The 124,898-nt window shown below is 45.5% G+C and overlaps 1 protein-coding gene across 2 annotated transcripts; it reads right to left on the bottom strand.

Annotated features, from left to right (window-relative positions):
• Positions 1–6,156: 6,156 nt before the first annotated feature.
• Positions 6,157–67,789, bottom strand: XDH (xanthine dehydrogenase). 2 transcript variants are annotated; one of them, XM_044261820.1, is made up of 36 exons: positions 67,671–67,789; positions 61,308–61,365; positions 58,482–58,578; positions 57,200–57,308; positions 53,794–53,920; positions 52,801–52,862; positions 49,252–49,320; positions 48,858–48,947; positions 47,664–47,805; positions 45,053–45,145; positions 44,339–44,490; positions 43,282–43,375; positions 41,780–41,889; positions 39,517–39,701; positions 38,051–38,225; positions 36,242–36,325; positions 34,619–34,788; positions 31,051–31,174; positions 28,879–28,998; positions 28,102–28,198; positions 27,202–27,326; positions 26,727–26,860; positions 26,229–26,316; positions 24,952–25,038; positions 19,476–19,667; positions 19,137–19,282; positions 18,259–18,340; positions 17,613–17,708; positions 15,920–16,048; positions 15,188–15,262; positions 13,719–13,771; positions 11,869–11,983; positions 10,799–10,864; positions 9,931–10,119; positions 8,430–8,606; positions 6,157–6,868 (listed from the first exon to the last, which is right to left on the bottom strand). In XM_044261820.1, exons 1-36 carry the CDS (start codon positions 67,710–67,712, stop codon positions 6,818–6,820), a joined length of 4,005 nt encoding a protein of 1,334 aa, XP_044117755.1. In that variant the 5' UTR covers positions 67,713–67,789; the 3' UTR covers positions 6,157–6,817. The 2 variants fall into 2 exon arrangements, with proteins under 2 accessions (XP_044117755.1, XP_044117756.1); XM_044261821.1 differs by having other exon boundaries at positions 48,858–48,944.
• Between the last annotated feature and the right edge of the window lie 57,109 nt (positions 67,790–124,898).

Genomic DNA, 124,898 nt, shown 5'->3' with positions numbered 1-124,898 from the left:
CAGCGGGAATCGCACCACCAGGACAGGTGGACAAATCTTGAGGCAAGGGCCCATTCTTGTGCAGGGGCTGACAGTCAGTGCTTGCCTGTGAGCGGCCCTCAGCGGTGGGGGTGTAGAGGGCTTCTCACCCCCCAGGTGAGGCCGCTTCTGTTCTAGCGGAGGGCAGCTCTCCAGGTAACAGGCAGCAGATCCCAGCCACCCGCAGCCGGCACTTAGAGAACCTGGGAACTCACAGCCTAGCAAGAGGATTTCCAACAGCATCGACTACAAACACACAGTAGAAATACGTTAGCCACTGAACTTACATTTCGTCCAGAGGCTGGGCACGTCTTGCGACAGTACGGATCAGAGCAGTGCTGGACGCTTTCACAGCTGACCTCACTGAGTGTCAAAATACTGACAGGGGGTCCTGCTACCCTCCTTTTCTCAGTGAGGGAGACTGAGGCTCAGAGGGCGGGTCACTGACCCAGGAGGGGAAAGCTCAGATGCTGTCGGGGCAGAGCAAGGTGTTCGTGCGCGGGCCACGCTCCTTCTATTCCAGCCCTGGGCCCGCCCCCAACCTGGCCCTTAGGAAACACAGTGCGCATGCCCTGAGCAAGGAGACCACGTGGGATATCGGCAAATGGGGGCGGAGCTCCTCGGAAGCCAGTGACCTCATCAGCCGAGGGAGGGTCGGGATCGCAGCTCCCAGAGAGGTGGCACTCCCGACCCCAGGGTCGGGTGAGCGCCAGGGAGGAAGCCTGCTGCCAGATTTGATAGGAAAGTACAGGTACAAAGATTTGAGCAATTTGCTCAAGATCACCGAGCAACGAAATGGGGGACCCAAGATGGGACCGTATTTGTGGAGGTCACAGCTAGTGCTCTTGACGGCACCGCCACCTTCTTGTCTTGAGCCTCCGCTTCCTCATCTGTAAAATGGGTACAATTGTAACACACACCTCCTAGGTTTGCTGCAAGAGCTCCACTACATAATAAAAGGTCAAGTGCCTTGCAAATCGCTTTAAGAATGTAAGTTGTCATTATCAGACAAGATTAAATGGCAGAGGTGACAGAAGTGAAGGACTGTCTCCTTCCAGCCTTTTCATAAAGGCCTGGGAAGAGGCCCGATGTGCTCCGCCGCCACTCCCTCTTAGCCCTCCTCTCTAGGCCGGTGGGCTGGGAAAGCTGCTTCTGTGTGAAAAGCTGAGACAGCCTAATCAATCATTTTTGTCATTTGCACCACGATATAATGACACGAAACGCTCTAAGACATACAATGACACAAAATGCTTTAAGACCGCAGCCGTCTGGGTGCTGGCGATTCCCCCTCAGCCCACACCTCCTTATGCTCAGGAGTTCGACCTGACTCATTGTTGCAACCTCCCTCACACCCGTGTTTCAGAAAGCTCACTCAGGATCCTCCAGCAGTCTGTCCCCTTTAAGGCGTGCTCAAGGCCTAGAAAATACAACCGTGCACTCTTCGAAGTGCTTTCTAATCCATTCCCTCTTTCACGGCACAACAGCACAGCAGAGGATGATGATAATCCATGCCCATTGCATGGATGGGAAGACTGAGGTTCTGAGCAGCTAAGCGAGTTGCCTAAGAGAGAAGAGGGAAGAGAAGCAGAGGGTCTTAGCCCCTGTGTGTTATATGCAGCTCCTACGTAACCCAGAGTGTGCCCAGGCACGCAGCCTGTTACCGCCCCAGGGCAGGAACTCAGTCCAGCCTAGGCAGGAAGCAAGGAATGGCGGTGCCCCACAGGCCCTCATGCAGCAAGGAGGAACCCCAGACCACCTCATGGGAGGAAGAACACAGGGAAATACGGGGGCCAGCTTGGTATTTGTCAAAAGTTCGAAGGTTAGGAAAATTGGCTGCACAGGGGAAGGGACCAGGTCTCCCCCAAAGGTAGGATGTGTGGGAGTTGGGGAGGTGGGGGGTGGGAGGGAGGTATCTGCTGCTCAGACTCTCAGCAACGTGCTCTGCCCTCCCCGGGCTGAGGCAGGAGCCCATCAGAACGGTGGGCACGGCCTGGGCCCAGCCTCCTTATGCTCCCTACTCCCAATATTCAGGGCTCAAGTTGAGGAAAGGAGAACTTGGTCTCACTCTCAGGCTGTCACCGAGGCACAGGACAGAGCTCTGCTACCTTCTTTCCTGCAAAAAGGCCTGTGTGTGGTGGGGCTGGGTGGGGGCAGGGGTATTAGAGGGCGGCTGGAGGGATGTCCGGCTGGAACGGGGAGGCTGGGCCATGTGGTATGAGTATTTCCCACGGGCCACACTTGAGAAAGCTCAGCCGAGGCCATTTTGAGCTCTGGGCACAAGACTGCCCCACCCTCTCCAGGCAGTCCTCCTGGGTGACATCCAGTGGGGCCTTGTCACTGGAGAATGTGGGGCTCACTCATGCTCCCTTCCCATCGCTCTCCTGTGGGCTCCGGCTCATTCAGCTACAGCTTCTCAGGCAACTTTCATGGCTTGGGTCTTTGAGCGGTTCCTTCGATGCTCCCTCTCCAATGGCCTGGCCAGGAAGGCTTTCCCCCCAGAACACAATCTCTCTTTCTCTCTCTCCTCCTTAGCCGAGAGGACGTACAGCTTGCTATCTTCAGAGACCTCCTCTCTTTCCAATTTCTCAAATGCCATGTCAACCCTTTATTTCCTTGGGGGTAGGGCATGAGCTGCAGGTGGTCCAGTTCCTAGCCACAGCCTCTACGAGCCTTGCATAGACGACTTAGCATCTCTGTCTGGGATGAGGGGGTGTTTTCCACTTACTGTTTTGTTCCCGTGGGTGGGGCCTAAGAAAGAAGCCCATTGCAGGATCCTGCCCTAGGACTTTGGGCCACAGTGAGGCGTATGCCCCCTTGGCCGCAGTGTTTGTCTCCGGCCCTGAGATCTCTGTATGTTCTTCCCAACCAGCATAACTAGATTTCCATCAGACCCCCCAGCAATCTGACCCAATTGCCTAAGAGAAGGCCCACTATGATATACAGAGTCTGGACTTGAAGTCAGGCATCCTTGTCTTAAGCCTGCCCCTCTCACTGAAGGGCTGTGGGACTCTAAACAAGTCAGTAGCCCTCTCTGGGCTTAGGTTTCTCCGCTCTGAAACAAAGCGCTTGAGCTAGATGATCTCCACGCTCCAGAATGCTGAGTCTGTCTTGGGGAATGTAAAGGGCCAGGGCTAGGCCAGTTCCAGGGCAAAGCTTGGTATTTGCTCTCCCATCGGTGGGCTGCTTTGTTCCAGGTGACAAGCTTGTCATATGATCTGTCTCCTGCCTTAGGGGAGCGTACTCCTGCAGTTCAGGATAGAGACAGAACAAAGGGGCAGGCCCCTGGGCCTGGGAGCCCCACAGCGATGTCCAGCCTCAGCCAAGGAAGCCACAGTTTCCAAATAGCCTTATCCCAGGATCTAAAATAGGCAGTCTATGGTTTCCAGGCTCCCTTCCACTAAAGATAAAAATACCTTGGGCTCAGGGACATTCCCAGTCATAAATCAATAAGCTAGAACTATTTCTGTCCCCATCCTTTGCCTCCTGCACCCTCCATCCATCCTGTCCTCCCCATCCTGGCCTTCCAGTCACCCCAGCTCTGGAGGAGGATGGCAGTTCTCAGCTGCCTTCAGACAACAGCTGAGCAGGCTGGCCACGCCAACGTTAGAACCCAGCCCTGCCTGCAGGTGGATAGACAGCATTCAGGGGCCTCCCACAGCCTCTGGGAGTCTGCTCAGCCCCAGTGCACTCTGGCAGGCTGATCAGCTCGTGGTCTACACCAGCTTCCTGACTGTTCTCCAAGAGTAAACACTACCAGCCGAGGAAGTCCTCTGTGTCGCTGTGGGTCGGGCTTCTCCTTCATGTGGCTGCAGAGATTAAATGAATACCTCTTAGGGCCACAGGACAGGTCAAATGACACCCTGTAGGTAATGCACTAAATGTGGCACCTGGCCAGTTACAGACACTCAGAAAGGAAGACGAGCCTTCCTCCCTCCCGCCACGAGCCGTTCCTCAAGAGCTCAGGTTGTCATGGCTGACCCACATCCTCTGGGGGCTCTTCTGAGATTTTGTCATTCTGAAACCCTAAATCAGCTTTAAGTCCAGCTCCTGGAGAGGGCTTTGAAGACACACCGTCTACACTGAGATCCTCAGTTTCCTGGAAACTAACCCCAGATGCAGTGCAGCTGGGCCAGTTGAGGTTTTGGTCTCAAATCCAGTCTTCCACTGCCCTCTGCAGGTCGTAGTGGGGTACTGCAGGCAGTGTTGGCCCCATTTCTTGTGCAATATACCAGGAAGACCAACACCCTCCCCTTGTGGACTACAGATTGTTTATTTTTTTAAAGCTTTTATTTATTTTAGTTTGACAGAGACAGAAAGAAATCACAAGCAGCGTCAAAAGGAGAAGCAGACCCCCCACTGAGCAGAGAACCTGATGTGGGGCTCGATCCCAGGACTCTGGGATCATGACCTGAGCCTAAGGTAGATGTTCAACCAACTGAGCCATCCAGACCCCAGACAGTTCCCAGACTAATATGGCAGGAGGAGCCCAGCTGTCTGAGAGAACAGCCCGTCAGCATAACACAGTGATGGATTTCCATAGCCATTCTGCCTTGCCTCTCTTCCTAAGCTCAGAAGAAAATTCACAGTCATCGTTCAGTCCTTGCAGGCTCACTAATGACAGTGGACACATCTCAGTCCTAGGCTAGTGCCCTAATATCCTGGAACATTCTAGAAAGTCAATGAAATGGATGTGCATGGATCTCCATGTAAACATCAGTTCAATTTCTAATGTTCTCTACCCTTCCCATGCTATAAGGCAGCGGGCATATCCAGAATACTCTGAGGAAGGGAACTGTATAAGAAAGTGTGTGGGGCACCTGGGTGGCTCAGTTGGGTAAGTGTCTGACTCTTTTTTTTTTTTCTTAAGATTTTATGTATTTATTTGACAGAGAGAGACACAGCGAGAGAGGGAACACAAACAGGGGGAGTAGGAGAGGGAGAAGCAGGCTCTCCGCTAAGCAGGGAGCCCCATGCGGGATAATCCCAGGATCCTGGGATCATGACCGGAGCTGAAGGCACATGCCTAACAACTGAGCCACCCAGGCGCCCTTAGCGTCCGACTCTTGATTTTGGCTCAGGGTCATGAGACAGAGCCCCAAACTGGACTCTGCACTGGGGCGTGAAGCCTGCTGAAGATCTTCTCCCTTTCCCTCTGCCCCTCCCCCTTCAGAGAAAGTGCGTGTGTGTGTGCATGTGTGTATAGATGAGTGTTTAGTGTGTGAGTTCTCTTGCAATGAAGTCTGGCTACGACATGGCAGATATTAGCACTCGGTGAGATTACGATGAGATTACGATATTAATAAATATCTCTCACATGCCAAGCAGCTGACTATTTCATTGCTCAGTGCCATCAAACACCAGGCTCACGTGCGTGGCCTCCACTATTTTCTTTCCGTAGCCAGAACCGTGGCCCCATCTGGCAGAAGGTTGGGTGTCTTGTGTTGGCACAAGACAATGCCACATCATGCACCTCCACCACACAGTGATGAAATCACCTGTTAGAGTAACTAGAGGGATGTTTGCTCCTCTCCTGTTCTCTTTACCAACCTCAGGAACTTGGGAGGAACTAAGCAGGATTCATGAAGCCTAGAAAGTACATCCCAGTAAGGAAGCCAAGCCTCTAATAGCTGCAGATCCCTTATATAACTGGAGATTTCGGGTCATATATTTATAGGCTTCTAGAGCTGGAGAAGGCCTTAGAGATTATTCCAGTCCAATCCCTCCATTCTGCAGTAAAGTAAAGCAGAGAAAAGAGAAATGACAGACCATGGTTGCACAGATAGGCACACAGCTGGCAGGAGAACCCAGGCTCCTTGACTGCTATCCCTCTGGCTGATCTTGATTTTGGCAGCATGATTTCTAGACGGAAATTACTCTGCTATCCAATGAAGATTTTTCAATCTGATTTTTTTTTAAAGGCTTTATTTATTTGTTAGGGTGAGCGGGATAGAGAGAGGCAGACAGAGGAAGAAACAGGCTGCCCCACTGAGCAGGGAGCCTGATGCGGGGCTTGATCCCAGGACCCTGGGAGCATGACCTGTGCCACCCAGGCTCCCCAACCTGATTTTTTTTAACATACAAAGGGGAAGAGAAAGAAACCTAGCACATTGTGGGTGCTCAATAATCTGGCTGGTTGGCTTTGGGTGGTATAGAATAATTTATTTTCTGCCACTTAACAAGATCAGATTCAATTTTTGGATGGTATAGAATAATTTATTTTCTGCCACTTAACAAGATCAGATTCAATTAACCTTGAATTTGTTTCATTGTTCATTCTGTTCAGTGACCCAAAGGCGGTTGGAGGTTTGAATCTCACCCCACTGTCCCACTGCAAATTGGAATATGCATCTGAAGTTATAATGTGATGTTCATTGGTTTGATGACAGGGAGGCTTTCTGAGGAAGGCATGTAGATTTAGAATTGAAGCTTCTGGAGGCTTGTGGACACCCTCCTTGAGGGACAGAGACCGTCAGCCCCTGAGATTATACAGCCTGTGAGTTAGGATGTGGCACAAATACTTCTTAACCCTATTGTAAACACATGATTAAAACAGATGTAAAAAGATTCCAGTAGCTTATCAGTTACATGGGCCTAACAGTTCTGAATTGGCTTATCGTTAAGTTTGTGAAGTGGGTCTTTATCCACATCTTCCAATGGATTCAGTGTTCTTCCAAACACCGTCCTGACAAGTCAGGCAGGGTCATCCACGACATGGACAGACTCATGTCCTGCGGGGCGTTTCCCACACTCCACGGAAGCTCCGGGGTTACGAAGGGCAGCTCTGCTGGAGGCTTTCTCTTCAGACCCTCACAGACCAGGGCTTGCAGTTTTCCGGTACGCCAGTGACACACTAGGAAGAAAGGACAGAGCGCTCATTGCCGGGGTCTCCCCACGGCACAGGACGCGCGGCCCCCTCTGACGCACGTGCCACCTCCCACCGCTGCCAACCACCCTTCCGAGACCAAACACCCTTCTGCAGTCCCAGCTGTTGGGAACACCCCCAGGGCAGGACCCTTTAATCTCTCAGTCATTCATGTATTTATGCGAAGCACTGTCTGTGTGGTGGGCACTCTCGGAGGCTCTGAAGGCGTGTGGATGTCCAAATACAGAAGTGGTCCCTTTACAGATGCTACTCACAATCCTGGAAAGCATGACTGGTCCCTAGAATCAGCTACGTGTGCAAAACCACGGCAGGGGTGTTAAATCACTAGATTGTTATAACAGAGTAAAGGGGCCTGGATCTGAATCTTTGCTTTGGGTATGAGGACCTGGAGGGGCTCATTAAATCAGTGAGTTCTGCGTCAGACTGTTTGCAAGGAGTTAACCTGCAACCCGTGCAACCTTATGGGAAGCCACGCGACACCTCGCCTCCCAGGGAATGGAGTTTGGGGAACGTGTCAGTGTCGTGGCCAGGGTGGGAAGGTTCTGGGCTGTGGGAAAGTCACTGTGGAGCCCTGGGCATGCCTCGCCGTCTGGAAGCTCCACACATACTGGTGGTCTTTACCCCATAGCTAAAGCTATTGGCAGAGGAGAGTGGCCTGCCTGCGGTCCCGTCAGCCTCCCGCCCCCTTGGTGCTGAGACCTGGGATGGCAGATCCGCCTGCTCTGGAGACTGCTGGGCCCTCCCCATCCCTGGAACTCTTTGGGTCTTTCAGTAGCCATTTCACCTCTAAACCCAAACCCTGAAAGGCTTTGGGTTTCAAATCTCCTCTCACATGCCTAGGGGGAAATCGAGCTTGGGCCAGCAGGAAGAAACTGTCCTTGCGTGGTCTCCTTTTTCCAGGCATTGTCTACTCTAAGTATCTTCTAGGGGTTTCCCAAAATGATTCCAATGACTACAGAACCCCAACTACACTCTGCTACACACACGAGGTAGTAACCCATGACACTGTAATGCGCTCATCTGGTTTCCTGAAAGATCGCCCAGCCTTCACATGTACCCATGCATGCCTGTATCCACGAGGCACACAGCAATCACAGAACAAACGTGCTGCCTCTAATTAATGCATTAACACCCATTTCTGTCCCTGACTCCACAATCATCACACAGCGGCCTTCACAAAAAAAGGTCTCAAATGTGCCAGAGATGGACACGAGAGATTAGGCTCTTGGGGACTTTTATCTGTCACACTCATCTTCTTGGCAAACAATGAAATCTGTGCATGATACCGGGCACTGAGGAGCCCTCTTCCCTCAAAGAAGGCCCAGCTGCAAGCTGCAGCTTGAAGGGAACTTCTTGCTGTTTTCCAGCAAGTTCTAGGGGCCGCCTCAATGGCAGAAGGAAGGCAACCCGGACCCAAGGCTGCCCAGTGGAGAGAGAGAGCCTGCCCCATCCCACTGTCCTCTCTGTAGTGCTCATGCCTCCGCCCCGGCCTCCCCCAGAGTGAGTGGACACTCGAGGGGCCTCATACCAGGGTGGTGAACTTGTCCACACAGGCATTGCGGATCTTCTCCGGGGTGGCGGGGCTGTCGAGCCGGAAAAGCTTCTCCATCTTACAATCTGGGTTCCTAGCTCGAGCTGCACCAATGGCGTCCTTGATGGCAAAGAAGATAGAGGCTGCCAGAAAGAGGGGCGGCTCCCCGACGGCCTGGACGGACAGAGCACGAGACAGGGAATCAGGCAACGCGACCCCAGCCTCCACAGCCAGAGGGCCGGTGATGCCTGGAACCCCAGCTGGCCCCAGCAGGCTGCTCCCAGTAAGGCAGGGAGGTTGGTCAGAATCCTTCAGGAGCCGAGAACAAACAACCCTAGGAAATGACTCAACCTCGTTGGCATATTTCTTTTAACTCGCACTATGTGATTTTCTCTGATGCCACCATGCAAATAAAATGTACCATGAAAAGTTGTATTAAATAATTATAGTTTAGGGGCATCTGGGTGGCTCAGTCAGTTAAATGTCTGCCTTCGGCCCGGGTCATGATCCCAGGGTCCTGGGATCGAGTCCCACACTGGACTCCTTGCTCAGCAGGGAGTCCGCTTCTCCCTCAGCCTCTGCCTGCCGCCACTCTGCCTGTTGGTGCTCTTTCTCTCTCTCTCGGATAAATGAATTGATTAACTAGGTTGTTTTGTTTTGTCCCCCAAAGCATAGATCGGACACTTCCTGCATCAAAATCCCTGGGACACTTGTTAAAAATGCACATTCCAGGGCCTTCCTCCAGACCTACTGAATCAAAATTTCTAGGGATGGGTCCCACAGAAATGCATTTTTGTCGTGCATCTGCAGTGAGCCCAATGCGTGTCAAACCGTGAAAGTCGATGGCAAGGATCACAGAGCGTCCAGACCCAACCACAGTAAAGTAAACCGTGAGATGAGCAAATGAGTGTGTTTCATGGTTACAAGTGATCATCTGTCCTCCTTCTTTGATCCAGGACTGTATCAGTCAGCTGACTTGATTTTCGGCCATTTTTCCATCCTTACTGGGGACGGCAAGGAAATAGAGGATGGCTAGACTCCTTCAGGCATGCAGATCAAGTTTAAGGTCAAGTGCCAGCCACTGAAGGGGACAAAGGGTTGGCACAGAGGTGTTGCCCAATCTGCAATGAATATGCTATTCTTGTGGGATAACAGGGGGAGGGGGCACATGTGGGATCATCTTTAGGACCAAGCATCAAAATGCACACGTGAGACATGGGTGGAGATCAGGCTTCGACCTTGTAGACTTCTACCATATTAAGGAATCCCTCTGAGTACAGCCAAAGGAGCTAGCTTTGACCACACACAAGTAGTATCATCCCAGCTCTGTTTTGTCAGGCAGGGACAGCCCACCCTTCTGCCATCCTCACCAAAGCAAGCATCAAGCCCTCTGGTCCTTCCAGACCAACCACCAGCAGACCTGTGGTGGAGCCCCTCCTTCCCCCGCAGCCTCCCACTGTGCAGACCAGAAGGCAGCACAGACCCAGGGCAACAGTACCTTGGATGCATAGATGGCCTTCTTGTTGGGACAGTCACGGAGCAGGGACACCCTGAACTCAATGGGGATGCTGCCAAATGCAGGGATCTTGTAGGTGCTGGGGCCACGGGTGTGCAGGCTCCCCTCTGGGGAGTAGTGCAGCTCCTCCAGGGTGAAAAGGCCGAGGCCCTGCACAAAGGCCCCTTCCACCTGCAAGGCAGACAGAAAGTACGGTCACTCTGCTTCCTCACCCCGGCCAAGGACAGATACTGCTTGCCCCATCAGGCACCAGCCTCACCTGGAATGGGCCCGGAAAGGAATAAAAAACAGCCCTCCACAGCCTACCTGGCCCCCGCCCAGCCTGGGATCACCTCTCTGGGCCTTCGCCAGGCACTGAGGTAGGCAGGGAGAAGGCATCAACACTAGAGATTAATTTTAGAACTTGTCAGTGATTCCAGAAGACTCATACCATGGTAGGCATAATTTTTCATTAAATCTGCCACCGAGGGGGTGGAGCTGTTCCCCCCTGTGCCGCCACTGGGGAAATGGCAACTCAGAGCTGAGGAGCAGTCTCCCAGGCTGACGGTTGCTGCACGTCCCTCGGGGGTCAACGTGACTCCCATGTGCCAAGGGGGATCACGTGCCTGCAGGCAGCCCCGCAAGACAGCAGGAATTTCTGGGATGGTGGATTTAGGCTTTGTGGACTCCCAGCCCTGCCTGGCTTTAGGAGAAGCAGTGACCCCGCTGGGGCTTACTCTGGATCTCTCGGAGGGCACCTGCCACGCTCTGTGGGCCCACACGTTTGTTCTCCCAGCCTCCCTTCTCACCGCAGAACTCGGGGGACACACCCGCGGCCGAGCCCCTCCCCCGGGTCACCCGGGTGCCTTACCTGTCCAATATCAATGGCAGGGTTCAGACTGGAACCCACATCCATGACAATGTCTGTGCGGAGGTTCTGTAGTGGGGGGGTGGGGAAGAACAACACGCAGTGTGAGAAGAAAGGAAGGTGTGGGATGACAGATGGGGCTTGGGGACCCTTGAATCACTGCATCAACCGAATGGCACTTTCAGAAGCAGAGGACCCTGGGCGCGCTCAGGCAGGGTGTTCGTGGCCCTGCCGGTCTGCACTGGCATCGTCGATGCTCAGGTTTGAGTTGGGACAGGCTGGGCAGGGGATGGCGGCGACTACGCTTGGCTGTGATCAGGAGTCACATGCACACACCTCCGCGTGAGTGGGAAGGCCGGTTCCCAGGTTCCTGGGCTCTGAACCCAAGTCTGGGTTGATCATGTCAGGAAGGAGACAACAAACTATGTTCCCTGGGCTGATTCCAGCCTGAGCCCCGTGTTGGGGGGACCTGTGAGCCGATAATGGTGTCTGCCTTATTAAGGGACTGACAAAAATTGGGACGCCTGGGTGGCGCAGTTGGTTGGACGACTGCCTCCGGCTCAGGGCGTGATCCTGGAGTCCCAGGATCGAGTCCCACATCAGGCTCCCAGCTCCATGGGGAGTCTGCTTCGCTCTCTGACCTTCTCCTCGCTCATTCTCTCTCTCACTGTCTCTCTCTCTCAAATAAATAAAAAATAAAATAAAATCTTTAAAAAAAAAAATTAAAAAAAAAAATAAAAGGAATATGGCGTGACATGTGACAATTATGTGAAATTCACAGTCAAGTGTGCACAAACCGCCTCGTAGGGGAACACGGCCATGCCCGTTTGTTTGCGTTCGTCTGTGGCTGTTCTCCTGCTTCCCTGATGGGGGACAGAGGAGGTGAAGCAGAGTCTTTGGGGGCCCAAAAAAGCCTCAAATATTTGCTCGCTGGTCCTTTCTAGGAAATCTGCCAGGCTGTGATGTCAGACATTATTTTCCAAGCCAGAAAGTGCATTCTTAGTGTTTGCAAGTCGCTTGTTTCTCTTCCCTTCCCCCCTAACTTAGTATAAAGGTTTTTGCAAACCCCTTACTTTGTGATCCCCTGTTAAGCAGTCAATTTCTACTTCGGAGCAAGCCACCCCATAGGAGAAGTAGTGGAAGGGGTTCCCTGAGTTCGTCTCAAAGCTGTAGCCAAGGTTGGGTATCCTGGGAGAGAGAGGAAAAATCATTGCACATATGGTAAGATGAGCATTGCCCCTCACCACACACACACACACACACACACACACACACACACAGCTTGACCCACAAAATCCTAAGACTCCAAAGGTTTTGTGTTTTTTTTTTTCATTCAGCTGTTCTTTGTAAAAGCCCAAGTGCTTTTAATATTTTGAACCTGTTAATAAAATCCAGGTGTTCCAGAGCTTTCCGCTTCCTGTCTGCTCAGTTGTGCCCAAGGGTCTTATGAGAATCATTCTGCACAGCTGAGCGGCATATAGAATCAGGATGCTGGCCTCTACATGGTAGAAACAGGACACGCTTGTCCAAGCTCACGAAAGACAGGAAGGCTGCACTCCTAAAGGATCTGCTGAGCTGGTATTCCAGGTCTAGGAACCAGAGAGCTGGCCTGTGCTGCCTCCTGGGCCACTCACCTTTCTCCAGGTGAGAGCTGAAGTCAACAGCTCCCGCAGCCCGGGTGCACCTGGAACCACCTGCCTGCATGATTCCTTGGCTATGGGCCCCTTCTTGGTTCCAACAAAGGATTTGAGGAAAGTGTTACCGATAAAAGCAGATGCTCTCTTATATTTTTTTTTCTTCTTTAATCCCGAGTATCTTACACAATTCTAATTTCACATGAGTCATATGTGTGTGCGTGTGTCTTCTCACACCTGGAGTTTATAGTCTCCTGCACCCGTGTTTTTTTTTATTCTTGACACAGAAAATCGTGAGCTGATGGGATCGGAGTGTGCATGCACGTAAAACCAGCGCCGAGCTGAGGGGAAAGGATTCTCCCAGGAGAACCTGCCACCTTCTCTGACCTCGGATTTCGCCATCTTCACTTGGGTGTTCCTTTATATTACCCAGTTTTATCAACCCTGAAAACGAAGCAAGAACTTCTGAGAAAATCCGCACATGTGCGTGTTTGCGCAAGTCAAGTATCACGAAACCCGGGGGCACTGGCAAAATGTTTGTTTGCCTAAAATACATATTGAACTTCTTCTCCAAACCCATCGATGTGCAAAAGAAAAGGTCCTAGTTAAGCTTCCCAGAGAAAGCTGGAACATTACGGCCGGTAAGAAATATCATCACATCTTTTTACAGCCTTGGAATCGCATCTTTTTACAGCCTTGGAATCAGATCGGCGAGGTCTCTAGCTCTTCGTGTTGCTACTGAATTTCCAAGTAGCAGAAGGTATATGCTCTTTTCTGAATCTCACTTTCAGCACCACTGACGTCTGCATTTTGAAACCAGACCATGTGCTCTGTCTAACTCCTCCCGTGGTTCTTTCCAAGGAAAGCCTCCAGGCAGAAATCCGATGTGTGGTACAGAGAAAGGGTCGTAGGTAACTTGGCCCCAGGTTCTAGGAGAACCCCAAGGGAGGGGTGGCTGGGGATGGTCCCACTAGGGTGTTAATGAGGAAACAGGCCCAGCGAGATCCCCAAACTCTCCAAGCTCAAGAAGACGCTTCCAGACCAGAACCAGAGCACAGGTCTGCGGATATGACGACTCATGCTTCTGCCTCCTTGGCACACAGATTGGCGATCCTGGGCACTTTAGAGCATCTTCAGAGTGAAACGAGCCGCAGTCCATTGAAGAGATTAAAGTTTCAGGGGAACGGCTCTCTCCCGACCAAAGGCTGGGAGCGTCCGGTGCTGGGGGGCACTTCAGAGGTTAGGATGAGAACTCATGGTGAGGCGGGTGAGGCCAGCTCCGTACTTACTTATAAAACCCGGTTGCAGACAAGCTCACTGCGTCAACGTAGGCAGCTAAGACCTGAGGAGAGGAGAGAGACAACAGGAAGGGCTTAGCATGGTTTCCAGGATCCCTGCCCCAGCACTGAGGTTTCACGGGTTCACCCTCCTCAGACCAGGTCTGTGTACCAGCGCCCCCCCCCCGCCCCCACAAAACTTTGCCTCACATGCTCCTGTGTGAGGAGAAGGCACAGGATGCCTGCAGGCTACGGCAGCCTCTCAGGTGATCTTTGCCCTTCGAGGAGCCTCCCCAGGCCACCGGGGAGCTCAGCCCAACCATAGTGAGCATCTCAACCTACTGCCCACGTCACTCCCCAGCCCTAGAGCTTAGTCCCCCCATCATCTCTAAAGAACATGCTTGACATTCAGGACCCAGGGTTCTCTCTGCCTTCAGGTCTCACACACACCCACGCCAGCCAGACTCGAGGGGCAGCTCTCTCACAGCCCCTCCGTGTCCCCACAGCGCTACACCTTTGTTCGCACGGTTCCTCCACTGTATCTGCCCAAATCCTTTCCCTCCCTCAACGCCCAGCTCGAGCTTGCCTCTCCGTGCCTCCATGCTGAAATCCAAACTACCCAAATCAACCTAGTTTCGTGTGGTATTAACGTGTGTGGTATCTGTGAGTGTGGGAAGGGAAGTGGACGGGGTCTGAGAGAAATAGCTTGTTTTCTTTGGGTCTCTAGAGGGAAGTGTATGCTATCTGACTGGGCCATGTGTGGGCTCACTCTGTATGTTACCGTTGTGCCCACTTTTCCCACCCCAATGCTGGGAGATGATAAAGCGGGGCTGCCACTGAGGTGTCCGCTTGTTGGAAGAAATGAAGTCTCCCTCCAGAGAGAGACCTCCCTGCGGCTTCCCTCTGAGGGTCCCTGACACACAGGCCTCCAAACCAGAACCCAGAGAACTGGGCTCCTTCTTATTATGAGTGCTTGCCTGTGACTTCTAAAAACCACAGGAATGATATAAACTCTTGGGAAATGTCTTTTTCCCCCACTCCTTCACAGATGGAGCCTTGGTGGACTCCAGAGTTGGAAGGGGATGTGCTACTAGGGGCAGCCCTCCCACAGCAGGAGGTTTGAAGAAAACCAGGCTCATCAAGACTGAGGACGAGTGGGGTGTGGAACCAGGCCCAGAGTCAGGCCCTTTCAGCAGTCACCCCACCTTCCACGGTGCAGGGCAGCCCATCTCCCAGTCCTCACCGGGCTGTCAAGATCCTGGATCAAAATTTGTCCTCAGGTGACTTCCCTCAACTATGAAAACCACAGAGAAAGGGACCCAGCAAGGTGGAGGCTTTACTTGTCCTGTGAAACCACACCCACCACTTCAGCTTCTCTGCCTGTGACTAGATCGTGATCCTATTCCTGCTGCAAGAAGGACAGAGAGCCTGCCTTCAATGTCCCTCATTTTCAAAAGCAACTTGGACCAGCTGAGACTTACCCAGTCTTCCCAGGTGCCAGTAGGATTCTTTTTCTTGAAGGGTTCCAGCCTTTTCAGGATGGTCTGACAAGCTTCCTAAGAACACATGCACGGCATACCAGACACATTAGTCTAATGCATTTCCTGGCCCAGGCAAAAGCCCAAGGGCCTCAGCAGGGCCAACTTCAAGTAATGCTGTGCCCATGGTGCCATTCTGACAGCCTTTCCACCCTCTCAGGAATGACTGAGGCCCAGGATAGAAGCCATAGGACCCCATCGATGAGACCAGCATTGGCCTCTGTGGGAGAACACCCAGTTCTTAGGCTACAGATGAATTATTTGAGGGATCCCAAAGGAGATGACTTCTCCCATCAAACGCTTTTCTTAATTACATCTTCCACATGGAAAGAAAAGCCAGTGGGTCTGACATGGCCAACCACCAAATCCAATTCCAACTTGTCCATAGTCTTTTGATCAGTTGTAACACTGGGGAGTATATCTTTCCAGAATGCTCCATTGTGACCCTCCAAATCTCCTCCCCATCCTACACTCAAACTTCTTGGCTCTGATGGAAGTGATTTCGGCTGTTAGGCCTCTCTTTCAGCTTGGTGTTAGGAGGAACAACATTCTCCTGGATAAGACAGCCAATGCCAAAGAGCCAACAAGAACCATTCCAGCTCCCACCCCAGGGGGCTCTCCGGGCCCAGAACCCTGGGCTGGCCCTCAGCTCTGGGGACTGCCCAGGCTCCTCACATAGACAGCCTGTCCATTGATGTCAGCGCTGACGGAGGCAGCCGTGGGAGAGGTGTTTGGCACGGTGTTAGTGCTCGTCTCGCTGATGTAAATCTTAGAGGTGGGTATTTTCAGAGCTCTGCTGGCCACCTGGGAAAAGAGACAACATCACTTTCTCAGGGAGGGGTTAGCATGGGGCTTGGCTGCCTTCACCTCAAGACAGACTCAGGTTCACTCTTGCAGACAACAAAATAATTTTATAAACTATAATCCTATTGAGACTGGGATGGTCTCATACCTGTCTCAGTTTGAAGCAGAACTTTATGGAGTGACTTTGCTGTATGAAATAAGTCAAGCAGAGGGAGTCAATTATATGGTTTCACATAATTGTGGAGCATAAGGAATAACACAGAAGACACTGAGAGATGGAGAGGAGAAGTGAGTTGGGGGAAATCAGAGGGGGAGACAAACCATAAGACACTGTGGACTCTGAGAAAGAAACTGAGGGTTTTGGAGGGGAGGGGGTTGGAGGCTTGGGTGAGCCTGGTGGTGGGTATTATGGAGGACACGTATTGCATGGAGTACTGGATGTGGTGCATAAACAACAAATTTTGAACTTGAAAAAAAATAAATAAAAATTTGTAAACCCAATGGTGACTCACAGTGCTTTTTAAAGCTAAGTTTAGCTTTCTTTCTTTTTTTTTTTTTTTTTTAAATTCCATTTGGCCAGTTGGTGAGCCAAGCAGGTGTGCCAGCTCTAATCCAGTTCCAATATCTGAGCTCCACTGCGGCGGGGAAAACTGGTTACCTTCATACCCACAACACACCCACTCATACACAGTTGGGCAAGGGCATCCAAAAGATGTGACCCCCCCAGCTGACCCTTGAGCCTGACCTGGTGGACCGGAGGTTCCTCACCCCTCCCTTGTCCTTGGAATGTGGGTTCCACTTGCCTTTCCTACTCCCAAAGTCTGCTCCAAGGTCACGACCTCCAAGGATGATGACATGGCATTGAGAACACCTGCACATGACCTTGACCAAACCCAGTTAAGGCCTCTCTTTATATAAACTTTTTTTTAAATTTTATTTATTAATTTGTCAGAGAGAGTGAGCACAGGCAGACAGAGTGGCAGGCAGAGGCAGAGGGAGAAGCAGGCTCCCTGCTGAGCAGGGAGCCCGATATGGGACTCGATCCAAGGACGCTGGGATCATGACCTGAGCCGAAGGCAGCTGCTTAACCAACTGAGCCACCCAGGCGTCCCATCTCTATATAAACTTTTAAGATTCAGTGGAGATCATTCATCTTGCCGCCTCCCAAGGCAACCCTCTTACGTAAGTTCCCTTTGCTTATGAAAACTGTGACCTGCCAACCTATGCCTGTTTTTTCTGTCTCTGAGTGAAGGACCAGTGTCTGATCACTCCTGGGAAGCTCCCCTAGGAGCTTGCAACCAACATAATCATAAAGCCATAGAATGCTGGCAACGGAAGTGACCTTGGGGGTTACCTGGCCAAGCCCTTTGCACAGATGAGGAAACAAAGGCCAGGAGAGGAGAAGACTTGCCCGAGACCACATGTAAACAGACGGCAGAGCCTGGCCAGAGCTGGGGCCTCTTCTGCTTGTGCAGTGCAATGCCACTCAGCATCTCTCCACATGCTCCCCCACCACCCGGGCACTGTGGGACCAGAGAGGGCTCCCAGTGTCTAGGCCGCTCACCTGGACCATCTTGGTGTGCAGGCCTTGGCCCATCTCCATGCCCCCATGGGTCAGCAGCACGGAGCCATCTGTGTACACGTGAATCAGGGCTCCTGCCTAATAGAAGGATACCAAACATAAAATTCAGTAAATTCAACCCCGACTTGAGGCTTGGGACTGATGGGGCCGGATCCCAGGAGGAAGAAAACCAGAGGCAGCATTTTGGTTAGAAACCGTAGATAAAACCTGCAGCGGTTGTCAACCTCATGATTTAATCATGTAGCCCCTCAATAGTTTGCCAACATTTTCTGATTCCTCTACATGTCTCCCATCCTCAAAAAGAAGGAGGTCAGATAAATGTCTTTGTGTTCACTCTACAGAGGAAGCCAAGCATCAGAAAGGCAGAGTAGCTCTCTGTAGTCCACCAACCAGGAAGAGGAAGAACTAGAACTTGATCCCAGATCTCTGAGTCCCATGCTGCCCTCACTGACCTGTGACATTCTGGACAAACAGAAATATGCAAGTTCAACTTCATTTAAATAGCAGAGAGCCCCTCCACTCATCTCTGTTACCAGTGACAATGACCCTTCCTTTGCAATACAGCAGACAGAGGGGGAAATGGGGCCCCAGCCCAGTGCAGAGGGACAAAATTATATAAAGCAATTACCTGGTTCAGAAAAGGAAGAGTGAAGCTTATTCCAAACTTGGTAGGAATGATGCATAATCCTCTCTTCTTCCAACAATTCTCCCTGGAGAAAAAGGAAGATTCTCATAGAACTTTCTCTACCATGTTTGTGTCAGCTCAGACATGGTATCAGACATTTTTGCAAAATTGGAACAAGTCATCTTTGGAACAGCCCACATAGTGTTCACCATAACTGAGTTGTTCCTCAGTTTGGTATACCAAATAAGAAAGGTCAGATCTGGGTGCTGGGTCCTTCCGTGCAGCTGAAGCAGGGCCCACCCCTGAGACCCTGGACTTAGAAGTATTGTCACTTCCCCCCAAAGCGGAGTTCAGATGGGGTCAGGGTGCCCCAGTGATCTTGGACTGTGACTGTCCCAGCGATGAACTGGGTCACACCTTGGTGATGATCCCAGTCACACCTTCCCTGTGCATTCTATTCGGTTTTCTGGGTAACTCAGTGAGGAAACAGAGTCAGTATAATTATCCCCACTTTACAGATGTTGAAACTGAGGCCCAAGTGATGGATTGATGGCAAAGTCATAGTTACAGATTCATATCAGAGGCAAGATATGTAACTGTAGTGTTCAGGGTTCTGGGCTGGGGTTCCCCTAAGGTGGGCGAATGTAAAGACAGACCATACTGATGGGCTAGGAAGCTGAGGGCCAGCTGTAAGCCCATCTGCCCCCAGGCTCAACATCATTTTAGGATCTTAGAGAGATGGCCATGAAAGGGGCCCCAAACTCAGCCCTCCCGCGCCTTATCTGTTATTAGCCTGGTATTCTGAGTTCAGCCAAGAGGCTGCAGAAAATGAAACCTGAGAGATTCCCAGAACATCGGACTCCTCCCCTCCCCATGCTTACTCATTGAACTTGTCAATCTCGCTCCTCCGAGCATGATACTGAGAGCTGGCTAGGCATTCATCCCAGCACCTGGACAAGGTGAACCCCTCAAGCTTCTGGTTGAAGTGTGTCAAGTCCCCTTCCTTATACAGGTTTTTTCTCCGCACCTTTGCAAAGAGAGAGACACCAAGGGCTTGCTGGTGGCAATGGATGAAGGGGTTGCAACCTCAAGGGAAGCTTCTGACCCCCTCCACAGCACGTGCCTCTCCTCTGCTCCCCACTGGGAGATGCCCAAGACACAAAGCCACTGTCCCCTCAAAATAGGGGTGACTCGCGCCACCAAACTCCCGGCTGACTTACTTCCTCTGCCGGCAGCCCACAGGTCAGAGCGACTTCACTCATCCAGTACTCAGCAATGAGCATCCCCTGAGGCCCCCCAAAGCCCCGGAAGGCTGTGTTGGAGGCCAGGTTGGTCTTGCAGAGCCGCCCAGTGCCCAGGATGTTGGGGATTTTGTAACAGTTGTCCATGTGGAAGAGGGCTCTTTCCATTATCTGCAGCAGAAGACACCAAAATGGGAGAGAAGAGTGCGCCAATGTCATTGGCACTTCAAAAAAGGGACTTCAAAGGCTGCACCCCCTCTGTCTTTCCCCGCAGTCCCTGGCTCCTCAGGCCCAAGTTATTTCTCACATATCAAGGGGTATGCAACACAGGACTCCTTCCTGGGCTCCTGGCGTCTGTGTCTCTCCACCCTCTCACCTAACCCTCAAACAAAAGTACAAGGTCCTTCTAGGTCAAGCACTTGCTTAAAAAAGCCACTTAATCTTTGGAGTGAAGTCTGTATACGCTTCAGTGTGGAATTCAAGACTCTTTACAGCCTTCTTCAAGCATATTTTTTATCCTCTCTGTTGACTATACGTCCCCCTTACCTGATATGCCTCTCTTCACCTCACCCACCTACCAACATCCCCACTCAGCTCCTCCCTGGGGAAGCTCTTCCCAGACTCTCCAGTTAGGACTGATCTCTTGCCTCTTCAAAAAGAAAAAAAAAAATAGATGATCTTATGATGAATTGATTTTACGTAGTTGGTGTTCCCATTAGAGTTGTATGGTAAACCGCTTAAAGAGTCCAATACTTCTGTAGGTTTGTGTTGTGCAGCATAGCAGTCCTGCCTGTCCTCCCTTCTACCCCACGTAGAGTTCTCCCAGCTCATTGGATCAGCTCTTGCACACTAACTTCCACATCTCTAATAATGCCTTACACGGAAACTTTTTTTTTTTAAAGATTTCACTTATTTTTGAGAGAGAGAGAAAGTGAGAGAGAGAGTATGAGAGGGGAGAGGGGAGAAGGTCAAAGGGAGAAGCAGACTCCCTGCTGAGCAGTGAGCCGGATGTGGGACTCGATCCCAGGACTCCAGGATCATGACCTGAGCCGAAGGCCGTTGCTTAACCAACTGAGTCACCCAGGTGCCCCTGGGTGCCCCAGACGTCTTGATGTGTTCAGTTATAGACTCTTATATTGCTTTCTTGTCACAGAAAAGGGGGGTATCAGTCTCGCCTAACCCCCATTCCTGAAATCACATCACCTTCCTGTCCCCCATCCTCCCCATATAGTCATATATTTTTTTAAAGATTTTATTTATTTATTTGTCAGAAAGAGAGAGAGAGAGAGAGAAAGAGAGAGAGAGAGAGAAGGAGCAAGCACAGGCAGAGAGAGTGGTAGAGGGAGAAGCAGGCTCCCCACAGAACAAGGAGCCCGATGTGGGACTCGATCCCAAGACGCTGGGATCATGACCTAAGCCGAAGGCAGCCGCTTAATGAACTGAGCCACCCAGGCGTCCCCACATATAGTCATATTTTGACCTGACCCATAGGCAGTTTGATATCATCCTGTAAACATTACTGACAGCTGAATCACCTGGTTACACTGTGATTACTTCTCTCTTTCTTGATAGCAACCGCCCCTGGAGCTAATGATTATCTTCACTCTTTCATTTTCTTAGTTTTCTTTTTTTAAGATTTTATTTATTTATTTGACAGAGACAGAGACCACATGTAGGCAGAGAGGTAAGCAGAGAGAGAGGAAGGAAAATGGGCTCCCCGCTGAGCAGAGAGCCCGATGTGGGGCTCGATCCCAAGACTCTGGAATCATGACCTGAGCTGAAGGCAGAGGCTTTAACCCACTGAGCCACCCAGGCACCCCTCATTTTCTTAGTTTTCTGTGCAATTATTACTAAGTCAACTTAAAGCTTTCCCCAGTGCTAGAAATGTGCTCTCAATATGTTGGAACACTTTAAACTTTCTAGCAGCCTTATGTTTTAGAAGAAATTATTCCTGGAGACTTCTGGCTAACTGCAATTTCAATGGGCAGCCCATTTGAGTCCCTGTCCTGCTGTTACCTTGGGATCTTCCCTCACATTCATCCCAGATTCTCTTTGCCTCTCTCCATATTAAATCTCCCCTTCCTGGAAACCACATCTTCCCCTTTCCTAGTCTTACACCTTCATTTTGTTGGAGTACATTCTTGAATATCTTCTCAAAAAAATAAGAGGAGGGGCACCTGGGTGGCTCAGTGGGTTAAAGCCTCTGTCTTCGGCTCAGGTCATGATCTCAGGGTCCTGGGATTGAGTCCCACATTGGGCTCTCTGCTCAGCAGGGAGCCTGCTTCCTCCTCTCTCTCTCTCTCTCTCTCTCTGCCTACTTGTGATCTGTCTGTCAAATAAATAAATAAAAATTTAAACAAATAAAAAAATAAGAGGAGTATATAGAGAGGAACCTTTTTGAGACATGCCTGCCTGAAATGTCTTTCTTATACTCTCATCCTTAATTAATGATTTGACCATATATAGGATTCTAGGTTGGAAACCAGGTTTTCCAGTTTCTCTCAGCATTCTGAAGGCATTTTACTGGCAAATGCAATCAGTGTCTTTCAAGTCTTGGAAACAGTTCTGTTTTTCTCCTTCCTAAAAATTGTAAAATCTTCTTTACCTCTAGGTTTCTCCAAGTTTTCAGTGATGTAAAACTTAGCATAGGTCTATTTTCCTTCATTGTGCTGCTTACTGGAAGGGCTCTTTCAATCTCAAACTGTATGGCCCTCAGTTTGAGGGGATTTCCCAAGTCACTTCTTGATAGTTTCCATTCTGTCTCTCTGAAACTTTGATTATTTGGATCTCCTGGATGAGTCCTTGAATTTTGTTGTATCTTCTCTCAGATTTTTCTGTATTTTTTTTTTTTTACTTAGGGAGATTTGTTCAAGTTTCTTCCAACCCTTCTGCTTTCAGAGTTTTAATTCACCAGAGTTCATTTTTATTCTCTGACTGTTCCATTTTTATGGCATCCTATTCTTTCTTGAAGGTATAATAACTCATCTCTCTGAGGAGACCAATGGCAGTTTTTATTTGTTTGTTTCGTTTGGGGGTTGGTTTACTTCCCCATGTATAGTCTCTCTTTCCCACAGGTTGCTTTTTGTGTCTTTGGTTATTTCAGTCTTAGTCATCCTAGATGCTTTTAGTATGTCTCAATTAATTCCATTTTTGCTTTCCCTTAGCACTCTATCAACTTGTACTTCTATTTCATTTTGTCTTTTATTATCTGTCTCCCCACCACACTGCGAACTTCCTGAGGGCAGAAACAAAGCCGTATATTCTTCTTTATGTTGCCACTCTAGGCACTCAATAAATGTTTGCTGAATTGAATTTAAAAGCTTCTAAGATCTTTGGGGACAGGCACCACATCTTTTTCAACCTTATTTTTCCTACAACACCAAAAGGCATGTGTTGCAAATGGTGAGAATGCTAAATGTGTTTCTTTTTTTGAGACGTTTTCACACTAGATCTGAAGTGTGAAGTTTTCTAATTGAGTCAGTTAGCCCCTGGCAAAGAGGAGAAACACAGGCAGTGGGGATTCATGGGAACTTCCGTTTTCCCCGAAATGTGACTTATTTTTACAAGAAGAATCTATGTGTATATAACTAATATGGTTATAAAATAAAGATTCTAAAAATTATAAAGAGTAGTATCACAAAAATGACTGTTAACTTCCAGAATTAACAAAATACATATCTACATTAGACTTATAGGAGGGGCACCTATGCGGCCCAGCTGGTTAAGCATCTGCCTTCTGCTATGGTCATGCTCCCAGGGTCCTGGGATCGAGCCCCGCATCGGGCTCCCAGCTCAGCAGGGAGCCTGCTTCCCCCTCTCTCTCTCCCCTGCTCATGATTTCTCTCTCACACTCACAAATAAATAAATAAAATCTTTAAAAAACAAAACACACAGAAAAGACTCATAGGAGAATGTTCAGAGTAGCATTATCCATACAGGCTAAACACTGGGAACGACTCAAAAGGTCATTAAGTGGTGAATGGAAAACAAACCATGGTCTATCCATATGATGAAATACTGTCAACAGAAAAGAATGAAGAACTAATGCATACTACAACAGGGGTGAACCTAAAAACATTAATCTGAAGATAAAAAGCCAGACACAAAATATGACGTAGTACACAAGTCTATTTACATGCATCAACTACAAGAGGAAGATCTATAAGGACAAAAAGTAGATGGTGGGTGTCTAGGCCTGGGCGTTGGGAGGATAAGAACAGGAGAGATGTGAGAGATGACTTTGGGGCCATGGAAATGTTTGAAAACTAGATCATGATAATGGTCGCATGACTCTTTAAATTGACTAAAAACCATTGAACTATATCTGTACTCGAGGAACTACAGAACACTCATGAAAGAAATTGAAGAAGACACAAAAAGATGGAAGACCATTCCATGCTCTTGGATCGGAAGAATAAACATTGTGAAAATGTCTATACTGCCTAGAGCAATCTATACTTTTAAAGCTATTCTGATCAAAATTCTACTGGTATTCTTCAAAGAGCTGGAGCAAATAATCCAAAAATTTGTATGAAATCAGAAGAGACCCTGAATAGCTAAGGAAATGTTGAAAAACAAAAATAAAACTGGGGGCATCATGTTACCTGATTTCAAGCTTTATTACAAAGCTGTGATCACCAAGACAGCATGGTACTGGCATAAAAACAGACACATAGACCAGTGGAACAGAGTAGAGAGCCCAGATATGGACCCTCAACTCTATGTTCAAATAATCTTCGACAAAACAGGAAAAAATATACGGTGGAAAAAAGACAGTCTCTTCAATAAATGGTGCTGGGAAAACTGGACAGCTATATGTAGAAGAATGAAACTCTACCATTCTCTGAACTATATACTTTAAATAGGTGAATTTTATGGTGTGTAAACTATACTTCAATGAAACGGTTACTAAAAAAAGGAAGAAATTCAATTCATTCTTTAAAATTCAAGTATCACAAAAATGTGTTATATAGGAAATGACAGTGAGTGCCCCCCTTGTCCCACCCAATCACTGTTTAGTGTATATTCTTTTGGGATTTTCCATGCATATCATTATATCTATTATATATACATATATATGTATATGTATATATGTGTGTGTGTGTATATTATAAAGGCATACATTAATTTTACATACATATACATGCAATGTCACTAAACCATACATCTAGTTCTGTAACTAACTTTGCTTGCTTGGCAAAGTATCTGGAAAAAGCAGGAAGGGTTTCCAATCAGGAAGGTAATATGATTATCTTTGTGCTTTGGAGATGAGCGAAGTGTAGGGAACCCAAGGGTGGGGAACCCGAGGGTGGGGACCCGTGGGGAGGTTACCATCACAGTAACAGGCAGGAACTGAGGAGGCCCATGCCAGGGTGGCTGTAGGGCTTGCCCTTGACCCCCCAGTCACCCCCCACCCTACCCCCACCCCCAGGATGCAGGGGTACCTTGCACTTACACTCTGGGAGAGATCCATGGTGTTCCCTGCATTGCTGTAGTGCTCCACCTTCAAAGCCACCACCTTCCCGTTCTTCATGAAGCCAACCTGATGAGGAGAGGGAATTCTCACCAGTGCTCTTCCTCTGCTAACCCGAGTCATCCCCTCCCACCTAGACTACCTGAAGGAAAGTGGACAGAACAAGACATCACACCATGAAAATGAGGTCACCAGAGCTTAACAGGTGAAGCAGAGAGGAACTAACTTCTTTCCAGTGACTTCCATGTTCCTCAACCCTGCAAACATCTTCTCCCCACACCCCTCCCTCCTCCTACCTACTCCTGGCTTCCAGTTGTGTGAGAGGGAGTGAGGAGGCAGAGAAGGGAGGGCCGGGCAGAAAAACTGAGGAAGATACTGGAGACGTCCGTTACAGCAGACACCATGTTACGTCCCCCACAAGCAGGAGCGTGCTTTCACATCCTTGACCTTATGTAGCCATCCATAAGTGAGGAACTGGGATTCAGAAGACCAAGTTACTTTCCTTGGTTACAAAGAAAGTAACCAAAGAAAATAACCAAGTTATTTTCTTTGGGCCCACAAGAATTTGGGAATAAGGGAAAGAGGATCCCTTTGGAAGAACTAAATCGTGAAACAAAAATCAGAAGAGGTCAAAGGGGAGATGTACAAAGCCAGCTCATGGAGAGAAGGGCTCCCAGACTGGGATCTGGCAGGGTATACTCGTGTTTAGGGGGACAGGATCCATGGTTATTCACAGGGACCCAGAAAAGGGGTGGTCTCACAGAGGAAGTGGCAGTGACCAATCATACACAGTCTGATGGGGCAGGTGCCCACCCTAACAACTGGGGCCTGTCCAGGCCCTGGGCAGTTTCCTTTCTCATTGTAAATTACTAAGCTCTAAACAGCCATTCTAGTCTTCACCCCAAACAGTGAACACATGAACATTAGGATATTCTGCAGGACAGATTTACCCTGGGTCTGCTGAAAAGTCATGCTACTCAGCCTGAGTGGACAAAGATCAGATAGAGACCAGAGAAAACTTGCAAAAGGCACAAACACCACGCTGGGACATCACTTGGGAGGTGGCCAGCCAGCATCACCCCTCTATGTTGCTGTTGGCCAATTTGAATTTTTCTCATGGCTATTTCTTCTTTGAACTTCTACAGGTAGTCATGAAAAATGTTCAGAGTACATCCTGGGATTCCTGGATCTTCATCCCCAGCTTTCCCAATGAGAAGCACTGTCTCTCCCATCCCGGCATAGCCCCCAACATCTGGAACCTTGTATTTGGCCAAGAAGGGATGTCTGCCACCAGTTATCAGCATGTCCTCATCGCGATCCAGCATGCAGCGTACAGGGCGGCCAGTCCTGAGGGAGGCATCAGAGGCTTAGAACCCTGAGGTCCTCTACAACGGCCTATTCCTGTCAGTCCCAGGGATAAAAACAGCACAGGACACTCTTCTTTCCACCAGGACACGGAGACCTGTGCTGGGCTGCCTCACTGTCTAGCTATCTATGCACTGTGCTGGACAAGGTAGGGAATAGAAGATGTAGTGTGGCCCTCAAAGCCAGGGCAGGGGAGACAAGACATGAATCCATGTGTGGAACACATAGAAACAGGTGGTATTACCTTCATCCCAATGCCCAAGAGTTCTAAAAACAGAAGGCTGGGAAAATTCAAAGTAAGGGGATCTACTTCTAAAAGGGGGAAATCTAGAAAGCCATCCTGGCAGAAGCAGCCTTATTCTCCTTCCCAGGAGCTGGCAGGGAAGACTCACTTGTATGCAGCCAGGGCCACTGCTGTGGACACCACAGTGTTCCGTGTCTCTTTCCCTCCAAAGCCCCCTCCGATTCTCTTCACTCGGACCAAAATCCGGTTTGCTGGAACCCCCAGCATATTTGCAACAAAGCTCTGTGGACCAAAAAAAAAAAACAAAAACAAAAACAAAATTACTTGCAATTGAATGTATCATCTGGACTCCTTCAAGCCTGAACTAGAGCCTGCCCAACATCCATGAGCCTAATTACTGCTGTGACTGTGGAGACATTCCTTGATTCCGGAAGCCCCCTGTCCCCCACCTACCCAGGCAGCCCTTAAGCTGGCAGTGCTGGGGTCCAGCACTCCAGACCTTCAAATCCCCTTCTGGACCAGCCCAGATCTCCTTTTCCCATGTCCCACACAGCCACGCTTGGTCTGCCTGACACCCCCCAGCATCCTCCCTGGGCCCCGGAGCTAACCTACAGGATGCCTACCTGGGTCTTCATGGTGTTCTGTGTAGATACAAAAAGCTCCATCTCCCCCTGCTCGCCTTTCGGGACAGCGATGGTGCAGTGAGTCTCCAGGTAGAAGTGCTCTTGGCCACCAATGTACACCTCACCTGGGGTAGCAACAAGACCCCCACAGTGACCCTGACTTCACTGAAGGAGAGTGCACATGCCCTGGGCCCTGGGCAGGAACCAACCGCTCACAGATAACCTCCAGATTCCCAGCAGCTTAAAGCGGCTTAAAGCCTTAGCCATCTGGGAGCCAAATCCCCCACCCCCAAAAAGAAACCAGAATGATACCTAATGCGTCAGGTAGGTTAAACTAGTATTGTAAAATTTTGGAAAAGGTAAAGAAGGAATTAACAGATGTGAATGCAAATTTGAAAGTGAGAACGTCTTCTGAAACTGAAAGTATCCGGCCAGCTGGAGAGCCAGCTCGCCAGTGACTTAGTGCATGAGGGACAGTGTAGGTGACAACTCCAAATGGAGTCTGGTCAGCAGCCCTGTACCACGTGGGAGCTGTGGGGGGTGGGTGAGGAGGAGAGGAGCCAGAGCACCCTGGCTGTGGATGGGAGAGGACTGACTGCAGGCCCACAGTGGGGGGCCAGGATCTGTGGCTGCTACCTTCCCTGCAGTCTTCCAAATTTGACACACCCCCAGCTCCCTAGAATCACTTAAGTCTAATCTAGCCTCAAGACAGAAGGGCAGAGATGAAGATGACAGGCGTCTTTCCCTGCCAACTGTCTATTATTTGGTTTCAAATGTCAGGAGGACTCTTCTGGTAAAAATTCACTCCCCTGCTCCAGGACCCAAGGTCCAGCCCTTGAATTTAATTCATACACCAGGGCCAGCCCGTGCCTGGGACCCCATGGTAGGTACCAGCTGTACCTGAAACAACATTGTCTGCTTCCGAAAATCCCTTCATGAGGTCTCCTTTCCCCATCTTCAGCTCAGACCCGTAAAAGGAGTTGTTTTTTATAGCATCCTGAGGACCAGAAAGAAGCTTCAGTGACTGGACTTTCAGAGAAGGAAGGTCTAGGAAGAGAAGCTGCTGGAACTCCCTCTCTCTTCTCACAAAGACATCTCTACAAACGTCTTACACAGACTTAAAGTAAGCTTGCCTGTGACCTAGGGGCTTGCATTCCTCTGTTTTCTCAGAGACTAGGGGACAAACTTGGATCTTGAGGAAAAGTAGGGTCCCTCAGGGAACCAATGGGAGCTGGTAATGAGAAGGAGGAACCTCGTTTGGCCCCTGGTGGACTGAGTCTGAGACCATGATGGGGAAGGTGTTAGAAAATCACACAATCCTAGGACCGGAAATCATTTAAAAATCCTCCTCAGGGTGCCTGGGTGGCTTAGTTGATTAAGCAACTGCCTTTGGCTGAGGTCACAATCCTGAAGTCCCAGGACCAAGTCCCCCATCAGGTTCCCTGCTCAGCGGGGAGTGTACTTCTCCCTCTGAATTCTCACCTCTCATGCTTTCTCTTTCTCATTCTCTTTCTCTCTCTCTCTCTCAAATAAATAAAATATTTTTTAAAAAATAAATAAAATAAATAAACAAATAATTAAAAATTAAAAAATAAAAATCCTCCCCAAAGGATCCCAGTGAAATTTCCTCCAGGGACAGGGAGTTCACCCTTTTCCATGCCACCCTTTCTCAGTTACCTCAATTGTGATAATGGCTGGAAGTTCTTCATAGGTGATTTTCACCCCTAGAGCAGCTCTTTGTGCATGTTCTGGGGTGTCGGTGACCACAGCACCAATGATATGCCCAACACAAGTCACCTGGGAACAGAGCCAGACCGTTAAAGGATATCACATCTGCCTCACAAAACAAATTATTTTGGATTGCTCAAAAGGCAAAGCAAGTTTTTGCCCCCACAGTTTCCTTAAGGTACATTTTAGGAATGCCCTGGGGCCTTTTAATGCCTTTGTCAACAGGTATGTTAAACTAGTATTGTAAAATACTAATTATTTAAATATTTAATTATTTTTTGGTTTATGTTTTGGGGGATGTTGGAAGAAGATTACCTGTGAAGAAATGAAATCATTAAGTAATGAGAAAATGACAATCCTTATTCTATAAATCTAACAAAAATCCAGGTTATGGGTCTATGTGGGATTATGTGCTTCTTCATAAGTGTTTAGAATCAGTGGAACTGAAATAGGACTTGGAGATCACTAGTGTCAGGTTGGCACACTCACTTCATCTCAAAGACCAATCCTGATGATTTACTACTGGCAGTTTGCTGAGAAGTTGCCTGGGATAGAATGTGGCAATTGATTACTCATGTCTGCCATGAGCAGCACAATGGGCGGTATGGCAGCACAAAGTCTCTCTGTTGACTCAGATCCATTCCAACACCCTTGTTCTTCAGGTGAAAAGATGCAGACACAGAAGGCAAGGCACATTCATTGCTACACCACGATTAAATCTCAGCACTGACTTCCAATTTCATTTTCTTCTGCCACCTCACTTCCTTTTATCTTGTTTTCAGATTTACATCCAGAAGTTTCTCAAAGGCAGCAATCATGTCTTATACTTAATCTAGATGCCCAGAACCAGTAGTTCCCAAATGCTGGTTCTTTGACTGGATGACCCATAACCTGCTTTTTTGTTAGATTTATAGAATAAGGATTGTCATTTTCTCATTACTTAATGATTTCATTTCTTCACATGTAATCTTCCAACATCCCCCAAAACATAAACCAAAAATAAAATAAAATAAAATAAAATTGTCCAAGACATCACTTTGGAATATGAGGTTTCTGACACTGGAAACCCATACTATCTCTAATCATCATTTCTTGAGGACCCAGTTAAGTTGTTGACTTAATTGATTAGTGCTCTGGTGGTTATACCTGGCTGATTCTCACTAGCCATTATGCTAGCAGGGGTCTTAGAGGTTCCTGAAGATTGTCAAAGTAATTCGTTCTTCTGTCAAATGGAGTCCTCGTGTCTCATGGTGGTAGCTATAGTTGCTTTTCTTCATTTGTACATTAATACAAGTTAAGTGTATTACTTGCGTATTACAAAGTGAATTTGACCCTCAGCAATAGCTCACTCATCTCCAATTTGCATTTGATCTGTATTGGAATTGTAAAGTGACTGAGAACTATAATAAAAGTATATTTTTGGGGCACCTGGGTGGCTCAGAGGGTTAAGCCTCTGCCTTCAGCTCAGGTCATGATCTCCTGGGATGGAGCCCTGCATTGGGATCTCTGTTGAGCAGGAAGCCTGCTTCCCCCTTCCTCTCTGCATGCCTCTCTGCCTACTTGTGATCTCTCTCTCTCTCTCAAATAAATAAATAAAATCTTTTTTAAAAAAGTATATGGATTTTTGTAGCTACCCTCTTGAATGTTTGGAAAGTGTGTGTGCGTATAACTCCATATATCAGTAGATGAATTTTCATAGAAGTGAATTATCAAAATACATATAGCAATGGTATTGTGATTTCTACTCTGGTTAGCTTGTTTGCCATATTTTTATTTTCTTTAATAAAGGAGCTTAACATTATACCCTTAAAAACATAACTGGTAGTTCAAAAACAATCACCAGTCTTGTTTAACTTCCCCTTTGGCAGGGAGTCATCCTACTGTGTGCAATTAGCAACCCTCAGTTAAAAAAACAAGTAAACACTAAGCAAAAGTTTAAAGTGCCCCCAAACAGACTCTGTCCCTTTACTGGTTGTTCTGCACTCTGGTCAGTCGCATGACGGCCACAGCAGGTGAAAATATGGAGTCTTTTCAAGTTTAGGGATCTGGAGGCGTGAGCATAAATTAAAGCTCAAGCATTCATTCCATTAACTTCACATCTAAAAAAAATTCAAGACCTACCTCATCCTTTGCAAAGACCATTTCATCATTAAAAATTCCTGTTTTATTACTCCCAGGAACATCGTCGGCAGAGATAAAGCAGACGAACCCTGGCACCTTCTGAGCTTCTGAAATATCTATGGACCTGCAAGAATGAGCACAGTGAGGGCTGCAGGCAGGAAACCAGAGCAGAAGACCCACCACCCCACTCTGTCCTCACACTGACATTCCTCCCCTCTCCACCTCCTTGTCTATTCTAGACTATCCTAGCCTATATTCTCTATCCTATCTAATCCTATCCTATTCCACTCTGCAAAAACTGATTGAATGTCTAACCTGTGAAGGCCACCTTGCTGAGTGCTGTGGGGACAGAAGATGAGCAGGACTGCCTGCCCCCATGGACCTTCTACTAGAGAACCAAATCGTAGTGAGTAGCATTGACTTTTTTTTAAATTTTTTTAATTAACATATAATATATTACTTGCTTCAGGGCTACAGGTCTGTGAATCACCAGTCTTACACAATTCACAGCACTCACCATAGCACATACCCTCCCCAGTGTCCTTACCCAGCCACACTATTCATCCCCCCACCACCAGCAGTGCTTAGTTTGTTTCCTGAGATTAAAAGTTTCTCATGGTTTCTCTCCCTCCCTGGTCCCACCTTGTTTCATTTTTCCTCCCTTCCCCCAACAAACCCCCACCCTGCCTCTCAAATTCCTCGTATCAGTGAGATCATATGATAATTGTCTTCTTCTGATTGACTTATTTCACTCAGCATAATACCCTCTAGTTCCATCCATGTCATTGCAAATGACAAGATTTCGTGGGGTTTTTTGATGGCTGCATAATATTTCATTGTATATACATACCACATCTTCTTTATCCAATAATCTGTTGATGGACATCTAGGTTCTTTCCATAGTTTGGCTATTGTGGACACCAAGCAGCACTGGCTCTTAAAAGCTCGGGCTCAAACCCACATCACAGCTAATTTTCACACAGACTCAGCACATTGGGGCCCTTGCTGTACCACAAACCAAATGGCCCTGAATATCGTCACATGGCCAGCTTTCTCTCCCCACCTTCATGGAGCTATCCCAGAATGGCGGGACACCCTGACCCCCCAACAGGTCTCCCAGGGAGAATGTCTGGAGACTATCACTTATAACAGGCTCAATCATGTACAGCTCACTCTGGACCAGACCCCCATGGGGACATTGCCCTGAGGCACCTCAGAGAAAAGTATGGAAACTATTCTGAGTACCAACCAACTTCCAAACAGGCAATCCACATCAGAACCCCCCCAAAACATTGTCATTATTCCCAGGTTATATTTGGGGAAACTCAGTGTGAGAGAATTGAGTGGCTTGTCCAAAGTCACCCAGCCAGAGAGCAACACTGCTGGGGTGAGGGGAGAGATTAGGTTGTGAGAAGCCCAAGCCAGGTCCACTTCTGCTGTACCTCCCTGCCTTCCCTATGCAGGCAGCCCAGAAAGCCTGCGCCTTCGCAGTTACTACAGAATCCTCTATCCTCCTACTACAATCACTCACATGTTGCTCGGATGGAGCCAAGTTCTCTGAATGTAGCTACAATGTTGGTCACGGTCAATGCGGTCAGTATGCACTCAAGACATGGGCAGAAAATATGAACAGACACTTCTCCAAAGAAGACATGCAAATGGGTAGCAGACACATGAAAAATGTTCATCATCACTAGCCATCAGGGAGATTCAAATCAAAACCATATTGAGATACCACCTTACACCAGTTAGAATGGCCAAAACTAACAAGACAGTAAACAGTGTGTGTTGGAGAGGATGTGGAGAAAGGGGAACCCTCTTACACTGTTGGTGGGAATGCAAGTTGGTGCAGCCACTTTGGAAAACAGTGTGGAGATTCCTTAAGAAATTAAAAATAGAGCTTCCCTATGACCCTGCAATTGCACTACTGGGTATTTACCCCAAAGATGCAGATGCAGTGAAAAGAAGGGCCATCTGTACCCTGATGTTCATAGCAGCAATGGCCACAGTCGCCAAACTGTGGAAAGAGTCAAGATGCCCTTAAGCGGACAAATGGATAAGGAAGATGTGGTCCATATACACTATGGAGTATTATGCCTCCATCAGAAAGGATGAAACCCAACTTTTGTAGCAACATGGACGGGACTGGAAGAGATTATGCTGAGTGAAATAAGTCAGGCAGAGAGAGTCAATTATCATATGGTTTCACTTATTTGTGGAGCCTAAGAAATAACATGGAGGACATGGGGAGATGGAGAGGAGAAGTGAGTTGGGGGAAATTGGAGGGGGAGATGAACCATGAGAGACTGTGGACTCTGAGAAACAAACTGAGGGTTTGGAGGGGAGGTGGGTAAGGCGTTGGATGAGCCTGGTGGTGGGTATTAAGGAGGGCACTGTGTGTGGTGCATAAACAGTGAATTCTGGAACACTAAAAAGAAATAAAAACAAAAAAAGACAAGGACAAAGGCAAACGAATTTGCCCTAGAGCAAACAACCGTACCATCCTAAACAAACTTTTTTTTTTTTTTTTTTTTTGCCAGAGAGCTGGAGGGGTTTACATATCTGTTAGCTTTTATCTGTGTCCATGTTACCTTTTCCCTGAGCCTGTCTCCAGGTGACTGGGAGCAGCAGAGGAAAACCCAGTGATGAGGAGACTGGGTCGCTAGTCCCTGCAGTGGCAGCACCCAAGGAGGCTTTCCCTGCTCCGCAGGCTCTGCGTCTAATGCCCACCACAGATCACAGTCAGCCTCTGGCCTGAACATCCAGAGCTCGTACACCTCGGTGGCCGAAGCTGCCTGGCTTCAAACTCTGGCTTTGCTGCCGACTCTGGCTTTGCCAGCTCTGGGATCTGAGACAAGTAACTGACCGTGTCCGTGCCTGTCTCCGCACCTGGAACATGGGGATAACAGGACCTGCCGGGAGAGTTGCTGAGAGCCAATCTAGGCCAAACGCTTTAAACAAAGCTGCCCTGATATGAAGTGCCGTATGAGCATTGGGAATTATTATTATGATTAGAGAGGTGGCCATTCTTGTCGTCTGGGCTCTCCAAGTTCAACAAACAGGTACGAGTGACTATTTTCTGCTAGGTCCTTTGCAGCCTCTATCACTGAGCTTCAGGAAAACATCCTGTGATGAATGGGGACACTGAGAGCTTAAGCATGCCTGCCAAGCTCTCTATGGCAAAGCACTGGGGTGCGGACACAATCTCTAAGGCCATGCTCTTCCCCTAATACTGACTCAGGTGCTCCTGGAATTCTGCAATGAAATTTAGCCCAACAACAAAGTGCAGGTCTAACCTGTTGCTGTTAAAAGCTCCTCGATGCTTTTCAAGCCACATGTAATCTCCTAGTTCAGTATCCAAGGCTTCCCTCCTTGGGCCCCTACCTACACGTCCAATGTCAGCCCCTCACTCTCCCTGGCACGACTGAGCCCCTGACACCTCCAGCTCCTCCCCCGGCTGGTTTTAAGAGGAATCCCCATGTTCCTTTCCAGACGGGAAGGCTCTGGGGGAGCCTCCCAGGAGCCACACCCTTCCACCCCCTCCATGGGGTATATTTCTTAGACTCACGTGATCTTGGCATGGGCCTTGGTGCTGGTGACCAGGCGGAGGGACAGCTCGTTCTCATAGCGGGGGATGTCGTCACAGTATACAGCCTCCCCGGAAGCCTGTATGGCCGCGGACAGGTGGGGCAGGGGCCGGCCCACCATGTCTTCCTCAGACTGACCCTCTGGCACCTCCTGGAACAACACGGTCACCAGTCAAGCTGAGCTGTGGAGGACACTGTTTCCCTACAGGCCGAGGGAAGTGCGGAGAGCTTCAGGCCAAAGCAGACCTGAGGAGTGAGGGTGGAGGAGGCAGGAGGGGCACGGGAACAGAAAGGCAGATAAGAAGTCACTGAGAAGGGAGCTCATAGTATCACCCTAGGCAGGAACAAAAAATAAATAAAGAGGAAACTCTACGTCCATTCATTGTGGAGCAGGGGAGTAAAACAATTCTGCTATACACATGCAATGGAAAAGTATGCAACTGTCAAGACAGACTTTTGAAGAATTTTAATGAGAAGGAAAGAATGTTCATGTGAAGTGTTGAAATAGGACATAAAACATTGTGTGTGTATGATCATTTGAATTCTATAGGAAAAATATATACATGTTATAAACGTAGTATATACATATCTATATACGCATGAGAAAAAATGGAGAGAAGTAAACAAAAATACAATGATTTTCTCATGGAGCTAGGATCTTGGGTGACTTTTGTTTTCTTTTTCATATCTTTCTGTTCTTTCCAAAATGTTCTAAAATGTATTTATAATAAAATTCTGGGTTTTGTGTTTTTCAAAAGAATAATAAAAATAATGGCTGGTATTTTATTGAGTGTTTAATATATGCCAGGAGCTATCTAAGTTATTTTCTTGTACTAAACCATTTAATCCTCAGAGCCATCCTATGAAACAGATGCCAACATTATGCACACTTGTAGGTAGGCATAGTTAACTTGCCCAAAAGGTACAGAGAGGAAATGACCTGTCCCAGGTTACAGTTATAACATGGCAGAGTCTGGATTTAAATCTTGGCAGTCAGACCCCAGAGTTCACACTTTGGACCACCATACTCTAGTGCGGGGGTCCACAAATCATGGCCTGTGGGTCAGATCTGGCTCAGTGGCTGCATTTATAAATAAAGCTTTATTGGTACACACACACACACACACACACACACACACATTCATTTATGTAATGTCTCTGGCTGCAACAAAGTTGAGAGACTGTATGGCCTACAAAATCCAAAATGTTTATAGGAAAATCTAATCCTTTACCTACTGCTTCTCAAAAAGTTGCTGTTGATAGAAAGTTATTGTTTTGTTTTGTTTACATGGTCAGGAGAAATCCTGACTTTGCACATCAGCTCTAAGGAGGAACCAGAAAAGACAAAGTGGAAAAAAAAAATTGTCTTTCCAGAGAGGTGAAGATAAGAGTAATGCCAAGAGAGAAATTTAAGTCGGGAACAGGGAAAATAGCTTCACTGACATTAACATGATTCCCATTTTCTTCACTTTATATTTATGCAAAGCTTATGAGAAGTTTTGAGCGCCTGGATCCAATCCGAGTCAGACATTCGCCAATGGTTAGCGTCATCCGAAATGCCCTGCAAGGGCCTGTGATATTAGCCATACATCATGTGTACTCACTTGGAAGAGCTGGACATTGGCTGAAGGGTCTTTCTTAAAGAGTAAGGTGGCACTGGCGTCGGTGGGGTCCAGCTTCGCACAGTTCTGTGGAGACAAGATAACCATGGTGATCATGACTATTTCTATCATTGATCCCACCCTTGGTTGTCACCAAGGGTAAAAGTAACAGTTGTTCTGGGGTGCCTGGGTGGCTCAATGGGTTAAAGCCTCTGCTTTCAGCTCAGGTCATGATTCCAGGGTCCTGGGATCGAGCCCTGTGTCCGGCTCTCTGTTCAGCGGGAAGCCTGCTTCCCCCTTCTCTCTGCCTCTCTCTGCCTACTTATGATCTCTGTCGGTCAAATAAATAAATAAACTCTCTTTTAAAAAAAAGTTTCAGCTGTTCCCATCATCTCCTCATTTAGCATTCCTTCTAGATCTGGCTGGATCGATGTGAACATCAGCGTGAGGGCTCGAGATCTCAGTACTTCATAACAGCCTCAACTCCTCTCCCACCCCTGGCAGCCTGCACAGCGAATGGCTCGTTCTTCCTCCGACACACCAAATGGCTTCCCTCCCTCCTGCATTTACGTACTCTGCTCTTTCTTCCCCAGCCCCGCTGGAAAAGGCTTCTTCCTCCTCATCTCTATGGGAAATATTTAATGATATGGGAAATGTGCACAATATCATCTCAACAGAATCAAGGGGGGGCATAAAACTCTCTATGGAGTCTGTCTGAACCTGTTTAGAAAAACGATATGTTCCAGATCAAAAGCTAGGAAGATGGCGGGTCTATAGAGAGGTGGATAGAAGGAGAGATAGAGGGAGAGAGAGGAAAGAGAATGACAGACAGACGGGCAGATAAATGGAGGAAAAAAAAACCAGAGAAATAAGCAAAAATAGTAGCACTGGTTTTCTATAGGATCTGAGAGAAGAGTAATTTTAATTCTAAAAAAAGTTAATTTTAAAAACTTTTTAAATTTAATTTCTTTAATTCAAAAAATGTTTAATTTTTTTCTTTTTAATTTTAATTTTTAACACATTTCTGTGTTTTTAAAGTTTTCCACATTAAGTTTATTGCTTTTATTAATCAGAAGAAAAGAAGTCTTATGAATGTTTTTCAGAGGAGGATTTCAGTCAGCTGTCCCCACATCTGTAGAGCCTTCTCTCCTTCGTGCTCCCCAAACCGTCTTCTCAGTTGTCACTCTAGGCTGGCCTTTATTAACCAGGTTCTCTCCCACATGAGGCTATCCCTTGGTGCCTAGTGCAAGGCTATATTAAAAAGGTACAAAATAAACACTTGGTGAACCCATGTGGGGAGGTGGGCTCCTGCTCAGCCACACCCCGTCCAGAGCACACACCCTCCCGGTGATGCCTGGCCCTGGCTGTGGCAGCCCCACCTCATAATCCCATTCCACAGTCTACCTTCTCGACTCACTCCACATTCCCATTCTAACTACAAAACCACAGTTGTGTCAGCTAGCCCCTGGAAAAATCATCTGGTCTACCCACCCCCTTTTGTAGCTTTCCCATGGGAAAGTTTGAGAGACCTATTCAGGTTCTCAGGTGAAGTAATGACTCAGCCAGAACCAGAACGCATGTCACCGATCCCCAGCCCAGTGCTCTGCCTCTCAGCCACCCTGTGGGCTCCCATCTCCATGTGGCTCCCTAGGCTATGCGTCCTTGGTCCTTTCTCTTCTGCCGTTGGACATCAGAAGGGAGAAGCAAATTTACCACCTGGTCCACAGGACTCCCTCACTCACACTGGCTTCTTACATCCTCAAACAAGAGTCCTGCAGGGAGTCTCCATCTTGTCCCCACCCCCACACTCACATTTTCCAAGTTTCCTTTGCCCAGTTTCTGAAGCACCGTCAGGTAGAACTTGAAGAAGAAGCTGAGGGTGAGGGTCCGCCGGAACTCCACCATGCCGCCCGGGGCATCTGGGGACAGGTGCAGCTCTTCTGCCAGGCCCGCACACACGTCCTGCAGCAGCTCCTCGTTCCAGAAACTGCCAGAGAGCAGATGGTGGGAAAGTGCTCATGTCCAGCCCTCAGAATCATTCGTGTGGGGTGGTAGGTGCAGAGCGACGGTCATAGAAACCTTGGTTCCAAACTTGGCTCAGATACGTATCGTTTTGTAACTTTAGGCAAGTTACTTGCCTGAGCCTCAGTGTCCTCATCTTTAAAAAGAGATACAGTAAGAAAAAGGACACAAAAATCATAATAAAATCTATTGAGTCCTTATCATATGCACTAGGCAATGTCCTAAGTGCCTTATATGAAATATCATTTTTCATTTCAATTTAAAAGTATAGCAGGGAAAATGTCTATACTCATTTTACCAGTGAGAAAACTGAGGCAATAGGAAGGGTGAGTAACTTGACTTCTACAACCCAGCTGGTAAGTGGTGGAGCCAGGAACTGGAACCAAGGAGCCAAACGCCATTGGTAAGCTTTATTTATCCACATCGTATGGACTACAGAGGACCGTCCCAGTGAGGTGCTTGGGTCAGCTGCTCCCCTATCCTAGCTGCGGTCATAGCAGTAGCCAATCTAGTTCCGCAGCAGAAGTAACGGCCATAGAAACCATAGCAATAGTTGTGGAACTAATACTAGCAGAGGCAGACACAGTCGTAGGAGTAGTGGAAGCAAAAGTAATAGCACTAGCAAAAGCAGAAGTAATAGTAGAACGAGCAGCAGTAGCAACAGTAGTAGCAGTACCGGCAGCAACACAGCAACAGCAGCAGCGATCCTACGATTAGCTGTAGCAGTAGTAATAGTCACGGTTGCAACCATGGTGGTAGCAGGGCATTCATGGTGGCAGCCGCAGTCACACAATCAGTAGTAATACCAGGAGTAGCAGCAGTACTCGTAACACTGGCAGTACTGGTACCAGCAGTACTAGTAGTGGTTAGCCACAGCGGGAACGCTCGTCAGAGTAGTGATGGTAGTAGGAAGAGCAGGAGTCACAGCAGGAGCGCTAGTAGGAGTAGGAGCAGTAACCGGAGGAGTATCACTTGCTGTAGTAATTGTAGTAACAGTAGCACTACTGTTACTGGAGTAATAGCACTAGTAACCGTCGCTGTGGCTATAGTCATGACGGTAACAGTGGTCGTAACGGTAGCAATGGCAGAGCAGCAATGGTAAGACCCGCGCGGCGACAGTGATGTCATGAGGAACCACGCCACTAGGAGCCATGGTAACCATGGCAACAGCAGGCGCAGCACCGTGGTCGCAGCAACAGTGGGACTACTGGCCGTGGGAACGGCGGTGGTGGTTTTCTTTGGCTGGTAGCTCTTACTTGGCCGTCTGCTTCCGCGTGGTCTTGAGGGCTGAGATGGTCCTGTCGGCCATTCCACCATAGCACAGGGCCAGCTCCTTCACCTGCGCGGTTCCCGGCTGGAACAGGACCCTCATGCCGCAGGTCACCTTGGCTATGTCATCTTCTCTCCGAGAGGCCTGCTTGAATGCTGAGAAATACTCACCCTAAAAGAGAACAGAAGGGCTCTTGCTGCCCACTTTGTTTGGTGGGGCCCGCAGAGGGTGAAGCTGGAGCACGGGGACACCGGGCCGGCTGAAGGGACAATGCCATCGCAAACCCGCAACGGGCCGGTGCGAGGATTCGGATATCCAGGCAGAACTGGCTCTCACATTCCCGGTAAGATTCCCAGAAGCTAGGGAGGGTTGGCATTTCTCCCTGGCAGTCGGAAGATTGAAAGTCAAGGACAAAGGAGAACGGGGTGCTCTCAGCCAATAGCTGAGAAGAGGAAAGACGTTTTCAGAGAGGGTCCTCAGAGACCTCCAGCATCCACACCTTCCCATCCTGGTGCCCAGCATCCGAGCCCACCCAGGCTCTAAGGGGTGGCCTGACTGCCTCTCAAGCTGGTCCAGTGAGATGCCAGAGGGTGTCTGAAGCAGCCCTTAAGCGGGCCGCCTGCGCACCTGCTCTCTCTAACTTGTGCCTCCCACGTCTATTGTCTACGGTTAGAAACCTTGCTTCCCGGAAGAATGATTCACACTAGAAAGCAGGAGCCACCTTGGTGCTTTGAACATCTGTTTCCCTCTAGGCTCAAGCCAGGCTCTCTCTTTCCAGATAGGAGGGGAGAATGAGTAACTTTCCAGGTAAGAACCATCTGATATCCAGCTCTTTGGGGGTCAAGTTCTGCTCAAGGTCTGAACTCAACACAAATTCCAATTAGCATGACAGGTAGAAGTTTAAGGGAAGGCTTATTAGAGAAAACACAATGAGGCCCATTGTGGAGGTCCAAAGTGGCCACAGGCTTCTGTTCCAAGAAACCTCAGGGACTCCTGCTGATCATAAAGCTAATCCAGATTCCTGATGTTGAACATGGCCCTGGGGCAGTGAGCCCAGAGCCTGAGCTTGGCTGTGGAACAGAGTTTCTAGCTGCTCACTTCCATTACCGTCCTAGTCCGTGGGGACATTTCCGCTGGGGTACCACGAAATGCCGGTGGCAGATTGGCAGCTGTTCTTTCTTGAGAAATCCTTCCTAATCCTGGGTATGAAGATCTCCTTTCTTTTATGAAATGTTTTCGTCGTCAATGTTCCTCTATGGCAAAATAAAAACTGGACAATGCTATGCCTGTTTCCTCCTTTTTCCCTAACTCATAATTAAGCAAAAGAAAAATGTCCTGGTCCATGAAATACAAAACTTCTGGGAATCACTGTTCAATGGTCTGTAGGGACAAGCTAGGAAGTCATGAAGAAACCGCCTCAGGGATGAAATGGCTCTAATTTCATTAGCATTCTCATTAAAGAGGCCAAAGTTAGCAAGAGCAAACATGCCTTGGAACACTTGCTCGAGCACTAGCTGGGGTGAGACCCATGATGCTCTCCACGACAGCTGGGTTCCCGGTCTCGCACAGATCACTTTTTAGTGAGGCCCATTAAGGAATGTGTGGCTGCCAAGGGAGGAGAGAGTCACACCGGGTGAAGACACATGGCCCCCATGGAACAGCACAGCAAGGCAGCCAGAAATGTCCAGACCTGCCTGAACAGGGCAGGGAAACTGCCCATAAAGCAGAAATCCACCAAGCCAAACCAGAGCAAAGTCAGTGAACACCTCATCAGCGAGTGAGGCCCTGACTCACAGGGAGCGTCTCCGCTCAGCATGCAAACCCGTCTCCTCCGACCGCCACAGCTGGATGTATTTTTTGCGACTGTGACTAGCTATTGCCTGCAGATCCCTACTGGCTCCCAGACATCTGCCTGGAACCTTATGAATTCTTGATTTCAATCTTCACAGTAACCCACTGGGTAACACTGTGCCCATTTTACAGAAGAAGAAATTGAGGCTCAGAAAGCAGACTCGATTTGCTCAGGTTCCCCTGGCCTAGCTGTTGGTTTCACAGTCCAGGGCATACCCTCTGTCCCCTACCTTGAAACACCTCATTGTGCAGAGAGAAATAGGGTTGGTCAGAGGCAATGTTCAGAGACCATGTCAAAGCTGAGCGATGCTAAGGTTGGTCCCCAAGGCCGACTCTGGTCTCCTTGTCTGGAGTCTAGCCAGGGTAAGGGTAATTCGGGATGTTCCTGAGCAGCTCACCTGCCTGCTGTAGGGGATCTCGATGGAAAGCAGGATCTCCTCCGGAGCGAGCAGGGTCTTCCTGTAGCTAGGGAAGAAGGTGTGGTCCATCCGAACCGTTCTCTTGGTGCCTGAATGGAAGCCAGAGGCAAAGCGGAGAAAGCAGTGTGAGAAAGCAGAGAACGATCCACCAGTGACTCCCCACCCTGGTCTCTGGTGCCCATGGTCAGGGGGATGGGGGTCACGGCCACAGCTGGGGCCAAGGTCTTCCATCTGAAATCCTAACTCAAGGATGTGCTGGTGTGTGTCTAATAAGGGATGGTGTATGGTCCGGGGTGGGTGGACTTGGGAGGATTTGCTAATTTCTACAGCATCCATACTCCTGCTGCTAATTTCAAGCTACCAGGGTGACATCAGTGAACATGAAGCTGGAAAGAGGGTAGCAAAGAGTTGACCCAGAAGGCCTGCCATCCTCCGAAAGTCCTGCTTACAAGGTTGGCCGGGGGCTGTCCTCTGCGAACTTGGATTTCAGCAGACTTCCCACCATTCCCTGGTGAGAATGACTCAGCCTGCCTAAACTGTTCGTACAAATAGTACGGTTTATGCTGAACGGCTGCTTTCCTTGTGGGTGTCTGGGCTTTGGTTCGCACCAGGCAGAGCTCCATGACCACCCCCAACAGAAGCCCTGTGCTCGGTCTCCACAGGGCTGCCCTGGCAGAGTACTGCACAGGCATTATCTTGGTGCAACTTGTTGCTGAAGGAATGAAGGACATCCCGTGTGACTCTCCCAGGAGAAGGCTCTGGAAGTCTGTGCCTGGTTTCCTCCAGATGGTACCCCATGGCCTTTTGTACTTTGCTGACTTTGCTTTGTATCCTCCCCCTCGTAAGTCATAGCCATGAGTGCGACAATATGCTGAGTCCTGTGAGTCCTCCTTGACCTCCTGTGAGTCCTCCCTGAGATCCTGTGAGTCACCAAAGCTGGCGGTGGTCTTGGGGACCCTCAGACAAGGGGTATATGGCAGCATACCATTATATCGCATTTCCAACCCACAGATAGAACGGATGGGAAGAACCATAAGAGCATGGGCAATAGTGAAACAGATTCAAATAATTAGGAAGTGATGAATTTTGAGTATTTACTACCTTTCTTTTAATGTAATCTATTCTCTTGTAAGTTTAGATAATTCAATTTTTAACAGTGGCCATGTTTAACAAACACTCACAGACTCCCTAAAACCATAGCTATGGGCTGCGGCAAGCCCGTGCCTCCCAGCTCCAGAACACCATTAGATAAGTAAGGATCTGCGTGACAGATCCTGTCGTGAATTCTTTATAAAGAAATGGTCCAGCTCTGCTGGTCCCCAACTGGGTCCATGTCCATTGCAGTTTCCAGGGATCCAAACCCCAGGACAGCAGGATCACTGAACTTTGGGCTGGCTCTGTTTCTCCAGAAAGTGACCTATCTTGTGAGACTTCTCCCCACCTGGCTCTCTGTTCCAACTTTGACATGACGTTGCTCTCACCTGTGGACACGATGGTCAGCTTGGCTCCGCTGGCCATGAGCACAGGGTTGAGGTCAGAGATGGGGCTGGCGGTGATGATGTTCCCTCCAATGGACTAGAACAAGCAGAGAGTGTGTGAGAGCCCAGCCCGCCCAGGAAACCTTGCTCTCGCTGCTGCCTCTCAACCACAGCAGGTGGGGGACACCTGCTGAAGGCACAAGACCAGCCTCACTTGGACTTCTAGAATAATGTGCAAAACTTGGGACCCTAACACTTGGGATGGGGTCTCAGCTCTGACATTTAGCAGACAGTCATGTGGGTTAGCTTCTTTAAATTTGTTCGATTTCACCCAAATTTTTCTGAAAGAACTGAGGTTGTTTATTACACAGTGAAAGCAAAAGTCTCTGAGTTTCTGCCTCCTCATTCACAATCAGAGGTGGCAGGGGCTTGGGGAGGGGGACGAACTGGGAGCGGGCTGGTAGCTTCGGGTCGTGTTCTAACTGAAAACATCAACAACAAAATGGAATGGAAGGGGTGGCTTTCCGCCATCGTGAGCCCCCAACGGCCCCGGGTGTGTGAACACAGTTAGCGAACAGGGAACTTGGGACTGGTCTGAAGTCTGGCTGTGAACAGTCAACGGCTGGGCCTCTACCTTCCTCTCAGGGGTGGGGGAGGTCTACCTCTCGTTCTCCCCCAATTCTGAGAGGCAGTCCCCGTCCTGATTCGGCTTCTCCCTAACTTATCTCTAATCCATTTGCTGATAGCCTCACCAAGTCCAGGAAGAGACACGCCAGCTTCAGGCGTCAAGACTGAGTCACCAGCACATGCTTCCCAGAGCAACCCACAGGCCTCCTTCCTCAGCAGAAGCTTCAGGCTCCCTCCCAGCCCCACTGAGTCAGAATCTCTGGGAGTGGGGCCTAGGAATCTGCATTTTAACAAGCACCCCAGCCAGTTCTAAGCACTGACAGCTGAGGCCTGCTGGGTCTTCAGTAGAAGTCACACTAGACCCCTCCGCCCTGCGCCTTGTGACAAAAGGCCTGGTGCCATGAGCCTTGAGGGCCCCTGAAGAGGGACTCACCGCCACGGACTTGACCTGTATCCCAGCAAACCAGCGGAGCTGCTCCAGGACACCTCTGAACACCTCCGTTTTGTATTCAGGAAGTTTGTCAACCGCTTCACGCAGTGTCTTTTCCACAGAGCTCAGGGGGCACGAGGCTCCAAAGGAGATACCTGGAAACACAAGCTCAGAATAACAGCGAATCCCCTCACAGCTCAGAAAACACCTTCATACACAGCCCCTATGGCACTTTACTGGTCCCTGAGGAGGGCTGGACCAGATCACACATCCTTATATGGATGAGGAATTAAGGCCCAGAGAGGTCAAGTGACGTGGCCAATGTCACACAGCTAATAAAAGAGCTAGGACTCATCACAGGTCCCTTGGTCTTACAACTGCTCTCTCAACCACTGGTTCTCAACACAATAAAGTCAGGTCTCTGAGGTTGAAGTCCTGGCTTTTTTTTTTTTTTTTAAAGCCCCCAAGACCTCCCCGCACTGACTCCCTGCCCCATGAGTGATTCTAACATGTAGGCAGGATTGAGAATGAATATTGAAAAATCACACAGGCCCCCCTTGCCCCCTGTACCCTACCGTGGATGCTCGGTGAATGAAGGCAATGAGGGGGCCCCCTCTCCCCATGCACGGAGGCTTTCTTGGCACCCAGCATTCCATGGGTCCCATCCCCAGCAGCCCAGCCCCTCCCTCTGGGGGCTCCAGGCACACTTCTCCTTACCCTCGGGTCCGTGCTCCACTGAATTCAGCTCAGGGATCCAGGCTGGGCAGACGATCATAGGAAACAGTTTGTTCTTGAACTTCATCTCAATGCCTTGAGAAACGAGACACCTGATGTTAGAGGCTCCTGCCAGAGCAGGCCTTGGCACTTTCCTGCCACTCACACAAGATCTACGACATGTTTGCAACAGCATCACTCTCCCTGGGTGGGCCCGGGGGAGGCGGGTCTCAGGATTAGCAGACACAGGGGACAAGATAGGGGGCTCCATGTGGTTTCCACACTATCAGCCTGAACACCGTGTCTTTCTCCCCCTCAAGGAAAAGCTCTATCAGAATTCAAATGAGATGAACTCTTTTTTTGTTGGACCTTTGATTTTTTTATTACTCAAAAACCTTCATTTTTTCTCACTTAGCCTGCTGACTCTGTGCTTGTGCCTTCAACACCTTCCCAACGATTTGTGCTCTTCAATAAGGAAGGCACACTTGAGCCTGTCACAAACACAGCACACGCGGAACCACCACAGATCCCGCTCAGGTGACTTTTGGTTTTAAATGAGATGGACCTGGGTGCCTGGGTGCCTCAGTGGGTTAAAGCCTCTGCCTTTGGCTCAGGTCACGATCCCAGGGTCCTGGGATCGAGCCCTGCATCAGGCTCTGTTCTCAGTGGGGAGCCTCCTCTCTCTCTGCCTGCCTCTCTGCCTACTTGTGATCTCTGTCAAATAAATAAATTAAATCTTAAAAAATAAATAAATAAATGAGATGAACCTGAATTATGTGTGTGTGTCTGTGTCTCTGTGTATGTGCGTGGGTGTGTGTGCACGTGTGTGTGTGGCAGGGGAGGAGGAGATAATAGACAGAAGCACAGCATACTAACATATGTCAGGAGCCCACTGAAACACCTCACATATTTTAACTCACTGTATCCTCACAATCGCCTTGTGAGATATTGTGATTTTTCGGTTTGTAGATGAAGCAGCTGAGGCACAGGAAAGTTAGGCTCTTGCCCAAATTACGCAGCTAAGAACAGGTATGTTTCGTTCCGTGAGCAATTCTTACAAGTTGGTGTATCATAGTAACAATAGCATGAACATCTAAACACTCAGACAAAAAGGGAAACGGTCCCAGAAAGAAAACATCAAGTCTGCCTCCCCGTCCCCAGCATCTGCCTGCACCCTTCCAGGTGCGTGGCTCTGTGGGGCTGCACGTCTATGTCCAGTTTCTGGTCTCGGTGAGTCAAGGGAAAGTGCTCCGTGAACAGAATCAGCCCTGGTCCTCAGGCCCAGCCCGCTCGGCACCTCTCCCAGCCCATCCCACAGAGCTCCAGACGGGAAGGTTCAAAAAGAAGAGTCTGTGCATCGTCCCACCCCCTCGTGTGCTGTGGAGAGTCTCCGAAGTGTGGTCCGGGCTTCGAATGTGGGCTCCAGGGACAAAGAACGCAGGTGGAGGGCAGAGGTGGCCCGTCTTCTCAAGGCTCCCTTTCTGCCCAGCTTCCCCCCAAATCCCTCTCGGGTGTATATATAAGGGAGAAGGGGTGAGCCGGATGAAGTCATCTTCAGAAGTTATTTCTAACTTGAAGCTTATAAAATGTGTGTGGATTCATTCCCTTCCATTAGAGTCTAATTGTGTCCAGGATGTTCTGTTATGAACAGGATGTTATTTTATGTTATGTACATGTCATGTGTCAAAGGAGCTCAAAGATTTTTCCAAACAGTCATTCCCTACTTTAACTCATGCCCCAGGGCCATGGCCACACAGGCTATCAGGGTCACATCACAGGACGCACAGCTCCTAGGCCACCCAGCCACCCTGGTGTGTCACGTTTCTGCACCTGTACTCATGAGGGTGGGGCCTACTCTGTCCCCTGCCAACCTGAAACCAATCAGACCCTCTTCTCTGTGTCTACAGATCCAGCAAGAATCCAGGGCCCAGGGGTTCCTTCCAGAACCAGAGCCAAGAGCCCCCCACAGGACTGCCTGGGGCTGCTTAAAATCATGTCAAGCTCCCCCCACCCCCAAACACCAGAGGTTCTCTTAGGAAGACCTCAGCTACACCACGATCCTTTCTTCAGAGCCTTGCTGGACTTGGGACCCAGCAAAGAGGAAATGGGCCAGGCCAGCTCCAGAAATTCCTGGATTTCTGTCCCTTCGAGCACCAGGGAGTAAAGCAACACAACCTAAGTCTCCCAGGCTTATTTGCATATGGTGAGCCTCACGTCCTAGGTGCTGGCACCAACAGGGCCGGTGGCCACATCACCCCCAGAAAAGGGGAGGGGCAAGAGAATGGCACTGCTGGAACCCCTAATGTCTCTCAGGCACCAGCCTAGACACGTGACCCCCTTCACTCCCTCTTCTCTGAGACAGGGAGGTACGCTGGGGAAGGAACAGTGACAAGTGATCTTGGTACCCGAGCTCCTCCCATAGGACCTGGCACAGAGCCGGTGTGCGACGTGCCTATGGAGAGTCAGCAAGGGACCCTCAGGACCCCTTGAGGAGATACCAACCCCCCCCCATAGGTGAAATGGGAAATGAGGGCAGCACAGGGGAAGCCAGTGTTCTGAGGACACACGGCCAGTGAGGGGCCACCACCGGGCACACTGTCCACCCCGCTCTCACCGATCTCCGTGTTCCCCACCACCAGCTTGGCCTCAGGGTACTGGGCTTTGAGGTCCAGCAGCTCCGTCAGGGTGGAGGCCTGGATCCAGGTCACACGTTCGCCTTCAAAACGCAGCTGCTTCTGAGGAACATCCTTCAGCCTCTGGAAAATGTGGCTCCTTACCGTCTTGTCCCCTGCCCACTGCAGCTCCCTGATACACTGAAGTCTGCGATGGGATCACCTCTCCCACCAGTTTGTTGAATACGGAATTCGGGATAAAGAGACAGGTCGGGCAGAACGGAGGGGAACGTCCTCGTGTTGAGGCAGGGTGTGTGTTGCAACTCTTAGACACATTATCTCGCTTAGTCCTTAGGGGACCAGGAGGTGATGGGACCTTCACCTGGCACAAGGGAACCTGAACTGTCCTGATCAAAAGCCCAGGTTTCGAGCAGTGCCCACCCCCCCCACCAACGCCACTGTATCCCAGAGGGGCAGGGGACAAGCTGCGGGGAGGGGTGGAGGTGGCCAAGGAAGGGTATCAGGAGAGAATGCAACAGAAGCCGGTTCTAGCGTGTGAGGGGTGATGTGGGGCTAGGAGAGAAAACCCCCCAGATCAGATGGAGAGTGCTCTCAAGGTTACAGCATCCAGGGAAAGGTATGCTGGTGGCCTGCTGCCATGCCGTTCCTCTGGGCCCGCTGGACTCACTAGGCTGTCCTCATATGCTCAGCACCCCCCAGAATCTGCACTTGAGGCCCTGGAGTGAGGCCTGATTCTTCCCCTGCCATAAATGTTGCAGCGAAGAAGCAGGATCCCAGTGAGAGGGTGGGTGTGAGACGGTCCTCAAACAGAGCAGCAAGCCCGGGACTGTGCCCTTTGAGCACAGTTTAGTTTCTTTGTTAAATAAAGGGACTGCTCACAGGGAGGAGAATGGGTTGCTTGGGGGCTTCTACGTTAGATGTAGCCAGGAGGTCGGCAGATGCTTCTAGAACACTCCCCATGGAGTAAAGTGCCAGGGAGATCCACTCTCAGTGCTCAGAGTGACATGTGTGAAGGAAGTGTGGGTCCCTTTGGAATATGTGACAGAGGGACTTGACCTCTGGGTGTCAGAAAAAGGACAAGGCCACATAGGTCCCAGTTGGTATGAAATAGAGCAGGCCTCCAGAGGCTCATGGCACAGAAACTGAGTCAGGCCTCTCCCTGGGGCATCACCTACCAGCAACTCCGGGGGGAAGATGGGCTCCTGGGTGGGATCCAGGGGCATGAACTCCTCCGGGTTGAATAAAGATGGTGAGAGAGTGACCTGCTGGAAAAGGGAACAGTTGGGTGATACCATATCTCCTCCTTTAAAATGTCCTGTAGGATCTACCCAGGCCTTTGTGCAAGCAAGCCTGTTTGCAGCCCCCATCCGGCTTAGTGGAGGGCCAGGAAGCTCCTGGAAGGCAGGATAAACAGGTCTTGCCAGAAGACATTGCACATTCACCACCCTCACGGGCTGGGCATAACCATTTCCTCTTCCGGCCACACTGTCGAGAGTGTGAAAAGAATCTATTGCCTCCTTTAATCTGAGACTGGCCCCCAGGCTTCCGTGGAGAGGAGGACCCACTCACTTTGGAGTCTGTCTTCTGGTTCATGCAACAGTTCGGGTTGTCACGACTTCCTCCACAACACCCGCCATCCTAGAGAGATGACAAATACACAAAAAATACTTGCAAAGAGTTTTCCCAGAAGCTTTAAAAAACCTGGGTCACTAATATCCAATGAAATCTAGTGCTGCTCCTACCCCAGCATCAGGGGGAACAGCAGATGTCCGCTCCCCATCCTGCTCACTTCTGCATGAATGTAAGACCTCTGCTTTACCACTTCCCCTTTCTTGGTTGATGGAAACTAAGAAACTCATGCAGAAGCAGGAGGAAATTTTAATTTTAAGAAAATTTCTCTCCAGGGGCACCCGGCTCAGTCAATCAACCATCAGACTCGATTTCGGCTCAGGTCATGATCTCAGGGTTGTGAAATGGAGCCCCGAATCAGGCTCTGTGCTGGGTGTGGAACCTGTTTAGGATTCTCTCTCTCTCTCTCTCTCTCTCTCTCTCTCTTTCTCTGCCCCTCCCAGCCCTGTTCATGCACTTTCTCTCTCTCTCTTTCTAAAAGAAGAAAATTTCTCTATAAAAGCTAAGTCTTACTTTATCAAAACATATCTTTATGCCCATTTTCACCCCTCAGGGCTTCCTCCTTAGGAAACCTCTCTGAGAGGAATCCCCATGGGTGTTCTCGGCACTCGAGCGCCTCTGCTTGGGCATCCGTCAAGTTCTAGGAGGCCTGGCCGGGCTCCTTCCAGGCCCCGATCTTTGTGGGGCTCCTTCCAAGCAGGTCCAAGACCAGCGCTGGCTTCAGAGAGGTGTGCAGCCAGTGTGCCCGGTATCCCCACCACTGCATATCAGGTCCTTCTTGCCAGAAAGCTAAACACTCCTCCTTCCTCACTGAGACCCTGTCCTAAAGGGAGGGTACAGGTCCGATGACCCACCACCCCTGGGCAAGAACTGACTCGGCACCGCTCTGAGTGCCAATGGCAGAGCAGGGAGTAGGGTTCGCTGCCTCCCAGAACCGAGGCGCTGAGGAGGGGAAGGGTGTGTTCTCCTGACTGATGTGTGCCAAGAAGGCGGGAGTCTCTGCTCAGGATCTGGGAGACACTCCAGATTCCCGGAGTTATGCTGAGAGGCAAAGGTGGGAGCAACTCCCAGGCATGGCTCCAAGCCCGTGTCCACAGCGGCCAGCTCCTGCAGAAGACAGCCCTTCTGCCCGTGAGTCACAGGAGACACATTGCCCAAGGAATGAATCACACTGTGACGAGTGTGCCCAGGAAAGCCCTCAAAGGGCCGAGAGGCTGACAGGATGGCCTCAGAGCATCTGAAAACACCGTCAGCCCCGTTCTCAGGAGAGGAGCCTTGGCTGCCTCAGCCCCCTGCCCACATCACCCCGTGGGCCGACCCCAGCCCCCTCCTGTACCCACAGCCCTGCTGCCGGGTCCCCAAGCACTCTGCTTTGGACCTTCCCACCATGGCCTTGGCCTTCTCCTCTGTGTTTAGACAAAAAAAAAAAAGAGAGAAATAAAGTTCCCCTAGTGTCTCTTCTCATCTTTCTTCTTGGAGACAGTGACACTGGGGACTCACCGGACCCCACCTGAAGGGAGGGAAGCCACGTCCAGCCAGCCGTCAGCCTCACTCACCCAGTCCTTGTGGGGAAGGGCATACTTCGCGGAAGTACATTTTCCAGATAAAGTGTTGCCACAGTCTTCCTTAGATCTTTTTACTTGATACTTCATGGATGTGGCCATGACACAAATTACTGTGATGTACAATAACGTGACACTGCCCTCCATGCCCACTGAGGTTGGATAAAGCTGGGTTTTTTGTTTTTTGTTTTTTTTACCCCCTGGAGAGATTTCTCCTTTTCTCAGCAGGCTGGATGGCTAGGCTCCTGTTCATTTTTACAGTTCCTCCATGCCCTTCTTTGCTCCTAACCAGACATCATCAATTCTTGCTGTGAACAGCATGCCTCCTTCTAGCAAACCCTCCCCACTTTCCGAATGTGCATGGCGGGCTTGAGAATGAGCTAAGCAGGTTCATTAGAGCTGTATGTAAACTCAGAATGCAGAGGCTCCAAATAAGGCCTTGGGTGGAGGGCATGTCTCCAGAGAGTAAGGTGCATGAGCTCTGAGCACACTCTCTGTCCCAGTCACTTTGGGAGCTCTGCTCTGCTCCTCGAGGCCCAGCAGCTTGATCCAGGGAGGCAACACCAGCACAATGGAACCGGGAACCCTTTCAATGATGATCAAACTTCAGCCCGGCAAAGGACCATACCATGGATTACATTCACAAACCCTTCTCTTTTCAGAAAGTAGGAGGGCTGGTGAAATTGTATCTTTCGAGAAGCCTCTTGAAAAATAAGTACATGGACAAGATTAACAATCCTCTGTTCTCAGGAAGCCTGAGCAATTGATGAAAGTCAAATAGCGAGGAATGGAAGAAACATACTATCACCGTAATTTAGAGTTGCCGTGTATCTAATACTTAAGCTGTGCCAGTGTTTTAAGGGCTTTAGGAGGGAGAAGTACTTCCCACAAACACCATAAGAATAATTATAGGTATTATTACAATCCTGTGATATTATTGTAATTATGTATGTTTTATTACAGTTATAGCTGTATTAATATAACATTGTAATATTCTATTATTATAATCCCATTTTAGAAACAAGGGACTATACCCGAGGTCATGCGTTGGTTCAGTGAAAGGATGAGATTTGAACCCGGGTCTGCACACTCCAGGTCTGTGCTTTTTGGTCATTTTCCCTTAAATCCACACCTCCTCATTCTTTGTCATCAAAAGCATTCAGCAAGATGTGCTGCCTTCCCTCCCTGTAGACCCCATCCCTGTGGCCACCCTCTGGGGTTATCTGGATACAACGCTCCTTTTCAGAATGGAGCAACCCTCAAGGTCCATGAAAGGCACAGGTGTCTGTGACTCTCCCGTTCAACCCAGAATCAAACCGATTAGAGTCAGGGCTAACTTGCCCCATTTGGAGAATCAGGTGAAATCTGGGGAGATAAGACAAGAAGGGAGAGGCCAGCCCTCTGTCCTCCCTGCAGGATGGCAGTGATCAGGACCTGCGCGGCCAGGCTGTGGCTTCTCCCCCAGAGGTGTACAAACACGGTAGGGAGGCGCCAGTTGACTGGAGATCTAATTAGCAGTTCCCAAGCCCCACAGAGTGCCACCTGCAGACTGTGGCTCGGCTCGGAGAACGGAGAAGCTCAGGTGCTGGGGGCTGTTGTTATGTAACACCAGGCTCAGCACCTGGGCCACGGGAGCGTGTCAGACCCGAATGCCCGGGGGCAGTTAGCTCTGGGACTGCATGCCTCTTCCAGGAGCCAGCCTTCCCTGGAAGGAGGCTCTCGGCACTCCTGCTATTGCCAAGAACCCTCTGAACAAGAGGCGGGGTCCAGTGCCTGTGCCAAGTACCAACAGAGGGACAACCGGCCAGGTGGCCTTCCTCTCTTTCTCCTCTTTCTTCCAGAGGCCCTTGGCAACTCTCCCACTGTGATTCCTGAGTGTTGCTGCTTTAGGAGCAGAGCCACAGCCACCCCGGGGGCCCCCACTTACCCTGGCAAAGGTCCGGAAGCCTTGAAGGATGGGTCTGTAGCCTGTGCAGCGGCACAGGTTTCCTGGGGGCAGAGGAAAAAAGCTGCGTTGAGAGCACAGGCCCCAGGGCAGGGGAGGGGCTTGTGGCTTTGCTCCTGGCTCAGTAAGACGCTCAATTTGCTTATTCTGTTTTCTCTGCCTGGAACACCCCGTCCTCCTTTTATTCCTGATTTCAAAACTTCTAATGCTTCTTCCAGGAAGCCTTCCTAGACTGCCCAGACTGAATCAGGTGCTTCTTCTGGGCCCTCCCTTGATGCCTGGTCATAGCTTTGTCAGGCTCATCAAACTACATTATAAACTCTCTTCTCACTTAGAGTGCAAACTCCTTGTGGGTAGAGACTGTCTTTCATCCCCTGGGCCATCCCTGTGCCCCCTGAGCCTTGCGTGGTGCCTAACACGATAGGACCCAATACAACGAATTGAGTAAATGATGAATTGAAATGGTGAATGGATGGGGAACCTGTTCAATCCAGTGAACAGATACCTTGTCTAGGCTCCCGGGCCCAGGAGGCAAGGTGGGAAACCTGCTCCAGCCCAAGGCTCAGAATCATGGCCACCCTCTTCCTCGTTATGCGGCCTTTGCAGAATCCTGCTCTAGTACAAGTGGAGGAGAAAGGGAGCCACGTGACTAGCCTCTGTGGAATTTCCCAAATGATCTCCTCCACGCCCACCTCCCAGGGCCACCCCATCCCAGGGCAGGAGGACACCTCAGGAAGAGAAGCACTAAGGCAGGAGACCCCTGGAGGTCTCCAAACCATGCTAGTGTTCTTTAGACCAAGAGAGGGCTCAACTCCAGCCGACCTGCGCCCCCAAGTTGGGGCAGTCTGAGTCTTTCCTCTGGAGGGCAGTGCCTTGCTCTCTTAGCCCATTCCCGACTTGGGCTCTGGCCCTGCCCTAACCCCCACCATGCCCCGTTTGCTATGCTCCCTCCTAGTGGCATCTGAAGGCCCCTACCTTGGAAGGCATTCTCAATCTCCTCCATGGTGGGCTCAGGCTGGTTCCGAAGCAGCGTGTACATGCTCATAACAATGCCGGGCGTGCAGAACCCGCACTGGGAGCCGTGGCTTTTGGAGATTCTCTCCTAAAATGGACAGAGGATATAGGCCAACATGCTGGCAGAAGCTCTCTCAGGCTCTCTGGATGACCCACGGGAAGGCCCAGCATGCCAGCAGGGAGGGTGCGCGAGCAGTCCCTGCACAAAGTCGGTCCTCGGCCCAGTGGTGGCCTTGGCCAGCCACCAACCCTCTCTGGGGCCATGGGTACCTCGCCTGCATGATGGGGGCCACCCTGGTACTTATCTCTGGAGCTGTGGTAGGGATTTAATGAGATAAGTCACGTTAAACTCCTAACATTATTCGACCTGGCACATAGCAGGTGGTCAACCAACGTTGGTCATTCATAGGAAAGTCTCGTCGAAGAACAGTGACCATTAAAACCAGAAGGGCTTCTCACCCCCCTGGTGAGAAGAACAGAGGAGGAAGGAGGCCCAGAGATTTAAGAGATTGAACCAAGAACACGCAGAGTGAAAGGAAGAGCGGTCTCACGTTCTTTTCATACTCTAGCCTGCAATCCAAAAAACCGGCATTTATTAAGAACTAAATGAACGTTTGTTTTTTCCCCAAACTAGAATATCACTACATTCTTAAATGAAGGCAATGCCAGGAATCCATGGGAACATAAGAATCTGGAAATGTACCATATAGAATTTGTTATATGCATTGAATGTCACAGAATTCTCCTTTAAACTCTGCCAGATTTTTCGTACCAGGAGATTCACCATGTCCACATTATTATTATTATTACTATTATTTTGTCTCCTGGGAGTTTCTCTTGGTACTTAAGTAAAATTACTGAAGTATTGTATTTCCAGTGCCTAGGATATACAAATGTTCCTCCACTTTATAAATATTTACTGTGCCAGGTGTGGTAAGGGCACTGGAAACAGAGCAATGAAGAAGAGAGACAAGATCTCCAGTCTTGTGAAGTTAGGAGGGGAAATACTGACAAAAGAAACAGGAAAATTCCAGGTGGAGATCAATGTTTTGTAGAGATTTAGTAGAGGCTGATGGGACCCAGAGTGACCAGTGGGCCTTTGGGAGTACTCTGAAACAGCCTCTCTGAAGAGGTGCCTTTTAAGTTGAATTTGATAACATGACTTGAACCAGGGAAGAGTATATATGATCTAATTATGTTAGTTAAGAATCACCCCAGGGGGGGCCTGGATGGTTCAGTGGGTTGAGGGTCCGACTCTTGATTTTGACTCAGGCCACAATCTCAGGGTCATAAGATTGAGCCCCATGTCAGGCTCTGCGCTGAGCACGAAGCCTGCTTAAGATTCTTGCTCTCCCTTTCCCTCCGCCCCTGCCCTGCTCTCTCCCTCTCCCTCTCTGCCTCTGATTCTCTCTCTCCTTCTCTCTCTGCCTGATTCTCTCTCTTCCTCTCTCTCTCTCTCTGCCTCTGATTCTCTCTCTCCCTCTGCCCCTGCCCTGCTCTCTCTTTCTCTCTTAAAAAAAAAAAAATTTAAGTTACTCCAGCTGTGGGTAGGGAATGAATAGGTTACAGGGGACAAGAGTAGAAATGGGGACCAGGCACAATGGTCCATGTAAGAGCGGAGGGTGGCTCAGACCAAGCAGTAAGAGGGTAAAGGAAATGAAGGCTTCGCCGTAGGGTTGGAAGTAAAATAGACATCGCGTCTGGATGGATTGGGTGTGGTGCAGGAGAGAAAGAACCAAAGGTGACCCCCAGATATTTATCTCCGGCAACTGGGCTGATGCTTTCACTATTGACTCAGATGGAGGAAGACTGGGGGAAGAGGGCAAAAATAGGGTTTGTGAAGTCTGAGATGAGCCATCCATATAGTGATGTCAAGGAGGCGGTTGGAATTATGAATCTAACCTCTGAGGAGAGGTCAAAGCTGAAGACGTAAATGGGAGTGCCATTGGCCCATAGATGGGACTGAACTCGCCAGGGCATGGGGGTTGTTCAGAAGGCGAGGGGAAGGGGCCCGGCCGGAGCTCCAGGGGTGCTGCAGCAATTAAGAACTTGGCAGGCCTAGAGCCGACCCTGAGTACCAGCCTGGAGGGAGGAAGGTGAGCAAAGCATAGTGTCCTAGAAACCCCAAGGGAAAAAACCAAAGGACAAGGAGAGGTGGAATCTGGCTCTACAGCTAACTCGGGGTCCAATAAGCACATGGGGATTAAGAATCTGTACCACTGGAAAGGGAGGGGTTTGGTGGATTAATCAGATACGGTCCCTGTGTTTAAACTCTTCTGTCTTTCATCTGCTTGTTTCCAATTACAAGCCCGAATTCACCCTCTCACCTCTCCTGCAGGTTGGACAAGTTTAGTAATTTCCCCTTTTGCTGCCTAAGAAGTGAAGCATTATGGGCGCCGTGATCTCACGTGACTCGTACCAGCTGCCCTGCCCCTCCCCGGAGAACAAGCAGCTCACTCAGCCCCAGGCCCTAGCCCAGCACCCACATCAGGTGCCCCAAAAGGCATGATCTGAGCAGCGGGTCTCCTCAAGTGGCCAACGGGCCTGCCTCTGGCATCTTCTGTGACTATAATGTCTGGAAGACCCCCTGCCTCAGTTTCCCCATACGAGAAGCAATGGAAATGATGGCCTTTCCTTCACACAGTACTCTGGTCCTGTGTGTTGCCACGTTGCCTAAAAATGTCCTGATTCTTTCCACAAAACCTCAGATTACTGTCCGCTCTTGGTTCCTAATTTCAATCCACTGCGGGGCAGCCTGATACCATCAGAAAAAAAAAAAAATATATATATATATATCAGTTCGACACTCAGACGCCTCTGTTCTCTCATTAAGCCCTTAGTAACCTCCCTGTTAGTGGGGTAGAGGCCTAGCAGCCCACATCCATATCCCCTGCAGGGGCCGTCGAGAGGAGTCACGGGATTACCATTCCAGCAAGCAGGGAGTAGGTGGGCTTTTAATCAAGGGCACAGGGCATCTGAAACCTTGAACCCGAGACAGCGGGGGTTTCCTAAGCACACGCAGGGGCGGGGATGGGGGTGGGGGGTGGGTGAGGTGCTCCCTTGCCCCCCTCCCTCCAGATCTGGCATAGGCAGCCTGCCCTGGCCACCGGGTCATGCTGACCTCGCGGTTCCCTCAGGGTCATGTCATGTCACACCCACGGTGGCCACAGGAGGGAGCTGCAGGCCTGGGGCCCATTTTTCTGCCTCACAGCTGCACCCTCCCCACCCCCCAGCTTCTTCCCTCCCAGGAGAAGGAGGTGAGGGACGCAGCCAGGCCACAATGCCTCTTGCCCGGGCAGCGACACTCAGCCTCACAGCCCAGAACAAGTCTGCGGCCCTGGCTTGAGCCTCCCTGGCCTCCGGTTACCTGCACGGGATGCAGCCTCGACTTCGTGCTTCCGATCCCTTCCACCGTCGTCACAGCAACATGATGCAAAGAGCAGATGGGGGCCAGGCAGGCGTTGGCAGAAAAGTGGCTGGAGCCCCAGATTAAGGTCATTCTGTGGTCCACTCGAGCCACCAGAGACTTAGAGGGGCTTTGTCATAACCCCTCCCTCTACGTTACATTCTGGGCTCTTCCCTGGGTATCCTTGCCTCTCTACTCTGGCCTCTGGGCTAGCAACAAAGGAGGCTCCCCCCATCTCAGTGAGGCACGAGCCCCTGCAGGGTCCTGCGGGGCACTGGGCCTCCAAGCTGGAACACGAGGGTTATCCTCAGTCACCACAGTCACCCCCACCCTGGAGGCTGAGTCAAGAGGAAATTTCTGGCAGGTTCCAAGCCCAGTGCTTGCTCCTCTGCCCGCAAGGCCCTTCCTTAGCCTCTTCAATTTCAGAACATCCAGTCACATTTGCCCCTCTGCTCTCACCCCCTTGTCTCCCATCCTCTGTGGGGGAAAAAGCAGGGGGCGATCCCCAGGAAACATGAGACACCAGCCCCTTAAACAGAGGTTCTTGATGTCCATTTTTTCTATTCACCATTCATCCATGTATACAAGCAGTACCAGTTTCTGAGTCCAGTCAGATGCCAGGCACTCTGCTGAGGGCCGAGGAAACAAAGGTGAGTGAGATGTTCTTCAATAGCCCATGGTCAACCCAGGAAAATGTGTGAAGCCTGGGTGAAGGTGCAGTTTAGACAGCTATGGTAAGTGTTTCAGGAGGGCTGAGCACAGAACACTCTGGGACCAGCACAGACATGGGGTACCTAACCCAGTCCTGGGAAGTCAAGGAAGGCTTCCCGGAGGAGGTGTTATTTTGCCCAGTCCTGAAGAGCTAGCAAGAGCTGGCCAGGTGGTGAAGTCCTAGAAGAAAGGACATTCAAGACCTGGACAACAGCTTATGCAAAGACCAGGAAATGAGTAGGCCAAGAGTGTCAGTAGTCCACAGTTGTCCCTGCAAGGATGGAGCGCTGGGCCCATAGAGAGAGATATCTGGAGAGGAAAGGTGGGGCACACCGTGAGGGGCCCTGAGAACTAAGCAGAGATTGGACTTTACTCCAAAGGCAGTAGAGTCTGACCGAAGGATTTCATGGGATTGGAAATGAGTCTGGGTCTAGAAAGTTCATCTATGCATATACACACACACACACAAACACACAACATGACCCCTGCCTCATCGTCCTTGCGTCACCACCAGCCAGTGGGCAAAGGATACACAATCTTGTTCTGGAAACGATCATACTTGGAAAGCATCACGGTGCAAGCCCCACAGCCGCCTTCGCCACAGCCCAGCTTGGTCCCACTTAGCCTCACTGGGTGGTCGAGGGTTAAGGAACACAAATTCATAGAAGGATCTTTGCTGGGCTGTTGGGAAGTGCATGCGCACAGCTGTAAGTATAGAGTCATCCATTGGCACACACAGGCTCGGGCCCCTCAACCCAGGGAGGCCGCAGACCCACATGGTCCCCTCATCCCGGAATTCTGCACTGTGACCCGGAAGGCGAAGAATGGGACCATCTCCACTGCACAGATGAGGAAAAGCATCGGGGTCCCATCAGACAGCACTCAAGTATTCTCCAGGACTGGAGTCCTACTGCTCTCCAATCCTGGAGATGTTTCGTGGCATCAGGAGCTTCCTGGTCTGGTCTTAGGGGACCCCAACCCTGTGGTCTCACTGCGCAAGGGGATCAGTCACCTCAAAGGCTGAGCACATGGGAGACCCTCATATCACCACAGCTGGGCGTACAATGAAGCCACTTGGGCCAGACAGAGACATTGATCTGTTCTGGGACCCATTGAGTCCTGCTTGTCACCTTGAACCTTTTGGGTTGGTGAAGTCCAGGAACAAAAGTTAGAGTTGGACCAAGGGCTTTTGAATATCCACCCATAGGATATGTGACCAGAAATGAATATAATCTTTGAGGCTGGGGGCCAGGAGTAGCAATATCTCTTACATGTACTTGCAGAAGTAGTCTGATAACTTTGAGTCTGCTAGTGTGCCTAAGTACTAGGCTATTCTAGAGAGCAGCACTGACCATGGCCCCTTTCCCTGAGACACATGGGCTCCATGGCTGCTTTTCCTGCAGGCTGTAGGCCTCTGAGCCATCCAGCTCTCTACCGAAGGTGGAGGTCATTATCACTGGTCACTTCCCTCATTTGCAAGATGAAATGAAAATTCATCACGAATTCTAGGCAGCCATTCATGGTCTGATCATTCAGTCATTTAAGTAATATTTATTTCTTACCTTTAATATGCTGGACATTAGTCTCTTTAAACATATAGCATCTTATACTTGAAAAAGACTTATACCCATGGACCCAATTGATTTTCACAATAATTTCATGAGCAGGGGAGGCAGGACCTGCTGTTTCTCCACAGATTAAAATAAAACAAAGAAAACTGGGGCCCAGGAGGTAAGGTGGGCCCAGAAAGGCAACACGGTCACTCAGGTCACCTTGTGTGAGGGCCAAGACACAATCATCCGACTCCAGATTTGCGGACTCCTCCCTTTACCATGTGGATCCCTCTTCTAAAACACAACTGGGAAGAGCTCTCTATACCCTAAGTTATTCCTCTGACTCCTCAGAATCTATGCAATGAGCAATAATTCAGACAACTTAATAGTCCAAAGTCTACCAGAATCTTCCAGCTGGGAGATTTTTTTTCAGAAGGCAGAATAGCAGTCAAGCCTGGTGTTTTCCTCTTTCCCAGAACTCTCAGAAATGAACTCTCATGGCGGTCAGCCAAAAGCCACCCAACCTTCACTTCTGTGAAAACTTTCGGTTTCAGATTTCATTAGAGATTTAACCTTCAAACTAGCAACTGCCATGATCAGGAATATCTGAGGCTCTGGGGCCTTCAAAACTTCATCAGAAAACTAGCATTGGTGTCTACAATGTTTGAGAATGTGCCTGTCTCCTCAGAACGCCCCCCCCACCCCCACCAGGTACAGGGGCTGGCAGTGGAGTTCTGTGCAGTCAGTCTCCTGATCCTACTGAGTGATTTCACCAGGTTCATGGGCCGTGAAACTCTAGACTCACCCTCTCTCAATGGAAAATCTAGGACAAAGTACGCTGGAGCTGGACATCATCTGATAAGAAGTACGTGAACCAGAGGGAAGGCTGTGGACTTCAGGCTTGCTTCTGTGGGTACGGCAACTACGCTCTGCTGTCCTCGAACAGGGCACCTGAATGAGCCACTGGACACTCCTGACTCCGGGAGTGAGGGGGATTAGTTAGCAGAAGTTGGGATGAGCGACATCCCAACAACCAACCCTGAAGAGTTTTCAGCATGACTAGAATATTAAGAGCATGCCTCTTGGTTTCAGTCAGGCTCTGCCAGGCTTGGCCCAGAATAGACGAGCAAGAAGCAGGTCCCTTCTCATGTGTCAAACTCACTTCCTCCTCTGTCAGAGGCACTGCTATGCGGATCAATGAGCTCACCTATGGAAATCACCTTGAACTCTATCTATGTACAGTAAGTGCTCAGGAGTCCCCTGTCCCTTGCCTCTCAGTGTGCCATCTCCACAGTGGATGGCACTCAACACACTTCCCCACTCTGGAATCCTTTCCCCACAAACACACCTTCCTCTGGCATTCCTTTCACCTTCACAGAACTGGAAAGATTCTCTGGAAAGCCTCAGTGAAGATCTCCTGAGGGAGGCCAACTCCTCCTGAGGGGAACGGCCACACAGGTCACCAGGGCCAATGAGGGCCTTTCACAGATACTCTTTTTACAGGCCTGGGGTTAAACCCTAGCATCACTAGAGTCTTACTTGGAAGAAATCCCAAGAAACATCAAAAATAATCCTCTCATTCGACAGTCGATAATTTTATACCTGGAGAGCTCAGAGTAGGTCCCAGGGTCACACAACTGCTGAGTGACAGATCTACAACTAAGGTGCAGGGGTCCAGAGCCCTGGCTCCAGAGCTCTGTCCTCCACACTTTTCTGGCTTCCCACAGTCACTAGAAAATAACATAAGGCCTAGAGAATGAACCCCCACTGTCCTGCGCCACCCCCTCACCCCAAAGTCAGGATACGTTTTCTTCTCAGGTAGGCCAAAAGGGTTGTTTCTGGATCTGCATTTTTCTCCACCACCTATAAGAAAAAAAAGAAAAATGTATCCTAGGTATACTTAGCCACTGCCTTACCCAAGAGTTTGTTGAGTTAATAGGGATGTGTCCAATATATCATGAAAATGAAGGTCTTGGGGTGCCTGGATGGCTCCGTCAGTTAAGCATCTGTCTTTGGCTCAGATAATGATCTCAGGATCCTGGGATCAAGTCCCTCATTGGACTTTCTGCTCAATGGGAAGCCTGCTTCTCCTTCTCCCTCTGCCTGCTGCTCTGCCTACTTGTGCTCTCTCCCTCTCTGTCAAATAAATGGCAGCCGCAGATCCCCATCTGTGCCCCAGGCATGTGCCATCTCAGAGAGTAGAGGGCCAGTCTGTTGGCCTGTGCTGCCAGTCATTGGCTCTGATAGCCCAATGCCAACAACATAACACATGTCAGACTATGGAGAAGAAATCTCAAGCCAGAAGTCCACAAATGGTTTATTCAATAAGATAGAAAAGTTGCCTATAAAGTGAGGTGCCAGTTTCTGATGCAAAGAGTCAAAGGAAATCCACAGAAACCTGCATCACAACTCCTACCCATCCTATGTTATGAAGGTAATAGGGTTTGGGTGACTGGGATGGTTAAGGAGAGAGAATACGTGACAAGAGTTTCTTTAGAGACAGCGACACTATGAATCTTACATTTTCCTAAGGTTGAGGAGAGGAGGTATCTGCCTCATGTCTCAAACTTCATGAGGGGGCTTCCATAGCTCTACACAGGAAGCTAATATACAGCCTTTGTGAGATGGAGGATATGGTTGTCTGGCATCTCTGAAAGCTAGAGATAGGCTTACCAGAGAAGCTGAAGAAGAAATGGCAGTGTTGGGATCGGTGTGCACTCCCAGAGTCTGGGAGGGGATAGGATGTGAAATGTTGGCTGTGGACCTGATGTAGGTCATGCAAGAGAGAGTGAGCTGGTGTGGAGGTGTTTAAATCATCCCCCAAGCACTGACTATGGAAGGCTTTGGACCTCTAATAGGGTTTATACAGAGGACCTCCCACAACTGGAGGCTGAGGAAGGGCCATGGGCCAGAGAAAAGCACATGCCCCATGTCATGAGACTTACAATGGAATGTTCCCAGTGGTGGGAAGCCATCTTCCCACCAGCACTGACTTAATGAGGACTTTCTTCTAACCCCACCTCTCTATCCTGAACTGAGGCTGTGTATAGAAACTTAGAAATGACCATAGGATTTTTTACTGATTAAGAGCAATCCAGGAAGTCATAAAACTGCCAGAATTTGCCCCCTGAAAAAAAGTTTAAGGGGTTTGAAGTGGCAGGGGGCTGGGAGGTTGGGGTACCAGGTGGTGGGTATTATAGAGGGCACGGCTTGCATGGAGCACTGGGTGTGGTAAAAAAATAATGAATACTGTTTTTCTGAAAATAAATAAATTGGAAAAAAAAAGTTTAAGGGAAAGCAGAAAATCAAATTAGTTTCCTTTCATTAAAACACCCCACAAGTCCAGTTTGTTCAAAGTCCTAGTTACAAAGTTCACACAGGAAGCTATTTCTTTTCTCTTGGAGAACTCATAAATGCACAAATAAAGATCGCTATCACTTTGCTTGGAAATGACAGGAAGAGCTTCTTCGCTTACTGCCTTCCCCCTGAGCTATGCCTTCCTCATCTTCTAGCTCAGCTTCCATCACATCCATCCCCTGCTCTGTGACTCCCGTGCCTTCCCAGGTATGCCAGGTAACATTCAAGTTCCCTGGGCTATCTTCCAAGGCCCTTTCCCATATGTCTGCAATCTTCATTTTCAGCCTTTTCCCCCCTATTTCCATATGAACCTGGTCTTCACATCCCAGAGAAAATACAGTGTATACCCCTGACTCCATGCCTTCAACTATTCCATTCTTCTTCCACCTGCATCTGGACTTACAAGACCCCAAACACTTCCCCAGCAAAGGCTTTTATATCATCTCAGCCATGAGGGGTCCAACCTTCCTTGCATTCCTACAGAGAATGGCTACGCTACTGTCACAGCATGGCTGCAGGGTTGGCCCAGCAAACACCATGGGACCCTCTCTGAACAGGATGCCAACGGGTATTCCAGAGGACAGACATTTTGTAGGGATATGAGCTTAGGAAATGCTGGGTTCAGCATATTGTTCTGTTAAGATTTAAGCATCAAAACCAATAATATCTCTAATGGATTATAACCCATTAAATAAGATTAAAACTTATGAGTCCAAAGTGATACCTAATAAATAAACAAATTGGAGAGATGAGTAAGTTCGTCCTGATGGAGGAATGCCAACTAATAAATCCAATTAGCCATCTTGCAATCAGCACAGTAAATGAGCCAATCTAGAATTATCCATGGGTGCTAAAACTAGTAGGTGAGAGTTTGATGATCAAGATATTCACATAGACTCAAAGGATCTTCTTACAGATTACTTGCTAACTGTAAAGGATATTAAATTTATCTTCCAGTAGAGAAAACTGACAGATGCCACCTTAACCAAGTGGTCAAAATTCACATTCCAAATAATGGAGGAACCTGACCTCACATGTATCCCGATGTAATGTACTGAGAAACACTTACCACTTCTCTGGCATTCCTGCCCCAAATTCAGACTCTGAATATAATTATAAAAAAGCATAACAAAAACTCAAAATGAAAGACATTCTAAGAAATAATGGCCTATTCTCTTCATAAACATCAATGTCCCAAAAGACAAGGAAAGGTAAAGTGCCGTTCCAGTTTAAAGGAAACTTAAAGAGACACAGCAACTGAATAAATAGTATGACCCTGAGTCCCAGGCTTGGGAGAAAAGTTATCAATGACATCATTGGGGAAATTGGAAAATGTTTCAGAAGGGCTATAGATTAGGTAATAGTATTATATCAACACTTTATTTCCTGATTTTTATAGAGACTAGTTCTATAAGAATGTTGTACTTTTGGTTTAAGGGTTAGAATGGCATGATGTTGGAAATTTACCCTCAAATGGTTCAGAAAGAAAATTTTATACTTTGTGTATTTATTTCTATTAATTTTATACATAAATAAATGTGTAACATTGTGTAGGTACTTATATACATCTATATATCTACGTATATACCTATACACATATCCATATATGTCTTATGCACACGCTTATCCCATAAACACCTATTCGTTGTGTGTGTGTGTGTGTGTGTGTGTGTACAGGGAGAGAGAGAATGAAGGAGATAATGATAAAGCAGATGTGATAAAATGTGAACAGTTGGTAAAGTTGTGTAGCCTATTGTTTCTTTGTATGCTTTGTATAACATTTTTGTACACTTAAAATAATTTCAAAACGCAAAAAAAATTTTTTAAATAATTCTCTTCAGTAGAGGATTTCCAATGGCATTTAATACTTGTGCATTCATTCTGTCCTCATTAATTGGACACCTGCTGGATGCCGACACTGTGCTAAGTGGTTGAAGAATATCTGAAAAGAGAGGGCACATGGGTGGCTCAGTCGGTTAAGACTTGTGGTTTCAGCTCAGGTCATGATCTCACGGGTCGTGGGATGGAGCCCCGTGTCCAGCTCCATACTCAGAGGGGAATCTGCTGGACAGTCTCTCCCTCTGCCCCTCCCCCCCACTCTCACATGTGCACATTCTCTCTCTCTCTCCCCCCTCTCCCTGTAAAATAAATAAATCTTTAAAAGAAGAATATCTGAAAAGAGCATTTTGTGGGTCTAGTTTGCTGTAAAATACATTTTGTAACATATTACTTTGCCCAATTATAATCCCTCTCTTTAACTGGTCCATAAGGTCCCGAGGGGCAGGTGCCTGGCCTCTTCTCAGAGACCATACTCATCCAGTGCCTATGTACCCCACAGGCCCAGGCCTGGGAGGAGCTCGTAATGTGAGTGAGTGAGTCAGAGCCACCATGAGGCTCTCTGTAGCTGCCACCTGCTTCTGTGCGAATCACCCCTACCTTTAGCTGTGCCCCTCACGCCCAGTCGGCCAGACTCCTCCATGCACCACAGTCTCCACCAAACAGAAAGCTACTGCTGAGATACTCTAGAATCCTGCCCACAAAATGACTGTCACTACAATAACACCAAAACCCTGGGCAGCTCTTTCTTTCCCTCCAACTCTGACTCTAGAACAGAAGACATGGAAACGATCATCATCAAGGCCCATCACCACCACAGAAGCCCCCTGAGGTATTTGATCGTTGGCCTCAGGACCTCTCCAGAACCCCAGTCAGCAGAGACAGAGTCCTGGACAGCCTGAAACAGGGAGAATAAGAGAATAAGGCTTACAATGAAGAGTGAGTCACCCATTCCAACAGCTTCTGTGGTAACTTCTCTGCACAATATCCAGTAACAAAAGCTCTAGATCTAGCAAGATCTTGGAAATAGAAACGGGAACGCACGTACTCACAGCCACCTTGATCTGACTGGGGATTCCTGCTTGGTCTTGTGTGCAAAGCATGGCTTTTACTCATCATCACTTCTTAGATTGCCTCTCCACCTTTCTAGCACTTTCTCAAGAAGCTACAGGCTTATGGCATCAGAGCAACTGACACTAGGAAAACTTACAGAGATAGTGGGTTTGATATGACGATACCATCTAAAAATGTTAAATTGCTTTCCTGAAGTGGATCCGAGATACAGGAGGAAACAACCCCGCCCGGCCAGATTTCCCTCGAAACGTGCCTTTTTGTGTCCAGTGCGTCACAGCACACCATCCCTAAGGAAGAGCATGACCTCGTCCTGTCACATACGAATTGATGGCATGGTAAATAAGAGAATCTTGGAATAAGATGTGGCCCTGGAAGTCATTGAATCCAGCTGCTCACTCAGTGTAAAAACCGTTTAGAAAAATTCCACCAAAGAAGCTTCGTGTAAGGAATACTTCTAGAAAGTCAATTCAACCATTTCTTGGATCTCTCCGAGGCAATTGCTGAATGCAGCAAAGTTGTTGGAAATGCTGGGTGTAAAATTTCACAACCACCAACAGGGAAGCTGTGCCCTACCTCTTGGTTTGCTGCCAGATGCCAATCCTCAAAAGAAATTGACATGGAGAGACACACGGAACCTGGAAAAACATGGCTGACCCCACCCTCAGCACCTCCCGGTGGCACGCCTCACATTGAACCCAGTGGTCTTCAGAGCACTGATGTTGCCGTAGCTCACAGAATTCCCTTGCTAGTCACCCAGACACATCCTGACCATTTAAGCACCAGATGCCCCATGAAGCTCATTTTAGCTCTTGAGAATTACCTCTAACGTTGCCTAATTTCTCAACTCAAAAACACCAGTAAAGCAGAAGAAAGAAAATTATCCTTCTTTGAGGGCCCCTTGACACAGTCACCCCTCACACTCTCCACATGGCCATTTGCAAGGTAGGACTACGGCTGTCCTTTCACTGTCCCTTTCATTCCTGACCTGGGAGCTGGAGCAGACTGGAGCATCTCAGCAGGGCTCGAGGGAGGAGGAAGGGGACAATGCAATGTGCTCCCATGCTCCCTCCCAGCTCCTGTGGTGAAATTTGCAAGGATTCGAACCCTTGCAGGGCCTGGAGGACTGGTCTCCATGTCTGAAGTCCCCTTCTGCTCAACACCCCACCCCCCACGCTCCCGTGTCCCTGCCTACCAACAAAGTTCATCCAAGTGGGCAATTTTTATCAAAATATTTATATAAAATTTTTTATAAAATTTTATAAAATTTATATAAAATATTTTATAAAAATATAAAATATTTATATGCAGTATTAATTGGAGGGAGAGGGAGAAACATGCCCCTTATGAAAAAGAAAAAAAAACATCGTGGCTTGCCACAAGATGTTAGTAATGTCCTCATACAAGCTAGTTGTCACATTAGCCTTGAAATGCCAGAATCAAACACTATGTCTATCTTACACCCTGGTATTAGCAAGAAAACAAGTTCCTGTTCCTTCTCTCAGCAAAGAGAACAACAAAAACCAGAGGACAAATTGGATTAAACACAGAAATAGAGGCGTGGTCGGTGACCTCCAGTCTCGTGACCCTGTGCCCCTGCCTTGGCTTTGGGTCAGGGTCTCTGCTGCTGCACACCGAGTGGGAATTCAAGCCTCTCTTCTCGCTTGCCTCCCCGGACATGCCTTTGCCCCTGGAGCATCCTGTCTATGTTCCAGGTCTGAGAAGGTTTTCTTCCCCCAGTGTTACCCAAAATGCAGCAACGACTTTGGAGGAGGGAGAGAAGAGACGGGGAATGAGTGAGAGAGGAGAGAAAGAGAAAGAACAGAGCCAGTGTCTTTCAAAGAACAAACATCAGGCCCTGGGAGGGGAGCAGAGAAGTCGGACCTGAGGCAGCTCCTTCTTACCTTCTTGCCATTCACAAAGAAAACCAACTCATCTGCTGTCATTGTTACAGGTGGGGTCCCCGAACTCCAGCTACTTCACTCCCAGAAGGCACTGACACACCGCCTGGCTCAGCAGCTTGAAAAACTGCACCTCCCCCCAAAAAATGAAACTTGGCCAGCCAATAGGAGAAAAGCTGCCTAGAGCTCCAGGGCACAGGGAGGGCTTGGCAAAAGCCAGCGGTTTATGTAATGAGGAAAACGCAAACAATCTTAGGCAGGAAACCACACCTCCAATAGCTGTGTCAAAGAGCACGGAGGCCCCAGGGGAGGGCCGGTGGCCAGGTGACCCATGGTCTTACGCACCACCCTCCTGGAACCTGCTCCATCGCCCAAAGGAGGAAGGGCCGAAGTCAAAGCCCTGGGATAAAAAGGATTCACACCTTCCCCTCCACACTTGGCATTTTCCCATTTGGGTGTACAGCAACCCGGGCTCAGCACTTACGCAGACGACACATTCTCACACGGCCCGGAGGAGCTGCCACGAGGTCACGAGCCATGGAACCCCGCGATCCAGAACCAAAACCTGGCATCTGACCTTGGCTGTGTTGTCTCCAGAACTGCCGTTTTCATCCTGTAAATGGGCCTACGAATGGCACCGAGAGCAGAAGGCAGAGAGACAAATGATATGTTTCTGGAGTGTGTTGTAAGTGTGCCAAGAGCCAAAATCTTTACTACTGTCGTGAGTGAAACACAACAAAAACTATCCTGTTGACACACCGTTTCTTTTTTTTTTTTTTTAATTTTTTATTTTTTATAAACATATATTTTTATCCCCCAGGGAACAGGTCTGTGAATCGCCAGGTTGACACACTTCACAGCACTCACCATAGCACATACCCTCCCCAATGTCCATAACCCCACCCCCCTCTTCCAAGCCCCCTCCCCACAGCAACCCTCAGTTTGTTTTGTGAGATTAAGAGTCACTTATGGTTTGTCTCCCTCCCAATCCCATCTTGTTTCATTTATTCTTCTCCTACCCCCTTAATGCCCCCTGTAGCATCTCCACTTCCTCATATCAGGGAGATCATATGATAGTTGTCTTTCTCCGCTTGACTTACTTCGCTAAGCATGATACGCTCTAGTTCCATCCACGTCGTCGCAAACGGCAAGATTTCATTTCTTTTGATGGCTGCATAGTATTCCATTGTGTATATATACCACATCTTCTTTATCCATTCATCTGTTGACACACCATTTCTGAGGGTCTTCTGTTTGTTTCTCCCAGGAAAAGGCCCCTGATAAGTGATCAGAGTAACTCATTAAGAATATTTCAAAATATCGAATAAATTAAAATACCCACACCTTCCAGGCCCTGGCCAAGCTGACACAGAGCTGCAAACGTTCCCCCTCCAGGACCCATTACCTGCTGGTGTGCACGCACAGGCACACGGGCCACCTGGGCAGCACCAGTGACACTCCGTGGTCAGCCCGTAGCTGGGCCTCCCCCATACACACACAGGCACAACTGCACCAGCATTCCCTCTGGTCTTTAGTCCTGGAACAGCCAGCCTCTCTGCAGTGGGTCACTCTCCCTGCGCCCCACGCAGGCTACATGGGGAAAGAAAGGAGTCTTAGGCACATGACCTCAGGGGGATGGCCCACTAGGACATTATCAGCACAATGCCTTCTCCTTCCCCACACTTCATCTAAGTAGGAGATGAGATCTCACCTATAGGGAGACAAACCATCCTCATTTGGCCCCAACTCTTCTGGTCAAAGCACTGAAACTGTGACCAGTCTCTCAGTGCATGGCAAACTGGGATGGTTGATCACCATAAACCAGTGGTTCTTAACTGGGGGGTTGGGGGACATAGAGGAGACATCCCCATGTCCATATGCTTCAAGGTCATGACTGAGAGATACTACAGGTTTCTAGTAGCTAAGAGGACAGCAACAGTACTAAACAGCCTCCCAATGTATAGGACGGCCCCCCGCAACAAAGAATTATCTGGTCTGAAGACGTCAATAGAGTCAAGATTGAGAAACCCCGCTCTAAAAAGAAGAGAGGAGGAGGTGGGGAGAAGCAGAGCAGCTGATTGTGGGCAGTGTTTCATAATAGCTCCGTCCTCCGTGACCGCACTCACTCACTCCTCAGTGGTAGGGAGGCTTTTCCTCCATTCACTGATCTGCCCAGTTTTGCAAGCCCCCTGCTTTCTCCTGGCTCAACTCTGGCCATATTCCCAGGAAACTCTCAAGATCCAGAGGGAGGACGGAGAAAGAAGTTCGGGTTGGGGGTTAAGTAGTTTGGCTTAAATAATAGCTCTAGCACCTCTGTGAGACTTTTGGCAAAAATCGCTCTCTTGGCTTCAATCTGATCTACAAAAATGGGGTAACTGCCTCCTTTCTAAGAATTCTGCCAGGTAAGGATGAGAGAGCCATAGTTTAGGCAGCCGACCTTCAGCCCTTCTCAGTCATCTGGAGGGCAAATTCCTCTCTGTTATTGCGGAACATTAAGAAAAACAGAAGTGAGATAGATATTGAACAAGGGCTTCTGTTGTTCAGATTTCATTTCTGCGGTAACTGTGGTAACTCGGTTATTTCTGTAATACGGAAATTTGGCAAAACGCTGACTTTGTATGATTATTGATTGTCAAAATATCGGTGACCATTTCCTTCTCTGTGCTTTTCTAAAATGTTACAAATTAGAGGAACCATCTCAAAGAAGCACTTTTCACCAAGCTGAAGACCTCCTGTTTATGCTTTCCATGTTGAGACAAGAATTCTCAAATTTGGGCTGAATTCATGGATTTCGTGCTTTGGGGGTTGGGCAACTGTAACTTACAATACATTAACTTAACCCATTTTTTCCTAAGGAATGCCTTAGTTTATAATAGGCACTGTACTGGCGTGAGGTCTCAAGTCTGCAGGAGAGCAGAATAACCCCTGAGACCTCCCAGACAGTCCTGGAATAATTTCAGGAAATCAAGAGTTAAGAATGAAAAGGGCAGAATCCTAATTTCTGGAACAGCGAGCTCCCTTGGGGCCAAGTGCTCCCAGCAGGAAGTGATGAAGAAGCAGAAGGCTAGCCGAGGACAGAGCACAGCTGACATCCTGAAACCTCCTCCCCGCGCCCCCCCCAATCCTGGGTGGATTTGTGTAACATTGTTCCTGAAAGCTCCCAACCTTCTTAAAGTTAAAGCCTTGCTAGAGGGAAAAACAATCTGAACTTGACAATGGCAAGACCTCTGGTACCCCAATCAGCCACCCCTCACTAACCTTGGAGGCAGCAGCCCTTTCTGCCCATGCGTCCTGTCCCTGTGCTTTAATAAAACACCATTTTGCACCAAAGACGTCTCAAGAATTGTTTCTTGGTCGTCGGCTCCGGACCTCACCCCTCTGAACCTCACCTATACTCCAAACTTACACCAGAAGAACAATTCAGGAGAACTTCTGGCGTGTTCCCTGGAGGCCTGGTCAGGGCCAGGCGACAGATGTCCAGCCTTCCGTGCTCTGCGGGGCTCACTTCCTTGCTATACGTCTGAATTTGCATTTTCGCCTGTACCCTACAGCATTTTTTGTTCATTTTCTTCACTTAAAATAACTTTCACTCGAAAAGAAAAAAAAATTAATTTTCTTTCAAACGATTTCATTACTCACTTTTTGTTGGTTTCTTTTTTTTCTACTAACTTTGTTTTGTTTTGTTTTTCTAAGCCTGGTTTCTCTGCTACAAAGGTGCAGGCCGGATAAAAGATTTTGCTGTGTTCTCAGAGCATCCCTGTGTGGCGGCACCTGTCTTCCCTTGTTCTCTCAGACGTCTAGATTATTAACTAGCCCTAATCATAGTTCTTGGCACCTGAAGAGCATGACATAATTTCATTTGATCCTTATAATAGCCCTGAGAGATGGGCAGGGAAGTTATTATTATCTTCCCTTTCTAGACAAAGAAAATGAGGGTCAAAGAGATCAACTTGCCAACAGTCTCCCAGCACACCATTCCTCCTACCCACTCGGCAGCAGAGAAATCGGTTCTGGGACGGTTCTTCACGAACTGTGGAGAATAGACCCGGGATTGTCAGCATGGCATTCATGGTCCTTCTCAGTCCAGTTCAAATCCAGCCTCTGGATGGCCAAGTGTCTTTCTTCCATGGCTAGAGGGGGAGCCCTGGAATCAGGAGCAGAACTGTGCTTGCTGCTCTGTGGCCAGTACCTAGCCTACTGCCAGGTCTGCAGGGAGATCAACAAACGCTTACGGGACCGAGTCCACGATGCAAGGAAAGAGTTGACTTTTCAGAAATGTCTCAGCCCCTGATTTTTTTTTTTTGATTCATTAATTTTTTTTTTAAGCATAGCTGATACAGCCTATTACATTGTTTCAGGGGAACAACACAGCGATTCAACAGTTCTAAATATTATGCTAGGCTTATCCCATGTGTGGCTACTACCTGCCGTGACGCAACACTATCACAGTATCACTGACTCTATTCCCTGTACTGTACCTTTCGTCCCCATGACTTATTCATTCCATAACTAGAAAGCTGTATCTCCCACTCTCCTTCACCTGTTTTGCCCATCTTCCTACTGCCCTCCCACTCCAGCACCCATCAGTTCTCTGTATGTTTAGGTCTGATTTCTGATTTTTTTTGTTTGTTCATTCATTTGTTTTGTTTTTTAAATTCCACACGTAAGGGAAATCATATAACACAGTATTTGTCTTTCTCAATCTGACTTATTTTACTTAGTATAATACCCCCTAACTCTTATCAAATACAGAAATTTCCCCCATTATTCCGGATAGTATTGGCAACATTTAATTCCCTCACCAGCTCCTTTCCAACTAAACTTCTATCATTGATATTAAGTAACCAGATAGTATTCCTCAGCAACAAGTAAACCTTTATTACTATGGCAGAAATCAACCCTTGATATTCTTGACTCATCTGGGAAGTAGATCCTTCTAGAATCAAGAAGCTGGTATTATTGAAAAAGAGACACAGAGTCAAAACTTTTAAAAGCATCTGAATTTCAGCCTGGGTCAGTTACTATGGGCATACAAGAGTTCAAGGAATAGAAAAATCCCAGAAGCAATTTGAACTCATTTTATCTCTCTGCATCTACTATGTTTTTTGAGAATGTCTTTTTTATACTCAGTAAACTCTGTAACCCCAAAGACATTTGTGGTGATGATAATGTGTGCCTATCTGGACACAAAGTCAAGTCTCTCTTTCGAATCCAAGGTGCTCCAGCACATTTAGGAAGGAGAGTCCTTACCTCTGACTCTTGCAAAAGATCAACTCACATTTGCCCTGTAGATAGCATGGCCCAATGAGTAGCCACTGAAGAAAATTATTTTCACAACGTATTTACACCCCCTATGCCTCTCACCTGACTTTTTTCCATTTTATCATCTGAAATAGTATACAATGCACTCACTTAAGGTATTTATGGTTACACCCATTCTCTCTGCAGTAGAATGTAAGTATGGCAGACATGTCAACTCTTTCACCAAATATCCATGCCTTTCTTCTCTAATGAAGAGTTTCTTCTGGGAGGTCACTGCCCTGCCAGGAGAACCATTTCCTACCTTCTTATAGGTGAGGAAGGCCTCTGACTGAGTTCTGATGAATATAATGTGGGTGAATGTGATGTTCACAATATCAAGGCTCCCGTTCTCTCTCTCCACTCTCTGATCACTAATGTCAATGCCCAGGATGACCTGGGAAGCCACACACTGAAGATGGCAGAACTTCTAGTCAGTCCAGTGTTTAAAGAAACACAATGATCTGAGTGCTCTCTTCCCCTACCCTGGGAGGTCTTGGGGAAGGAAGATATTTTCCCCTACCCTTCAGAGTACTTCTAGATGGTCTAAGAATTAAATTGACAAGAGACAAGTAAACAGGAGAAAAAGAAAAACAAAATTTAATTACATGTACACAGAGGTCCAATAACAAAATTGAGACCCAAAGAAATGACCAAGTCAGGCAGTTTTTTATATTTTTTTTTAGACAAAGAAACATAAATCTGTGAGGAATGGACAGGACAAAGAAAACTTGTGTTCAAGAGCTTCAGTTGGTAAGGAATTCTAAACAGAATTTGGACTGGGGGAGTTAATTGGTAAAAGTAGCAAGGTTCATCTACACAACCTTCTTTGCCTAGAATTCTCTATCTCTGGTGACAAAGATGTCTCTTTACCTCTGGGTACATACAGGGAGAGTACTTTTCACAGGGATGATTTATTTCCTTTCTAAAGTCAAAGGCCAGGGTTGGGGATGCAGTCAGGTTATTCTTCTTATATTGGTTATTTCTTAAATAACTTTAATTCAAAATAAAATCAAAACACAAAATGAGGGGTGCCTGGTTGGCTCAGTGGGTTAAGTCTCTGCCTTTGGCTCAGGTCATGATCTCAGGGTCCTGGGATAGAGCTCTGTGTCAGGCGCTCTGCTCAGCAGGGAGCCTGCTTCTCCCTCTGTCTCTCTGCCTGCCTCTCTGCCTACTTGTGATCTCTCTCTTTCTGTCAAGTAAATAAATAAAATCTTATAAAACAACAACAACAACAACAACACCAAAGTGGTACATTTTGGGGCAGTCTGCCCTAGACTCCCACATTGTCTATATGACTTTATAGAAACAAGAAATAAATTTGTATTGTGCTTACCCATTGAGATTTCTGAGTTTGTCTATTACAGCACCTAGTATTACATTCACTAATACAATAAGTTCTCCAAGGGCAGATGTTCACTTGTCTGTCTTCAGTGCAGAACACTACATGGACATGATAAACATAGTATTTACTCAAAAAATACTTGTTGAGTGATGAACGAAGAATAAATAAATGAATGACAGCAAGGCCAAAACCTGGTTTTAGTTAAAGGCAAGACAGCATAGCTTGAATATCTGACTTGGTTCCCTTGCAAAGCTACATGTGCAAATGACGTCACCATGGATCTTGGACTCCTTGGCCTTAAGTGTCCCCATCCCCACAACTTGGTTTTAAGGACGGGCTCTAGAGAATCTTCTAGGCTGGGCAATGGTCACATATCCATTCATTTATCAGTTTTAGTGGGACTCTGCCATATCCTAGGCAGCGTACTGGGCATTGATTAATATAGGGTCAGAGAAGCTTAAAGGGCATAAAGGGCAGCTCATTGTACTTTATGTATTACCCAGGATCTCTGAGCCAGCATTGCAGACCCACAACTTACCTTCCTCCTAAATATCACCACTCCCCGTGGCAGTGATGCAGAATTCGGACTTACATATTGATACCTTTGAAGTAGTTATCACTTGAAAACTTGAGAGTTTCCTTCAGCTCTCCCAGGGCTGCCCCCACCCGTTTTATACAGTAGTCTTTGGAAAGTCAAATTAGGGTACAGGCATCTATCGGGGAGATCACCCACTATTCCCATTCTAAATTTGTCTTGGAACCAGCATGTTCCATGGGAACATAGTGTTGTTAATGCTGTTATTTGCTCTCTCTTTTAAAAAGGAAGGAACTCTTTCACTTATGAAGGAAAAAAAAAGAGCTGATTAAACAGCTATTAATATCCTGGAGCATAAAACCCCAAAAGGGAACATAATCCCCAAAGTAATCATGGGCAGAAGGCAAGCTAGCCACCTCAGACTTGTTATCTTGAAGCCACCTCAGACTTGTTATCTTGAAGCCACCTCAGACTTGTTATCTTGAAGTTCAGACTTGTTATCTTGAAGTACAGAGAGGTTGTGGGAACTGGACTGACCTTCTGCATAGAGGCATCTCTCCCTGTGGTCTGGTCCCTGCCTGGACGAGGCTGCTGTCTACTGATGGCACCTTCTCCTGTGTCACACTTCTAGAAGCAGCCTGCCCTTCTCTCCAGAGCCACAAAGGCCAGCTGATCATTGCATTAGAGGATTAACATTTGCGATGTTGGCCATCCACAGGTAACCCCTACATCTTGGGACCTAACATTTGCCATTTTTCTGAAACCACAGGTCTCAATCTCATGAGCTATAAGTCTGAATCAGCACACTGACCACTTCTCCCTGAGGGATTTCAGGGGCTGCTTCTATTGGTAGTTTTCTTCTCATGCATTCGTGACAATTGGAGAAATTAAGACCTCACATCTCCTTACTGATTTAGCAACTTAAAGCTCATTTAGGAGAATACAGGGCTCTTGCTATAAATCCTGCCATGGGAGGCCCCCAGTCCTGAGGCTGGTCTACTGGCCAAGGCTAAATCACTTCCACAGTAAGAGACATTTTAAAGAGGACAAGGATTTATGAAGATGCAAATATGTGCCAGGTCCTAGGCCAGTCATTCTGTATGGATCTCATTTACTTTCTACAATACCCCTCTGACAGATATAATTTCTTGTTTTCTATGTGAGCAAGCTGTCTGGGCTCAGAGGGGTTCCATAACCCCCATGCAAGGGGAAACCAGGATTTGAGCCAAGTTTCTCAGAGTCTAGAATCTCTGATAGCAATAGAGAGCAGAGGCTGGGCTTTTCTTGTGACACCTCCCCAAGAATGGCTCTTCCTAGAACTCGGAGGCAAGGGAGACACTGCATCCTTGACAAAGTCCTCCCTTCACGCTGAGGAAGAACCAGGAGGGAGAGAGTCAGTGTGGTGTCAGCAGAGGAAGAAGCAGCAGGAGTGTGGCCTCCCTAGGGCTGCGGCAGCACCGGCCCTTCAGGCCTGTCTTCTGAACAAACACGCAGAGAGGCTCTACAGCTCTTTTCACTCTTGCAGGCCATATGAGGTGCTCTGAGGACTGAGACCAGCCAGCATGCATAAATCAGGTAGCTGACTATAACCGTACTGGGAAATCCTGGGATCCCAAATAGAATATAGAATGTCACAAAGTCATAGGGATAGAGAAGAACCAGACTAGGAAGTGAATCCAATCTCAATGGTCACCCATCTGACACTGACTCCTTGGGGACCGAGAAAAGGGCCTAGGTTCCAGCCTCACTCTGCCAGGAGGAGCAGATGAAATGGAACTTCTTACTCTTCTGCCACCGGCCCCTGCAGGACCCCAGACCTGGGGCATGCACAGAAGGGGGAAGGCAGGAGTGCTCATATAGGGCATACCCAGGAGGTGAACTTGGCCTCTTTTCTCTCTGGAGAGCCAGAGGTATTGATAAACTTAAGAACCTGTGGGCCTGGGGTGCCTGGGTAGCTTACTCTGTTAAGTGGCTGCCTTTGGCTCAGGTCATGGTTCCAGGATCCTGGGATCGAGGCCCTCATCAGGCTCCCTGCTCAGCGGGAGGCCTGCTTCTCCCTCTGCTACTCTTTCCCCAATCCCTCTCACAAATAAATAAATAAAATCTTAAAAAAAAAGAACCTGTGGGTCCATATCTGGGCTCTCTACTCTGTTCCACTGGTCTATGTGTCTGTTTTTATGCCAGTACCATGCTGTCTTGGTGATCACAGCTTTGTAATAAAGCTTGAAATCAGGTAAGGTGATGCCGCCAGCTTTATTTTTGTTTTTCAACATTTCCTTAGCGATTCGGGGTCTCTTCTGATTCCATACAAATTTTAGGATTATTTGCTCCAGCTCTTTGAAGAATGCCGGTGGAATTTTGATCGGAATGGCATTAAAAGTATAGATTGCTCTAGGCAGTATAGACATTTTAACAATGTTTATTCTTCCGATCCAAGAGCATGGAATGGTCTTCCATCTATTTGTGTCTTCTTCAATTTCTTTCACGAGTGTTCTGTAGTTCCTCAAGTACAGATCCTTTACCTCTTTAGTTAGGTTTATTCCCAGGTATCTTATGGTTCTTGGTGCTATAGTAAATGGAATCGATTCTCTAATTTCCCTTTCTGTATTTTCATTGTTAGTGTATAAGAAAGCCACTGATTTCTGCACATTGACTTTGTATCAACTCTATGGTCAATTAATCTTTGACAAAACAGGAAAAAATATACAGTGGAAAAAAGACAGTCTCTTCAATAAATGGTGCTGGGAAAACTGGACAGCTATATGTAGAAGAATGAAACTCGACCATTCTCTTACACCGTACACAAAGATCAACTCAAAATGGATAAAAGACCTCAACGTGAGACAGGAATCCATCAGAATCTTAGAGGAGAACATAGGCAGAAATCTCTTTGATATCAGCCACAGCAACTTCTTTCAAGATACGTCTCCAAAGGCAAAGGAAACAAAAGCGAAAATAAACTTCTGGGACTTCATCAAAATCAAAAGCTTCTGCACAGCAAAGGAAACAGTCAAAAAAACAAAGAGGCAACCCACGGAATGGGAGAAGATATTTGCAAATGACAGTACAGACAAAAGGTTGATATCCAGGATCTATAATGAACTCCTCAAACTCAACCCACATGAAACAGACAAACACATCAAAAAATGGGCAGAAGATATGAACAGACACTTCTCCAATCAAGACATACAAATGGCTATCAGACACATGAAACAATGCTCATCATCATTAGCCCTCAGGGAGATTCAAATTAAAACCACATTGAGATATCACCTTACACCAGTTAGAATGGCCAAAATTAACAAAACGGGAAACAACATGTGTTGGAGAGGATGTGGAGAAAGGGGAACCCTCTTACACTGTTGGTGGGAATGCAAGTTGGTGCAGCCTCTTTGGAGAACAGTGTGGAGATTCCTCAAGAAATTAAAAATAGAGCTTCCCTATGACCCTGCAATTGCACTCCTAGGTATTTGCCCCAAAGACACAGATGTCGTGAAAAGAAGGGCCATCTGTACCCCAATGTTTATAGCAGCAATGGCCACAGTCGCCAAACTATGGAAAGAACCAAGATGCCCTTCAACGGATGAATGGATAAGGAAGATGTGGTCCATATACACTATGGAGTATTATGCCTCCATCAGAAAGGATGAATACCCAACTTTTGTAGCAATATGGACGGGACTGGAAGAGATTATGCTGAGTGAAATAAGTCAAGCAGAGAGAGTCAATTATCATATGGTTTCACTTATTTGTGGAGCATAACAAATAGCATGGAGGACAAGGGGTGTTAGAGAGGAGTAGGGAATTTGGGTAAATTGGAAGGGGAGGTGAACATGAGAGACTATGGACTCTGAAAAACAATCTGAGGGGTTTGAAGTGGCGGGGGGGTGGGAGGTTGGGGTACCAGGTGGTGGGTATTATAGAGGGCACGGCTTGCATGGAGCACTGGGTGTGGTGAAAAAATAATGAATACTGTTTTTCTGAAAATAAATAAATAAATAATAATTTAAAAAAAAGTACCTGTGGGCCTGAGGTATCCCATACGGGCGTTGAAAGCTTTCCCTCTGTGTTCCAGGAAGCTACCAAGTCTATAAGTCATAGACTTAGGCCTAAGCAGATGAGAAGGAAGACCAAAGACCCAAAGGGGGGGAGTCTAGGAAAGGATTCCAAGGGTGGGGAGCAGACAATGGCAGGGACAGTTGCCTTGTGGGTGCTCCCTGGCCCCTTAGCAGGTGTCCGTACTATCCCTGTGATTCTTGGCTGCCTCCTGTCTCCAGCTGAGTAGCCAGACCAGCAGAGTTCACAGCCCTTAGTGACCCGGAACGTGCAACTGTGTGGTTTTGATCCCTATCAGTGTTCTCCCTATACTAAACATCCCCTATTCTTCATGTTTATCTTATCATCACCATTATTCTGAGAATCTCACATGGAAGCAGGAACTGAGGTGACAAGAATCTTGTGAATGGATCATATAGCCCCAGGATCCCCATCTATGGTGCCAATGAAAGAGCAGCTCCAGGAAAGGCATGAAACACCCTGCCTGGAGCTAAATAAAGAGTGTTTCCCTGGTGGGTCTGTGAGCAGAGCTAGGGGACTTGCCCCTTCCCCGTCCCCCAAAATATAGATAGATGCGCACACACACACATATATATATACACATATATACATACACACACAAATATATATACATAAATATATAAAATACATAAATATTAAATCTGTGTATTTATAAATATAAATTATATATACACACACATATATATACACATACATATACACACAAATATATATATACATGAATATATAAAATGCACAAATATTAAGTTTGTGTATTTATAAATATGTTATATATACACATATGTATAAAATCTTTTCCTAGGGAAAATTTCGCAAGCCTCCCCATGACTTTGTTAGGAACAGAGAGAGGCCCCACTCCACTGGTCTAGAGGATTTCAGCAGCCAAGCACTGAGTCGAGATGACTCCACAGAAGGCGTTCCAGCGTGGGAGACGAGAGGCTCAGGCAAGAGCCTCAGGATCTGCTCTTCTCTCTGACATTTCTCAGAAGACCCCTTCCCGTCTGTATAAGTCCACAGATCCTTCCAGCTCTGACAGTGCTTGGGATATGCTAGGAATTTTGGGTGGGGAGAGAGGAGATCTTCTTTCCAAAGACAAGAGCAGAGCCTTGCCCAGCTCTGAACAAGTTGTCTCTTGCTCACAGGACACTGCCATTTCTTGCCTAGCATCAGGGCAGCCAACGAAAAGAAAATATTATCAGGGGATGGAAGTGTTCTAGTTCATGTTATTTCATTCTCATAGGTACCTATTTGGGCCAGTACTTCCTACTGGGGACGATCCTTGCATCATCCTGTCTTTAGCAAGCCTCTGAAATGTTCAGAATGTTTTTGCTATATTGTGAAATATGTTCTCAGCCTGAGACTCCCTTAAAAGATCCTCTGGTGGATGGAAGTTTCTTGCTGGCAAGGTCTGGTGCTCCTCCAAACTCCTCCTGGTAACTCTGGCGGCAGGACTCCCCAAGGACAGAAGATGACTCATCTTAGGCCCAACGTGAGGCCGGGCGAGAGGTGGTCCTCCCCTGGACCTGCCCCTCCGAGGGCCCTCCTCTGGCCTCCCTGGGTATCTGTCCTTCCACACTGGCTGAGAAGTCCTTTGGGCCTAAGAAAGGAAGCACTCATAGCCTAGGTCCCTCTGCTTTACAGCATGCCCCCACACCCTGCCAAATCGGTTCCCAATTCATATCCAACACCCAACCTCACCATTTCTCCTCGCCTGTCCCTCCAAAGGAAAGCTGAGCTCCTGGTATGGCCACCCTCTGGCTTCTATGTGCCACCAAGACCAACATCAAGACCCAGCTCACCTCACAGCCTCATTTCCAGCCACCTCACCCCCAGCATCCATTTTTGGCCACAACAGACTACTCTATGCTCCCTGAACTCACCACCAAACCCCAATGCCTTTGCCCAGGTCAACCCTCAGCCTGGAACTTCCTTTCCCCATTCCTTCCCCAACTGAGCCCTTTAAAGCTCCGCTGAGAGACAACCAGTTCCTCCAGGCTCCTGGCCTCAGCCTCGAAGCCACACCCGAGACAATTCATTGTTCCCTCACCTGTTCCCATTGTATTGGCTGTCTACCTCTGCCATGGCATATAACACAGAGATCTGATCTCACTTATTTTCATGTCCCCAGTGACACACAGTAGTGGTCCGTAAATATTTGCTCAGTGACCTCGGCTTGGCAGGGGAGGGCGGAAGGAAAGGCACCCATTCTTCTCAAATAGTTTGCCTGAGTCTACTTCCTTCCCATCCAGGACAGAAAGTCATTTTGATCTCAAGTTTATTTGTATCATTACTCTTCTCCTCTTTTCTTCCTTTTCACCATGATTGTTATTACGCGATACGGTTTGTACGTTATATTGATTCTTTCATATACATCACTTCGTGGTATCCTCAGGAATATGTGATGTCATAAGCCCCATTTTCAAGTGAAGAAATTTCATTTTCAGATGAAGGCTCACTTTTGTTTTCACCTGAGATGAAGTCAAGAGCAGTTTGAACTTGAACCTCAGCCTCTAATTCCAGAGTCAGTGCTCCTTCTACTCTAACAGATCCCTGAGATTACAGCTTGAACACTGCTGTTGTCCTCATGACCGAGAAGATTGTATAGACCCTGGGAACTGACCAGGGCAGAGATCTAGTCAACAACAGATTTGGACAAGCAAGGAAGAGTTGGGATGGAAACTCTCCACATATGTAAAATAAAATGGCAACCACCAACAATGAAAATTACATATTGGGAATGAGTAAACTACAATCACCAAAAATGCTGGTTTAAGTGAAGAAAGACTTTCCAGAAAACTGCAGGTCATACGAGAATCACTCACAGGTTGACACTCTGCCACAAGCAATGATTGCTGAGTGCTCTCTCAGGAGCAATATTTCAAAGGGATTTGGAAGAAATGTTTGCTAAACAGATGGAAGGGGTACAGAAGTGGGTGAATAAAGACCGTAAGGGTAAGGAAGGGTCAGATGGGAGAACGGGTCTGGCAGAGGATGAGGAAGGAATCCAGGAAGTTGCTCAAAGAAAGCCAACCCTGGGCAGAGGGAGGATGAGCTCCACCCACTCCTGGGGCCTTGTGGTTTCCAGTAGCATGACTCCAGCATACCCGTAGCCAGTGGCTCGGCTCTGACAGGAAGGGGCCAGACCTGGGCTTATCTGCCCCCACCCCAGAAGAAGCCATGGAAAGCCGACAATCTCCTCTCGCCTCTCTTCTGGAAAGGAATAGCTATTCTGTTGGCTGCTGGAGCACAGCCTCTTCTTCCCTCCAGAAGCTTTCCCAGGGTCCCACCATGCCCCCTCAGGAAGCACATGCCCCCACACTCCAGTCCCTTCCTGCGTGGATGTGGGTGGGGAAGCTCTTCCTCCCTTTTACACTGCGTAGGAGGTGACATGATGCTGTACCGGCCTTTGTAGAATGAGATAATCAAGAGGATAATGCCAAGCCCCTGTCGCTGACGCCAGTTTTCCAGGGTATAAGCAGCAGGTATCAACTCCAAGAAGTAGTAATTGCATGGCCTGAATTAAAGAGTCCAACTTTGCACCTGTTTTCACACACCTTGTACCTGCCTTCTCCCTCAGCAAGCACCCGGAGATCCGGCCCTGTCCTACCAATATCCATGGAGAGGAAAGAAAGCAAGGGGAGGAAGCCTGGAAGCTTTGTTGCTGAACAAGACTTAACATACAGATAGGCCATTCAGATTCCCTCCAGGAGCTTTCTGGAGGCCCTAAAACACCTGGCAGATCCACCACCTGTGGATTAGTCCCCTCTGAGACCTTCAGAACAACTTCAGGACAGACATGGCAGCAGCAAGTGGCAGCAGTGATGCCTCTGTCTGAGCTGCGGGCGTCTGCAGCTGTCCCAGTGTATCCCCTGAATTAGGGTGTTTCTCCCACTTGAGAAGAGCACAGGTAGTTCTGGGAAGCACTCAGGGGAGAGAGGCCCTGCAGCCCACCTTCTGTGGAGCAGCTTGCTGCGCTCTCACGGACACTGGGCCATCCCTCAGGCATCCGAAGTGTCCCTGAGAGGACAGTCCTGGGCTGGGAGCTCTGTGAATCTCTGGTTTCCCACATCAGCCCATCACAGCTCATGCCAGAATAACCAGCAGGAGTAAGGAAAGAAGGTTTTGCTATTTTGATTCGCAAAGTTTGCCCCCTAGTCTTTTCCGTTACACTTCTAAGAAATAATTTTTATCACATAGGAACTCTTCCCAGGAGATTGAAAAATGTCCTTTAATACCAGGCCCGTAAGGAGAGCTCCCAAGGAAAGAGATTTCCAGGATGAGATTTGGAGAGGGAACTCTTAAGAGGATAGCGCTGGGATGTGCAGCGTCACTCACATTCAGTGAGGGAGAGACAAAGACAGAGACAGGCAGAGAGAGAGAATAGAACTCAAATATCTGTGTTCAGATCCCAGGCTCTTCGCGCACACTCTCCACTCATAGGCAAGATTCCTACACTCTCTGAACCACAGTCACCATCTGCCTGATGGAGATAATAGTTTCCTTACCTGGCGGTTATACGGAAATAATGTCAATTGCCAGGAAGACTGCAGGTATTCAGGAAATGTTTCTTGAAGCAGAAGTTGGAGCTTGGCAGCATTTTATAAGGTATTTTAGCCACTTTCCCAAGAACCTCCTGGCCATGGGCATCTAGCAATAAACCTTAGTCTGTAAGGTACTTCCTAGGAACAAGTTCCTGGGTCCCACACTGAGACACACCAGTGACCACCAGCAGACAGGGAGAGAATGGGGACTCCTCCTGGGAGCTTGCCTTGGGCCAGACCGCCTCAGTAAGTACACAAAGTTACTTCACCTCACCTGTGGGGAACCAAACAGAGATGGTACTATGTGATCTCTGACATCCAGGACTTCCCTGTAGGTTGGGTCCAATCCCAGAAATGCAAAGACAGCGGTAAGGACTTGGATGAGAGTCAAGGCGCCTTTGAATCAGGAGCAGAAGCTCTTCTTCCAGGCAATCTCAAGTTCTCTCTCTTTAGCGAGTCATAAATCTCTAATCTTCTTTCCATTTTATACCTGATGTGTGACTGCTCCACTGCATTTGGACCTGAAGGCATGACTTCAGAAACCTGGGGAGATGTGATACGCGTCACTTTAGTCACACTTTGTTGACTGAAGCTGTCACCTTGGCCACATCTAACTTTGAGGAAGCAAGTCTCTCAGGCAGCTTAGGTTGGGTTAAACTGTGGCCACAATCAACCCCCAAAATCTCAGTGGTTGACTGGTGATTTATTTCTTGCTCATGTGACATGCTCCCTGCTGGTCACCTAAGGCCCTGGGACCCAAGCTAAAGGAGCAGCCCCTACACGAGATATTGCCATTCTCAGGAGAGAGAGAAAAAGAGAATCTGTGGATTGATGCAGTTGCTCTAATGCTTCTGCCAGAAGCGGCACCCCTCCCTTCCACTCAGGCCAAAGTGAGGCCCATGTCCCATCTCTGGTATCAGAGGAATAGAATCCTTCAAATAGAGAGGCACCATGGGTCCAATGAGAAAGCTGATGAGGAAGCCGAAGGTTAGGAGGTGTGCTAAGCTTCTCACATGGAGCACCACAAGACACTGGAAATATAATTTCACCTATAACTCAAAGTGGAGGAGAATGGAATATTAGTGCATACTAGTCACAGCCATTTAGTAGCAGGGTAAATATAAACACAGAGAGCTAAAGACTAGCACTTTGTTAGAGGGAATGATACATCCCTCCTGAATTAGGGATGAGGGGATTTGGAATAGTTACAGAAAAACAGACAGTTGATCCCTGCCCACGGCTAGAAAAATTATCATCATTTATATTATATGAAATAATAAGTTCATTCAACAAATACTTACCAAGTATCTACTATGGGTCAGAAACTGTAATCACCGATATATTTGGGTGAACAAAACAGGCCTGGTCTCTACCATCACGGATATTAAACATCTTTACAGAAAACTGGCATTAAGTGAATACACACACCAATAAAGACATATTTACAAATTAGGCTGCTACAATAGAAAATACTGGGCTGTCAAGAGACAGAAAAAGAAACAGAAGGCCGTACTGAGGAAGCGATGTTGGAACTGAATGTACTGAGCCGGAAGTGGTCACACAAGGCCTTCACCACTGGTGAGGTGAAGGAACTTTGTGTACTTACTGGTCCATGCAGAGTGAACAGGGTGTGCAGACTCCCTGAAATGGAAGAGGCTGGTTATTTTCCATACTAATATGAAGAGGCACATCAGTATAGTGAATAAGAGGAAAAATATTTCAAGGAGAGGTTGGCTAGGAAATCTACAACATGCAGGACCTTGAGACCATGTCAAGGGTTTTAGGTTGTGTTTCGGCTTGAGGGGGGGAGGTTGGTTGGTTTATTTGGTTTTTTAAGATTTGTATTTATTTATTTGAGAGAAAGGAGGAGAGAGAGAGAGCACGCACAAGCAGGGGGAGGGGCAAAGGGAGCAGACTCCCCGCTGAGCAAGGAGCCAGACACGGGGCTTGATCTCAGTCCCTGAGATCATGACCTGAGCCGAAGACAGATGCTTAGCCAACTGAGCCACCCAAGGGCTCCCTAGATTGTTTTGTAAGTGAAATACACCACTGATAGTTTTCAATGGAGTCTATGAATGAGTGGGAGATATTACCTTATACTCATTTATCTAATCATTCTGGCTGCTGTATGGGGAGCGGATTGAAGGGGGCCAAGAGATGAAACAGGAAGACCAATTGGAGGTTAGGCAGGTGTCAGAGAAGGGGTCATGGTGGCTTGGGTTAGAGGTACGAACAGGGTTATGGACATGCTGGTAATAATTTCAAGTTATGTTTTAGAGACAAAATCCATAGGAATTTGTGACTAATTAGAAAATGTTTTTGGGAGAGGGGCCAAAAGAAGAACGTAGCAGGAAAGATGGAGCTGGTTCTACCTTGGTACAGTTTACCCAAATGTAGAAGAGTGATGGATAGGTGGAAGTGGGGAAATCAATTGTTTTCTTTGGGACATATTCACGTTGAGACTTCTGTGAGCCATCCAAGTTAGCAACACCAAATAAGCCGTTGAATACAAGAGTCTGGGGACCAGAAGAAAGAGCTCGGCTAAAGATAATCCTTTAAGGGTCATACTATGTAAAATAGGAAGGCATGGGATAAAGATTTATCCCCTTATTCTTAAGGGGAGAAGAAGAGGGCCACAGACTGCTCCCTGAGGATCTCACTTACTAGAATTCAGGCAGAGGAGGAAGTATGAGGGTATTGGCAAAGGTGTCGAGGAAGACCAGGGACTTAGGAGAAAATCAAAGAAGTATGGCATCATAGAAGTCACGAGAAGAAGCATAGCATTTCAAGAAAGAAGGTGGAGGTTAATATTCTAGAGTGTCACAGAAGGTTCCAGTCAAAGGAGGAAGAAGAAATCACTGCTGGCTGTGGCAGCTTGAAGTGACCTAGCAAGATCAAGTCCTAAGGAATGGAGGGAGCAGAAGCAAAACTGAATACACCAAAGAAAAAAATAAGAGGTGAGGATGAGACACAGAAAGCTCTTAGAAGCACAGCTAAATAGGGTAGTGAGAGTCATGCTAACAGCTGGATATCTGAACAACAATTTGGTGTACAGATGTTGGAGTATTTGTTGGATGGATCCAGTAAGAGCAAAGGGTTAAAGAGCATGACGTCAGAAGCCCTAATTAAAGAGCAAATAGTCTGATAAGACAAAAATAGGACGGGGTCCAGAGGACAAATGGGGAGCCTGGCTCTGTGGAGAAGTGAACACTCCTTCCAGACACAGGAGAGAAGGAAAGTGGGGTGCTAATGCCACCAGGTGTTTGGATTTGGTAGTGGAGAGACATGGATTATATACTTTTTAGGGTTTAAAAAATATATATATAGGAGACAGTGTTTAGCTAAGGGGAACACAGTATAGTCAGTGCAGCTAGAAACTAGAGAATATTCCTCGAGGAGAGCAAAATAAGCTTATCTCAGCAGTGAGGCTGGAAGCTTAGAATAAGATTGGTCCTCACGGGTCACCTGGGTGGCTCAGTCAGTTAAACGTCTGCCTTTGGCTCAGATCATGATCCCAGCATCCTGGGATCAAGCCCCACATCTGGCTCCCTGCTTGGCAGGAAACCTGCTTCTCCCTCTCCCTCTGCCGCTCTTGCTCATGTTCCCTCTCTTGCTGTATCTCTGTCAAATAAATAAATAAATCTTAAAAAAAAAAAAAGATTGGTCATCACATCTTAATGATGGGAAATAAACTGAGGGTTGCTGGAGGGGGTTTGGGGGGTATGGAGGGTTGGGGTGTGGGTGGCAAGGGGTGGAGTGATGGGGTAACTGGGTGATGGACATTAAGGAGGGCATGTGCTATAATGAGCACTGGGTGTTACATAAGACTGATGAATCACAGAGGCACATGGATGGCTCAGGGGGTTAAGCCTCTGCCTTCGGCACAGGTCATGATCTCAGGGTCCTGGGATCGAGCCCCAAATCGGGCTCTCTGCTCAGCAGGGAGCCTACTTCTTTCTCCTTCTCTCTCTGCCTGCCTCTCTGCCTACCTGTGATCCCTCTCTGTCAAACAAATAAAATCTTAAAAAAAAAATACCCTTTCATATCCCATTGAATTCCTTTGGCAACTTGTTAAAAATCCATTGACCGTGCATGTGTGGGCCTATTCTTGGACTTTCTATTCTATTCCATTTGTCTATTTGTCTATTCTTCTGCCCATGCCACTTTATTTTAATTATTGTACTTTTATAAATTCTTAAAGTTAGGAAGCAAAAACTGTTCTTTTTCAAGATTGTTTTGGCTATTCTAAATGCCTTTTCTATTTTTACATAAGTGTTAAAACCAGCTTAGCAATTTCTAAAAAAAAAAAAAAATCTACTGGGATTATATTTGGGGTTATATTTCTATAGAACAATTTGGAGAGAATTCACATCTTACCTTACCTGTTGAGGCTTCCCATCATGAACATGGCATATCTCTCCCATTTACTCACATATTTAATTTCTCCCCATAATTTTGTATAATTGTGAGGATAAAGGACTTGAATGTCTTTAGTAAGATTTATTCCTAAGTATTTTAAATTTTTGGTGTTATTGTAAGTGGTAATTCTCTTAAAATTTCATTTTCCAATGTTTCATTGCCGATATATAGAGATACAATCAATTTTTGTACAATGACCTTGTATCATAACTTTGGTAAATTTAAATGGTTCTACATTTTTTTTTATTTCTGAGGATAAAGCATTTTAATTATTAATCTCCAATATTATGCCTTTCGTTTCTCTTACCTTTTAGCTTATTAGATGGATTCTTATCTCAAGAGTGATGTTAAACAGAAGTGACAAGAGCAGGAATCCCTGCCTTGCTCCTGTTTTTAGGGAAGTAAGAGTTAGTTTTCATACCAGTCTGATCCTCCCACTCAACAGTAAGATCCTCCAAAGTAGAAATGATGACTTATTCATAGTTGTGTTCTCCACCGTGCCTGACACAGAAGAGTTTATGGCATCTAAGAAGAACTTAATAAATATTTATTGATGTATCACATGAAGGACAGAAGGTGGAAATGCCTCGGGACCTCTGTTTTAAATCCTGGCGACATTTGGTGCTGATCTCCTAAAATGAAGAGTCAGTTCATAGACAGCCAATGATGAAATTTTTTTTTTAAAAGGAGTTAATAGTTTCATAGTGTGAGTTTTATGCAAATATCTTGTTAGAATATCTAGACATGTCCTGGGTAATGTTACCATTTTGACCAGGAGGCAAAGTAAGACATATTGCCTTGAAGCAGAATCATTGGTTGAACGCAATAGTCCAAAAAGAATTCTTGAGACGTTTTATGGCATTTTAAAAAAGGTGTTTTTATTATAGCACAGGAACAGGACCTATGGACAGAAAGAGCTTCCTCTTTGACTGGTTACATGGAGTTTCACCTTCGTGAAGGTGACATTAGAGCTCCAGGAAATTCAATCCATAGGCTCCTGGAGGTCTGACTATATTAAGATTGTGTTTTCCTTGTAAATCATTAAGACAGTTACAAAGTATTGTAGAATTTCATGCCCTACATGACTGTGATTTTTATCAGCTGACCATTTGTTTTTCCTCTGCCTTTGTTCTGAGGCAGTTGCTGGTGCCTGAGGAATGTTATCTCTAGGCCACCTTAAGTGGGGGCGGGAGGTTTAAAGGTATCAAGTGTATCTTGCCCTCAGCTTGTAGTGGGCATTGCACCCATTTTATAGATGAGTAGATTGAGGTTAAGCTACTGTCCCCAAACACACAGCTCCTAAGTGCTAGAGGCAAGACCCAAACTGGATCTAAGTCCATAATATGTGAACTCCACCTCCAAACTTTACCCACGCAATGGTGAGGGGGCGTCCTGGCCACCCTTCTCCAGATTATCCCCATGAGCTGGGCTGAGTCAGCAGATCGGGAACCACAACTGTGTGTCACCACTGTCACCCAAAATTTAGACTAGTGCCTAACACTAAATTTTATAAGTGAAATGACATGCTTTCCTGGTGAATTCCAACCATGATGCTGATATTTGTCTATTTCACTTTGCAGTAATGGAACATTTTTTTTAAGTGAAATAGTTTACTCTGATACAGAATTCACCCATTTCTCCCGAGAATTCCAGGGAACTTATCAGTTCTTGCTTTATGTTTTTGAAACTGTGTGGAAGTATCTTTCTAGTAATTTAAGCTTTTTAAATACTATGTAGAGGCCACTGTACTCCAGAAGATGCTCTTTGTTTCATGGTCTGTTTTATTGAACTTAATATATTGTCTTCAGCCTCCTTTTGTGTAAGATTTTTGTGGGCTTTATCTTTTTCTAGACTTTTTACTTTTAACCTTCACGTGCCTTTAAGTTTGGGGCCTAACTTTGGTAAAAGCATGTGGCTGAATTTTGTGTGACTGTTTCAAAACCATTCTAAATGCGGGTGCCTCGATGTCTCAGTCAGTTAAGTGCCATTGGCTCAGGTCACTATCCCAGAGGATTGGGGTAGCTTGATAGGGATCAAGCTCCAGCAGGGAACCTGATTCTCCCTCTCCTTCTGCCTCTTATTTATTTGAGAGCTCTCTCTCTCAAATAAATAAATACAAGCTTTAAAAAGAAAAAAGAAAATCATTCTAAGTCTATCTTAGCTAGTATATTTAAGTCATTAACATTTTATTAATTATGTAAATATTTGGGCTTGTTCCTGCCACTTTACTTTGTACTTTCTTTTGTATGATTTTTCTTCTTCTTTTTTTAATATTCAGTTTCTGGCCCATTTGTTTTCTTATTCCATTTCTTTCTCTTTTCTCTTTTCTGGTTTAGAAGTTTTATATCCATTTCTATTCTTTTACTGGTTGTCCTTAAATGTTGTTATTGATAGGTGTTTTTAAAACTCTGCTTTGTTTCACTTTTAAATGTTCTATTCTCTTCCAAAATAGCTGAAGTTTTAAAACTTCCACCTTTTCTAAGAATAATCTGTCAAAAGCCTGGCAGTAAAAGTAACAGAAAAACAACAGAACTGTTAAGTTCTGTGAAATACACTGTATGCAAATTGCAGATGCTTATAAAACAGGAACTATCTAGACTTCAAAACCTTCATAAAGACAAAAATGTTGATTTGCTGAGAAAAAAAAAAAAACAGAAAATTACTCCTTTTATCTGAAAAAAGGGGTGGGGGCACTTTTTAAACCAGAACAAACTTTTGCAACCTAATCCAAGCTCTTTAATTTAGAGATGGGAAATAGAAATTCCGGGAGGTGAACACAATTTGCCCAAAATGTCAATTTGTGGACCTCAGATAATTTGTTTTTCTGCAACCTTCCTGGATGGAGATGCAAGAGAAAGTCCAAGAATGAAATAAAAACTAAGAAAGCAAGACCTGTTCTTACATCAGCTCGCCATCCAAGTAGGACTAATAGACCACTTACATCAGTCAGGGTAAAGGTAAGCCTCTGGCAAATAAAAGAGCCAGTCTGGGGACAGTTACTGCCCCCTGACTGGTTTTTATTTGCAAATGATAGGCCTGAAAACTAGACAGCTGCTGCCAGGGTGGCAGTGGGGGCCTCCAGTATCAGCAAAACTTCTCGAGAAGGGAGGTCAGAAGACCTTTCTACACACTGAGAGCTTTTAATTTATGGCCTCTTTATTGAACTAACAAAGCATTACCTATTAATCTCTAATGGCTAATAATAAAGGTCATTAGCTATATCCATAAAAATTTGAGCTTCCAAAGTCCATGAAGAAAACCAGCCATCGCTTTCTAGACACAACTCCTATACAAATCAGAGGAAGACTTAAATACCACTTTCCAGACCGATATTTTGCAGACTACCAGTTCTAACAGGTGTTTAAGGGGTCTCTGGGAGAAAGTGTTTTAGGATCAAGTACACATGTGAAATGCTGGATTAAACAAAGCTTAATAATTTTCAGTGCAGGCCTTATCAGAGGCTCTTCTGTGCTTAACATGCTTCTTTAGATATAGAGGGTTTTCTAGGTGCTTTGAACAACAGAATCTTTTTCTCACATTCATGGAACACATGTCGAAAACCATGCTTTAAATGAACTACAAACTTTTGCAAACAACACAATAGCTTTCTCACTGAATTTCCTTATTATTGTGGAAAATGCATAACATAAAACTTAACATCATCACTATTTTCAGGTGCACAGTTGAGTGGCATTAAGTACATTCATGTTGTTGTGCAACCATTTCCACAATTCAGAACTCTTTTCATCTGGTAATACTGAAACTCTGGACCCATAAAACTATTCCCCATAACCCCCAACCCCCGGCCCTGGCAAGCGCCATTTCTGTCTCTGTGACTTGACTACTCTAGGTACGTCACATAAGTAGGATCATTGTGATTGGCTTACTTTACTTAGCATAATGTCTTCAGGGTTCATCTGTGTTGGGGTGAAGCTGGAGATCGAGGTTCTTGTCTCACAGAGTCAAAGAATGAATCTCATGGACAAAGGAGAGTGAGCAAAGCAATAGGAGCTATTAAGCAAGGATACAGAAAAAGCTTTCTTTGAGAGGGGTCCCAACAGGGTTGCCACTGAGGGCTTTTAGGGTTGATCTTTTATAGGAAGCTAACCAGAGAATTTAAATCTTCTTGACTTCTATACTGGGGACACCATTGATTAAGGACTAGCAATGAATCTTTAATGGCTTACCTCTTTTTACCATCTAGTTATTTTCTGTTTACCACAGAAAACAGTCATAAGTAAGACTTGCCCCTCAGACACCTAAGGCCGGGTGCTCTGGAGTGTTTCTATGAGTCTGATCAAGGAGCCCCCTATGTCTCCCTACCTGACCATACCTGTTCCTAACTCAGAGGTGTGTGTCAGACTTTCCCTCCTTTGTAAGCCAAACAACATTCCACTGTATGCATATACCACATTCCCTGTGGATGGACACTGGGCTACAGCCTTTTGGCTGTCATGAATAATGCTGCCATGACTCACCAAGCTTTATTTACTATACATCTTACTCTAATTCTATTCATGAAGTTGAAAAAACTTAATCCAAAACTTTCCTTTCACCCATAAAATTCTTCCTGATGAACAAGAATTTAGGATTCTACTAAGGCTCTTAAAAAGCTTTAGATAGCCCACTGACAAAATTTCTCACAGAAACTCTGTCCCACTCTTCAGGGGAAGCCTCTGGTAGCCATATAGAACCTTCCAGAGAGCACGCATGGCTGTCTTGCTATCCCTACTCCCCTGTTCCACTTTGTCCTTTTCCACAGCAAGAAATGGCTCCTGCTCCATAGCTTCAATCCCAGGTGGAAATTTCTCAGAAGCCTTGTGTAGGCACCAGGCAGCGAGCTATGTGAGTTCACCTTGAGGATTTGGGTTTTGTTTTGTTTTGTTTTTTTCTAGTTGGAAGAAGATAGTCTCCTCTTCAGGGAAAGGACGTTTCACCAAGTATTTAAAACCCTGCAATTAGCTTCTTTAGTGGGATGGAATTTTATTGCTCTCCATCAAATTTCTTTTAAGACCTTAAAGAACAAAGAGGAGGTGCATGTGCTTTCTAAAGGCAGAGAAAAATGAACTGGCATGACCTCTTGTCATGGGGAAAGAAAGCACAAGGCTGTTTTTAGGAAATAGCAGGAAACCATGTTGGCCAGTCAGACAACACAGTGAGGGAGTGAAGGAGTCTAAGAAATATGGAGGAGAGAAGAGCTTCCCTCTCCAGCTTCTGGAAAGTTAAATTAGCACTATCCAAGAGCACAAAAGGAATTTCAGAAGTTGAAGCATCTGTTTCAAGTGCAGGACACGAGGGTCTAATCAGCTGTCTTGTCCTTGGTACCCTCCTTTTCTTTAAGCCCAACTTTGCAGTTCCGGACTGCCCTGATCCCAGGGTCTGAACTCTCCAGCTCACCCAGCATAAACTGTTTTGAGATTTAAGTAAAAGTGGGTTGAGCTTGATCCTGCATAGAAGAGTGCTCAGAACTCTCCTTCCATTGCTATTGCTGGGAATCCTCAGAAGCTTGATTTCTCCTGGTCCTCACTTGATCCAGCTCCTCCTCTCACAGAAATCTTGTCCTTTGTGACATCTTCCTTCCTACAGCATTTTTCTTCTCCACCTTGCAGCCACCCAAACCTGGAGTTCAGTCCCATTCTCTTGTTTTCCACAAGCATCACCGTACAAGCAATCATGAAGAAGAGAGTTTTGTTGAAGATCTTGGGACATTGGCAAGGAGCGAAGATCCCCCCACAAATTCCCCAAGATTGGATCCAAAACCTGTCACCGGTCTCTGCTTCTCAGTCATGTCGATCTGGCTAGTTCCTTTCCTCAACACACCTTCTCTCTTTTCCTGAGATTTTTCCTTGTGTCTTTGGTAGAAGGCAGACGATGCTGGGGATGGAAGCTGTCCTTGCCTTGTCCTTCTGTGGCTGCTTTCGTCATTTGTGCAGAATGGTTTAGCTTTCTTTTACTGATGCCCACCAATCCAGGAAATTCTCCAAGAGCTACTCTTTCATGTAAAAAATTTGTACATTGAGATGTTTTACTAAATGTAGTCCATTCCATAAGAGCCAGAGTTTACTCTTTATTATCAATAACAAGCTTATTTTTTTTTGATAAGAGCTGATCTTTGCTCAAATATTGCATACTCTTCTGAAGATAACCAGGGTTGGAGAGAAATTAGCACAAAGTCCAGGGTGAGCCTCTTGCTGGTAGATTGCCTAGGCAGATGTAATCAATGTTCACATTGCAATTTCCCCCTTGCCTACCTGTACTTTTGTGCCTTATCTCTGTGCCAATAATTCCCAAACTGCTCTTAGAAGCCCAGTTACATTTTCCCAACAAGCATGGACTCTAAGGGCCACTGATTAAGGATACTCCCTTCTGTCCCTAAGGCAAGGTTAAGACGTTAGAGACAGTACTAATATTTACACCCTGATAACACACAGGATTGGCTTCAAAAAGATGTGCAATACCAAAAACCAAGTAAGGGAATTACAAGAGAAAGTCTACTCTTTTGGTGTAGCCTGTAGAGTTAAAATTCCATGGGGTAATTTTCCAGTTTTCTTATGGATTCATTTGAGCTCCCCTCCCTGTTCCCTGCAGTTCTTCACATTTTCACAGTAAACATTGCACCTGATTGGCAAACAGCATTAATAGAGTCAGAGAGGAAAGAACTTCCGCTCCAGGAGGATCTCAACTCAACTTGGTCAGCACTGACCTCTTGGTTTTAGGGTGTAGCCAGACCAGAAAAACTCTTTAAGTCTCAAGTGCTGAAAAGATGGCAGAGCTGTATTTCCTTGGCGTTTTTCCTGATCATTCCTCTCTCATTCATGATTTTACTAATTTGAGCCCTTTCTCTTTTCTTTTTGATAAGTCTCTAGGGGTTTATTGATCTTATTAATTCTTTCAAAGAATCAGCTTCAATTTTTGCTGATCTGTTCTACTCTTCTCCTGGTTTCTATTTCATTGTTTTCAGCTCTAATCTTTATTATTTCTCTTCTCCTGCTTGGTATAGGCTTTATATGCTTTTCTTTCTCCATATCCTTTAGTGTAATTTTAGCTTATATATTTGAGATTTTCTAATTTTTTTTTTAGAAAGACTTGTATTGCAATGTACTTCCCCCTTAGTACTTCCTTTGCTGTATCCCAAAGATTTTGAACAGTTGTGTTTTTATTCTCACTCATTTTAAAGTTTTAAAATTCTTCTTTAATTGCCTAGTTGACCCATTCACTCTTCAGTAGGATGCTCTTTAAGTGTTTACATTAAACTCTCATGGTTTGTCTCCAAGTGTTTACATTCCTTCAAATTTCCTCTTGTGATTGAGTTCAAGTACCAAAGCAGTGTGATCAGAAAATATGCAGGGAAAAATTCCAATCTTTTCGTATTGGTTGAGACCTGACTTGTGACACAGTATGTGACCTATTCTGGAGAATGTTCTGTGTGCACTTGTAAAAAATGTGTTCTGTTGTTTTAGGATGGAATGCTCTGTGTATATCTGTGAAGTCCTTCTGGTCCAGTGCATCATTTAAACCCCTTGTTTCCTTGTTGACCTTCTGCTTAGGTGATCTGTCCATTGCTGTGAGTGGGAGGTTGAAGTCCCATATTATTCATGTATTATTATCAATATGTCTCTTTACTTCAGTTCTTAATTGGTTGATAAAACTGGCTGCTCCCAAATTAAGAGCATAAATATTTACAATTGTTAGATCTTATTATTGAATTAACACTTTAAATATGATGTAACATCCCTCTTTAGGTATCCAAGATCTACAAAGAATTGATCAAACTCAATAGCACCCCCCCCAAAAAAAAACAGTCAAGAAAAGGGCAAAAGACACGAGCAGACATTTCTCCTACGAAGACATACAAATGGCCAACAGACACATGAAAAAATGCTCCACATCACTTGACATCAAGGAAATACAAATCAAAACCACAATGAGATACCACCTTACTTAAAAATAATTAGGCAGGAAATAGCAAATATTGTCAAAGATGTAGATAAATGAAAACCCTCTTATGCTGTTGGTGGGAATGCAATTTAGTACAGCCAGTCTGGTAAATGGTATGGAAGTTGCTAGGGGGCACCTGGGTGGCTCAGTGGGTTAAGCTGCTGCCTTCGGCTCAGGTCATGATCTCAGGGTCCTGGGATCGAGTCCCGCATCGGGCTCTCTGCTCAACAGGGAGCCTGCTTCCTCCTCTCTCTCTCTGTCTGCCTCTCTGCCTACTTGTAATCTCTCTCTGTCAAATAAATAAATAAAATCTTTTAAAAAAAAAGACATTAGAAATAGAGCAACCTTATGATCCAGCAATTACCCCAAAGATACAGATGTAGTGAAAAAAAAAAAGAGGCATATGAACCCCAATGTTCATAGCAGCAATGTCCACAATAACCAAACTGTGGAAAGAGCTGAGATGTCCTTCAACAGATAAATGGGTAAAGAAGATGTGACATATATATTTACAATGGAATATTACTCAGCCATCAGAAATGGTGAACAGTTACCATTTACATTGACATGGATGGAACTAAAGGGTATTACACTGACTGAAATAAGTCAATCAGAAAAGGACAATTATCATATGGCTTCACTAATATGTGGAACATCAGAAACAGGGCAGAGGACCAGAGGAAGGAAGGGAAAAGAGAGGGAGACAAACCATGAGAGACTCTTAACTGTGGGAAACAAACTGAAGGTTCTGGAGGGAAGGTGGGTGGGGGGATGGGGAAACTGGGTGATGGGCATTAAGAAGGGCACATGATGTGATGAACACTGGGTGTTATATGCAATTGATAAATTATTAAACACTACATCTTAAACTGAGGATGTACTGTAACTTGGCTAATTGAATTTAAATTTTTTTAAAAAGATGGCAGAGCTGTCTCTGCCCTCCTGTTTTTCCAAATTTTAAGTGTGCATGCCTGTTGAATCTTTAAAACACTTATTCTATGGATGCTATACATGCTGGTGAATGTTCGATGAGGACCAAGATATTTAAATGGTCTCAAAACATCTTCCCACAAATTATTTACTAGTTACAAAGAAAAAAATAAACAACTTCACAACAGAGAAACTTGATAGATACCACCTTAAGCCAGTGATCAAATCAAACATCTGTGATAATGGACAAGTCAGTATTCTGTGCCTCCTAATACAATGCACCATGAAGGACACAACATCATTTTGGCAGCATCAGAAATGCATCATCTGCAATGGGAAGGGGAGGTGAACCATGAGAGACTATGGACTCTGAAAAACAATCTGAGGGGTTTGAAGTGGCAGGGGGGTGGGAGGTTGGGGTACCAGGTGGTGGGTATTATAGAGGGCATGGCTTGCATGGAGCACTGGGTGTGGTGAAAAAAATAATGAATAATGTTTTTCTGAAAATAAATAAATTGGAAAAAAAAAGAAATGCATCATCTGACTGTAACTATAAGGACACAGCAGACAAACACCAACTGAGAGATGTCCTTTAAAACAACTGGTCTGTACACTTCAAAAATGTCAAGGTCATGAAAGAGAAAGAAAGGCTAAGGAGCAGGTCCAAGTTAAAGGAAACTAAGGTGGCATCACAATTACATGCAACCTGTGATCCTAGTTGGATCCTGGGTTGGGGAAAAAAACAGCCATAATCGACATTATCAGGACAATTGGCATAAATGCATATGGATTGTGGATTATATCAATGTGAAATTTCCTTATTTGGATCATTGTACTGTGATACAGAGAATATCCTTATTCTTAAGAAACTCACACTGAAGTATTTAAGAATAAGAGCACATGATATGAATGGCATTCTCTTGAATGGTTCAGAAAAATAATAATGTGTGTGGGAGGGGGAAAAGCAAAGGGAACAACTGTTAAAAAGGAAAAGCTTGATATGCTTCCACACATCCAGGGAGGCAAGATAGCAGAAGAGTAGGGGACGTTGTTTCATCTGGTCCCTTGAATTTAGCTAGATGACTATCAAACCATTCTGAACCCCCATGAATTCAACCTGAGATATTAAAAAAAAATCTGGAACTCTACAAGTAGAAAAGAAACACTTTTTACAAGATAGGAGGTGTGGAGAAGTGAATCTGAGGGTAGATATCAGAAGATAAAAGGAGGGTAAATGGAGCCTCCATAAGCCAGCTACTGGAAAGTGATAGAGCCCAGGAAGCTAAAATCAGAACCCTTAAAAATCTGCTCCAGTGAGAGACATCCCTGCCTGAAAGATGCTCAGGGGATGAAATAGGCAGAATTCTAGGTGTCTCAGTGTGGTCTCGGGATCCCAGGAGTCACAGAACAAACAGGGCTGCCTATTAGTAGAGTTACTCAGTAGAGTTAACATGCAGTAGAACAGGGAAACTGGTTATGGTCAGCGAGCCCAGGAGGGGTCTCTCAGCTAGGTTTGCCATAAACTGGGGGCCAGGCGAGATCGGGTATCTAATCTCCAACCAATACAGTAGCAGACTGGAACACAGGGACCCTCTGCCATCTCCCAGGAGGAACAGAACAGGTGCATGCACAACTGGGCAACAGCTCTCAGTGTGGTGGCCCTATAAAGGACAGTATGGGGCAACCCTTCCCCTTCCCCTGGGAAGGGCAGAGTGTGTGTGTGCACATAATCCAGCCACCAGTCCCAGCCTCAGGGCCCTACAAAGGGCAGTAATGCAGGACCTTCTGACTTCCCCCAGGAGGATCACTGTGGGCATGCACTGCAGGGATCTGCAGAGTTTGGCCCACAAAAGTAAAGACCATCTATCCCAGAGGGTTTACTATAGGGAGGATGGTGATATTTTGCTCTGGAGCTAGAGATTGGGGAATGGCCATTTTCATTCTGACCCTCTAAAGAGGCATGGAAAGCCTTCAGGAAACACAAGCCACACAGAGGATAAGCATACAGAGAGCCCAGTCCCCTGACAAGGAGCAGTGCAACTCAGCCCAGGCAAAGACACCTGAGAAGGAATGCAGCCGGCCCCTCCCCCAGAAGACCAACTGGAAGAACAAGTGCACAGCACATTTATGGATCCTACAAGACCCTAAAACTCCAGCACTAGGAGAAGAATTTAAGGTTTTTTTCTTATGATTCATTTATCTTTCAGTTTAAAATTGTCTTTTTCTTTCTTTTTTCCTTTTCCAACTAGTTTTTTATTTTATAAATTCTTCACTTTTAAGTTGTTTTTTAACTTCATTTTTTAGATCTACATTTTACAGATATACTTTTCATTTTTGACCTCCTATCACTCTATTGAATTTTATTTTTGTATATACATAAATTTTGTTTTCTTTACAATTTTGGGATTTAGTGTCTTGTAACACAGAGACAAATGGATCAGCCTGTTTTGTCCATCCTGTGAGATTATATTCTTTCCCCTAAACCCCCACTTTTTTTCTTTCCAGTTTTGGTTTCTGACTGCTCCAGAATTGTCTAGTGCGTATTTTGCTTGGATCGTCATTGATATTTTTTTTAAAGGTTTTATTTATTTATTTGACAGAGAGAGATCACAAGTAGGCAGAGAGGCAGGCAGAGAGAGAGAGAGAGGAAAGCAGGCTCTCCGCTCAGCAGAGAGCCCGATGCGGGACTCGATCCCAGGACGCCGGGACCATGACCCGAGCCGAAGATCGTCATTGATATTTTGATTCTGTTCACTCATTCATCCATTCTTCTCTGGGTGCAAAATGAGTAGAAGGAAGAATTCACAACAAAAGAAAGAACCAGAGGTAGTGCTCTCTGCCACAGATCTAATCCATATGGATGGAAGTATGATGTCAGAGATGGAATTCAGGATAACAATTACAAAGTTAATAGCTGGGCTTTAAAAAAGCATAAAAGACACTAGAGTATCTCTTAGTACAAAAATGAAATATAATCAGACCAAAATTAAAAATGTTCTAGTTGAGATGCTCTAACAGTTAGGGTAAATGAGGCAGGAGAGAGAGAGTCAGTGACATAGAAGACAGGTTGATAGAAAGGAGGGAGGTTGAGGAAAAGAGAGAAAACTAATAGCCCATGAGAAGAGGCTTCAAGAAATCAGTGATGCTATAAAACGAAACAACATCAGAGTTATTAGGGTACCTGAGGATGAAGAGAGAGAGGGCCAGAAGGAATATTTGAACAAGTAGTAGCTGAGAACTTCCCCAATCTGGAGAAGGAAACAGGCATTCATGTCCAAGAGGTAGAGAGGACCCCTCCCAAAAATCAATAAAAATAGATCAACACACCAACATATAATAGTGAAACTTGAAATTTTCAGAGAAAAAGAGAAAATCCTGAAATTAGCTCAACACAAGGGGTTCCTAACTTACAGAGGTAAGAACATTAGACTAACATCAGACTTATCCACAGATACCTGGCAGGCCAGAAAGGGTTGCCATGATATATTCAAGGTACTAAATGAAAAATCATGTAGACAAGGATACTTTATCCAGCAAGGCTGTAATTCAGTATGGGAAGGAGAGATAGAGAGTTTCCAGGACATACAGAAACTGAAAGAATATGTGACCACCAAGCCAGCCCTGCAAGAATTATTAAGAGTGATCCTGTAAGTGAAGAGAGACCCCAGGAGTAACATAGATCAGAAAGGAAAAGAGACAATCTACAGAAACAGGAACTTTACAGGTAATACAATGGCACTAAATTCATATCTTTCAATAGTTACTCTGAATGTAAATGGGCTAAATGTTCCAATCCAATGACACAGGATATCAAATTGGATAAAAAAGCAAGACCCATCCATATACTGACTACAAGAGACTCATCTTAGACCTAAAGACACCTCCATACAGAAAGTGAAGGGTGGAGAACAATTCACCACGCTAATGGACCTCTAAAGAAAGCTGGAGTAGTAATCCTAATGTCAGACAAATTAGATTTTAAACCAAAGACTGTAGTAAGAGATAAAGAGGGACACTATATCATACTTAAAGGGTGTATCCAACAAGAATATCTAACAATTGTTAATATCTCAAGTTTCTAACTTGAGAGCAGCCAATTATATCAACCAATTAATAACCAAAATACATAAATGATAGGGGACTTCCACCTCCCACTCACAACAATGGACAGATCACCTAAGCAGAAGATCAACAAGGAAACAACGGGTTATTTTGTTTGTTTGTTTGTTTGTCTAAAGACTTTATTTCTTTTATTTGACAGACAGAGATCACAAGTAGGCAGAGAGGCAGGCAGAGAGAGAGAGAAAGAGAAAGAAGAAAGCAGGCCCCCTGCTGAGCAGAAAGCCCAATGCAAGGCTCAATCCCAGGACACTGGGATCATGACCCAAGCTGAAGGCAGAGGCTTTAACCCACTGAGACACCCAGGCACCCCTGGAAACAATGGTTTTGAATGACACACTGGACCAGGTGGACTTCACAGATATATACAGAGCATTCCATCCTAAAAAAAAAAAAAATAGAATATACATTTTTCTCAAGTGTACACAGAACATTCTCCAGTATAGATCACATATTGGGTCACAAGTCAGGTCTCAACCAATACCAAAAGATTGGGATTTTCCCCTGCATATTTTCGGACCACACTGCTTTGATAGTTGAACTCAATCACAAGAGGAAATTTGAAGAAATGTAAACACTTGGAGGTTAAAGAGCATCCTACTGAAGAATGAATGGGTCAACTAGGCAATTAAAAAGAATTTTAAAACTTTACGGAAATGAGTGAGAATGAAAACACAACTGTTCAAAACCTTTGGGATACAGCAAAGGCAGTCCTAAGGGGGAATTACATTGCAATACAAGCCTTTCAAAAAAAAATTAGAAAATCTCAAATACATAAGCTAACCTTACACAAAAGGAGCTGGAGAAAGAATAGCAAATAGAGCCTACACCAAGCAGGAGAAGAGAAATAATAAAGATTAGAGCAGAAATCAATGAAACAGAAACCCAGAGAAGAGTAGAACAGATCAATAAAACTAGATGCTTGTTCTTTGAAAGAATTAATAAGATCAACAAACCCCTAGCCAAACTCACCAAAAAGAAAAGAGAAAGGATTGAAATTAATAAGATCATGAATGAAAGAGGAGAGATCACACCAACAGCAAGAAAATACAATTTTAATAACATATTATGAGCAACTATATACCAACAAATTATGCAATCTGGAAGAAATAGATGTATTCCTGGAAACTTACAAACTACCAAAACTGGAACAGGAAAAATAGAAAATCTGATCAGAACAATAACCCACGGGGAAGTTTAAGCAGTAATCAAAAACCTCCCAAAAAACAAGGGTCTAGAGCCAGATGGCTTCCCCGGGGAAATCTACCAAACATTTAAGGAAAAAATAATACCCACTCTACTGAAGCCATTTCAAAAAATAGAAATGGAAGGAAAACTTCCAAACTTGTTCTATGAGGCCAGCATTACCTTGATCCTGAAACCAGACAAAGACCCCCATTAAAAAAAGATAATTAGATATCAATTTCCGTGATGAACATGGATGTCAAATTACTCACCAAGATACTAGCCAATAGGATCCAACAGTTTATTAAAAGGATTATGCACCACAACCAAGTAGGATTTATTCCTAGGATGCAAACGTGGTTCAACATCAGCAAATCAATCAATGTGATAATTCACATAATAAAAGAAAAGACAAGAGCCATGTGATCTTCTCAATTGATGCAGAAAAAGCATTTCACAAAGTACAGCATCCTTTCTTGATTAAAACTCTTCACAGTGTAGGGTTAGAGAGAATATATCTCAATATCATAAAAGTCATCTATGAAAAGCCCACAGCAAGTATTCTTGATGGGGAAAAATTAAGAGCTTTTCCCCTAAGGTCGAGAACATAACAGGGATGCCCACTCTCACCATTGTTGTTCAATATAGTACCATAAGTCCTAGCCTCAGTAATAGGCAAAAACAACAACAACAAAAAAGGCATTCGAACTGGTAAAGAAGAAGTCAAACCCTCACTCTTCACAAATGACATGATACTTTATGTGGAAAACTGAAAAGACCCTATCCCAAAATTACTAGTACTCATACAGTAATTCAGCAATGTGTCAGGATACAAAATCAATGCACAGAAATCAGTTGCATTTCTACACACTAATAATGAGACAGAAGAGAGAGAAATTAAGGAGTTCATCCCATTTACAAATGAACCCCAAATGATAAGATACCTAGGAATAAACCTAACTAAAGAGGTAAAGGATCTGTACTCTAAAAACTACAGAACATTTATGAAAGGAATTGAGGAAGACACAAAGAGATGAAAAAACATTCCATGCTCATGGATTAGAAGAATAAACATTGTTCAAACATCTATGCTACCCAGAGCTATCTACACACTCAATGTAATCCCTATCAAAACACCACTGAAATTTTTCACAGAGCTGGAACAAACAATCCTAAAATTTATATGGAACCAGAAAAGAACTTGAATAGCCAAAAGAATTTTGAAAATGAAAACAAAGCTTGGGGCATCACAATGCCTAATTTCAAGATCTATTACAAAGCTAATCAAGACAGAATGGTCCTCTCACAAAAACAGACACATAGATCAATGAAACAGAATAGAGATCCCAGAAATGAACCCTCAACTCTGGTCAAATAGTCATCAACAAAGCAGGAAAGAGCATCAAAGGGAAAAAAGACAGTCTCTTCAACAATTGTTGTTGGGAAAATTGAACAGCCACATAGAGAAGAATGAAACTGGACCATTATCTTATACTATACATAAAGATAAACTCAATAATTTAGGATTATTGAGGATAAATTACCTAAATGTGAGACAGGAATCCATCAGAATCCTAGAGGAGGACAAAAGCAACAACCTCTTTGACCTCAGCTACAGCAATTCCTTGTAAGACATGTCTCTAACAACAAGGGAAACAAAAGCTAAAATGAACTATTGGGACTTCATTAGGATAAAAAGCTTCTGCACAGCAAGGGAAATAGTCAACAAAACTAAAAGACAACCTATGGAATTGAAGAAGATATTTGCAAATTAAATATCAGATAAAGAGCTGGTATCCAAGGTCTATAAAGAACTTATCACACTCAACATCCAAAAAATAAACAAACCACTCAAAAGATGGGCATAAGACATGAGCAGACATTTCTCCAAAGAAGACATACAAATGGCCAACAGATATGAGAAAATGCTCCCTATCACTTGATATCAGGGAAATACAAATCAAAATTTGGGTAAATTGGAAGGGGAGGTGAACCATGAGAGACTATGGACTCTGAAAAACAATCTGAGGGGTTTGAAGTGGCAGAGGGGTGGGAGGTTGGGGTACCAGGTGGTGGGTATTATAGAGGGCACGGCTTGCATGGAGCACTGGGTGTGGTGAAAAAATAATGAATAATGTTTTTCTGAAAATAAATAAATTGAAAAAAAAATTTAACTTAAAATATTTTAGCATTAGTTGCAGAAAATGTTTGAATAAAATTCTAGTTTTGGGGGGCGCCTGGGTGGCTCAGTGGGTTAAGCCTCTGCCTTCAGCTCAGGTCATGGTCTCAGGGTCTTGGGACCAAGCCCCACATCAGGCTCTCTGCTCAACAGAGAGCCTGCTTCCCCCACTCTCTCTGCCTGCCTCTCTGCCTGCTTGTGATCTCTGTCAAATAAATAAATAAAATCTTAAAAAAAAAAAGAAAAAAAACTATAAGGAGAAGCCACCTTACACTAGTCAGAATGACTAAAAGCAAGGATACAGGAAACAAAAATTGTTAGCAAAGATGTGGAGAAAGGGGAACCCTCTTACACTGTTGTTGGGAATGCAAGCTGGTGCAGCCATTCTAGATAACAGTATGGAGGTTCCTCAAGAAGTTAGAAATAGAGCAACCCTATGATCCAGCAATGACTCCAAAGATAAAAATGTAATGAAACAAAAGGACACATGCATCCCAATGTTCATAGCAGCAATGTTAACAACAGCCAACATGTGGAAGAAGCCAAGATGTCCTTCAACAGAAGAATGGATAAAGAAGATGTGAGATTTTATATATACACATATATATATATGTGTATATATATATACATACACACACATATGCATATATGCACATATATATGCGCATATCTCCACACAATGGAATATTACTCAGTCATCAGAAAGGATGAATACTTACCATTTACATTGATGTGGATGGAACTGGAGGGGATTATGCTAAGTGAAATAAGTCAAGCAGAGAAAGACAATTATATGGCTTCATTCATATATGGAATATAAGAAATAGTGCAGAGGATTATAAGGGAAGGGAGGGAAAACCGAATGGGAAGAAATCAAAGAGGGAGACAAACCATAAGAGACTTAACTCTGGGAAGCAAAATGAGGGTTGCTGAAGGGGAGGTGGGTGGGTGATGTGATGAGCACTCGCCATTATATGCAACTGATGAATTATTGAATATTACATCTGAAACTAATGATGGACTATATGTTGGCTAATTTAATTTAAATAAAAATAAATAAATAAAAAAGAAAAAGAAAAGCTTATTCCAACTGTGATCTTGTCTATTTGGTTCCAGTTTTGGTTTTGGTGCACAACTTTGCATGTTCCCTGAGCACATGCTTAGTCTGCCTGTTTCAGTAATCCATCCAGGTGTCAGCTAACAGAGCCCTTCTGCCCCCTCCAGCCTAGAACATGGTATAGCTTTGTCAGGGATGGGATTAGGGTGATGCAAATGAGGCACTCAGGCTGGGCACATTTAATAGGGTGAAAAACTCAGCAATCAACACAAAAACTAGTTTAGTGCAAGATTTTTAAATCAAAACTAATGCCAAGTGATGAACAAAATATGAAAATTTTAAATAGACAGGATCTAATACTCCCATGCTGAGGCAGAGGTTTTTTATGGTGAGTTTTTTTCCAGAAAGAGATTTTGGAGTTGCTATTGATGACTTTGCTTCTGTCCAGCCAGGAAAGTAAAATTGTAATAAATTCTTTTGGGAGACATAAATGAAATATTTAAACTTAAAATCATGTGAGTTTTGATGCTCTTGTTTATCAGTTTTTCAGTATTCCTTCAACTTCTTTTAATGGTCTAGAAAAACAACATTAAAAGATAGGTAAAAATATGTTTGTGGGGTGGACATTTTTCCTTCAGCACCAGGTATGGATATCCCCAGCTCAGTGAGATGCTGGCTTTGGTTAATAAGGAAGAATGTAACTCAGCTTTGACCCCCAGGACCTGGGGATGGTAGAGATAGAGAGAACAGCTCAGAAGACTTCAGAAGCCATGGCTATGCTTCTTCACACAGCACTGAGTGGAACCAGAGGAGAGGAAGACAGAGTAAAAACTACAGAACAACTGAACGGATAAGTAAGGCACCTGCACAGATGGACTAGGAGCCTCCCAGGAGGCTGATGGTCCATGATGGGAAATGAGATCAAGAGCTGCAAGATTAGGTATCACAGTGATGGGACAATCAATTTACCATGGTAGGACAGTGGGTAGAACAGGCCCACACCACCTAGTCTGAGTCTGGTTTCCTGCCAGATGTAGGGGGTGTAGTACCTTCCAAACAAATTCTTTTCCTCTTGAATGCCTGACTCTGCAGGTGGAAAAGGAGCAGGATGGTTTAGCCTCAGCAGCTTTCCCTGTCACTTTCCTTTCTTACGAATCCCCACCCCACCCAATTTCCTTCTCCTCTTCCATTGTAACCCTCTGGCCTCCATATCTACATCCTTCATTCTATCTGTGGGGAAAATGAGAGTAGAATGGGGGCCAAGGTATGTTCCCATTGTGCAGTCTCAATAAAAAATTCAGTAAGTCAGATCCTTAAATTTAATTCTTTAATCAAGACTTTTCATGTTCAAACCTTAGAAAAGCATCTTCATGGAAATGGCAGGTGGAGATTGATGTGGAAATATAAAACCCCTGACTTGCAATTAAAAAAAAAATAGTGTTATTTGCAAAACCTCTGCAGAAAGGCAGATGATGAATGTTTACTGGCTTAAGACATTGACTACCACACCCTTAACACATCAATCTTTCCTTCCTTTATAAATATAATCCAAAATCCCCTGACAATATCCATGAAGTCATCAAGGGAAGAGGACTTAAAAGGGGAGATCAGACCTTGTGATAATTATTAGGATGGTGGGATTAGATTTTTGCCATCATAAATTAGATACTTTCCAAATAGACTATTTGAAATGGGTGTGGATAACATATATACGAAAGAGGACATATTTACCCAGAAAATATTAAAGATCTATAAGGGTTCACAGCATTTGTCCAAGGGAGAAATATATTGTATATATATTGGATATATATCTCTATAAAAGAATCAAGGTAAAAAGTCAACATCCATTCTTGCAAATTAGGCATATATGTAACATATCTCAACAAAACAAAACCCACTGATGACAAGTCCACAGCTATCATCGTTCTTACTGCTGAAATGTTGAAAACTTTTACTCTAAGGTCAGTAGCAAGATATAGGTACCCACTCTCACCACCTCTGTTCAACATAGTACTAAATAAACATCCAGCTAAAGTAATCAGGCATGAAAAAGAAACAAAAAGTATCAGAATTAGAAAGGAAGAAACAAAACTGTCTCTACTTCCAAATGATATGACTTATTTTATATACAGAAAATTTTAAAGATACAATAAAAAATTATTAGATCTGGGCACCTGGGTGTATCAGTTGTTTAAGCACCCAACTCTTGATTTCAGCTTAGGTCATGATCTCAGGGTCATGATATTGAGCCCCATAACAGACTCTGAGCTGTTCATAAAGCCTGCTTAGGATTCTCTCTCTCTCTCTCCCTCTCCCTCCTCCCATCTTCTCCTTCCTCATGCACAAGAGCACAGGCTCCCTCTTTCTCTGTCTTTCAAAACAAACAAACAACAAAACCACAAACATGTTAGAACTAATGAATGAATTCAGTAAAGTTATAGGATATAAAATTAACACAATAATCAGTAGCATCTCTATACATTAACAACAAATATTCTGAAAGAGAAATAAAGAAATCAATCCCATTTACAATAGCATCAAAAATAATAAAATACTAAGGAATAAATTTAACTAAGGAGATGAAAGATTTCTACTCTGAAAATTACAAGACACTGATGAAAGAAATCAAAGAAGATACATATAAATGAAAAAGTGTTCCGTGATAATGGATTAAAATGATTAATATTGTTAAAATGTCAATACTACCAAAAGCCATCTATAGATTCTATGTAATCCCTATCAAGATTTCAATGGCATTTCCAAAGGAGTGGGAAAAAAACCACCCCTAGAATTTATATGAATCCATGAAAAACCCTGACTAGCCAAAGAAATCCTAAGAAAAAAGAACAAAGCAGGAGCCATCACATTCCTCATTTCAGGCGGTACTATAAAGCTGTAGGCATCAAAACAGTACAGTACTGGCATAAAAATAGACAGCCCAATAAAAGAGAACTGAGAGCCCAGAAAGAAACCCAAGCTTATATTTGACAAAGAAACCAAGAATACTCAAAGGAGAAAAAGTTTCTTCAATAAATCATCTGGGGAGAGAAGCAAGATGGTGGAGGAGTATGATACCTAAATATCATTGGGTCCCAGGAGTTCAGCTAGATAGTTATCAAACCATTATGAACACCTACAAACTTAACAGGAGATGGAAGAGAAGAAGAGCAGCAATTCTAGGAACAGAAAAGTGACCACTTTCTGTAAGGTAGGACGTGTGGAGAAATGAATCTGAGGCAACACACAGAAAGATAGACTGTGGGGAGAGGGGCGGCTCCTGGCAAGTGAGAGAGCAGCAGAGCATGAAGTTGGAACTTGTAGAAGTCAGCTCCACTGAGCAATGGAGCTTTAGAGGCTAAGCCAGGGGTGGAGCCCTCACAGGGACAGAGTGGTCTCAGGACCTGTAGGGTCACAGAAAGACCAGGGGTGTCTAAATGTGGCAGAACTGCCAGGTATCTGAGTGGGGATGTCAGCTACAGAGACAGAGCCAAGGAGTGGACTTTCAGCTCAGGGTTACCTTAAACCATGATCCACAGCACTGTTAGGCCACTGCTCTTCAAGCAGAGACTCCATATGTGGCAGATCTGGAGAGACCCCCCACCTTCCTCTTCTGGGAGAAACACCACAAGAGCACGCAGCAGGAATCTGCTGGGTTTGGAGACTCCAAATGGGGCCATGCACCAGAGATAGAAATGCTTGGTCAAGGGCCAGGTGGACACGGGGTATGGCCAGAGACCAAGGAGATAGGAGTAATTGACTGCTTTTCTCTGAGGGTGAACTAAGGAGTGGGGGCCCAAGCTCTTAGCTCCTCCAAGGCCAGAGATTGGAGGCTGCCATCTTCATTCCTGTCCTCCAAAGCTGTGTGGAAAGTGTTCAGGGAACAAAAACTCCTGAGAGTGAACCGGAGCAGATTGCTTAGCCTGGCCCCTGGCAAGGGCAGTATGATTCTGCCTCAGGCAAAGACATTTGAGCATCACTGCAACAGCCCCCTCCCCAAGAATATCAGCAGGAACATCCAGCCAAGACAAAGTTCATTGGTCAATAAGAACTGCAGAACTCCAGAGGTAGGGGAATGCAGCACATAGAATTCATGGCTTTTTTCCATGATTCTTTAGTTTTTCAAAATTTTATTTTTTTTCTTATTCTATTTTTTAAAATTTTCCTCATTCCTATTTTACCCTATTTAACTATTTTATCTTATCAATACCTTTTTTAAAAATCTTTTTAAATTTTTATTGTTATAGTCTTATTCTATCCCTTCATTGTATTTAAACTTATTTTTTGTATACATATAGGTTTTTCTTTCTTTAAAATTTTGGGATACAGTTTCTTCTAGCAGATCAAAATATGCCCTAAATCTAGCACATGGCTTTGTTCTAGTTTCCAACCTGACCACATTCTTTCCTCTTTTTTGTCTTTATTTAACCAACTTCCTATACTGTCAATTCCTCTTTTAAAGCCTTTCTGAATTTTCATCTTTACAGTCATATTCCATCCCTTTATCATATTTACCTTTATTTTTGTATATATATAAGTTTTGTATATTTAAGTTTTACTTTCTTTAAAATTTTGGGAGACAGTTTCTTCTAATAGACCAAAATACACCCAAAATCAAATTTATGGCTCTTTTCTATTCACCTGTCATTCATATCTGTACCTATCTATATATATATATATCTTTTAGTGCTCTGAATATATCATGCCAGTTCTTTTGGGCCTATATATATATATTTTTCCCCCTCCTTTCTTCTTCCCCCACTGCCAGTTTCAGGTCTCTTCTGATTTAATTAGTGTATATTTTTCTGGGGTTGTTGCTGCCCTTTTAGTATTTTGTTCTCTCATTCATCTATTCTTATCTAGATAAAATGATAGGGTGGAAAAACTCATCTCAAAAAAAAAAAAAAAAAGAACAAGATGCAGTACCAATGGCTAAGGACCTAATCAATACACACATTAGTAAGATGTCAGAACTAGAGTTCAGAATGATGATAATCAAGGTGCCAACTGGGTTTGAAAAAAGCATGGAAGATACTAGAGAATCTCTTTCTGGATAAATAAAAGAACTAAAATTGAGCCAAGGTGAAATCAAAAAAGCTATTAATGAGGTAAAATAAAAAATGGAGCCTCTTACTACTACGATAAATGAGGTAGAAGAGAGAAGTAGTGATACAGAAGACCAAATGATGGAGAATAAAGAAGCTGAGCAAAAGAGAGATAAGCAATTACTGGATCACGAGGGGAGAATTTGGGAGATAAGTGATACCATCAGATGAAATAATATTAGAATAATTGGGATCCCAGAAAAAGAAGAAAGAGAAAGGGGCAGATGGTATATTGGAGCAAATTATAGCAGAGAATTTCCCTAATTTGGTGAAGGGAACAAGCACCAAAATCCAGGAAGCACAGAGTACCCCACTCAAAATAAAAAAAAATAAGTCAACACTCCATCATCTAATAGTAAAACTTACAAGTCTCAGTGACAAAAAGAAAATCCTGAAAGCAGCTTGAGACAAGAGGTCTGTAACATACAGTGGTGGAAATGTTAGACTGAAACACATCAACAATAATACAATAATAGTAGCAGAATTTAACAGCTCCTTCATTGAAACGGACAGATCATCTAAGCAAAAAATTGACAAGGAAATAAAGGTTTTAAATGACACACTGGACCAGATGGACATCACAGATCTGTTCAGGACATTCCATCCCAAAGCAACAGAATACACATTCTCCTCTAGTGCACATGGAACCTTCTCCAGAACAGATCACATCCTGGGTCACAAATCAGGTCTCAACTGATACCAAAAGATCAGGATCATTCCCTGTATATTTTCAGACCACAATGCTTGGAAACTAGAATTCAACCACAAGGGGATAAAAGGAACTCAAATACATAGAGGCTAAAGAGCATCCTACTAAAGAGTGAATGAATGAGTCAACCAGGAAATAAAGGAATTGAAAAAATTCATGGAAACAAATGAATAAGAAAACATAACTGTTCAAAATCTGTGGGACACAGCAAAAGTGGTCCTGAGGATAAAGTATATAGCAATACAAGGCTTTCTCAAGAAACAAGAAAGGTCTCAAGTACACAGCCCATTTCTTCACCTAAAGGAGCTGGAGAAAGAATGGCAAAGAAAGCCTAAACCCAGCAAGAGAAGAGAAATAATTAAGATCAGAGCAGAAATTGATGAAATAGAAACCAAAAGAACAGTAGAAAAAAATCAATGATACTTAGGAGCTGGTTCTTTGAAATTAGTAAGATTGATAAACCACTGGCCAGACTTATCAAAAAGAAAAGAGAAAAGATCCAAATTAATAAATCATGAATGAAAGAAGAGATATCACAACCAACACCAAAAAATACAAACAATTATAAGAACATATTATGAGCAACTATATACACCAGCAAATTTGACAATCTGGAAGAAATGGATGCGTTCCTAGATACATATAAACTACAAAAACTGAGCCAGGAAGAAGTAGAAAACAAAACAGACCCAAAATCAGTAAGGATATTGAAGCAGTCACCAAAAATCTCCCAACAAACAAGATCCTATGGCTTCCCAGGAGAATTCTACCAAGCATTTTTTAAAAATTTAATTTAATGTTTTCAGTGTTCCAAGATTCATTGTTTATGCACCACACCCAGTGTTCTATGCAACATGCACCTTCCTTGGTACCCTCCACCAGGCTCACCTAAACCCCCACTCCTCTCCCCTCCAAAACCCTGTTTGTTTCTCAGAGTTCACAGTCCTTCATGGTTAGTTTTCCCCTCTGATATCCCCCAGTTCACTGAACCAAACATTTAAAGAATTAATATTTATCCTCCTGAAACTGTTCCAAAAAATAGAAATGGAAGGAAAACTTCCAAACTCATTTAATGAGGCCAGTGTTACCTTGATCCCAAAACTAGACAAAAACCCCATGAAAAATAATTGCAGACCAATATCTTTGATGAACACAGATGCAAAAATTACCAAATTACTAGCCAAAATGATCCAACAGTACATTAAAAGGATTATTCACCATGACCAATTGGGATTTATTCCTGGGCTGCAAGGTTGGTTCAATATCTGCAAATCAATCAATGTGACACAATGCATTAATAAAAGAAAGAACAAGAACCATATGATACTCTCAATAGATGCTGAAAAGCATTTGACAAAGTACAGCATCCTTTCTTGATCAAAACTCTTCACAGGGTAGGGATAAAGGGTACATACCTCAATATCACCAAAGCCATCTATGAAAAACCCACAGCGAATATCATTCTCAATGGGGAAAAACTGAGAGCTTTTCCCCTAAGGTCAGGAATACTGCAGGGATGTCAACTATCACTACTGCCATTCAACATAGTACTAGAAGTCCTAGCCTCAGCAATCAGACAACAAAAAGAAATAAAATGCATCCAAATCAGTGAAGAAGAAGTCAAACTATCACTCTTTGCAGATGATGTGACACTTTAGGTGGAAAACCCAAAAGAGTCCACTCCAAACTGCTAGAACTCATACAGGAATTCATTAAAGTGTCAGAATAAAAATCAATGCACAGAAATCAGTTACATTTCTATACACCAACAGTAAGACAGAAGAAAGAGAAATTAAGGAGTCAATCCCATTTACAATTGCACCTAAAACCATAAGATACCTAGGAATAAACTTAACCAAAGAGGCAAAGAATCTGTACTCAGAAAACTAGAAAGTCCTCATGAAAAAAATTGAGGAAGACACAAAGAAATGGAAAAACATTCTATGCTCATGGACTAGAAGAACAAATATTGTGAAAATGGGTATGCTACCTAAAGCTATCTACACATTTAATGCAATCCCTAACAAAATACCATTATTTTTTCCCAAATACATGGAAAAAATAATCTTAAAATTTATATTGAACCAGAAAAGATCCCAAATAAGCCAGAGGAATGTTGAAAAAGAAAACTAAAGTTGGTGGCATCACAATTCCAGACTTCAAGCTCTATTACAAAGCTGTCATCATCAAGACAGTATGGTATTGGCACAAAAACAGACACATAGATCAATGGAACAGAATAGAGAGCCCAGGAATGGACACTCAACTCTATGGTCAACTAATCTTCGACAAAGCAGGAAAGAATGTCCAATGGAAAAAATACAGTCTCTTACAAATGGTGTTGGGAAAATTAGACAGCCCCATGCAGAAGAATGAACCTGGACCATTTCCTTACACCACCCACAAAAGAAGACTCAAAATGTATGAGAGACCTCAATGTGAGATAGGAATCCACCAAAATCCTTGAGGAGAACACAGCCAGCAACATCTTTGACCTCAGCCACAGCAACTTCTCCCTAGAAACATCACCAAAAAAAAGAAAAGCAAAGACAAAAATGAACAATTGTGATTTCACCAAGATCAAAAACTTTTACGCAGCAAAGGAAACAGTTAACAAAACCAAAAGACAACCAACAGAATGGAAAGAAGTTATTTGCAAATGACTTATCAGTTAAGAGCTACTATCCAAAATATATAAAGAATTTATCAAATTCAACACCCAAAGAACAAATAATCCAATCAAGAAATGGGCAGAAGACATAAACAGACATTTGTGCAAAGAAGACATCCAGATGGCCAACAGACACACGAAAAAGTGCTCAACATCAATAAACATCAGGGAAATACAAATCAAAACCACAGTGAGATACCACCTCACAACAGTCAGAATGGCTAAAATTAACAAGTCAGGAAACAACAGATGCTGGCAAGGAGGCAGAGAAGGGGGAGCCTTCCTACACTAGTGGTGGGAATGCAAGCTGGTGAAGCCACTCTGGAAAACAGTATGGAGGTTCATCAGAAAATTGAAAATAGAGCTAGCCTACAACCCAGCAATTGAAGTACTGGGTATTTACCCTAAAGATAAAAATGTAGTGATTTGCAATGATGTGGATGGGACTAGAGGGTTTTATGCTGAGCAAAATAAGTCAATCAGAGAAAGACAATTAACATATGATCTCTCTGGTATGAGGAATTTGAGAGGCAGGGTGGAGGATTGTAAGGGGAAAGGAGAAGGAAAAATGAAACAAGATGGGACCGGGGAGAGAAACAAACCATAAGAGACTCTTAATCTCAGGAAAGAAACTGAAGGTTGCTGGGGGTTGGGGGAGGAAGGATAGGGTGGCTGGGTTATGGACACTGGGGAGAGCATGTGCTATGGTGAATTGTGTGAGACTGAGGATTTACAGACCTGTACCCTTAAAGCAAATAATACATTATATGTTAATATAAATAAATCAATCAATCATCTGGAATTATTTAATATTCATATGTAAAAGAATGAAACTGGACCCATACCTTATATCACTCACAAAAGTCAAAATGGATCAAAGACTTAAATATAAGACCTGAAACCATGAAGAACTCCTAGAAGAAAACATAGGAACAAAGCAGTCTGACATGGGTCTTGGTAAGGATTTTTTGGATATGACACTTAGAGCACAAGCAACAAAATAAAAAATAAACAAGTGAGATTTCATTGAACTAAGAAGCTTCTGTGCAGCAAAAGGAACCATCAACAAAGTGAAAAGACAACCTACAGAATTGGAAAGTGTATATGTAAATCATACATCTGATAAGGGGTTTATATTCAAAATAATAAAGAACTCTTACAACTCAATAATAATAATAACCCAATTTAAAAATGGACAAAAAAAACCCTGAATAGATCATTTCTCTGAAGAAGAGCTATGAAAGACCAACAGGCAAATGAAAAGATGCCCAACATCACTAATCGTCAGGGAAATACAAATTAAAACCACAATGAAATATCACCTCACACCTCCTAGAATGGCCATTATCAAAAAGGCAAGAGATAACAAATGCTGATGAGGATGTGGAGAAAAGGGAACCCTTGTGCACTTTTCTTGGGATTATAAATTGGGGCCACTACCATGGGAAACAGTATGGAAGGTATACAAAAAATTTAAAAATAGAGCTACCATATGACCCAGCCTTTCTACTTCTAGGAATATAACCAAAGGAAATGAAAACATTAACTTGGAAAGATATCTGAACCCCCCACCCCATACTCATAGCAACATTATTTGCAATAACCAAGATATAGGAAAAAACCTAAGTGCCCATGAATGGTTGAACAGATGAAAAAGGAGAGAGAGAGATACAATGGAATATTAGTCAGACATTAAAAAAATAAGGAAATCTTGTCGTTTGTGAAACAAATCAGATTGAGAAAGACAAATATTGTAAGATCTCACTTATCGAATAAGTGGAATAAAAACAAAACTTGTAGAAAAAGAGACCAGACTTCTGTAGACTTGTGGTTACCAGAGGTGGAGCGTAGAGGGGGTAGGAAATGGAGGAAAGTGGTTAAAAGTTACACACTTCTGGTCATAAGATAGATAAGCACTAGGGATGTAATATGACACATGATGACCACAGCTAAAACTGCTATGTGATATACAGGAAAACTGCCTAAGAGAATAAATCCTGAGAGTTCTCATCACAAGGAGAAAACTGTTTTCCCTCTTTCCTTTCTTTTCCTTTTATGTATCTATACAAGAAGATGGATGTTAGCTGAGCCTGCTGTGGTTATCATTTCATGATATGGTATCCCCCCCTTATCTGCAGTTTTTAACTCTTATCTTCGAGAGTTCCTCACCACTCAGCTCCCTGAGCCCCCATCTGTGACACTCTTCCTATCCCTCACCCCCATCTCTGTGTCCCTGAGCTTCGCACACACCTCCATCACCATACGGGTTCTTCTCCACTGCAGGTGTCTGTGTATCTCTTCCTTCCACTCCACGCTGGGGCGAGAGAAACTGTGACTTATTCATGTCCTCAGCACTCAGCAGAGTAAACACTCAGTTCCAGCGATCCCCTGTTTATCTGCTGTTTTGCTTCCTGTGGTTTCAGTTACTCATGGTCAGCTCTGTGGTCTGGAGGCAGATGATCCTCATGACATACCATAAGAAGGTCAATAGTAGCCTAACTTTATGTCACAGTGCCTACATCACTCCTCTCATTTCATCTCCTCACGTAGGCATTTTATCATTTCATATCATCACAAGAATAAGAGTAATTATGGTACAGTAAGGTATTTTGAGAAACAGAGGGACCATATTCACCTAACTTTTATTATGGTATGTTATAATTATTTTATTATTTTATTTACTATTATTATTTACTATTTTATTATTATATTATTGTATTACTATACAATAATAATATTATTATGTCTTTCTTGCCTAACTTATAAATTAAGCTTTATCATGGGTATGTATGTATAGGAAACAATATAGTACATATAAGGTTCAGTACTATCGCCAGTTTCAGGCATCCATGGGGGGTCTTAGAACATATCCTCCATGGATGAGGGGGACCACTGTTGATGGATTTCAAATCATCACGTTGTACACCTCAACCTTGTACAATGATGTGTGTCAATTATTTCTCAATGAAACTAGAAAAAAGGGCACCTGGGTGGCTGAGTTGGTTAAGCAGCTGCCTTTGGCTCAGGTCATGATCCCAGAGTCCTGGGATCAAGCCCCACATCGGGCTCCCTGCTCAGCAGAGAGCCTACTTCTTCCTCTCCCTCTGCCTGCTGCTCCGTCTACTTCTGCTCTCTCTCTATCTCTCTGTAAATAAATAAATAAATAAATAAATAAATAAATAACACCTAGAAAAAAAAGACCCAAAGTATTTTTCCAGGAGAATAAAAATATACATAGGAGTGAAAGTAGTTGTCCAGGGGAATAAAAACATGAAGGACTCGGTGTTGTCGGAGATTTTATCTTTAGAACTGACTGGGACTGGCCTGGGCAAATTAGAATGTAAGGTCACGCTCCACACATACCACATTTAAGTGCATCAGCTACTCTGACTCATTTACCAACAAACCCATAGCATAGCCAGATTTGAATCAGGCTGAGAGAGTAAGAAAACCTCTGCAATTAGTCCAATTAGTGAAAGCTGCTCAGCCACTTGGGCCTTATAACCCAGAAGATTCCAAGATGTGCACAGTGTCTGTAGCAGATAAGGACACTACATGGACTCTCCAGCAATTCTCAGATACAATATAGACCCTAAGGTTTTGGAGCAAAGCCATGTCCTTGTCCCCTTCAAGAAACAGCTTCTACCTTACTACTGAGCCCTGAATGCCCAGCTATGGGGCACAAGGTACAATTTAATCACAGTAGCTCATTACGAATCAGGTATTCTCTGAATTTCAGTTTACGACTGGATGTGCCAAATTGAGTAGAAATTGTTCTGAAGCATAAATAAGTTGGATGAACCCGTGGCTCAGTCTCCCAGGACACCTACCCCAGCTGTTTTGCTGTTACAGTTGCAATCACCTCTGATTAAGTTTGCAAAAATGCTCAGTCATTCTCCAAACCCTGCTGCCTTCCAGCCAGGCCAACAGGCAAGTGAAGGGAGGATGTAGAACCAGTCACCGTCCATGCATCTTTCAAAGTCTTTGGCAGTAACACTAACTACTGCATTTCACTCGGGCATCGATAGGAAAGGAAGTCCCAGCACCTTCTGCTTGGATCTTCCTACCTTAACAGCCATTGGTTCACAAATCGGAGAGCCAGCATGGTGATTCTGCCAGTTCCCAGTGGGTCTAGTCCAGCCATACACTCAGGAACTTGGGAAAGAACCCAAGGGAAATTCAGACTTACTAGGCTTGTAAGGGCCTATTTAGCCAGAACGGCTCCATTTCGGTTGAACAGCCATTTTGTTGTTTATGCAGTAAAACTTAACTGACCCTGCCCCCTCCCCCCAGGGGAACTTACTTAAAAGCAAGTCCAGGAAACCAGTAAAATGTGGTCGACCAGTCCCTGATAACAGAGCCCAAATACAAGGGAGGGTCAGGTCAGGTCAGGTGGAGATAACAGCCCGAATGTAGGGATGAGTCAGGTCAGGTGGAGACATCCAATCATGGAGAGCACATACTGTCTCCAGAGCTACCAACGAGTGTGAGCCCCGCCTTTTGGGCGCCAATTCCGACCAAGGTGATAGTCTAGTTCAAATAGCTACTATGGGATGAATTGTAATTCAATTGGCCACCAGTGTGTGACCTAGCATGAATGAGCAGCTTCCTCTGTGCTTTGCAATCCCATTCGCCACCTGTGTGTGGCCAGGCTCAACCACATGGCCTTTGCTCTATAAAAGTTAGACTATGAGGCCAGGAGTGGTCGCCCTCTCTTTTAAGAGGTGGCCCGACTGGTTGGTTTGATTCTTGATGCTTGGTGCAAAATAAAGCTTTGCTTGACCTTTGCTTTGTAACAGTCTTGCTCCTTTGATCACAGACCTATCAGGCTTAGACCCATACTCCATTTATCACCCAACTTCCATAAGTCCTAACTCTCAGAGACTATGGATGCATTTCAGGTCCTCAGGAATTAACACTAATTCTGATTTACTGACTACAATTCCTAAAGATATTGCTATTTCTCTTTCCTCAATTCACCATCATCCTGATATATGGATCCAGGTCCTTTGGGGGAAATTGCAGAAGAATATTTATACTATGCAATTGTGACAGCATCACTGCTCCTTCTTCAAGGAGACTCACTACTAGAACTCATACAGCAATTCAGCAACGTGGCAGGATACAAAGTCAATGTGCAGAAATCAGTGGCTTTCTTATACACTAACAATGAAAATACAGAAAGGGAAATTAGAGAATCGATTCCATTTACTATAGCACCAAGAACCATAAGATACCTGGGAATAAACCTAACTAAAGAGGTAAAGGATCTGTACTTGAGGAACTATAGAAGACTCATGAAAGAAATTGAAGAAGACACAAAAAGATGGAAGACCATTCCATGCTCTTGGATCGGAAGAATAAACATTGTGAAAATGTCTATACTGCCTAGAGCAATCTATACTTTTAATGCCATTCCGATCAAAATTCCACCGGCATTCTTCAAAGAGCTGGAGCAAATAATCCTAAAATTTGTATGGAATCAGAAGAGACCCCGAATTGCTAAGGAAATGTTGAAAAACAAAAATAAAGCTGGCGGCATCACCTTACCTGATTTCAAGCTTTATTACAAAGCTGTGATCACCAAGACAGCATGGTACTGGCATAAAAACAGACACATAGACCAGTGGAACAGAGTGGAGAGCCCTGATATGGACCCTCAACTCTATGGTCAATTAATCTTTGACAAAACAGGAAAAAATATACAGTGGAAAAAAGACAGTCTCTTCAATAAATGGTGCTGGGAAAACTGGACAGCTATATGTAGAAGAATGAAACTCGACCATTCTCTTACACCGTACACAAAGATCAACTCAAAATGGATAAAAGACCTCAACGTGAGACAGGAATCCATCAGAATCTCAGTCTATTTTTTCATTTAAGAGGCTCCAGATCAATGAACTGGCTTGAGTGAGTTCACAGTGAGAGGACATGGGGCTATGGGGGTACCACAAGCTCTGCCTATTTTCTAGATTGCAAATGTTTCTGACTATATTTGCTGCTTTAGTCCAGTCCCAAGGACACTGATGAAATAACCACAAAGAGTCATAACATTCAGATTGCTGTTCCACCCATACTGACCAATTTAGGAGCTAGGTCCCTGTTGTCCCAGGCACAAAAGTGGTCCTGCTTGGTCTCAGTGACTGAGGTTACATTAGAATGGGGGCACCTGGGGGGGTGGGAGGTTGGGGTACCAGGTGGTGGGTATTATAGAGGGCACGGCTTGCATGGAGCACTGGGTGTGGTAAAAAATAATGAATACTGTTTTTCTGAAAATAAATAAATTGGAAAAAAAAAAGAATGGGGACACCTATCACCCTCATCCCCAGCTAGCAGGAGATAGATAGTACAGAACATTACAAAATTATGGCATCTCACTCATCAAGGCAGTTTTCACTACTTTTGGTCCACTTGGAGTCACAGTGGAAGAGGGGAGAGTCACAACAGCAAAATTTATTCTAACCTGCAGTTCCCTAAGTCTTTGGATTCCTTCTTTCCCATTATACAAGGAAGTTATGGCACCTCATCTACACTGAGTTACGCCCCTGCTGAGTCAAGGCTTTAGCCAATAAAACAAGCAAATGGAGAGTAACCATGCCAGCTGCTCAAGATACCACAGAGCTTTCAAAATCCCTGGCAATTGCACCTACATCAGCAAATGTAGTTCCACCCAACGGGATGTGCCATTATCATCACTGGTAACAAATATCAGTGAGGATTTAGTCAGAAAAACAGAAATCACTTTAGACATTTTCAGCATGAAGAGATTTAATACAGGAGATACTATTTTGAAGTGTTATAAGGACTAGAGGACTAAAGTGGGGAGAGGAGGAGAGAGGTACTATTACCCAGAGATCAGTCACTGCAAATGTTGCTATCAGTCTGTATCAATCTTCCCAGGCCACCATAACAAAGTTGCACAGTGACTGCCACCATCAAGGGGAATGCTCATGGTTGCTAGGATTGGGATGACAGCTATGGAAGTGCCAGAAGAGGGATTTGCTTGATTAATTGGATGTGATGTGTAAGAGAGAATTGTGGGTGGCTCCAAGATGGCCCTGTGGTGAATCTTAACACCAAGGCTAGAGTGGCCCTTGATCCATGGACCTCTCTACTCTCTCCACACTCACCCCCATAGGGATCTCACCTAATCTCATGGATTTAAATACTATACATTTCTGGATAGACCTCCAGCCCTGATATGTAACTCATATATAGTATCTTTAGACTGCTACATCCAACTGTCTTCCCAACATTTTCACTTAAATGAGTAACAGATTAAAGTTATTATATACCAAGCTGGACTTCATTCTATTTTTACCTTTTTAAAAATGTTTCTGGGGCGCCTGGGTGGCTCAGTGGGTTAAGCCGCTGCCTTCGGCTCAGGTCATGATCTCAGGGTCCTGGGATCGAGTCCCGCATCGGGCTCTCTGCTCAGCAGGGAGCCTGCTTCCTCCTCTCTCTCTCTCTGCCTGCATCTCTGCCTACTTGTAATCTCTCTCTGTCAAATAAATAAATAAAATCTTTAAAAATGTTTCTGATATTTTTTTTTGTATCCTCCCATCACAGTTTCAATCCATTTCTCATGCCAAATAAACACCGTGACATTATCCTTGACTTTGCATCTTTGTCTCAACAATGAGATTTTAGCTCTACTTTTAAAAGACAATATAAATCCAACCACTCCTCACTCTCTCTCCACCCCACCACTCTGGTTCTTGCCACCACCCTACCTCACCTAGGCCACTGCCCTAACCCCGGGCTGGTTGGCTTCATTTTATACTTGAGCCCTTATTGTCTATTGTCCACAAAGCAAGCTTAACCATTCTTTTCTTTTCCTTTCTTTTTCCTTTTTTAAAGATTTGTTTATTTATTTTAGAGAAAGAGAGCCCCCTGAGAGGGGCAGGGAGATTGTGAGAGAATTTCAAGCAGACTCTATGCTGAGCACAGAGCAGGATAGGGAGCTTGATCTCACAACCCTGAGATCACGACCTGAGCTGAAACCAAGAGTCAGAAGCTTAATTGACTGCACCACCCAGATGCCTTGCAGATCTGTTAACACCTAAATCAGATCATGTCTGTCACCTGCCCACTTCCTGTTCCTCAATGGATAAAACATGTGGCCTTGTCCATCACTCACGAAATCACCAGGCTAAATCCATCACCAGGCTAAATCAAGGAAACACAAAATCCTTCCTAATACTCCCAAACCATCAAGACATAAGCCTAGGCATTTAGGAGGTTTTCCAGATCTCTGTGGAGCTCAAACTTGATTCTCACGCTTTTAAAATGATACATCTCAGCCTGTTGTCCTCAACCCAACCCTTCAAGCCCCACACCTCCCTGGAAGCAATTTCCCAACAAATCCCTAAAGTGAACAGGTCATAATCCATCAAACCTGTTTTTTCTCACTTTTCCTTATTCCCCAGGTAGTGATAGAAAGAACATGAGTTTGGGAAGTAGCCCAACAATCTCTCAGCATCTCATACCTTTTATCTACAATGTGGACACAATACCTACTTATCAGGGATTTATGACTATAAATGGGATAAAATATACAAAATGCCTGGTTATAGTCAGTTTGCAGTAAATGTTTCCTTTCCCTCTCTCTTACCCCAATATCTTCTTACTTTCCCTTTCTTCTTCTTTTATCCCATTTTCTTCTTGAATCAAGTCGACTTTGTACTCATTCAGCCAAAGGAGATCCTGCCAAAATAAAATGGAAATTGAAGCAAATGGCCAAGTTTTGAACCTTCCTTTTAATGCTGTGAAGTAATACTTTGCAGTTAAAGTAGCAAACAGTCCCATTTGGAACTAACTTAACTATTTGGTCTCACTTTACTTGAAAAGATCAGGTTTTTACTCCCTTACCTGTCCAGAGTGAATTACTGTAAGAGTGACCAGTTTCTTCTGTTGCCAGAAGTAATAAGTTCTCAGAAACATGGTGGCTCAGAGACAGGAATTCAATGTGGAACTGAATTCATTTGATAGGATACTTAAATTTCATTGCTTGTACAGAAACTCTATTGTGTTGAAATATGAATGTATTTGGCTCATGCCATATTTTTATTTATAAAATATAATTTAGTAGAGTGAAAAAGAAAAAAAATCATATATAGACCTTTTAAAAGTAACCTGGTTTTAAAATGTGCTCCTCTGTTTTATGAAAGAAACACAGGAAGCAGTACATAAACTTTTGTAAGGAGATGAAGACCCCTGAAAAAATTAGGTTTCTAGAGATCTTTATATGTGGAAAAATATGGTCGTAAATCCAACCAACAAACTCCCGGCTGACAAGGTAAACTGTGGCCTAGCTTTTAACAGAGCAGAACCCTGATCACGCCTGCAAAGTGTTATCAGGGAACTGAAATGAATTTAATGAATCATCTATCTAGTTTTCTTTGTTTATGATCATCCCTACATGTTATTCATCTCTGATTTAATAATAGAGTAAATTTTTGTGTGGAGTTTTCAAAAACCTCATTTTCTGTTTCACTTATAAAGAAGCAGTTGTTCAGGCTCACATGTATGTCCTTGGCATCCTAATTACAAGGAGCTGAGGCTACCAAACCCAGTGTTTGCAAAGCCTGGTACCATCCCTTACTGGAAGCACAGCTCAGGAAGGAGCTGGATCTGCAAGAAAGGTGAGTGATGGCCCAGCTTCCAGGGGGCTTGACTCAACTCAACTGGAATAATTCTGTGGTGTAGAAAAGTGACACCTGCCTCCTATCAACCCTGATAACCTGGAGAGCTTTAAGCAGAAATAACCCATCCAACTGAAATAAATGTGTCTGACCAAGGGAGAAAAAAAATCACTGAGCAAGTTTTGGTGATTTGATCATTGAGATCTTTCCATAGTCCTTGGACCAAATATGCTCTAACTTCTCTTTCTAACTGCTGTATAAATACAAGCAAATCAGGAAGCTTCTTTGCCATGTGTTTACAATTTACACCAGCAGGGGCAAAAAGGAGCTACCACAGATACTAAAAGGAACCAGTCTTCACAGGGAACTCGACTTCATTTTCCTTTATTTAGAGGTTGAGGTGGAGCTATGTGAAGCCCACATTTTCTGACTATTACAATAGTATCTATATTTTTGCACCTGCAATTATTAATTCTACAACACTTTAAAAAAAAAAGGCACCAGCATGTTTCCAGACCATTCTATAACACACATTACTACAAGGTCTGTGCAGGTAATAGTAAATAAATAAAAAACAAACAAATAAATAAATATGAAAGCAAACAAGCAAAGCATTCCAGGGACCTTCTTAGAGATCAGTAGGCAGCAGTAAGGACCATGGCATACCACACAGCAGGTGGGATGGTACGTGCCTAGAATAAGTGGGGTAGCTACCACTCAGCTCCCAGTTAGTGTAGTCATGTAAAAAGTCATGTTGTTGTTTTGTTTTGTTTTGTTTTTTCTAGTTATGTTAGTCACCATACAGTACATCATTAGTTTTTTTTTTAATTTATTTTTTATTTTCAGCATAACAGTATTCATTATTTTTGCACCACACCCAGTGCTCCATGCAATCCGTGCCCTCTATAATACCCATCACCTGGTACCCCGACCTCCCACCCCCCGCCCCTTCAAAACCCTCAGATTGTTTTTCAGAGTCCATAGTCTCTCATGGTTCACCTCCCCTTCAAATTTCCCCCAACTCCCTTCTCCTCTCTATCTCCCCATGTTCTCCATGCTATTTGTTATGCTCCACAAATAAGTGAAACCATATGATAATTGACTCTCTCTGCTTGACTTATTTCACTCAGCATAATCTCTTCCAGTCCTGTCCATGTTGATACAAAAGTTGGGTATTCGTCCTTTCTGATGGAGGCATAATACTCCATAGTGTATATGGACCACATCTTCCTTATCCATTCGTCCGTTGAAGGGCACATTGGTTCTTTCCACAGTTTGGCGACACATCATTAGTTTTTTTATGTAATGTTCTAAGATTCATTGTTTGTGTTCAATACCCAGTGCTCCATGCAACACATGCCCTCCTTAATATCCATTAGTGGGCCAACTCATCCCCCCACCCCCCTCCCCTCTAAAACCTTCAGTTTGTTTCCCAGAGTCCATAGTCTTTCATGGTTCATCTCCCCCTCTGATTCCCGCCCC

The sequence above is a fragment of the Neovison vison genome, chromosome 8, assembly GCF_020171115.1.
Source record: "Neovison vison isolate M4711 chromosome 8, ASM_NN_V1, whole genome shotgun sequence".
NCBI classification, from domain to species: domain Eukaryota; kingdom Metazoa; phylum Chordata; class Mammalia; order Carnivora; family Mustelidae; genus Neogale; species Neogale vison.
This window is presented reverse-complemented; position numbering and strand designations above follow the sequence as displayed.

What these genes read in the sequence shown, in the direction of transcription:
- XDH (XM_044261820.1), bottom strand. Translation starts at nt 67,712, where the DNA reads ATGACAGCAGATGAGTTGGTTTTCTTTGTGAATGGCAAGAAG. An exon ending in AGTGGAGCACGGACCCGAGG is followed by an intron (nt 44,491 to 45,052) that starts GTAAGGAGAAGT and finishes TTGTGTTTCCAG; the next exon opens with GTATCTCCTTTGGAGCCTCG. An exon ending in CCAATGTCCAGCTCTTCCAA is followed by an intron (nt 34,789 to 36,241) that starts GTGAGTACACAT and finishes GTGTTGTTCCAG; the next exon opens with GAGGTGCCAGAGGGTCAGTC.